The sequence below is a fragment of the Acanthopagrus latus genome, chromosome 9, assembly GCF_904848185.1.
Source record: "Acanthopagrus latus isolate v.2019 chromosome 9, fAcaLat1.1, whole genome shotgun sequence".
In the NCBI taxonomy this organism is placed as follows: Eukaryota; Metazoa; Chordata; class Actinopteri; order Spariformes; family Sparidae; genus Acanthopagrus; species Acanthopagrus latus.
Window position 1 is genome coordinate 11,798,612 of NC_051047.1, and position 117,451 is coordinate 11,916,062.

At 42.3% G+C, this 117,451-nt stretch overlaps 1 protein-coding gene across 6 annotated transcripts; it reads right to left on the reverse strand.

Annotated features, from left to right (window-relative positions):
* Window positions 1-2,322: 2,322 nt before the first annotated feature.
* On the reverse strand, window positions 2,323-110,314 carry myo16 (myosin XVI). Of its 6 annotated transcripts, XR_005077088.1 has the most exons (36): window positions 87,884-88,338; window positions 82,470-82,739; window positions 72,245-72,315; window positions 70,976-71,119; window positions 63,596-63,704; window positions 60,940-61,064; window positions 60,711-60,836; window positions 57,104-57,179; window positions 54,448-54,598; window positions 54,164-54,314; window positions 53,390-53,500; window positions 51,189-51,254; window positions 48,827-48,954; window positions 46,593-46,698; window positions 45,249-45,366; window positions 44,543-44,690; window positions 43,490-43,607; window positions 40,919-41,036; window positions 40,159-40,230; window positions 39,511-39,652; window positions 38,779-38,851; window positions 35,508-35,660; window positions 34,510-34,710; window positions 32,812-32,887; window positions 31,583-31,779; window positions 30,481-30,561; window positions 28,709-28,914; window positions 21,773-21,875; window positions 21,036-21,132; window positions 20,661-20,934; window positions 18,039-18,421; window positions 16,675-17,925; window positions 13,904-14,056; window positions 13,185-13,270; window positions 10,925-11,030; window positions 5,370-5,505 (listed from the first exon to the last, which is right to left on the reverse strand). XR_005077088.1 is itself a non-coding variant. In XM_037110499.1 (35 exons), exons 2-35 carry the CDS (start codon window positions 82,702-82,704, stop codon window positions 5,335-5,337), a joined length of 5,820 nt encoding a protein of 1,939 aa, XP_036966394.1. In that variant the 5' UTR covers window positions 82,705-82,739; window positions 110,167-110,314; the 3' UTR covers window positions 2,323-5,334. The 6 variants fall into 6 exon arrangements, 5 of the variants coding, with proteins under 5 accessions (XP_036966394.1, XP_036966396.1, XP_036966397.1 ...); XM_037110499.1 differs by lacking the exons at window positions 10,925-11,030; window positions 87,884-88,338 and adding an exon at window positions 110,167-110,314 and having other exon boundaries at window positions 2,323-5,505; XM_037110501.1 differs by lacking the exons at window positions 10,925-11,030; window positions 87,884-88,338 and adding an exon at window positions 102,525-102,696 and having other exon boundaries at window positions 2,323-5,505.
* Window positions 110,315-117,451: the final 7,137 nt, after the last annotated feature.

Consider the following 117,451-nt stretch of genomic DNA (forward strand, 5'->3'; position numbering starts at 1 on the left):
CTCATCCATACTAACTCTCCACGTACGTATGCCAGGTGTCTACCGGACTAGTTAAATCAATTTTCTCATGTGGGATTTGCTATGTTCAATGTACACAAATTATTAATTCTATTGTTGTTACGTTTTCCAACCATGTATGGGGCAAATTATACCCAGCAGATTTCATCCCTACACAAACACACACACACACAGGGAGAGAGAGAGAGAGAGAGAGAGAGAGAGAGAGAGAGAGAGAGAGAATAGACATGATAAAATATTAAACATGACTTTTTTGCTCACAACAATGGTACAGACGTCTTCCCTCATCCACCAAACCATCATTTTCTCCCCGATCTGCGAGCAACAGATTAGAGTAGCCATTGGCGTGACGTGAATGTGAGGTTAGCGTTAGCTTTATTAGCAGCTGCTGAGAGTGATCAGTGTGAAGGAAGCATGTTTGTAAATTTAAATGTGTTACAGGAAAATGGCTACAGATTGTCAAATATATGGGGATCACATTGGATTAAAGAGGTTAGTTTAGGTTGAAGAGCTGCACATGCCGGCCTCTAGGGCTGCTGTATGCATGTTTTTTTGTTTGTTTTTATCAGCAAATGTAATAAATGGGATGCACTGGCAGATATAAGTTTAGATCTTTTTGACAAACTAGTCATAGCAATTATATTTGGTATGAAGAGGCTGGTAAAGCCACACCTAGAACTCTTTGAATAAACCCTCAAAGTGACGATCTGTAATGAAATGGCCATAAGGTTTAATTGTCAAGTTTAAACCATCCATTGGTAATTGGACAGATAAGCATGATATTAAATGAATAAAACTGTTTTTCTCATGACAGAAAATGCTTTTTGTCAGTGCTGTGTGTTGTTTACTTCATACCTTATTAAATTGGTAACTAAGACGGGAAAACAAAAAATAAAAACAGAAAACCTGGCACTCGCATATCTAGTTGATCATGTAATCCCACGCTACTACTTTATATCTGATTTTATAGAGCGGGCAGCTTCAGGAGGAAAGCGTTGAAATCGTCAGCGATCCTTTCATCTCTGCTTCGCTTCTCTCTACACCGTAAACACGACTGTCAATCTTCTTCACTTTACGACTGACTGAAGTGATCTTTCCAGCCTCGTACCACCCCAGTTTGTATTTTTCAGTACATCTTCCACCTGCGAGCGTACGCGTCAGCACGCTCTGGCAAGAAGCAGTTTACGGTGACACACTGACACATCAACTACAAACGTAGGCTCCCACACTCTGGAGTGAAGCCTTACACTGATTACTGCCCCGGGGAAACATTCCTCTGAGTTACTATAGCATCTTATTAATGTGGGAAGATTCTTTTCAATTGTTCCTGATGACTGGTGCCTGTCCTGGCCTGATCCTGAACAGAAACCGCCGCAGGTTACCTGCAAGGGCATTCTCTCTTCCTGGGAAATGTCCCTTCACATTGGCATTACGTTGGGCCCTGCAAAACAATTAAACCTCTTAAAGGGTCAGTTCAACCAAATGACATCAAAACATATTTTCTCCCTGGCAGAGTGCAGTGTGAGCTCCACAAATTGAATCTATCTCCCTTTGTTTTGCAGCCGAGGGACGAATCTAAAAAGACGGGTATCCAAAAACCTGAACAAATGAAATCGACTGTGGTTAGTAAGCGCTCCACGTGTGGGAGAATTTCAAACGTAGCAGCTGCAGGTTGTTTCCCTCCCTCTCACTCTGAAACAGTCATGACATAATTATGTGCTGCTGTTGTATTTATTATTTACATTTTTTGCAACTTTAAACTTCACATTCATAGAGAAATTCCCCGATAAATAAATGAAGCACAAGCAGGGATATTTCTTTTTTTAGAACCATAGAACTTTTTTTTTTTTTAGAACTTTTTTAGAATCACAGAACCAATTACAAGAGAGATGTCTGAAAAACTGCTGACACCTCAAGCTGCTAATGTCAACCAGTGATGGGCAGACTACAGACGCCTGGTGAGCTCCATCCTCTCTTGCTTCAAACCTCCACCTTCAGAGCTAACCTACACTCACTTAGGAGATGTCACTTGAAGCAATCTATCTGATCTATGTGCTGCTCCTTCTGAAGCCACACAAGGCTTTACACAACTTTTCCACATATTCATTAGCTGCTGTGTTAAGTACACACGCTTCCCCATTAAATAAATAAATAAATAATTGATTCAATTATCCGTTAATGTCGCCTTGATAATATCATGTATAATATATACCTCCATCCACCACTGCACAAAGCACACAGGCCCTTATTTTCACTTATACATCTGATTAGCGTAAGTCACATGCAACATTCACACACAGCCACTGGCATTGACACAATTGTGCTTTATTGCTGTACAGGTACAGTACTTATAAAACATTGGGAAGATAATAATTATGAAATATCACATACAATCTTTTTTTTTTCTTTCCACAAACACATATGTATGCAGGTTAAAATATACTGTATGTCATGTACAAAAGCAAGACTACAATTAAAAAAAAAAAAAAATATGAAAGGCAGTGAGATACACCTGTTCAGGTGCTAAAACATCATGTCTCACTGGACAACTATACATGGACTGGGGACAACAAAAATGGCCATTCTTCACTGGCTGTAGCACCAGAGAGCTGATCTCAGAGCAGAGGATGACTGACAGTAATCTGAGCTTGGTAACGCTTCCGACGGACTGAGCTAGGTTATCGGGGAGCGTGTATGACGTAGATGATATGTGTGGTCCACTTAAAGGTGGATGACAAGTGCTTAAATGACAGACGGGGGACAATGTAGTGATTCACAGTGCAGTGGGAAGCAGTTCTTCACATTACATATTTATTTTTTTTTTAAAATCTTTTCAGCATGAGCACGTTTTCAGGAGGCAGGCCCAACATGTGATCATGCAAGGAAAAAGCATTAATATGCTTGAAAAGATGAAACCCACCAAAATAATCTTAGAAAACCATAATGCACACGGCTAACCACAACCCTGATCATAATGAAGGACCAATACAGAGGCTGTAGACTCTCTTTCATTGGCATTGGCGAGGTTGACTAGCTTGATCTCGGTTTGAATCCTTGTGTGAATGAGCTCGATCACAGCATGATGAAAATGGTTGACACAGCTCTGCAGTGCATTATTACTCATGCAACCTCTATCACAGCAGATGTGAAGCGTGGAGCACATTAATACCTCATCAGACATTCTGCATTGTTATTAACTCACATAGAAAGAAATGAACTGCATACATAACTTCTGCAGACGATAATCACATCAAGCAGTCAGGTACACTGTTAAGATACAGGTGCGTGTTCCAGTAATAAGATACACAGGGTTTCATTGATGTGCACAGGCAGTGAAAGAAAATTTTTATACATTCAGCCAGTCAGTCAGTCAGTCAGTCAGTCAGTCAGTCAGTCAAAAAAAATGCAGCTCAGCTGATTTGCCGTCAGTGGCCTCCGCTAATTCCTCCTGGATATTTGTGCGCCTCCACGCTCCGACAGCAGCTGAGATCGATCCTGTGATGGCGCTGCTAATTCGTAAGGCTGAATCAATCGGACACATTGTGGGTGATCAGTGGGAATGAGAAATCAATTAGAGCTATTGATACTTCGTGGCTCTAACAATTCGGGCCGATCTTCAAAGATCAAACAGCTTGTCGGGACACACCCAGCCCATTACAGAAGTCAACACGACACCACATAAATATTTGTGCAATAAAACATCCATATACAATGAAAACATCTGCCTTGCATCATAGGAAGAGAACGACAGGCTCAAGGGGGAGGAAAACAAATATTATTAAATAGAGTATAAAGGATTTCGTAGCCATAGACAATCATTCTGAAAAAAAACAAAACATATTCACATTTTAAAATAAACCTCTTCTCTTTTCCTCATTGCATCTAACCCAAGACATTCTTAAATCTCAGTTTCACCATCATAGACAGTATTATCTCACCTCTTTCTTGTCTTCCAATTCAATCTGTGTGCTCCTCTGCTCGAGTCAAAGCTAGAACGTACAACACTGGTCACTATTTACAGAGCGGTTACAATGGAGACACCCGTAGAGCCGGTTTGATCCATCAGGAGGGTGGGGGCAGGGTCAGAGACTGAGGAGAAAGGAGTCGGGTGGGGAAAGGAGATGAAGGGAGGACATGGGGAAGGTCAGGTGTGCGGACACACCTACAGTGGAGGAATCTGTACAAGAAGTGAGTTCATCTGTGCGTGAGTTCCTGAGCTCTGCACAGTCTCCTGAACGACACTGAACAAGGGGAAATAAGTCGCTACTTTTCAAGTATAGACGTCTTTTTCCTCTTTTGACATGTTCTTTTGATCTATTTAGAAAGTGAATCACTTCTAAACTGCAGTAACAGCTTTGATTTGGTCATTTATGCCAGTCTGTACACATGGGGACTTCAGTTTACATCCATTTTTTTTTTTTATAGTTGAGACATATCTTTCACAAGTTGTGTCACTTTGGCACAGAGTGTCATGTTCACAACATGAGCTATTTACCTGTCAGCTATCTTTACACCTTAAACCAAAGCAGGTTTTTTTTTTTCGTTGGTTCCCCCTTTTCCTCGTAAAGGTTTGTGCAGTAGTTTGCATTTTGGCCAGAGTTTTTTTTTTATTCCCTCAAAGGTTGGTGGTAACAATGGGGAAGAGAAGTGCACCTTGGGATATTACTCTGAGGTTACCCTGACCCCTGGTCTCTCGTTGCCAGGGCTTGCAGTAGCACTTAAGCCAGTACACTGTTGCTGGAGGTGTCCGAAGGCGTCGGTCAACTTGTAAACTTCAGAGAGGTCTGAGACTTGGGGCTGAAGGGTGGGTGGGGGGGTTTGCACAAGCACTCATGGGAACATCGCAGGACAGCAAGTCAAGTATAATCAGCACCATGGTTTGGTGTGGAGCTCCTTTGTGTGCAGCAGAACAACGATGATAGGTGAAGACACAGATGGACTAAAGGGGCCATTTATTATTGGGCTACCGTGAAAACACTGCTCTTCGTCTCAAGAGAAACTGAAAATAAATATAAAGTGATCTTAATATTTTTTTCTGTCTGTTAATAAAATCTTCCATCACAAAAAAAAAAAAAAAAAAAGGAAAAATCCTCCACAGTCGCGGTCAAAGATGCGAGGCAGGACCTTCAGCCAAGGGGCGAGGCTCACGCTCTGGGGACCAGAGATTTAACCTCGCCCCTGGCTGTTGAGGTTACTTGGTCCACATTAAAAAAAAAGGAAAAAGAAGAAAAAGAAAAAAAAGAGCAAGTGTGTCTGTAGAGCGGGAGAAAGACGAACTTCGTATCCCATACATGTGTCTGCGTCACACACCCTCCATCACGGAGAGGCCTTCCTGTTGGTCCAGAGCAGCGTGGGGGGCAGGGGTGGAGACTGAGGCTGGGGGTGCTTCCAGTCGCCCCGCCCCTCACACTGCGCTCGCCTCCATCGCAGGAGCTCCCCGAGGGCCGTGCTCTCGTGCACGTTGGACAGACGTAAGCGCTGGAGCACCTGAAGCAGCGGCGGAAGAGGAGGAGAAGAGAGGAGAATAGAGCATATTAACATTCAAATCACATGCTGAATAATGACTTTCTCCTGAATGGATCGACAGGCAGAGGACAGGAAGCTGAGATGGCTGTGATTGGAGGTGGTAGGAAGAGGCGAGTGTGAATGACAAGCAGGGATTTTATGAAAAGAACAAATAAATAAATAAATAAATAAAGCTGATATCACTAAATAGCAAAAGAATTCCAAAAAAGGCACAAAAGATATTTATAGTATCTAATAATGTCTCCGTTAGAGAGGAGGAAAAATACGACAGTTTTGTCGGATCCGTCATGTTGACAGAGGCAGTGATCACTGGGCTGGGTTTCCTCTCTTAAAGTAGGACACTTTTCCCCATGAATCACTCTATCAAACAGCACAGAGATGAATCTGGGGCTGGCACTCAGCCATCTCATGAGACAGTTGATAGAGACAGAAGCAGTGTGGGGGATCCCTTCTGTGACTGACAGCTGCAGCAGCTCAACACATTTCCATATTCTGTCTCTGGACCCTCCATATATCACCTCAGAGCAGATCCTGTGAGGAACAGACACACAGAGATGCACGCATGCGCACATCGCTCTGCATGGAGCAGATCATCAGTCATCTGCCAGTCAATAACCGGGTAAATCAATCAGACAGGAATTCCAATCTCCCTCAGCAGCAGGACTGAGCCACGATGATCCAGACCAGATTAAGAACAGGAGGTTATAATGGTGCCAGTTGGTGGTCTGTTAAAGGGCAAAAAGGTGTTTCCTCTTGCTCAGAGATGAGATTTAAAGGATAAGGCTGTGAATATACTGGATATTTCTCAAACGGTCAACATATCCCACACAGAAAGCAGAAATGTGTTTTTTCAAGGTGCCTTCTGGCTTCACTACGCTGTCATAGCAGTCGGCCTTGAGCTCACTCACATCGTGCTCACAAACACTCGGTACTTTCCTGAAACACACAGGTAGAATTGGTAATGGCAAGTACACAAGTCTCTAGTTTTTTAAATTAGCTATTCCGAAAGGGACCCAACCTCCAATCACACCTGTGTGCAATTTAACAGATTGGGCTAAAGAGATAGCATGAAAAATCCTAAATATATATTGCAAGCCGCCCCTCGTGATTTACAACACAAGCAATTAATCTATGAGCCTCTAGTGCCATTACAGGCCAGAAAAGTGGCGCCGGTTAAACCAGATACTAATAATTCTCAATGATTTAATAGTTAAATGTCTGCGTACAGATATGATGGTGTCTGGACAGCTGTCTGCCTATTAAGACTCATAATTACTTACTTATAATTCTTCATAATTAGGTTCTCTGCAACAGTTATTCCCTCTGCCTCTCTGATCCTGATCTGTGCTTTGGATCTGAGAGTTAAATCAAGGCATCAGGACCCATATTGCAACATTTTCTCCGCATATACCTGTAGCTGCCAAGAATACAGCATAGTTAGTGATGCCTTACACAAAGACACTGTCACACAGTCACAGGCGTACATACACACGGCATTAAATGCTCATTTCACACATTGCATACATACGTAACCAGGATCACGCGCACATATCTGGAGAAGCACATATCTGTGAGTGTCCATACATACATACATATATACATACATACATGCAGATTGGTTGCCTTCACAAGCACAATGACCTAATCCATAATTTACACCCTCTTGCCAGGCTATTCTCTGCACTGGCGCCAGCCAGGAACACCAGCTACTGGAACAGTAGACTGGTAGGAACACCGTGTCCTCCTGCAATGCATGACTGTACATGGACACACACGCACACATACACACAGATCTTAATATAATGAGCATGAGATGTACCCGCCAACAATTTTCACTTTTGAGAGATAAATTTTTTTTGGCCCTGATGCCTAAAATTACAAATCATTTTTATTGTCATCTTCAAAGTGTCAGTACAACATCAAGGTTAGATGGTACTGCTGCATTTACCTCATGAAACTCTCTTTGAAACTCTTTTTTGTGTATGTCAAGTACGTTAGCACTTGAACATCTCACTTATGTGTGACTCTTGAACATCTCATTCCAAACTGATACCGTAACATGCTGCTAAAACAATGTCCACTCTTCCTGCAGCATGCTGGAACCCAGCTGCAGGGATCATTTATCCACCAGAGCTTTAACCAGGCCAGTCAAGTTCATGTTAAAGCAGTTCAGGGGCTTGCCCACTGTGCTGCATTAAAGCTGGGAACACACTATTGTGACTTCATTGTGTGCAAAAAAAATGTAACTTCCTGGAGATAAATATTTGACCTCTGCTTATTGAGTTGGTGTCCAGCTCAAGCTGCCAAACCAAAGGGCTAGGGTTTGGCGGTCAGTGGATGAGACTTAACAATAAAAACAAGCTATCTCCCAGATGTCACATATTGTTGCGTTAATTGGAGCTAATGGGCCCAAACCGATGAAACAGTTCCTAACCATAGCATGCAACATGTCCACCTATAACCACACAGCGTACTTTACATTTTACAAGCCCTCTGTGTTTCACTGTTTCTGTGGCCACTGTAGAAATCGGCTCTGTTGGCATAATGCATCAAAAAGCAGAGGCCAAATCGATCATCTGAAAGACACCACTCTGATGACAGTGTAGTCGTACAATGCAGAGCGCTCCAGGAGAACAAAATGCAAGGTCGTCTGACAAAAAAGTTAATACTCGCTCAGCTTTTATGGAACGCAATGCCATTCTGCGAGGTGCTGCGCTGGCCAATCAAATATGTGCAAAGACCCATACCCGGTAGATTAGCTGCTGTGTTTTGTTGTCTGATAAGTATAAACTTGTGACTGTTGATGCCCTTAGGCCAGGTGGCAACAGCCTCTGAGCTCCTCCTTATAAAACACACATTATACTGCCAATAAACTTCGTTCTACTGTATGCGCACCCACACATCTATACAGGCTGATACAGGTGGGATACCCTTAGGTGATAGCTGATAGAGCCGGTTTTATGCAGTGTGTACATCACAGAGACATCCACAGGACAGGATTTGAATAAATTACAGTATATCAGTGCCTCTAATAAACATGGTGCTACAGCTTCCATCATTTGCACAACACTGACACACAAAAAAATCAATACTGGATGTAGACCTTTTTTCGAAGACGCCTAAACATAGAGGTCAAAAAACAGGATCTATTTCTAGAAGCATTTTACCAACACTGGCTGATGAGAGAAGAGAGTATCACTCTGAAACAAGAGGAAACAAACAAGCCAGGGGCTGATCTGAGGAGATGTTAGTGGTCACTGATGACCTACGTGTGAGCTATTTCCTGGAAATTTCCCAGAATAAGTCAGATGACGTGGAGTTTTCAGAGAAACTGGCATGATACCTTTACTCCCAGATATGCTTTAACACAGACACACTGGATTCATGCAGAGATACCACGTCTCCTTCTGTCCCTCTCATCCTTAAAGTGTTCTTATTCTGAGCAGTCAACATGTGGCACAGTCACCCTTTGTCCAAAGGGGAAAACCGAGACTTTAATCTCTGTGTACCATTCAATCATTCAATTGGTAAAACATTTTGTATCTTATAGTACTGTAATTATGTAATATATTACAAATGAGTTTGCATTATAATTATTGATATTCAGTAAAATAAATGTAAAAAAAAACCAAAAGATCAAAAAACAAAATACTTGAAGAAAACCTAAAAAAGCCCTGCATTAAAATAACACAAGGGGCTTCAATTGTTGGAAGCCCATCTATTCTTTACATAATTAGTCTAGACTGCTCTTGACTACTAACTACAGGAACCAAAACAAGCCAGTCCATTCATTCCTGACTGAGTGATCCATCCCCCTCGTCTCCCCTCATCCTTTCCCTTTCATTTATCCTATTAGATCTGCTAATCCTACATAAACACAGTCTGGAATGCAGCTAATTGAAAGGCATTCTGGGTCGCGGAGTTGTTCCCATCTCTTGAATGAACTCACGGTAATGAACCTGTTTCAGACAACACACCAGATTAGTCAAGTGAGGAACCAAGGTAAAAGTGTCTCTTTTTTCCATGGTTTCGTTATAACAATTAATAGGTACGCTTTCACTGGCTGGTTGTCGACTGGTGCAAAGATAACATCAGACACAAAGATGAAGATCTGGAGTGAGCTGCAAGGTTATACTACTCTTAGTAAGATGTAACAACAGTGACAACAAAGAGTCTGTAACAAGATTTTAAGGAAGTGGATTCAGCATGAAATCCGAGCAGATGATTGAACAAAAATAAAAACTGCAGCTCTCCATTGTTGAACAGACTTCCTCAAAGTAAAGTTCATGTGTATCAATGTTGTTGGTATGTTTGCTTGTTTGCATGTACATTAGTTTATGCTAATCCAAACAGAACAATTATCAGATCCAATATACAGTACTTTCTTTGGTCATTTTGATGAAGGGAAATTTCAGCTTGAATAAAAAGTGTCTTTGAAGAGCATTTTCAAAACTCTTATTTCTCGATTTTTTTATTCCACTGCACACGCAACCTTGAAACCGGTTGTGTACAATGGTGTCGAGCACACTGCTGCATAAAGTGAAAACATAATTCACAACAAAAAAAAAAATGGGAAAAATATGCTCTCTTTATGTAAAGTCACAGAAAAATATTAGTCTGATTATACAGTTGTCACTGTTGAATTTAACATCTGTTGAATCATCTCAGTGGACAAAAAAATGACAAAAAAAATGGCAATAACTTCAAATGAGAAAGCAAGCCTGTAGTGTGATTAGAATAACTAAGTTTTGAGGATGATGATGTGCAGGTATACAGGTGCAGACGGTCTAGCTGAAATCAAAGAGCTGCAGTTTCCTTTCAGCAATGAGGGATAAAAGAAAAGAGGGAAAGAGGGAAGAAGAAGCAGCAGTTCCACCAATTCTAGGATCAGACTTTTTGCCCCCGACAGGAGACAGGGCAGATAGCTAATCTGATTCTAGACCAGTGTTTAAAGGAAAAAGAGCAGAGTAAATGGGAGAAGGTAAAACTAAATGATGTCCTGCATGAGCAGTGGTTTTCAAGAACTTCCCTCCGCATTTGAATCTCTGAACTACCAGAACTATTGATTAAATAATTTCTTGATATTTTTCTGCCCACAAAACCGGTTAATAATGGAATCCATTGTAACAGCAATGAATCCAACATAACCTCAGCCGTGAAAGTTGAAGGAGAAAAATAAGATTCTTAAAAGCCCCCTCCCAAGTCTACTAGAGACATTCTTAAGTCCAGAAATAGACTTTGGGTAGAGTATTAATTTAAACTTCAACAAAACTTCTGAAGCTTATGCCAAAATGAGGATCATTACTGTCATAGTCCCACTGGCTCTATGAAAAACACTGCTATTAAGGGTTGGATGCAGCGAGGAATGACATACACTCACCACATCCCTACGTGTGAACAGGGCTTCCAGTGAGCCCCCCTGCCCCCCCCTCGCTGTTTTAGAGGGCGGCCCCTGCGCCGAACGGAGAAAAGTTGAGATGACCCCTCTGGAAGATAAAGGAGGGAGTGAGAGTAATGGCAGAGCTCATTAGAATCAAAGAAAAAGAGAGAGAGGAGAGTAATTTGGGGACAAGATAACTTCCCTCAGACTTTTTTAAAGGCTGAAAGAAGGCGGCATGAAACACAGTGTGCTGGCACATCAGTATTTCATCTCACACACACAGAAAAACTTCAAAAAGAGTGGAGAGTTCGGCCCCGACACTTAGTCAACCTGAGGATTTTGAAGTGGGAACATAGCGTGCCTTCACATCTGTAGTGCCTTATGAATGGTGTGTCCCGAGCCTCTCTGAAAGTGGGACACAGTGTGCTCCACTCATTCCTGTGCTTCATGCACCACTGACAGTGACACTCCATCACTGACCGGTGCATGTCTGTGATGAATCTGAATCAGTTTCCAATGTGGTGAGACTGTCTTATGAGTGTGGAGCAGGATGAAACAGCTGCATCCTGGAATGCATGATGCAGTGACACAGAAGTTGGTGCCATGAATCTTCACTCCGATCGTAACCTAATCAGCAACTAAGCAGCTTGATAATGAGCGTTGACGTATTTACAACCAAGATTCCCAAAAATTTGAGATAGTGGTATATTCATCTGAAAACAGTGCAAAAACGATATATTTTACAGTTAACAGATCAGGTATTTTTGTAGGCTAACTGAAGTCAGCATCATCCTGGTTCCTTCAACAAAAACCCTATGGGACTTTTGACTTGGATTCATGATTATTGCTGAAAATAAACTCTGTGACAAACACAGTTATAATACTAACACATCTTGGCCAGCAAGATAAACCACTGATGAATTGCGAATGTCAAAAATCTAATGGTGGGCCATAAACACACTCATTTAGCCACTTGTTATCAACTGCCTTTGCAAGAAATGTAAGCAATGTATAATTCATGTTTGGGATATTTACTGATATATTTCATGGCATAAAACAAAATGTGAAAACGTCAACCACAGATTAATTTATAAGCATCTAACTGAAAATCCATTCAAAAAAACCCAAAACCCAATTTAATACCAGCAACCCATTTCAAACAAATTGTGACAGGGGCAACACAAGAAGGGAAAGTTGTGTAATCCTCCAAAAAAAACACATTTAAACAGTTTCATTGGTAACAGGTGATCGTATCAAGATTGGGTATGAAAGGAGCCTCCTCAAAATGTATCAGACATCTATAACTACACGGGCTCAGGGAACACTTTGTAAACCTGTTGTCAGTAACCACAGTTGTGTTTTTGTGTTTTGTTCACAAATTCTGATTTCTTTTTTTTTTTTTTTTTTTTTACAGTGTCCCGACTTTTTGGGAATTAGAGTTGTATGAGCTGCCATCAAATGTCATACTTGTTCACTTGTCTGACACTCCTGAGTGGAAATCAACAGGTTCTCTCTGTCACTTACTACCACAGAAATCTAGTTTTGATCCATATATGTGAGGTCAAAGTCAAAGACAGATGAAAGGCATCACTCAAATTTAATTTGAAGTAAATTTCCAATAAATGCAGACATTTAAGGAATTTCACAAGTGAATGTCATGCTATGTAGACAGAAGCATCTTCACTATGTTGTGACCAGATGTCATGTGACCGTGATCAAGCCCAAGTATTTTAATGTCTTTAAATGATTAAGACTTAAATACATGTTTATCAGTTGGAGTTCCAATTTCCACTTTGTCACCAGAGGTTCATCCATTTTCTATATCAGAGACTGTGTGTGTGTGTTTCTGCATGAGATCGTGTGTGCGAGCTTGCTTGCAAGCGTGTAGGACATTTAATTCAATCCTGTAACCAAACACCTGCCTGCAGTGCAAGAGAAAGCTCACATGTCATGAGTGATACATGTTGTTCAAAGGAGGCCACTTTCCTGTCCACTCAAAATGTCAACAAACCCATAACAAAACACGGGCCTGATATAGCTGTGTAGTGCGTGTGTTGTCGTGGGTGTATGTGTGTAAGCATGCGCATGTGCGTGCCAGTCACAGGCTTTAAACTACCTGGCAGATCAGTCTGAGCAGGTTACATAAGATAAGGTGTTAGCAAGTGAGGTAAGGACAAAAAGAAAAGGCACCTGTTTCCATCAGTACAAAACATCTGACAATAATGTGTTTTGTTGTGTGCAACTGTCTGTGTGCGTTTACCTGAGTATGATGGCTGTCCATGTGTCTGTGCAGAGAGGTGGAGCTTGTGGAGTTTGACTTGCTGTGACTCTCATCTTCCAACGACCCTGAACGCACAATATCAAAAAGCACATCACAAAGCATGAAACATCTGACAGGAAGTTTGCAAACGCACACAAACTGAAGGACACCTCACACTTTAAACACAAGCACGTGCAGAGGAACTGAAAAACCTTGTGTTGTGTAGAAAGACACTTGAGCTGTCAATCTCCGTGAGATATCTGCAGTCTCCTTTTCTTATTTCACTTTGATGTTATGTAATTTCCTTCCAAGATGAATTAAAGTCATTATGTGACTTTGTTGTGACATGGGGCAAAAGGGTAAAAGGAGAGTTGATGGCTTAATCCATCCTCCAGATTACTGTTTTTACTCCACAGGTTGAGCTGGTGGTGTCAGCCATAATCAGTGTCATTAATGACAGCACCGGTCTCCTCTTCGAACTGCTTCAGGCAAACTGTAAAGTCGCATTAGCCTGATATCCATGAGTTTTGCCCCTACACACCAACATGACACTTGCATACATTTGTACAGGCTTATATACTTTATATTCTCTTCACACCTGCACATGTGTGCCTTTGCCTGTACATTGCTTATACATTTGCCACATCTATCCACACCACAATGCATAGAGCCTCATAGATAAAAAGTAAAGAGATTTGAATCATTGATCTAGATGTTACCATTGGGGATCTGGTTGCCGTTCTCCATGGGGGCGGGGCTCGGGCAGTGAGGAGCGTGGTTGTTGGCATTCTTGTCCTGAAGCTGTACAGATGGTGAGGTGGGGGCAGAGCCACATTCATCTCTCCCTGGCAGATTGATATTAGAATTGAATCCTGGGAAGGAAATAACCAAAGGAAACACACTACACATCAGTAAATGTCACATACAGTAGATGTTAGATGCATTTCTAGTGTATTTTCTGCACTCTGTTCCACCCCCTCCCTCACATCTATCCTAGCTTTTCAAAAAGTATTCCTCCACTCCGTCTGCTAGGAAGGTGACTCCACATGACCTGCCCCTACCCTTGCTGCTGCTCCTCAGGGCTCACATGCTCTCACACCCTGAATGAGTAAGCGACTGGCTGCATATGTGAATGGGAATTCGTCAGCTGCCGTCCCACTCTGAGAATGCGTGCCTCGTTGCCCCCCACATAGTTACATGATGCCTAAATATAAACTTAGAAAACTCTGCTATGGGTCCTATGGGAAAACTTTCTCTGGGGGACAAAGAGCCAGGTAGAGGTAGGAAGTCTATGTGAGGGCTGCATGCTTGTGAAGAGAAGAGTCACTGTGGATAGTTGGATTTATAGTATGAAGACTATAATGAGAGAGAATTGGACTTATCCAATTTCAGGGATATTTGTGTGTTGCTGTGAAGGCACGAGGTGTCTTATGACAGTGATTTCCTGAAGCCTGCCAAGACCACCTGCCCTCTTCCCCTGACATTCCCGTTGCTTTTTCATTCCCTGAGGCAGAAAAGGGGAGGAGGTAGAGGACCGAGAGGCAGCTGCTCTTCACAGAGATGTCTGGGATAGCAGCTGTAACCCCTGGCCACTCCCGCAGCGTCAGGTATCACACACGGTCATTTAACAGCCGAGAGGGAACGGAAGTAGGCCATCCTGTTAAGCCCATTGGCATCCCCTCTGCACTCTGATCTAAGCGGACCGCCTAGCTTTGCCCCCTCAAAATAACAGCAAGGTTGCGAACTCCAGTGCTAGCTTCCCCTTGTCACACACACGCTGTTTCCATGATGCCAGCGCTTTTCCTGCGCTGCTGACGAAGAGTGGAGCGCAGGACGTCACATGAGGCTCGTGCGTCAGCATGTGCACTCTGCTCTCATACCGTCTCTTATAAGGAGTTCAGCTTCCCAGCCCTTGCACTTGTTACAGTTATAGAAGTATGACACAATTGTGTCTCATACAATCCAGCAGCTCCACAATAATAAGAGCCCCGGGCAAAAGAGCTCATACTTTCACTTGATTGTAATTCTTCTGTTGGGAATGTCCTGTTTGCTGCTGTGGGGCAGTCACACTGCCTTCAGTAGAACATGAGTGAGCTGTTAAATAATTGATACCCATCCTCATCATTCTACTGCTCATGTATTATTAAACCGCCACAACTAATACACTTGGAGGGAAAAGAGACTCAGATAAAAACAAAGTGGGGAAAGGCAGCTTCCATCTTCCCTCTGTGTTTTCTAAAGCTGCAGTGCAGACGGTAAACTCACTTTCATAAAAGCACCATACCGTAATCTCTTTGTTGGTTTCAAACGTCTGACCTGAGGAAAAGGAGGGAATGAAAAGGGAGGGTCCCTTATCATTCACTAGGTGTGACTAATACGTTTGGCCTCTTTTTTTGCAAAGGTCAACCTTTGAATCAGTGCCACAGAGCCTGTATGTGCTCTACATGCAGCGCACTGAGCAACAACATAGCTAGATCATACTTACAGTGCAGTGTGATGCTAAGTGGGCTGCTCATTAGGTAACATGTTAGAAGGCAGCTGTAGCAGCCAAAGGGCATGGCGCTTGAGACTGTAACAAATGGGCTGCCTCAAGTGGGCCAAAGGGGGTGGCTGGCTACAACACCTGAATCAATGTGAGGAGTATCTAAATGTGGAGAGGTGGGATTTATGAGAAGGAGGCTGTTGGGTGCTGGTGCATCTCACCAACCTATCACAGACTCACACAGACCCACACACAGGAAGAGGGGGTTATTACTTACCTACCCCACACCTCTGCTGTACAGGAGGTAATCACCTAGTACCCCATAAATCATGTGGCACTGAGTAGACTGAGACTTTGATCATGAACTCATCACAGTAGATAGAACACTAATGCACTCTCTCTCTCTCTCTCTCTCTCACACACACACACACACACACACACACACACACACACACACACACACACACACACACACACACACGAACACACGCAAACACACACACACATAAATACCCACATTCAGGTGGGTTGAATGGACACAGAATGAAAAATTACAACAAAGCAAAGGTTAATTCCACCCCCCAACACACACATAGACCCACACGTCAGGTTCACATATTAGTGGTTTGGTCTCGTCTGGCCCAAGTTATCCCAAGAGCAAGAGGACGACTCTCCCAATAATGTACAATGTAGACGCATTTAAAAACTGTCATCTGTTGTCACTTCTTAAGATATTGTTTAAAAGTCCAAAAACATATCTTGACTTTCACCTTATTATATGCATTCTGGAGATTTTTTATAATACGGTTACATTTAGTGTTTCCTACCAGAACAGATTATATTCATCTTTCAGGTCTAACAAGCCTGATAAAAGCCCTAAAGCCCCTATAAAAAATGTAAAATCCATTTTTATTTCAGTATTTTTAGATACATATAAGGGTGTGTGTGTGTGTGTGTGTGTGTGTGTGTGTGTGCTTGTGTGTGTGTGTGTGACCATTGCTGACAGACCTCCATCTCTCATCTTGCGGCCAGATGTGGACTTCCTCAGCAGGCTGCGTCCGGAGCTGAACAGAGTGTTGAGCTCATCCAGCGGGCTGGTCAGTGGTCTGCCATTGGCTGGGTTGAACAGCAAAGGAGAGGAGGAGCACGAGTGTGCTCTCCGGGGCTCAGGGCGAGACATTTTCACTGGGGAGTATGGAGGTGGCTTCCCCAATGGTTCCCCACTCGCCCGTTGAGAGGACGAGGTTTTGGGGGAGTCTGAGCCTCCTGTGACGGACGCTGCTCGCGTCAGAGACAGAAAGTTGGCCTCGGGCGGGAAGGGGAAGTGTGAAGGAGGCCTGTAGGGGGGAGGTGGGGCATTGGGCGGAGGAGGTGGAGGTGGAGGGGTGAGTGGAGGTGTGGACTTCTTCTCCGGCATGAGGACAGTAAGGCTAGGGGAGGAGTCGGCCCTCTGGCGGGCATACTGTGGGGACAGGGGGCTGTCTGGGCCAGTAGCATAGTTCAGGTTTGTCTCAAACACAGGTAGCTTCTTTACCTCTAGTGGGGTGAGCGGTGACTCATCTGAAGCAGGAGAGCAGGTGACGGGGGAGGGGGGGAACACCAGGAGGGGTGGACGGTGGGGAAGCAAGTTGGGGAAGGGAGCAGGGATGTCACAGCCTCCGTCTTTGCCATGTGGAGTTCTAGCAGTTCCACTGTTGAATGTGGTCTGTGAGTGAGTGATGTCCAGGGCAGCACTCACCCCTGCTGCCATCCGTTTGTTCTCCCCACTCTGAGGAGGTGATGACCCTAATCCCACCAGGCCCAAACCTAGAGCCTCTAATTTGGCTGTCTTGGTCACCACAGCTGCAGGAGTTCCACCGTCTTCTGGAGGAAAATACTTCATTTCCTCGTAGACGGCTTCGGAATCGGCCAGGTCTGGGCTGTCAGGGGGCTCCTGGAGACTCCGAGCCCGTGGCTGGGAGCCCAACATCTCTATGTACACGTCCTCCTCGCCTTGGCCCTGGAACAGGCTCAGTCCTACCCCATGAGGTGCATCTAAGGAGGCCGCTTTCTGCATGAGACCACCGAAACCTCCAAACCCTCCTGCACGGGACAGCAAGGCAAGCTTTACATCAGCAGGGCGCAGCTGGTGGATGTGGGGTGTTACTGCATTGATCTCCTCATATGAGCCTGTCAGCTTGGTATTGGGACTACGCTTAGGTTTTGGGGGTGGCACTTTCCTCATGGTTGTGTAGTCATCGCTGTGGGGACGGGGCTTGGCTAAGGAAATGACAAAAGAATCAATTAAAAGTCAAGGTATAATGCAAAAACACTGAGGCAGGAAAAAAGCCACCATCTGTTGTATCTATTAAGGACCAGTAGAGGTAATATACCTGCAGGGTCTGTGGGGGACAGCTGGGATTTAGGAGGGCTTCCAGCTGGTGAACCATATCCCTCTGGAGTGGGGCTCTCTTTGGCAGCCATGGTCAGCCCAGCACTAACTGCTTCGTAAGATGCACTCAGACGAGTGTTGGGGTCCCTCTTTGGTTTGGGAGGAGGTTGCTTTCGGGGAGAGGAAAGACCTCCCCCGCCTGCCCCGTCCTCATTGGTATAAGCTACCTGCTGTAGGGCTGGTTTGATGGATGGACTGGCGGAGGAATGGACCATGTTTTCCATTGCCAGGGGGATGGGTACTGAGCTCGACCTAAAGTGTCGAATAACTCGACTTCCCCCATTGACAGAGCCCTCGTAGACTTTCCCACTCTTCTCCAGAACCCTTGACATGGGAAGATTAACATCATTCATATTTTTATAAAAGAAGAAAAAAAACAAAACAATTGCATTTCCTCTATCTCATGCTTGTTTTAATGCACCTCACAAAAGAAGAACACAAGCTTTAGCCGCAGGCACAACATTTTCCCATCTAATAATTCTCTAATCCAGATTAAGTTAATTATATCATTTAGATCAGCAATGAATTCAAACCTAAATGTATCCCTGCTTCAACTGTCATGCCACAAATATGAGCTAAGGAGGCCAATTGGAGGATAAAGACCAAAGAGATTATGCTTTAAATCTAATCTCCTTGCAGTAATTTGATAACATCCAGTTTGATATTTCCTTCACTAATCTGTGTGAGCCATCTGTTGGTTCCACGATTGCAGGCGGGGGGGCTGGCCAGACATGTGAGTAGGTGATGGGGGAAGGCATTTTAAAAACCCTCAGCGAAATTAGGTGAGTTTGGGTGAATGTGTGCATGTGAGTGCATTTGTGTGTCAGTGTGCGTTTGTGTGTATGTGCCTATTAATCCCCTCTACAGTCCTCTCCCAGTCTGCCTACTGACCCCCTCTCCTCCTGTTCGATGCCTCCCTGCGCTCCTGTCTCCTCTCCCAGCAGCAAGATGTTACATTCACAAGGACGTATAGAGGATACAGACATCCAGTGAGTGTATGTTTCTTTTCATACTTCAGGATGTATTGCTTTTTTCCTCATGATTAACACTCAATTTAATCTTTTATTTTTCCATTTTTGTGTTTAAACTGTGGCCATTGCACATTAAAATGATATGCTATAACGGGTCAGTGTCCAATGTTTTCGACTTTTATTTCCCCTTTTCAGGAACTTAGCTTATAGTTTTATGTTTGACTAAGATGATGATTAAAGCAAAACAAGCATACATGTCTGTGAGTTTGTCAACAAATCTTAAAAAATGTAATTAAGCAAACATATATTAGAGACATTAGCATATTTGTAGCCTATTATTGTGGAGCTCAAATTAAAGTAAGTACTATTTAACAAACAACGCAAATGAGAAAACATGAAATATATCACATGTACATGTTTTTAGGTATATAAGTCACATTTTTTTTTTAAAAAAGGGAATTTACTTTTTTAAATGATTATTTTTAATTGTTATTAGTACTTTTTCCCCCATTACCCTTCTCTCTTCAGTCCTCCAGGGTTGTTCTATTCTCTCCAGCCATGATATGTTATATTAGAACCAGGTGAGATGGTGATAGGAGATAAATAGGATATCGTTCCATAGGTACAACACAACACTAATAAAATCTGATAACGCAGCTCGTTATCTGACCATCCATCATGAAATGTACAATTAAAAGCCCACAGGGTGCAGGTACACAATGACACCATTGATCACAAAACACATGATGCGCAGACACACGTAAAATAAATACAAAACCAAACACACACATTTATAACAACACATAATTGCTTCATACAGTCATAAATCCTGTAAATGACAGTAACTGTAGATTGTTTATTTTCAAGGAGAAACAACACTATATAGACTTTGCATTTAGTATTTTGAGTGTGTTCTGCGTTGTAAAAATTATCCAAAGCCATACTTGTGTAAAAGTAAAGATACGGTGCAGTTAAAGTATCATAACATACAAATAAAAGCCAATCATATGATAATGTTTATTTACACGTATCACTGTATACTGTGGATCGACTAATTATGGTCCTGGACAATTATTAGTTCTGATATTGTGTGTAATGTGTGTAATTTTTGGAATCTGTGTGTTTAAAAAAAAAAAATCCGATGGCAGATAAAATAATTCTATTGAATGCGCTGCTTGGCTCTGATGAAGCATGTAATCTGCAAAGTAAGCAAAAATGTAAATAAAGTATATAACCATACTTTCTTCAACAAAATAAAAGTACAAGGTTGGCCCCTAAAATGTAGTGGAGTGGAGATATAAAGTAACACAAAGTGGAACTAATCAAGCACCTTAAAAGTATAGTTCATCACTACTTGTTTAGTAATGGGTTAGGGTTACTACTTTGGTGAGATGTAATCTTTATTGGTTGCATTGACGTGGAGCTATCAGTAGCATAGTACAAGTCCATCATCCAAACAACAATTGAACTTTTTGTTTAAATTAATTTTGTCAAGAGAGAGGACAACAGGAATAACTCCATATCTGTATTTATCGAATACTTATGTAAGTTTGTCTTCATGTGAAAGCGTTTGAAGGTGTTTGCTAGTTTACCTCCTGGCAGGCTGATCCTCCTCCTTGCCCACCGGCTCAGGCCTCTCACCAAGCGGTGGGCTGTTGCCGAGGGTGTTGAGGAGGCTGTTGCTGTGACATCGCAGGCGGTCGCTCTCTCGGGCGATATCGGATGCATTTTGGATGACCAACTGGTCGTAGGTCCGCAGCCCCATGTCTTCTGCCCCCTGCAGGAAACGCTGGACACTGCACTCCTCTTTCTGCTGCGATGACAGCCTGTGATGAAGGCGCTGTCTCGCCAGCCAACCACGCACCACTGAGAGGAAGAGGAAGTACAAAACAAAAGAAGTCAGAAGTGTTAGTGAAATAAGACAAACAAACCGTAAAGGGCAGCTGGTTTATTATATTGAATTTTACCTTTCTGACAGGTGATGATCTTTTTATGAAGCTGGTAACAGCGGTCGTTGAGCTGGTCAGCCTGCCAGTACCTCAGAAACACTTTACTGCTGCCCATCTACACACAATCACAAGAGTATGACTAGTTGAGAGATGGGAGAGCACTGATGTAGCAGTGATGTATGTTAATAGGTGGGTGTGGAGTGTGCAGGGGATGGGGTTTGTATGTTGACACTGCATTCATTTCCTGGGCTCAGGGGGCATTTGTGAGGGGTGACGGAGGTCACTCTATACCAGGTGCACCGAACTGTCGGGCTGACATACTTCCACTGATAGACACTATTCATTCCAACACACACTACTTGTAGGGGTGGTGTGTGTTTGTGTGTGTGTCTAAAGCAGAGCTGTATGAAAAGGTGTCTGCTGGGCATTGTGGAGGAGTGTGTGCATGCGCAAGGCGGGAGCTGGTGTGACCTGCAGGGTCACACACTCAGACACAACAGCAGTCTGGCAGACAGGACAACAGAGAGAGGGGGCGGAGTGGTCCATGCTGCTGCTGCTGCTGCTGCTGCTGTGTGTGTGTGTGTGTGTGTGTGAGGAGAATGATGATGAGGTGGGACAGCTGGAACGAGTTGTCAAAGATTCCATGGGATCTTTGGAATAGCGGGTCAGGGATTAAGTCATTTGGCAAATCTTTTGTTACTGATGGGGACAGAAAAAGAGGCATGACACACAGACACACACACACACACACCCACCTGCCATCCTTGGAGTTTGGACTGTTGCAGAACTGAGCGACATCTCTCCTCTGCTGACAATTTCTTCTTGTCTCCCAAGGCTGGGATGACGAGGTGTTTATATCTGAGACACATAAATACAAACACAGAAGATCAGAGCTGCAGACACAAATGATCTTAAAAGTGTTGAACTCTAACTTTAACATTTAGAAGAGACACACTGAAACCCCCTCTTCTCAGAAACAATGGGTTCAAATGTCAGCGAGGTCATACAGCAGGCCAGCCAAACAGCATCTGTTCCTATTGGTGTTGCCAAGGGCAACCGTTGCTATGAATGGTCAGCTGGATGGAGACAGAGGTTTGTTTGTGCCTGGGATGGTGGGGGTGAAAGGGAAAATGAGTGAAAGAAATGTTGACACAGAAATCAGTGACAGAAAATATATGTATCTCTTTATATGTAAATAGATGTATCATATGTAGTTTGAATTCTGAATGTGCAGACATGTATGAGTGAGCAATGTCAGGGTAAGAGGAGAGGACTTATGGAGTGATACACGTCAATTTGAATGGACCAGATAAAGAATGTGACTGGAATAATAATAATGAAAAAAAAAAAAAAACAGAACATACTCCCATTTATGAGCATTTTGGAGCGGTTCTTCACCTGTTCCAGACGGACTCAGCACACACAGTTTAAGTCAACATGACACATAACAGACATAATACATGTAAACACAATTGTACTGAAGAATAATGAGTGATAATTGAAGTTCAAACTGGCCAGCAAAGTTACAGCAGTTTCTGCTCCATTTGTACAGGTCTGTGTCAAAATTATTATGTTGGACATAAACTAAACTATAAACTAGATGTAAATAAACATTTCAGTGAAGTGATATAACATTAAAAACATCTAACTGAGGCAACATTGTGTACTTACAAAACCAAACTAAAACATAAACTTACAGGACATGTCTTTAGTTTCAGTCTTTGTCACTTTGGTTGAATTTGTCAACCCAACATGGGTGAAGAGGCAGTGACGCATTTATTCAGACTATGATATCTACTTAGACTTTGATATCTTTTTCAGACTATGATATTTACTTAACTTTCATATCTTTGATGTCTACATGACTGTGAATCAGCTGCCTTCATTAAGTGTTGTGTTTGTATTGTGATACCTATTCCAGACATCTTAAATATTTTTCAAATAGTGACACAATACACACACTGTAACTAATAAAAAACTAAACTAATCATTTTAACACAATAAAAAACTAAAAAAGGAAAACCCACTCCAGAAACCAGAATAAATTGAAAACAAAATTTGAAAATGTAAAATCTAATGGAAAATACTGAACAATAATATATCTAGACAACAGTGGATGTATAATGAATATTCAATATAAACTTTGAGCTTTGACTAGAGCATTATCACTGGTGGCAGAACTCTCCCCATTTTTAACTGAAGAAGAGGATACACGTCCCGAATATTAAACTGATGTGAGGAAAATATCATACACCCATAGAATAGGAGTAGGCTAGTGTGTCCAATTTCACCACAGTAGATGTTTTAACTTGTCACAGTAGGAAAAGCAAGTTTAAATCAGTATGAACAATACCAGGACACTAAAACTTAACCAGCTGAATCTTATTTTAAAATGCTTAACCTGGGCTACACCTACAGTGTCAAGTCAAAAATCTTTCTATCAGCTTATACAATACTATTTACATAGACATATGAGGTTACTGTCAAAATACTTCTAATACTAAATGAAGAATGATGATGAAAATTAATTATCAAGTACACCAAATAGTAATATCATATTTTTCTTGAGTCCTACATCTCCTGCCACTTAAACATGTCATAATGGGTATAATAAATAACATTTCATAGCTTGTTGTTTTTTGTACACACAAGCACATAACTGGTTAAAAACAGTAGGCTAATTGAGATTGTTAGGTCAAAAGAGACACAATTCTTCATCTTTAAGATGGAGAGTTCAACTTTGTATATCTGCACAGAAACTGTAGGTAAACATGATTTGCTTGCAAAGTTACCCTAGAATTATGTAAATCACAAAAAAAAACCTATCCCAAACTATAATTCATGAGATCAGTAGCTGACATGGCACAGGGATGCCCCACAGGAAACAGTATTTTCAAGACCTGTCTTTGGCTTTACCACACCACACTGAAACTAGCATATAATCATTTAGACATTAGTTATGAAGATTTGTTGGAGATATTTAAAAATATACCATACTGTACTCTATATGCAAAGATCATTCTGCAATTATGACCCTATCAGAAGGAAATAGGAATATCAGCCCAGCAAATACAAAAAGCACCCAAACTTCACATCAGTTACTCCTTTGTTATCAATGAGAGGCCAGCTGATGATGTCATACATCTGATGTGGAAAATATAACAAGCAGATGGCTGGAAGCATAAACCACTTGTGATGTCAATAGTAAGTAAGTGAGGGCATGTGAATGAAGGATGTGTTTGATTTGGAGGAGTGGGGTCCGTCTGAACTCTCCCTAACCCTCTCTCTGTATGGTAATACCAGTCCCACAGACAGCACACGCTGTCCCACTGGGCCCATAAAACACAAAGGAACTCTGTAAACCCATGACCTCCCCTATGAGGATATGAAAACCATCGATGGTCCCTGCTTTTACAAGACCCAAGGGGGCTTCATGTGGAGTCAAAGATGTGAAATAACCCCTTTGATAAGAGTTTAAATGGAGGACTACAGCTTGCTAATGTGGTTCTCTGTGACCAACGGGCCATCAGTGACTACTGTTACTGAGCATTACAAAGGTGGTAAAGGCACCGCAGCTGGAATTTAAACCACTCACTTCCTCTCTGGAGCTGCTATCCATCAGACAGACCTTTCAGTTGCCACATCCTCAAAGCCTCTTGGCTTTGTTTAGTCATGGATTTTCATCAGTCTGTCTGAATGACGGATACTTCTTTGTAGGCAACTTAATAACCTATAAATGTGTGTCTTTATCCATCAGTGGCAGGTAATGAGTACCCACTAGGATTTGGCCAGATAGAAAACATGACCAATATGTTTTCTGAGCAGCATTTGTGACATCCTCTATGAATACTGATTCTTCTCACCCACTTTGTACCAACAAAGAATGAGGAGACCACCACATATTGAGGGCTGGGAAACAAGGTTCAAGTTGAGGCATTTGACCTTACACACTGGCAGAATATAAACCCAGCCCCAAAACACATAGTGTATCATAAAAGACAAATAAAAGCAACAGTAAAATAGATTTCCTCATAAATCACTCCGGTTACCAGGACACTAATGTAATTTGCTTCAGGCGGCCACTACGATGTAGTGAAGTGGCCTGCCTGGCTCCAGTGTGTGTTTGTGAGTATATACTTGTGTGTTTGTGTTCATGAGAATATAGTGACCTCAAGATTAATAGGTGATTCACTGGCCTGTCATTTTGATTAGTCAAGGGCAGGGGTTTGTTTTGAAAGAGTGACAAATAGTAAAGAGAAAAAGGAATACAAAACCGGGTAAAATTGCAACAGTGTGTGGAGAGACTGATGAAAGAAAGAAAGAAAGAAAGAAAGAAAGAAAGAAAGAAAGAAAGAAAGAAAGAAAGAAAGAAAGAAAGAAAGAAAGAAAGAAAGAAAGAAAGAAAGAAAGAAAGAAAGAAAACATGTTGGGATAATGAAAAAAGCAGAGGTGGGAAAATGAAAGAAGAAAAAAGAAAATGGTGGTTCAGAGGTAGGACCATGTGAGAAAAGAATTAGAAATTATGTGAGAAAGCTCTCTGTGAAGACGGGAGTGTAGTCTACCCCCACTCTGCAGCAGCTCCCTCCTTGGCCAAGGCTGTGTTCATTCATCAGCTCTGTCTGAGCCCAGTGGAGGAGAGAGAGAGGGAGATATGAATGGTACTTGGGCTGAAATGACTGGTGTCTTTGTGAGTGGCAGCCACTTAAAATTAACCACAGCCTTAATGTGTAAACAGCAGAACAGGGACACACGTCAGACAACGGCACATTCAAACCATTTGTATATAGACAAAACACAAAAAACACTCATGCACACAAACTAGCACTGGCAGTGACGCATTACTGAGTAAAGCACAATCATTTTATGAGTAAAGAGTAGGACCACAACTAGAAATTTGAAATTGTGTTCAAGATTTTAAGGATTCAGCTGGTTTGCTGTTTTAGCAATAGGTGTCGATATCAGTTTCATCTCTGTGTGTTCAGTGGTGTGGGTCATATAAACATGCCCTTCATTAACTCAAAAAAGTGATCTTAAATGTTATGTCATACTGAAAAATTATATTCAAAAAACACCAAGGTGCTGTTTCAGAGATAGGGTTTTTCTTTGTACAGTCACTGGAGATGAGTTTGATGTTGGTCCAAATTGCCAGCAGGCTGCTTGCTAATCTAGTATAGGACAAATTTTCTTTTGTTCCTCCTGAATAGACGCGACAGCCAATAATAGTGTCCCTGTATCACACAAAACAGACCTTTTCCTACTCATTCTCTCGCAACTGCTATCCAGAGGGCCGATCCTCATCCTGGGTTTTTTGCACTGGTGGGTTAGACTCCTGCTGGGGGGGACCTGATGGTAAGTAGTTTGTCTTGAATCTTTAAGTTGATATTATCATCTGTTTACAAAACAACACTGGATACACTATTTTCCAGATCTGGTGGCAACCCAGCCAGGCAACTAACAGATCACCAATCCTGCATCTCCAAGTCAAAAGAGTGATTAGGGTTTTCTTTTTATCGAAACAACCAAGCACTTAAATTCATCTGTTACCCCTCTTGCTTTTACTTATAAATACCATCTACATTTACATATAGAAATAGCATCACAACTTCACTATAAATCTAGCAGAGATGGACCATATTCACGCACCAAACCACCACCAGGGCGCTCAAAGCCACACTAGACAATTTGAAGGATAATTTGAAAGCAGTTTGGCAGATCACAGAAGCTGTCTTCTGTGCTGCAGCAGTTAGTGGCTGATTGACAACAGCTACCACTCTTCTAGGGGCCTGGAAGTCTAGCCATCCAAACATATCAATGATTAGAATCTCTTTCATGAACTCATTACTCACAAGGCCATCCCTGGCCTAGCCTAGCATAATATGGGGACAGTGGGACTGCTGCAGATCTAAAGTAGATCAATCACCCTGGTATAGAGCAAAAGATACAAAAGTATTTGTTGCTGAGTACACCGTTAAGTTCCAGATATTAGGGACATAAAGTGGAGAGAGTGCTGCTTTTCTTTAAGGTGGTTGCTCAGTTTATGCTGAAGACCTTACAGGGCTAGACACAGTTTCATCAACTCTGTTTGTTCATCATTTCTGTTTCTGGCAAGCAGCTTTTCGTGATGCTCATTTATGTCACTCATCGCGATATGTTGTCATATACTGCACTATATGACACTCACTCACGTACTCGCTCTCTCTCTCGGACACACACACATACACACACACACAAACACACATATGGTTTAACAAACAGCCTTCACAAAACCCTCATCAGGAATCTTTCAATTATAGCTTGAACAATGACAGTGTGGGCTATACAAGTTAAATCCATCAAAAACACAAAGGAGCAGGAGGCAGCTTATGGACAGACAACACTATAATCTATATTGGATTCACTTCATCATTTAACACAGGACTTGTTCTCTAGATTCAATTCTCTGTTCAGGTTTTCCCTGGTGAAAACCTATTATGTGAGCTTCACTTATCTATTTCACTCACCAAGTGAAATAGATAACTGAGGTCTCGGACGGTACGTACACTCCATCCATTTGCGCAATGGTGCACAGGGCTTAGGTACATGCTTTCTCTTTTCCTTATTATGCATCCCTATGCTTGTTGGGTACTATCAGTCCGCTAGCTAGAAAATTAATCAATGATGAGAAATCTGACCAGAATGTGAGCCATTGCTTTCTATACAAGTCTTCTTGCTTACAATAGACAACATTCTAATAAACAGGAAGAAAAATAATAAATGAGCTTGAGTCATTGTATTTTCTCTTGATTTAAGTTTGGGACAGACACACAGTTTGCGTGTGTGTGTGTGTGTGAGGTGACGTTATGATGTTTACAGCAGGGTAGTGGAAACTTTTTGGGGGGGTCATGTGACCAGCTTTGTCCTCTCTTATTATCTGGCAGGAATGTTCATGTTAATCCCTTTATCCTCAAAAAGAGAGAGAGAGAGAGAGAGACAGAGAGAGAGAGAGAGAGAGAGAGAGAGAGAGAGAGAGAGAGAGAGAGAGAGAGAGCAAAAGACGTACTGAGAGCTAAATCCTCTCAGTATTCCACTGGTTCTTGGAATCAGAGGAACAGGAACAGGAAGACTGAAACAAACAGCCAAATGGAGATAGGAGGGATGCCAGGAAATATAGTAAAAGGGTTTAGCAAAGAGCTACGGGGAGAAATAATGACCAACATTAGTGTGGGACATGGAGACCTTACACACAACTGACTGGTTAATGTGTGTGTGTCGGGCTGACATGGGAAATGTATTAGTGGCATTTATCAGCTGCAATAAAGCCATTCAAGGTCATTTTGTGCCTCTAACACTGAGGGTTGCTGTGACTTGTCAGTGCTAATGTGTCGGTCTGCATGTGAGCACGTGATTCTGCACAGCAGATGTAGAGAAGTCATACGCTCTCAAACTTTCAGCTTACTTCGACCTGCTCGCCTTGTCACTCATCAAGGGACAGAGATCACTGTGACCTGCTGGGAGTGTAATGTAAGTGGGATCATTGAGACAGACAAAGAGAGGAAGCAGGGAAATCGATCAAATTTAGGACAGAAAAAAGCTGTAGGTGAAGAGGAGGCTGTGAAGTGAATGAATCATCACACACAGATAGCACAATAACTTCAGATTACGAGTAATTACAGCTGTGGCGCTCTTAATTCTGAAAGTGTTCCGGCACTGACCTGCTGAGGAAGCCTGGGAAGGACAGGCGGACAGGGTATCCATAACGGATCATGCGCACCATCTCAAGCACCCCGATGTACTGCAGCTGGGCTGACACATGGAAGCTGTCAAAACTGTCTGGCTGGCCGCAGGCGTTGGGGCGCACGCACTCCACAAAGTGAGGACTGCAGGCCTGCAGCTTACTGATCACCTCCGACAGCGAGTTCTGAGAGAGGGAAAAGGAGATACAGTGGAAGGCACTTAGTGGGAGTTTTACCAACATAACAGCATGAACTACATGTCGTGCTTTGATTAACATTTATTAGTGTTGGGGCTGTACAGTAAGTGCTACAGAGGGGAAGAAGGGCTCTCTGTCTTCTCCCTTTTGATGTTGTAACTTGATTTCTGAGCCATAGTGAGGAGAGTGAGATCACGTCGTGTTTAGTACAAAGTGGTCTGATTTTTTGGGGGGTGTGTTTTGCCTCTGGAGGAAGCAAAAAACAAAGAGCTCTTTACTCTTTCTCAGGGCGTGTGAGAAAGCTTTTCTTCTTGTCCTGAATTTACAGATGCTGCAACCAAGGTCACGCTTACCCACAAATCCAAATTTGCGTAAATACTTACATCTGTGTATCTGCCACTCCTCGAACTGACGTCAGTCTATGCTCTGCATACCTTTAGGTACAATGATCAGCACCTCTGCCCACATCTTTGAACGTCACTACCAGCATTCATATGAACACACACACAAATGCATCCGCATGGAACACAGTGGTTGTTGTTCATTGTTCATTCATTCATGTGGAGGGCTTCACGCTTGGCTTGGTACAGCATCATTCTTCAGCCCACTCTCTCCTTCCCTGCCATTCCCTGAGGGACCAACCGACCACAAGCCCACAACTCTGATTGTGCAACACACTGGCTTCATTCAAACCAAAGGTACTGCTTCTCTGAGCCACATTTCAGCCTCCTTGCGTCAGCAGCATACACTGAACTACATTCCACTAAGTGCATATTATTGTTGCTTTATATAGTTATGAAATCACAGTACTCAACTCTGAATAAGTCTTAGGGCTGCATTCTTGCAGAGGCCATGTTTTGTGAATAAGTGAGAATGATGTTCAGTGTTTTGAGGACCAGAGTGAGGGAGTGGGTGTGTGAGGGCGAGGATGCAAAACTACAGCGGTTTGCAGAGATGACGATTAATTCAAACAAAAACTTGAGTTTCACTGACAAATTCCTGCAATAATTTGGGATCTGTAGAAGATGCAAAGGAATGGGCGTTTTGTCTGAATGGCATCAGGAAGTAAATCAAACATGTATAGTAACTTTTCCCTAATAGCCTTCAGCTGTTATATGTGCTTGTGCTGCAGTAGATACTTGTTATAGCAGTGGCAAACACTACTACAGGTTGTAACTTAATCTGTGTAATTTCTACTTTTTACTATTTTGCAGAAGGACATTTATCTGGGATATTGAAATCTTCCAGGATGTGTGGACAGGCCCAACTTTTCTGCAATATAGTGGGCAATAAGCAGGGTTCACTGTGGGCTGGACATTTACAAACAAACACATTACTACCTATGGACAGTTCAGAATCAGATCATCTGACCAGCACGGATTTGGAATTTAGAAGGAAACTAGTGTACATGCAACATCTTTAGGCCAGCAGATTCTGACCTTCTTGCGGTAAGGCTCATGTGCAACATGGTTCATGACTCAGACACCTTCTTTAGATTTAGACATGACTTAGTCTTAGACTTAGTGTGGCTGGTGGAGGAGAAATGGTTCTTACCCTCAGCTGGACAGCCACTGTGATGGGCCCACAACGCTCTAGCTGTTGGAGGAAGGAGCTCGAACCTTTCTTCTTCAGGATCTGATAAATGAAAAGCGATAATAATGAGAAAAAATATTAGATAGCTGTGCATTTTGCTTTAAATGGCCACTGAGGAATATGGAACCATTACAGCATAATCATCACATATTAACATCACATCAGGCTGTGTGGCTTTAACTAGAGACCAGAATGCGACATTTAAAAATCCATCTGCCTTGTTGCTGTGTAGGATTTTTCCAAAGCACAATAAACTGCTCCACTGGAACACCTCTCCATCATGCCCAATCATTCTGTTTCATATACTTTAAATTACAGCCCATGGCATTTATGTCTTGTTTTGCTGTAATACACTCAGTGTAGCATTACTATATTACCTAATGTTACTGTATTAAGCTGCTGGGACATTGGGGAAGTGAGAGAGGTCTTATGTAAGCCTGTGTCTCTAGATGGCTAATAAGCCACAGAGACAGCAGGCAGGACTCCCTTCGAGGTTATACAACCGGCAATACTTTTCAATCACACATGTACCCTGGTGTGAAATGCTTTCCAAAACATTTACATGAAGATCAAATGGAGAGGGAGATGAAGGTTTACTGGGAATACATTTATCAGGAGTGTCATTTGGGTTTTTGTGAATGTGTGTAAAGAAAAAAGTAAAATTTGTGACTGTGTAGATGAGACTGCATGCTTTTCAAACAAACCCAATTCCCAGAGGTGTATATATAGCACCGTGGGGGGAAGGAGCTTAAAATAGACGGTTGTTTTTTTTCCAAAAATACTATCCCTGTTTTCCCATTGATCGGCAGAGCAGTCAGTTGCCCACCGATCCTCAGACTTATTGTTTATCAGACTTTCTAAATGTGCTCCTTCAACTCGTTCATTCCTCAATTTCATCCTCATGTTTAATTTCTAAAGCTAGTATGAACAATGCATTTAATGTTTGCCTCAAATCAAATTGTGGAATGATAAAATTATTCAAAAATAACACAGGCTTCAACATAACGCTCAAGTGAATTCAACAAGAGGCTTGCACCATCCACTCTGCCCCTGTGTACTGTACCTTGGTAAGGTCATGGTACCTCCGGGGCTGTTGGGAGACAGTGTTGGCAGTGACAAGAGAGGCTGACGGCATCCTGTGGAGCAACAAGGCAGCCTTAGGCCCCCTCAGCCCGGCACGGCCCTGAGCTGCTGGCACCAGGGAACCAGTCTGAGTCAGCTTGGACTGGAAGAGTTGCTGCAGTAACACACTCTCGCTGGCTGCCGGGCACAAAGCACATACACAGAGAGAGGGAGGGAAGAAAATAATGGTGAAAAGAAGCAACAGCATTGGTGGAAATAAGGGGGTGGATGTGAATGAGGAGATGTGGGATGAACAGTTATAGAAAGAAAGAAAGAAAGAAAGAAAGAAAGAAAGAAAGAAACAGTGAGGAGGATGTCAACAAGGAAGGAAAGAAGCATCAGAGGAGGAGTGAGGGTGGGGAGAAGGCATAAAGTTAGTCTCTGTGTAAACAATCAGTCGGGCAACAAGAGGGGGTGGACCATGCCACTCGACAACACGTGGAGCGGTTCGCAACAACAATGAGTTCATTCAGAAAGTCAAACAACATGTGTGTGAACGTGGGTATGTGGTTCTCATCTGACAGCCTGAGACAGAGAGAAAGGGGGCAGGATGATGGCAGGTAGGCGTACTGAGCAAAGAAAACAAACACAAGTCCTGGACTCGCTTAAGGGCTTAATTACGCACAGTGACAAGGGTAATTGTCTTTTAATTTGAAGTTAATTCTAAATCATTGCTTCACTTATTTTGATCCCTCCACTGTCCTGTTAGCTCTGAGGCTTAAAGTTATAGCTGGGAGTGGATGACGTCCGTAAGTAGAAACCACACAGTACGTATGTCAGTGTGTGCAGATGAATGGCTGTGACGCATTGACTCGTTCAGACAGAGGGACAACAGCCAAGTGTGAGTGAAGGGCTAGCCTTTAGAAGATTAGCCTCATCATGGGAATTATAGCAATTAGGCTGCTGGACGTAAGGCTAGCCTGGCAGTCACACAACGACTGCCTGTGTGCCGCTAACCACAACACCCCACATCTGGCACCTTCTATAGACAATATACACACAGACGGTGCTGTCTGCTGCATATGTGATGAAACACACACACAAACACTGCCACACTTAGACAGAGAGTGGTTTTGTGCACAGTTGGTTTAGACAAGAGTGCATCTTTGTGATCAACTGTGCTCTGACACCACAATGTGCTCGTGTGCATGTTATTTATTGGGTACTTACACTTCATCGTAAACAGGAGATTCTGAGGAAGGGAGTCCTTGTTTCTTGTGAGCGATCCCGTGAGGTCGTATGAAATCTGGTGGACAAAAAAAAAATCGTACATGGACATTCACTTACACGGTACATTAACATCATACGCAACGTAAGCCATTATGTAAATATCAATTTACGTGGACCTATATCTTTGTAAAAGCACCACTTTATTTCTTTATCATGGTGCTTTTGACATTTCTAATGTTGACAATCATCATTCAGTCTTCTAAAGAAAATGTTATTGTCATGTTTTCTTTCATCAGTAGCTGCTTTTTATTTATTTCATCCAAAAAAAGACCTCATTTTGTGTCAACCAACAAAATTGCCTTTTAGGAATCAAGAGGTTTCCAGTATGGAGAAAAGACAGCGTCCATACAAGCCTACAATCACATATCACTCTACAAATATAATAAATTCAACATTTCAGTATCATGACTTATCCGTAAAGAAATAAACAACATTAGACAAAAAAATCAGTAAAACATAAAGAACACATTAAAAACAGTTGATCTTATGGCATGTTTTAATTGAAAGTATGCTTATTTAATATGATTGTAAGCATGGACTGCATGCTCTCTTCCATCAATGTGCAGCCCTGAAAACTGCCAATACTACTGCACTGTCGGAGCCAAAGGACTGGTTTCGATAGCATTACTAGTGTGAAAATATTATATACCTTTTAATCTATTTCTGTTAACCTCACAGTTGTTAACACTTTCTACTAGCTAGCTGTTACCATTTGGGATGTAGCTGAACTGGGCATGCTGATCGAGTTTGAGTTTTAATTATGCATTATTAATTATGAAACATTTCTTTCATAAATTATTTGTTCACTTTAAACCCATGTTTGCACACAGCCCATAGGCCTATTGTATATATATATATATACATACATACATACATACATACATACATATATATATATATATATATATATATATATATATATATATATATATATATATATATATATACATACATACATACATACATACATACATACATATATATATATATATATATAATATATATATATATATATATATACATACATATACATACATACATACATATATATATATATATATATATATATATATTATATATATATATATAAATTCAGATGATTCACTTCCTAGAATTGTTAACATTGAGTCTGGTTTTCTGCCTGGTTGTCTGTTATCTTTAGCCTGCCTACTTCATAAAAATCACACTCCTGACAAGGGCACTCTCCAGACATAGCAGATAACAAAAGGCATCTAGGTTCATTGTGGGACTCATTTTCTGTTAGGGCAAACAAAGCCTTGAGAATATGGAATAATAAGAGAATACATAAATTTGATTTTACCTATATTCATAATTTAGGATTTTTCTCATTCAGATCAAAGAGTTTTTATGGAAATGACCATTTCTACCAAGGAGCTTACGTTTTCACTCGTAGGCTAACACTAAAAACTACTAAAAGTATTTCCAGAAATGTTCGATGTAGGATGTAACTTGACCCAGAATAGACCCCATTAACATTTGGAGCTGATTCGGATGACAGGACGGATTCAGTATTCTTTTGGGTGATACAGGGCTATCGAGTTTGATAGTGGATCAGGCTTGATTGAATTAAATGGGAATGTGGGGCCTTGGTCGTGGTTTTCTGCAATATAAACTAACCTGTCCGGCATAGTGGCAGACAGTGAAGGCTGGGCCCTGGTCTTTCGGAGGGGGGTTTCCGTTGCCATCCTTGGTTGTGAGAGAGAGGCCATGAGTTGGATTGGAGTCCAGCTGCGTTGACAGCCTCTTGTATAGGGTCTGCTCTGCTGGCCGCAGGCTCTGGCTCTCCTCATCTAACACACACAGCAGGCCCTGAGGCTTCTGGAAGAGGAACAAACAGATGCTCACATGTTATTTATGTCACTCATGGTTACAAAGCAACCTTCATAATAATGGCGATAAATTATTTTCATTATGACACTTTTATTGATCCCCCAGGGTAGAGCTGGCCTCTAATATCAAATAACTTCAGTCATTTTAAATTGTTTTTAGATATCTGGAGCATTTTGGCTGTTATAAACAGAGACACTATGGACAGAGAGGGAACATGGGGTGAGAGAGTAACATGCAACAAAGGACTGAAGGGATTGCCATGACATCAACTTGGCATCTTAAACACAAGTTGACCACCAGTCCTACCAGTAATATTTCAGTTTGGGGCACAACAAATGTCATTTTTGTTGTAAGTCTAATTTTCAAATAAAATTCAATATAGAAAAAAAAGGAAACAAAATTATAGAAAAATAAAAAGTACAAAAACCAACTTCCTAAAGTGATTAATTTGATTAGATCAGAACATTTACGATATCAAAGAGATTGTGATACAAACTGAATTAACAAGCTGCTCTCTAAGGTCCCCAGAACACTGATTGAGACTCAGTAGGTACAACAGTATGAAACTGTGCTGTCCTTTAAGATCACTTTGTTGACTCAATTTTTCAATTTTTTTTAAAAAAAGTCAAAGAATATCTTTCTTTTCTGATTAAAATGTTGTCCCCAAAACTACACAGTGCACCTTTTAAGCTTTTGTCATTGTCTCTAGGTGAGGCTGCAATCTTGAATTAGATCATGAGACACCAAACTGGCCTGTACTGGTCTGAACCAGCCGCATACAATACCTGAAGAAAGAAGTCCAGGACGCCTGGCTGGTTGGTGGGGGAGCGTGGGGTCTCCATGGCGATGCCCTCCTGCAGACACTCAGCCTGCTCCTGCTGGAAAAGCACCTCGGAGACGTACTGCCTCAGCCGCTCATTGGTCATGTTCACGCACAGCTGGAATGCAAACAACACACAAATCGAGATGTAAACATACACTTGGGTGCACACGGCACGCAGTTCCTCCTCAGAGACATGCTGCTGTATGTTTGTTTTAAAAAAAAAAAGACAAATGCACGATTATGGCCGGAAAACAAGTTGCCGTGGCACCAACAGGGAAGTCAATGGGGCATAAATGAAGTGACTACTCACATATCACACCTGACCCTGAACTCATGAGAACTGTTTACGGGCACACCTCATGCATGATATAATAGAAATGGATGTTCTTATGTGCTGCCTTTTTCTCTGCCACTATAATATGAATAAAGTGTTCCTGCTGGGACACATGAACTCTTCCTAACCCAGCAGTCAGCCACTCACAGCACAGGGAGGAGTCACTCAAATGTGATTGTCTGGCGTAAGTGTGTACAACACTGGAGGGCAGATTCAAGTGTGACTTGTCACATTGATGTAATGAGAAGGAACGTAGAGTATGAAGTGGAACAACACAGGAGAGCAGACTGCAGCAGCAGCAGCATGAGCAGCAGGCCTGTTTAAACTTTTCCTGAACCCAAATGTGTCACAAAGCGGGACATGAAAAAAGTCTTACAGTGTTGTAGTCTTGGAAAGATTTGTCACACTTGTACTTGAGTGAGGTGTCCTTCGTTTCAACCTAGGATGTAATGTATCCATCTGTTGTACTTCCATTTCATGTTTTGCACTAACATGAATATTGACGGCAGACTGAGCTAGATTCGACTCCTCAATTAAAGCCCTTCAGCACTTAGCATTGGGCTAATAAGAGATTTATATAGTCACTGAAGAGTGAAGTGTTAATTTGCTGGAAGTGTGAAAATCATAAATTAACCGGGTTGAGTTTTTCTCTCTGGGCGCCGTCACGTGACCGTTTCAGAACAGTGCCATGACCCACATTCTGTCTCGCCGAGTGCTGATTGAGAAGTGCTGATCTCGAGGTGTGCTGTTCTGCAGTCCTGTTTTTCTTTCATCCTTGTTTGTCTACAAGCTAGGCGAGTACATTAAAGGCTTAGTCCCAGCAGGTGGTTGATTGAGTTAGCTCATTAGCAAAGTGCTGAGCAGGTACAACACACCCCTGACAAACACAGCTCTAATTAACGAGCACTAATGACCCTGATCATGCTGCGTGTGTGGAGCCTGGTGTGTAAGTGTCTACGTGTGTGTGTGTGTGTACAAACATGTCAGAGTGTGAGGGCTTGTTTGTCACTGATGTGCCACATCTACTGTAAGAGATCATCGTGCTTGTTTATCCTCGCTCCTCCTCTTCTCTCTCCTGTGGCGGGTAATGTGTGCGATTTGAGAAAACTGAAATTAATATGGAGCTCAGCAGCAACAATAAGGAATATGTCTGAGGGAGAGAGGCAAGGAATGCCACCATCTGCCAGAGATAGTGTTTTTTTTTTTTTCACTTTGTTAGCCTCCTCCTCTCTCTCCCTTCTGGCCCTTCTGCTCTCTCCGTGACCTGAGGAGGAAAGGTCACGCAATCCCTAGCTTCCACTTGGATTAGAGATCATGCAGAGGAAGAGTAAGGCCACTGAAATCTTAGTGCCACACACGCACACATAAAAACCTGTCACACACATGCTTGAAAAGCAAATCCAAATACACTGTACTTAATAAAAGCTGGGAGGAGATTGGGAGTTCCACAGGGAGGGAACATAAGCTCTCAGTAACAAAAATAAGCACTTAGCCTCTTGAGCACTATGAATTACACCCTAAGACACCTCACACACACACGCACACACACACACACACGTACGCACTGTGATATACTGGCTTGACTGCCAGGTCCCTGCTGCTCGTACTAGGTGGTAGTCTATTAACAGTGCATGCTTGATGAGCACATGGCAGATTTACAGCCCATAACAGGTGAACAGTATAATGCTGCACATGTTCTACTCTGTACACGGTGCATTGTATTCACACCTGCTGACATACTGAAAACAATTAAAACATTCAAGCATTGCAGACATGCTGATCCATCCGTGTGCATAATGCATGCAAAAGTGCACACGGTTAAGCTCACAAAGCCGTTGTATAAAAACTCTGGGAGGGGCGGGACTGCTTACAAAATAAAAAACTTCTTTTCCCATTCCTATTCCTAGTGATTCAAATATTTCTAAAGTAATAATATAACATTTAGAAACAGTTATTTGATATATACTTCCATATTAACAAGCTGCCTTGGGGGACTAAGGTTCCCAAAATACTGTTTGACACTAGAATGACTGCTACTCAGACGGGTCACATAAACAAAGTTAAAGAGTATGAAATTGTTTTGTCCTTTAAGGACAGTTTGTTCTTCAGTTTATTCACCTGTGAGGAATCAGTATGTGAATGTTTTCCTCTACTCTTAAAATTTCTTCCTAAAAACTATATTGTGCACCTTTGAATTCCCAAATTTCCCAAAACTACATCAACCACTGCAATTTTTGTTGAGCTATTTTTGAGCTTTTTTCAGGCTCCCACTATTGTGGTACAGTGTTTGTCATGTTTGTAGCCAGACTGCTGAATACTGACTGTAACTGGAATTTGAGCCTACTATACGACCATAGCACTGACACACAAGAGTTTCTTTATTTTGGAATAATTTAGGTAACTGCCACTGTTGCTGTTACTTTTCTTCAACAATGTGAACAATGCAGCATTGAAACAGACCTTAACATTTCTTCAAATAAAAAACAAACAAACAAACAAACAAACAAACAAACAGACACACTGGTTTGGAGCTGCTTATTACTCTGACATCTCACACACAGGCAGTCATTGTTGTCAGTGGCCAGTTCATCTGAGGACAGCTGAAAATCACGCCACAGTCAGCCACAGACCTCACCTCATTCATTACAATTACAGACTAAAATGTCCAGGCTAAAATAGATCGCAGACCCAAATATTTAAACAATTTGATTAAGATCAGATAAATCAGAAAATGTCATAACTGCATTTGACTAAATTAGGGGAAATTATCTGTCAGCTTGAAAGGAAAAGGAACACAACACTGATGTTTTTGGGGGGTTCCTTTTGCCCGGATGTGTGTGGGGGGGTGTGTGTGGATTGACTGAGATTTATTGTCTGATAAAAGTCAGCATTGTCCCACCTGCTCATATCCATTCCTCTGAAATTCTTGAAAGCCAAAGATGTCCAAGATCCCAATTTCCAGGGCAGGATCACTGAAGCACATAAACAGATGGAGAACGTTTTCATTATTTGACACCACTGTTAAACCAAGATCAAAATTGCTTCACTCTGACAGGAGTTATCATGTCTGTGTGTGTGTGTGTCACATGCACATCTGAAGGGGGTGTGTCATGACGTGTGTTGTTGACAGATTTATTAGAGTCTGTGGTTGGTGCGTAAACAAGGCTAAGCACAAAAACATTCCAGAGGATGGGTTATCTGGTTATCACTGTGATAAGACTTTGCAACATCAACAACACCAAGGATAGAGTGGCCTCCACCTAAGAAACTGCTTGTGTGTGTGTGTTGTGAGCCCTCCACATAAACCTTTGATGTGTCCTCCATCTCTGCAATGTTGTTCAGTATTTTACATTTCAGTGTACATGTCTTTTCATGTGTGTCACACACTGTAAACTATTACAGGCCGCAACTCTAAACTATGTTACAATAACAGTGTTGTCACTCTGAGGCCTTGAGTGAGTAACTGCTACTGTGATGACAGATACATTACATTAGAAGTGTTTTTGAAAACAGTTATCAACGGCTCAGGCTTCCAAAGAAATGTTTATTTGTATCACAAGAAAGCCCTGAGGTGCACACACAAGCACACACACACACACACATCAATGCACACACAGAAACACAGTCATACCCAATGCTGTCATCATGGCCTTGCAGGTAGTCGTTGCTGCTGTTGACGAGATGGCTGAAGAGCCGTCCGTAGATGGCCTTCGCGAGTTGGTCTCTGTACTGCTCTGACATCTCCACTGTGTGGCGTCGAGTGATCACATCACCTGACACAGGAAAAACATGACAACATAAGTTCTGGCACAGTATTTGTTGGCTGATTTTTATAGGATTTTAGTCGTGATGCAGAGAAATATTCACATTTCTTTAAAAGATACCAATTTCCCTGGGATTGTATGTCCCAGTGAAGGCAATGTAGAGCTGCACAATATATTGTTTTAGCATCGACACTGCAATCTGTGCATTTGCAATACTAACATCGCTGGACGAGCGATGTCAAGTAAAGCAAATTCAACCTGAACGTTAAGATTTCAGCACTTTATACATAGACATTGCAAATAAATAGAGATGATTTGTGTTTTTTTCATTTTGCATATATTCATATATATATATATATATATATATATATGAATATATATATATATAGAGCAAGAAAACAAAAGCAGAAAACAAAATCTTGCATTGCCAGTTTTTTTCCAATAATGACTAATACATATAGTGATTTTGCTTGTGTGTGTGGAACTAGCTATGCAAGGCGAAGGTGAGTAGATACCTTTGAAGTACTGCACATCTGAGGTGAGCGCAGTGCTTAAGTCATTGGAGCACACCTGCAACATTCCAGAAACTGTGCACAGGAAGACAGAGAGAAAGATAGTGACAGATAAATGATGGTGATGAGATAACACATCAAATTAGGAGCATTAAAAAGTAGCTGATGAGTAACATCCCAGAACCTGCTGTTACAATGATATCACTCTGCCAGCACACCAAGCTGAGCTCCGCTACAGCTCATTTCCATGTAATAATCGATCACTGGAGCTGGCAGCAATTAGTCATCAGTGGACTTCTGAGCAGCACTCATAAACAAGCAGCAGAAACAGGTGACAGTGACCCAGAATCCCTTTGACATCGCTGGCCATGACATCACATCTCCCTGACAACGACTGGCTCTTTCCCGTTCAGGTGCTGATGTCATTTGTTTATCATCTTTCTAAGGTCAGGGGTCACAGGAGCACATGGAGCGGTTGCATAATGAGGGAGTCAGAAAGAGAAGGAGAGAAAACACAGACCACAATAGCCAGGAGGTGTGAGTCTATGAGCGACCTCTCTTCCCCATGGTTAAGTTTTGGTAGACAGTGCAGCGCACTAAACAGGTGACTGTCTGACCTTTAGCTCCCGTTGGCAAGCTGCCAGGCAGAACTCCAAGGGAGAGAGAGAGGGAGAAGCTATGACGACGATGTAAACAAGATGAAGCCCTCCTCCCCTCACCTCCTCCACACACGCGACCAAGGTCATGTAACAGGGGCACTGACCTCTCTCCAGCAGCTGCAGGTCAGAAGGAAAAGCTGTATCGGCATCTGTCAATGCAGTAAAACGTAGATCCCCAATATGGAGCACAGCAGATAGCAGCATAAACACTGAGTCGACCTCCTTTAAAAGAAAGAGACCGTGGACAAGACAGAAAATCAAAAACAAGGATTTGCATTCATTCTTGCACTCCATGAAATGCTGAGCAAACTTTTTGATGATAGACTTTTGGCCAATAGTTATTGGATCAATCAGGCTTTGGTATATACTTGTTGGTAGGATAATTAGTAGTAAGGTAGTACAAGTAGTGGTGGTTGTTCCAAAATGCCATGAGCCAGACTTTTCTACTGTGACAAGTGTAGGGCTGCAAATAACAGTCATTTTCATTTGTGTTTAATCTGCTGATTATATTCACCAGAAGTCCCAAACCCCCAAACTCTTCATTTAGTATCAAAAATTACAAAGAAAAGCTGCAAATCTCATATATTAGAAACTGGACCCAGCAAATACTTGTCACTTGGCTTGAAAAAAGATTGAAACAATTAGATGATTATCAAAATGACTGGTAATTATTTTACATTTAATCCTCTAATCATTGCTGCTGCAGACATTTTTTTTGCATTTAGATGCTGGTGTAGAAAATATACACACCTCTGGTCAAATCAGGTTTGCCAAATGAAAAATGCTCAGCTGTTTCAGGAAATTATTTAGCCTTTGATAGAAAATTAAACTAAATGTTTATGATACATTTTTTTAAAGCTAGGCATCTTTTGTAGTTATGGATGGGCTATGAGCTGGGTGACACAGAGACAGAGACTGACTTATGCATTATTGGTTTTGAATTTTCATAGAATTTGTCGACAATAAAGGAAATACAGAATAACCAGCCTTACTACAATCTTTTTAAATCCAGTGCTTTTTTACAACACGTCAGCCCTCCTCCCCTCATTCAGACACTTCTCCTCCTCTGTCCTTCTCTCCCCTTCTCTCTGCCCTTGAGTAAAGGACACTTAATAGAATACCCCTTTACCCACTGCTCTGAATCTCTGAGAGGGGGATGTTTGAGAGTGAGGGTGTGTGGGTGTGTGCTTATGTGTGTTTGCGTGTGTATGAATATGCCTGCATGTGCACTCTCCCAAGGCAGGATATTGGAGCTGATATCTTGGAGATAAACACAAGCATTAGTCTCTGTCTGACACATTATACACAGTCAGACTCCCCCCAGCTTAGGAAGGAGAAGAAAGGGAGCGAGAGAGAGAAAAGGAACGAGGGAGTGTTAATGACGATTGACCTTTGGGTCTGGGCTGGGAGTCATACCCTGATTAGACTTAGACAGAGACCTATGGGTGGTCTATCACTTCCACTCCTACTCCCCCACTCTTTCTTCTCATGCAGGGGACACCAGTCCTCTGTGATAATACCACTATCTTTTACTCTATTGCGCTGTCCCTGAGGCCTTGCCTGCGTGTACTGACTGCTGCTGGATTAAAAGGTGAGATGGTGGTCACTCACTGCTGACAGATGCTGACTGGGAATCTAAGAATAGAACCTGATAATGGGCTGGGAACACAGCAGGTCGTGCACAGGACAGACTGTACCATACACTGAATAACACTACATGTGCGCAGTGTGCATAAATCAAAGTGCTGGCTTGTGCATCTGGTCACACATTTCATTATCGTCTGTAGATAGATAGATAACTGAGTCCCACTTCAGTATCCTAAGATTTCCACACATCTAGGCCAAATATGTCATAAGAGACTGATGACGCCTGTCTCATTTCAAATGCTTCTTGTGACTGAATAGGGAAGACACACTGCTGTGTCCTTTGCAGCTCAGTGTCCTACAATCCATTACGCAACGGTCAATTGGTTAATGGAGCATGAGCAACGAGCTGCAGCTTGTAAAGCTGGCAAATTATTTGTGACCATGAAATTATTTACCAGGTATAACTGGGACACGACTTGTCAATATAGTTTGAAAAATGTGTCTTGGCACGTAAAACAAAAGCCCAAAACATTATCCATCAGCTTTGCTTGCGTCGAGGTTGAAGTGTGGACAAGGTCAAAGCTCAGTCTGGAACCTTCAGTCCTTTGAGGGACCCAATATTTTGCGCTGCATCTTGTGGAGGACCCAGCTCTGGACTCAGAGACACTTAAAGACTAGAGCTAGCAAAAAATACATCTCATCATTGAGCTCACAAATGGTTGGGCACTTATTGATGTTTTCCTATTTTCCTCCCTTTATTTAGGATATTTCTACAAATTGTTGGTTAGATATGCAACCTTCATTCTCCTCCATGTATGTTTGTGTTGCCTTCATGCAAATGTTATGCCAGAAGAATGCAAAGAGCCATCCAAACGACAAAAACTATTAGTGTAAAGAATGTGATTTGCCAAATAACAGAGCATGAGAGAGCAGAGCATTTTTTGTTGTCATACGATATATACTTCATATCGTGCAGCTCCATTAGGGGCCATTTAAGGTTCTGTGACATCATCACTAAAAAATACCCTTGCTGTTAGTAGCCTTTGAATAAACAAGCCCATCAGAAACTACACAGTTCAGATCATTACCTGCTTGTTGAAGCCCAGGGCTCGCAGCGCCTGTTTAACTGCTGCGAGGCGTTCCCTGCTACGGGTGGAGGCTGTAGCGACTCGAGGGTTCTCCCCCTGAAGGCCTCCACCAAGATACCTGGAGAAAAGACAGAAAGATGGAGCCAAGCAGACCAAAATTTTAGACAACAAAGTAAAACAAAGAGGACAAGATGAGTCCTCATGACTAGTGTAAGACAAATCCGGTTGCACTGGTATTAGGTTTTCATGGTACAATAATGATCTTACAGAATGGCACAGTTTGATGGTATCAAAGTAAATGATATTACACAATTGTTATTATTTTTGGCTAAAATTACTTGTGGAATGGAAATGGAAGAGTTTTGTGGTTGAACAAACACATTATTATAATTTCACAAACTGAGACTTCAAATGAACTTTAAAAATATATACTTCTGATGGTAGATTTCAATACCGCTGATAAGCAAATGCAGACTGTTGGGTAACTTTCAGTTTTCATATCATGGTGTACCGATAAACCGCGGCAACCCTGACGACAACAGGTGCATCGGCTCCAAACGTGTCCCCATTGCTCCCCACAGGAATTTATGTGCATATCTTTGTATAAGAGAGACCTAGAACCACAGGTTTTATGGGGCAGTTCTAGGTTGATTTACGCACGGTTTCTGTCACAGTGAGTATAGTGCTGTGTTTGGGAGCGAGGGGAACAGGCAAACAGGGTTTTAAATTTGCTGAAGTGGTTTGCACAGACAAGGAGACACAATGGGCTGGTGTGCTGCCAGAAGGGCTAGCGTGCTTCTCAAGCTCCAAAACAGACCAATTCAGGTCAGTGGTTATCACACTGGTGGCGTACAGTGGATAACAGCAGCTGAGGACTGACTTTACAACTAAGAACTCGCATGAGTAGATGCACACAGACTTACACAAGGGTGTGTATGCGCAGATGTTCAGTTGTTGAAAGCTGACGATATCGTTGTTGAATTTTCATCAGTGATTTTGTGAACTGTTGATATAAATTAAGCAGTATACATATGACAGCTGACACACACGTACCTATGGGCCAGGACATTGTTGAGGTAAAGTGTGCTGTTTTCCTCAGGCGACTGGCCTTCAGCCATCAGGTAGAAGATGCTGAAGCTGTGCTGGTGAGGTTGCAGGTGGACCAGGCGAGACTTCTCCAGCATGTAGGCGTACACACGGGCTTTAAAATCAGATGTGTTTTATGTTTCAATTACAGGTGTGTAAATTACATTTCAACAGTGCTGATGATTGTGGAAAAAAAGTGAAAATTCAATCTGGGGTTTAATGGCAACTGCTCTGTGATCAAATTAACTGGGGTAAAATAAGGTGAGCAGAGCTGTAAAAATGTAATAGTGCAGCACTATACTTATGGGCTTTTACTGCCCCCTGCTGGCGTGTTACTGTTGTACCTGATTTCAGTAATGTCATTGTTAAGCTTGAATGTTTCAAATGCTGTGTAGTATCATAACAAACTTAGTGATCCAGACTGTAAAAAATAATTAATATTTACCAAATTATCTATCGACAAAGTATTTGATATAGTTTAATACTCAAAAACAAATGTGTGGAATTCTAAGGAAGTTTCCGAATACAATATCCATATTCAGATGTAAATATTTTTATATAAGATTAAGTTAATTTAAAAGATAATTATAATAACACTGAAAGCATTGAAAAAGTAAACTGATACGAACTATCAGTTTACATGGAGTGCTTCACTGACATAAATATTAGTTACCTCTGAGCAGAGTCCTCCTCTTGTCACAGTATTGAATGGTCAACAGTTTGATAAAGCGGCTTGAGTTGTTGTTCCTCCGAGTCTTTGCATGACCGAAAGCCTCCAGAATGCAGTTAACCTGCGTATTTGATCAAAGAAAAGGACACTTTTTGAAAATCACATAAATGTCTTTCACTTAAACTGCATACCTTTCTTTTACACGATAATGAATCCACACATAGTATCGCTCTTACACAGGTTTCTAAACTTTACATGAAAAGGAATTTCTGCTCCCATTCTGCTTTCTACCACTAGATGTCATTGTGCATCCGTTATGTGGGTGCTCAGTATTTTCCACGTCCCAGGATGATCAGAGAGCAAGCTGACCCAGTTATCGACTACATAACGATGACTTCATCAGAACACACTCCCAGGCTACACATGCTGCTTTGTTACCAAACCGATAGACTGAGAGCAAAGCAAGTGAATCATGTGTTAAGCCCCATGAACACGACACAATCTTAACCCAACTACACGACTGGGAATATAATAAGGAGTCATGTAGGGGTGACCTATATTACAGACTTTTCTTCGCTTTCTTTCTCTTTTTTATACACAATATTAGGCAGAGTCCTAATCGCTTATCCTAAAATAAACTGTCTGTTTATGCTATTATCAAAAAATGTATTTATCTATTCAGTGATTGCAAAATGTGCCATGGATGGGACATGATTATTTTATGTCCTTTTGTACTCTACTCTCGATACTACCTCAATTTTCTCTGCTGCAAATGGTTCTGTCCTCAAGAAACAGCATCAGACGAGATAGAGCCACCTTAATGGAAATGTCTGATGATACAATCAGACACAGGGTCTGAGAGCTCCAATGGTGTCTTTGACAAATGAACAGCTATCGAGCAGAGTAGCAAAGATGACCAGTAAAAGGCCCTACGATAATCCATACATCTATTCTCTCCTCCTGCACAGCAACATAAGAACAGCATGAGACATTTACACAGCCATTAACATTTCCTCAGCACGCTGTGTGCTACCTGAGTTCTTATTTCCAAGACGACAGGTGAAGGAACATTAAGCACAGTAAAGCATAAGCACAGGGAGAAAGGATGCAAGATTCAGTCAATCCTTTGCTTTGAAGAACACACAAATATTCTTGAGTATCTCTATGACGACTGGCTGTGTAGAAAATGGAAACTGAAATGAATGAAAAACAGCACAGATGTCTCTTGTCTCTTGAATAAAAGGAAAGAAGGCAACAAAAGATTCAAATAACCAGCCCAAGACTGTACAAGTTCCTTAGCAATATAAACCTCGAGGACACCCCCACCTGATGACTGACCAGACTTACATGTTTCATTCTGGGCTCCAATGCGAAGCCTTTTGGGCTGGAGCGGGCTGTGAGGTGTCTCACTATGTGCTTACAGGCCTCTGTTTTCCCAGAACCACTTTCACCACTAAAGAGACAGAAAAATACAGATTTAATGTCGTTCATGCCTTAGGTCAGTGTTTTCCTGTCAGTATGCATAAGGAATCCTTCTCTATAAATGTAAGTAAGTGACATATTCTATGGATATTTCATAGTATATCCAACGTTTAACAATAATAGTATAGAACTTATGAACTGTACAATTAACCCGAACAGTGAACACAATAAGTGTAATATAATTTTCAATAATGTATTGTACATGTTTTAACTATCATACTTACAGTACTTCATAAGATTTTACTTCGATAAATTTGGTGTTTTCTTCTTCCTGGTGCTTTTCCATAATTCTCTTTTTGGTTATTTTAAGTGTGTACTAATGCAGGACTGATTAGCATAGAGTGAAGACTCTGTGAATAAAGCTTGTGTTCAGTTCTTCATCATGCCCTTATCCTGTATATTATCAACCATAATCTAAACTTTAAAAACACAATCAATTAAATGTTTTCACAGATATGTATGAAATACTGAGATGTAAGCCTACTGGCTTTTAATTTAAAAGAAAGAAACTTACTTAGACACTTAAAATCAAGAATGCCTTGAGACCCCCTGTCGAGCTTTGGCAACCCTGAGGTTATTACTGCTTGACATGTTGCCATTGTCTCTAATGATCCATATCTTAAAGGATAGCTTGGCACAGTTTTCTGATCTGTTTTAAAACAGCAGCCCATACGAACAATCTTTTAATGTTTTGTATCGCTGAGATGTAGTCTCACATTTTTCACTATGATGAATGATAATAATGTGCTGTAGTTAGTGTTTTGCAAAGGGATTTACTGCATAATTATCATATATATGTAAACAGAATAGGGCAGTACAATCAATCAAAACATAACCTATTTACCTGTTTCTTTCTATTCTTTTATATAAAAGGTACTGTGTTCCTCTGCACTCTCACTATATAAATAAAGATGAAGTTAGAGAATGTATTCAAATTATGATATGTTTATGTTGCTGTTATTTCTTCAGCATTTATCACCACATGTATTTCAAAAAGTCTTTTTAGATGCATTCAAAAATAAACTAATACAAATGCTGCTTTTAAGTAAAAAAACAAACTTATTGGTCCAAAAATCAAGTATCTGTGAGTGTAAGACTTCTCAGAAGAATGTGTGTTATGCATTTGTCATCAGGGTGTTTCCCACATCTGTCACCTCAGTTGTATGCCTCCACCCACCTGACATCACCCCTTCAGGGAACCCCTCCCATTAAATTCTCAATCGATCCCCCTTCTGTCTAACACAACTAATGCTGCTCCATCGACCACCACCTTCCACACGCCGTTACTGTCACAACTTATTTGCCACAGGAGGCCTGGTTTTAATTTGCCGTTGAGTGGATTTTAAATCCGACATAAGGTACCTCTACAGTACATGCTCTGACACTCACCGACATGCAGAGAGTTGAGACCGGCGTAGTAACACTAAGCAGATGGCTTCAGAAGGTCAGAAGCCTTTACTAATGACCGCAGTGTGCTGTGCTGCACTGTTTGTCTGTATGTTGCTATATTTCCTACTAATGGCCCTGCTGAGTGTGAAGTCCAAAAGCCTTTCCACTGTCTTTCATTTACCAGTTTTTATTAGATTTCAAGGGCATTTTGTTTGACCACTGGCCTCAGGGAATCATGGCCATTGATTGCCTGTAAATGTGAAGGAGTGTGTGAATGTGTATGTGTGTGCTTTTGTGCATGTATGAGGAAACGGAGTGAAACAGGAAGCTTGAAAGAAAGAGAAACAAGAAAAATGAAGGAAGCAAGAGAGAGAGAGAGAGAGAGAGAGTATACATGAGAGTGCACAGTAAAATGTCCTTGCGTGTGTGTGTGTTGGTGTGGGCGAGTGAGATGGATAGCCTGTGGCCAGGGCACTTTAACTCTCTGCCAGATTGGTTACAACTCAGCGGGAATGTCACTGGAGAGCCGGAACAGGATTTAATTGCAATTGGGGAGCTGCCTCCGTCCAGCCGAGGACAAAGGGCAACTTCCACCTCTGTGTGAACCCCGAACAGGTACAGCTCAGGCCAGACTGGGAGCTATTCATCTCTCAGGTGTTCAAGTGTTTGTGAGAGTGTGTGTTTTTGTGGGTTGGAGGAGGAGGGAGTACCTCAGGATGAAACACTGCGGGCGTCGCTCCTGCAGCATCATGTGATAAGCTCTTTCTGCTGAGGAGAAGATGTGAGGTGGCAGAGAGGAGCACAGACGACCTGTGGAGCTCAGGTACAGCTGACTCACCTAAGAGAGGAAGAGACATGCAATCGATCAAGACATGGGATCAGAGCCTTATGTAACGATACACACACGGGCTGGGCAACACAGAGGATAAAGTTTCAGCAAAACTGTGAAACCATGTTGGCTATCACTTTCCGTGTCAGTTTGTATGTGTCACAATCACTAAATAGGTGTACTTTACCATGTAATCCAACCCAAAGTGGCTAAGCTATCAATTAGGTGCTGATTGAAAACTGTCATTCAAACTCACCTTTCACATAGTGTGGTCCACAGACCTAGTGGTTTGCAAGTAGACTTGGTAGAATGTCACATTTGAGATGAATTGTTTCTCAACCTATCTGTGATTTTAAATGACTCCAAAGTATCATCGTGAGTAAATAGACGTGGTCTTTTAATATCAAATTAACTTGTACATAAATCTACCATTAAACTGCGTAACATACAGTATGTACGCCGAAATTCCAGTTTATTTTAAAAAATGATCAGCACAGGGGACAAAATTCTCCGGTGTGGAGGCAGAATTGCTTAACTGATGTCTCAGAAAAACCAGTACAGTTCTTTCCATTAAGATGTCAGTGAGGACAGGTAGGCTATGCTATTTTGTAAGACTGTCATCTAATTAGGCTGTAATCTGTAATATACTGTTGAAACAGGCTGATTGTTTTGGGGGATGATGGGGAGTTCAGGTGGTCTATGAAATTGTAGTCCTTGGTCTGAAAAAGTTTGAAAAAAACTGTTTTAGTCAAACATGTTTTAACCGACCATGAAACTTATTGCAGCTGGTTAATTTAAAATAAGAAACCATTAGCACACAAGTGCAGACCAGGTTCATTTCAGGCTAAGTAATAGAAAATAGGAAGGTAAATTGTGTTCTGAAAATGTTCAGATTTTCATTCTTTATCTTTACTAGAAGACCCTCGTCTAGACATTATTATTACTTCAGAAAAAGATCTGCTTGTAAAAGAAACACAAACCCAACAAAAGAAGCTCTTTTTCATTGGAACAATGAAACTTGAATAACATTTTTGAAAACACAGTAGATGCACAATCTATGTAAAAGGAGGAATAAATAATGAAATCTCAAATGTCATCATTCTACTTTTGTAAGTGCGTCACACAGTGAACCAGCAGTTATCTTTCATAACTGAACCCCTACTTGTAACCAGCCCAACAGATGTGTGCCTGTTCTGTATTTGTGGCTTTGGAAGGAGGACGGGCTGTGGCCCGCCAGACCAGAGGGGGTGACAGACGGCCAGCAGATCACACATGTTGTGACATATGTCCTTCACACACCGGCTCCTCCCCGCTCCTCCACACACTCTCTCTGCTGGGTAGGGATGCCTGGAGTGATTCCAGACACAGGCAGGAATAGCCAGAGCCAGAGGGGGCCTGGCTTCATTCAGCCATGGCAGGAGAACATGTCTCCTCCTCCATCCAACCCCTCCTAGGTCCACATGGGCAAGCACTAATCTGGCACTAATTCAGCTATTTCAAAATGAGCTATGCACAATTTAGAATAAGGCAACACACACGTGCCTGTTAGTCATTCACTGAGTCATTCTCCTCTTGCTGTTGCATATGACATTATACTGCTTTTCACTAATAGAGATGGTGTTTTTAAAATGAATTCTTTAAGGGATTATTAAACTCTTCTTAAATTCTTGGAGAGCTAGTGCTGTCTGTGTGTGTGTGTGTGTGTGTGTGTGTGTGTGTGTGTGTGTGTGTGTGTGTGTGTGTGTGTGTGCGCTAGCTAAGAAGGATCCCTCCCTTCCCTTACTGATGCAGAGTCAGCCCAGTGCTGTGTATCACTAACAGGAAGACTGCATTATTTATTAGCCACAAGGTCCATTTCATCTGTTCATGTTCTGCTTATTATGCAGCAAGCACGCCTCCATTGTAGCATGATTCTACACGTTAAATACATAGCCTGTCAAATCTAAAGCCATGTGTTTTAAGACTGGGTCACAGATAAGGTAATATTTATACAATTTTCCCACTGAAATTGCCGTCTATATGCAGTTTTTCTAAACACGATTTAACCTGCTAAAAATAGGTGATTGACTCCTTTCACATTGCCAGGTGAAAGCAGCAGATAATATACTTCATCCAACTACATCCAATAGATGTTTAGACTATTTCTTGACCTGATGATAGAAGTATCGACGGAGTGGAACAAGTCGCGTCTTTCTCATCTTTGTCTAAGGTACTGACATGACATGATTTCAATATGTGCTTACCAGAGTGGAGTAGATTGGCAGCTCTTTGTTTGGATTGACCAGCAGAAGGATATGTCCGATGTATGTCTAAAAAAAACCAAGAAAAAACAACACCTGAGCGAGTTTTTCTCTTTGATTCGGCTGAGAGCAACACATGAAATCAATCTTGTAAATCATTTGTCATTTGTGTGTTAGGGTGCACTGCTCTTCTTCGATTGGCTGAAGTACTGTCACGTTGCCTCAAGCTGCAATTGACCTGAAAATAGAAGTCCTGTCCCTCTCTTTCCTCAACATCAGTATTCATGGTGGTGACAATCACTATTAACATAAGATTGTGGTAATCTCATGCAAGAGATAGGTCAGGAAGGGACCTCGAATGATAACCTCGGCAATGACCTCCAATAAAAACGACAAATCTGCCCTCCCACTCAGCCCACACTACCCCCTGAGGCCATTTAGATACAAATAAAGCAACTTCCAATTTCTGACCCTTTCCACTAAAGTGCTAACCCTCCATTTCTCACAAAGAGTCCCAGAGGCTGTTTAAAAGCCCTCTCTCCTGGGAGAGTGCAGACATTGCTAACATTCAGTAACAGGCTGCTCTGTCCTTCGGCCCCGGCTCAAGGTTAATGGCATGAACAAATCTCACTGCTTGCGTACAGGGAGCAAGCTTCACCCTACAAGTTTTATGTAACTTCAACTTGTCTGAGAACAAACTGACTGGTGTTTAATATTGTGACATGCTTGTGAATAACACAGCCCCAATCAGTGTCTTCTGACATATCCTTTCACAGTTCCTTGCCGCTCTCCTCAGGGGTTTAACGCTGCACTGGTCCTTCTATCCTGGCAGAAGGCAGCAGACCACTCATCAAAGCCCCCTCTCTGACCACCCTGCTGAGAACATATGGAGCCTTCACTGCCTTTGTCCTCCCCCTATTGCTGTCCTTTGCCACATCCCTTCTCTGTTCACCTCTTTCTTGAAATGCCCTCTGTAATGTTCATAAGGTCGGGTACTTTAAGTATAGAAGCAAGAGGGTGAAGAGGAGCAAAGACATGAATTGTTTAGGAAGCATGAAAAGTGTGAGCTGCTTTTTTTTTTTTTTGAAAAAGATGGGTATTATGTTAAAAACGTCATCCTTAAATGGGAAGCTATTACTTATTATTTTAGGAATCTTTGCTACAGACAGAATGGGGTGTGACTATACCATGTGCACCTTCATGATGGACGAGTTATACACAATCAGATCAGGCGTGCTCAGAAGTCCACATGATAGCTGCTCTTTGTCCACTCAATGTCCTTTCTTTTCACCACTTCTTCTTCCAAATGGACTGTACCTCAAATCCAGCCCTCATTATTCTGTCTTGATGATTCTTTCTTCTTCATCCACCAATCTACTGCCTTTTATTGTCATCCCCTTATCTGTGTCCCCCCGCTGTGGCTAACCCTACTGTCTGTCGCCCATCTGGGTTAATAACAGACTATTACTGCCTCTTCACAGAGAAAAGGGTGCACCGGATAGCTCCACATTGATCTGGTTCCAGTCTTTATAGAGCTTGGGTCCCCGTGGAGAAGTACGGGCCAGACGGCAGTTTGAAAGGAAAGTTGAATATGACAGGAATGTAAGATGGACCAATTGTTGGAGATAAAGGCATTTTACTCCTGAATATAGTCATGGATTTATCTTTCCAATCAATATATACTGTATTGATCATGAAATTGTCCCCCAGTGTAAGTATGTGTGCATATCAGAATACGCTACCACTCTCACACAAGTGCAGTGGGTCAAAGGAGGTAAGAGGATTCAGCTCATGAACACAACCTCATGTATAGACTACTGAGTCTATAAACTAACTAACTATATGCAGGAAAAATAATTCACCACCAGTCACTGGGTGTCAAAGAAGTCAGGCGTCAGAGGTCACAGATATAAATATTATCTGCACAGTGGTCTTCAGGAGAGGAGGCAGTGCATTATCCATAATGCACTGTGTGTTACATCTACACATGCTGGAAGGAAACCCACTGCAGCTGGTATAAAGAAACTGTAATGTGATCCCAACATCACAGTGTGAAATTCCCTGGAAATAAACAACACCACAGTCCACTACAAATAAACAACTACGGTGGCCAAGTTATGCCCCAGAAAGTGTGTGCTTTGGGTTACAATGCATGATTAATGCCGAGTTGGGTTCCTTGTTTAGTGGCACGAGGATGTTCTTACGTAGATTTGGTCGTTCCCAAAGCGCTTTTGCATCTCGTAGAGCAGGCTGCTGTCGGTCAGCTCACTGAGGGACGCCAGGTCATCGTTGGGAGCTGGAGGCATCAGCTTGACCTGAGGAAAATGTGTAAAATGCAGATGCTATTATGTGATAAATTCAAAGTATGGGACAGTGGTCCCCAGCTATTCAGATATTGCAGAACATTGTTCAAATCAACCTCTTTACCAATTGATTGACCTCCTCTATTAAACACTTTGACAGTGAAACTACTTTGTGAAATTAACTGAAGGAATGAAATGCCATGCTCAAATGCTCATAATTGGAAAATATGTGTCATATATTGTTTAACAAGAACATACTTGGTAACATTCCAAACACTGCTGCTGAATCAAATTCTTTATGACTCCAATTTGAGCAGTTTTCCTGCTCTCATCGCTTTTGTCAGTTATCCTGCCTCTCTGCCAGTGGAAGAACTTCTATGAAAAACTAATGAAACCGTTTCCAAAGTAATTACGCAGCATGCGATGTTCCAGATAAAAACGAGGACAAGTGGGCCTGATGATGATGAAGCAGATTTGATATGCAATGCCCGCTCTTCCATCCACTTGCCTAAAATACTTCAATACATTTCTGATGACATGACGCACACGATGGATGGGCCAATCAGTACAGTCATTTTATCTGACATTCACATAATCCTTCTAACTCCTGGACATTTGGATATCTTTGCTCTCACTATGGTCTTTGTTGTAAGAGGACACAAGAACACAAGGTACCTGCTCAAGTTTGCTGGCTCCAGAGCTAAACGGGCCATCCAGGACATTGTCTTGGGAGGGCTGTCGGCTCAGGACTCCACCTGCCTCTCTGAACATAGCACACTTCTCCAGAAGACTGTCCCGCTTTGAGATAGGAAGACCCAACGGGTTCCTGAATTGGTAAGGACACAGCAGATGGAGGAACAGAGAGCACATGATTGGATGAGAGAAAAAGGGAAAAAAAGATTCAGAATTTGAAGGGTAACCGTAACACAACAACTGTGCTTATTAAATTGTTGACCCACAGGTTCTTGACAGGTGTGTTGAGGTCGTGTGAACCTCCATCATAGCGTTGGTCAGTGGAGGGTAGAGGAGCGGAGGGGTCCAATAGTCTCTGCAGCCAGCTCTCCTCTGCATTCAGCAGCATATCAACGATGGGCTCTGATGCAGCAATGTCTGGTGATATGACACAAAAGACAGGTTCGTCAGCACGGCAATTTGTTGTGGGATTTGAAAATCAGGGTTTAGTTTACTTTGATAGAACGAAAACTTCAAACTGTCGAATGTCTAAGCTCCGAACCTCATTCAACACTGAGTGAGAGTGAAGAGTGTTTTAACATTGTTATTGAACTTCTCTAGGCCCTTAAACAACCAGGTACATCTTTCTGTTATCTTTCTGTCTTCTACCATGCCAACCCTCCTTTATGATCCACATGGATGAGCCTGCATTGGTGCAGTATGTGAACCCCACGGCGAATCAATCGAACTGTGCTCAGGAGGGGGGGAGTTAAGACACCCCCCGGCTGTAATGAGGTCTAACAGGGCACCAGGGAAGGGGATGGCTTCATCCTGTCTTCGTATTTCTGTGTGACTGACAACCCCCTAGACTCCCATCTCCTGCTCCGGCTTTTTTTCGTCATGTGGCTGTGGAGAGGGGTGAGGGGCTTCAAGTGAAAAAAGACGGGGGATCGCCTCAGTCTCTAAGGGCTTGCTTCACATCTTCTCTAAGCCTACATGCTAGAAGGGGCTATTGATTAAGGCCAGAGTGAGGCAGTCAGAGGTGTGATGAAGCCATGGGAGTAAATGGTTAGAGGCAACTATGATATTCTATCTCACAATGGAGAGGTTAGGAGCCCAAAGCCCCTCTGTGTGGCACGTTTCATCACCATCACACGAGAGATGTGCTTGTACAGACAATCACTACGCTATATTCAGCAGCCTGGATTAATGGGTGGTTTCATAATGGTTCAGTTGAGGTATGAGAATCAGATACTTTTGCCCCTGCTGTGTGTGTGGGAAGAATCCACAAGATTCATCAGGATCATCAGCCAATAATGGCTTTTGCTCCGACATCTGTAAAACTATTATAAATATGTAAATTAACAGTCATACACCAACAGAGAGACTTAGCATTTCGCAGAGAAAACATTAACATATCTTTCCCAAAAATGATTCATAATTGTCAAAGAATTAAATGGTACATTTGTTTACAGCGGTTGCTACTTGTCTTCTCTCCAGCCTTGTGATGGCGCACTGCCATATTTCTTGGAGTCTTTTAAATCTTTGACTGTCCACGTGTTTCTTGGAGAGGTTACTGGGGAAACAATGATGGGTGATACTTCCCATTTAAAAGTAACAAAGTATCATGATAACTGACACACTTGCGACACTTCAAGCCTTTAAAAGCCTTTAGAAGTAATGTAGTTGGCAGGTTTGAAAAAACAGTCCACCACTCTAGCGCTGCACTCCAATGACCCTGTTGAACTCATTATAGACAGTTTAAAAACAAATGAAAAAAAACATGAGGTATCACCTTTTTTATTCATTTTATTCTTCCTCCTTTTCAAATCAGGTGCTTGCATTACCCATAATGCAATTTAGCCACTGACTGACATCACTGGAAGCAACTTCTGAGATTAAATGTACTTTCTCTGGAGCCACAAAAGGTTTTATAATGCTTTTTCAGATATGCAGTAATACTCCCCAAGACCTACCATGTGTAAACACACATCAATATGTAGAATTGGTGGAATTACCCTTTAAGTGACAGGCTGTGCCATAAGTCATGCCCATAACTTCTGCAAGGTGGAATGGCATTACACCAAGCTATGTAATCTATGGCCAATCTTCAAGTTTTCTTCATCATCACATTTTGAGATTGGGCACACAGGTCTGGCTCACAGCTGATCAGAAGTTTCCAGTTGTTTCTTTAAGCTGGTCAAAAATCTTACAAGTGACCTTTAATGTTAAGTAAATCTATTAAAGTTAATTCAGTTACAATGTCACTGTAAGAATAGGCTTCATTTTAAAATACAGTAGATGACTCAGTTAGTTATTTGCATTGCATAACTTGTAAATATCCTTGCTGAGCCGTCCAGGTAGGAACCTCTTTGACAGACATCGACGAACACACAACTAACTGCACATTTAATCAGTGCAAATTGTCTTCATTTCGAACTCCTCTTTTGATCTCGTACGCTTCCAAGATTTGAAAAAATAAAAAAACAATACATGTCCCTGGATAATGATATGACAACCTTTAACCAATTAGTAAATTAATCACATCAGCCCCCTGCGATTACTGCTAACACATAAAATAAATCTGTATGTGTGAGAGAGAGAGTGAGTACTGGCATGAGTCAGGTGTTAAAGTTTTATTTCATTAATAAATGGGCTCTCTCGCAGATACACTGAAATGTGCACAGACTATGACTCTGTCTCATTCACCGTGTGTGTGTGTGTGTGTTTGTGTGTGTGTGTGTGTGTGTCTGGGCCCATGTTTCATACAATCACAGTGATTATTAATGCATTTGGCTCAGCTGAATATATCAAAATCCATTTCTCCGCTTCTTTGCTTCATTACCTCTCACTAAAACACGTTAAAGCCCATTCCTGCAGCAATACTTGTGTGTTTGTGTGTGACTGTATGAGTTGAACTGTGTGAATGCTTAAATGTGTTACCTGAGGGCTTGTCTTGGTTGCAGTTCAACAGAGTCGGGTTTACTCCGTGCCTCAAGAGCTGGCTAACGATGCTTGTCTGTAAGAGATGGGAGAAACACCCGCATCAATTTTCATTAGATCCCAGAAAAATTCAAACATTTCTAGGGCACTGCTTCTTTTTTCAAACCATCATACAACAAGAAGAAATCTTTCATTGCAGTATTCTAATTTTTGTTGTTTTACTTTTTGAAAAGAGGAAATGTGGTGGTTATCCCCATTTTTATTGCTACAGATGTAGATATGTAAATGTAGGACATACTGCGACACTGACATAGAATTTACACACTGAGCCGATGATACATGCAGTCTGTAAAATGTCCTGCATGTCACACATGACAAGTCTAGACAAGTGTTCCCCCTGACTGAGGAGATCCTTTAATAATGAGAATATCTTCCATCACTTGTCACAAAGGACGAAGCCCACAGTCGCCTCATTTCTACACAAAGTGACATGTGATGGCTGTCACCTCTGTCCTCTGTTCTGTCTGGGTCCTGTCTGTAGCAAGTATCTGCAGGAAAGATGGAATGACCCAGAAATGGTCTCAGCAGCTCAATAAATATCAAAGCATTGTTTCAAAATGAAAACAAGATGGTATAGTTGATAATCAAACACATCTTCTCAACCAGAGCTAATTATAAGAAAACATTCAAGGAAAATAACAAACCAAAATAAATCCCCTCCTACTGTCCACAGTTTAGACAGCTCTATTTAGCTGCGATTTCGCAAACGTTGTTCAGAGATCATATTGTCCATCACTACCAAGGTAAATACTTCTGATTGCCTGGAAGATTTCCACTGAAGTTGTATGCCAAACATATTCCCACATTTTTACAGTTAACTGGTGCATACATTACAGTATATCAAACAGCTGACGTTAACAGCTAGTGAAACTAACCACAAACCTAATTATTCCTTCTTACTGCTGATTTTTAACAGCTCGCTGCATCAAAAAAAGATTTCCAGACACTTCACTTTAACTAAAATCAAACCTAAATAAAAAAAAAAAAAATCACAAGAGTATTATTATGAAAACAGTTATGTGACAGTGGCACTGAAAGGCGCTTTTCACAGTCTGAATCACAGGCACTTCTTCTAAAAGTGAACGAATAACAAACTGCGTATATACAGTTAGACAGACTTTGTCATTTATGAGACACGGCTGGTTTCACAAATGAAACATGAATAATGGGAATTGTAGCATCTTCTTTCTAGGTTTTAGATTGTCACCTATAGCAAGCCGAAGCCACACCCATTCCAGTTTCTGTCATGGCACCCTATTTCTGAAAAAAATGTATGGTAGTGAATGGAGAGGGACAGGGTGACAACAAGGTGACAACAAGGTGCCGTATGTTGAATGAGATGATGTAGTTTATTGAGTGGTTTCATGCAAAACTAAATATTACTATCTTTACACAAACAATGAGTTTACTGACTTTAAAAGACATCTTTTTATTTCACAAACATCATTTGTGTAATTCATGCCATAATTCAAACTGGATTCAACATTTATTTGTCACTCCCCATTGGCTAATGTCCCATTTATTTCCAAGATAACACCTCATGAGGGTTCATCAAAAGGGGCCTGAATTCAGCTCGGAACACCAGGGACTAAAAGTCAGGATATCTCAGCCTCTGCCAATTAATTTTAATATGACTTCTGGGATTCCCCCAACTTTATGGAAGTCATTCACTGAAATGGATTTATAACTATACATATGTTTCTAATTGCAGTTCCAAACACAGAAGCAGGAGAACTTCTCTGTACTACGGCAGTGTAATAAGACATCGCCTGCAGTACGCAAGAGAGTGACTCAGCACATTCAGCAGAGTGGCTCTGACCCACGGCAACAGCTGGTCGGCTATGAGTCCACAGCATCTCTACCGCCCACAAACTCTGTCAGCTGCACTCACACCCTATAAATACTGACAACACGTCAGTAGCACCACAGGATCTGAACTCCTCAACGGGTCAAAGTTTGGAGGAAGACTAGGAAAAGGTCATCAGCATATGAGAATCAGTGCAGACAAAGCAATCTCACAGTTTTCATTAAGGTTCCAAATTTCCTTTAAATAATATTTGTGAAACGTGAAAATTAATCTGAGATTAATATTATAGTACATTCTTATAAATCAGGTGGTGGCACCATTGCCAGTTTCTTTTTCACACCTTCATTATAATACTGAATTAATTAATCCAATCCCAGCAGGGCTGCATTTTAACATCCCCTCACCTTTGTTTGAATTCAACACAAAACTATTTAAAATTCTTCCCTCAGGAGAGCACAACTTGAAAAGCCTTGACTCAAACCAAGAGACGCAAGTGCTAGGTTCCAACTTACACAACACCGAGAGAGGGAAGCTTAATTAGTTGCAGTAATAGGGTCATACATCTTCTTAAAGGGTCAGTGCAGTACATGCGCCACACTGCAGTAGGGGTCTTTGGGTTTAATGTAGCAGTTAGTGTTACAGTTGCCAGCAGTGGTATCTAGGCAACGGTTTGCTTGTGCCTCATATCAGCGAAACCTTTTATTAGCGGGGCCAGTGATTCACTTGGCTGGATACATACACACATCCTGAAGCCATAACGCACTGCCTTACTGACGTCTCACTGTCAGAGCAGCTATAAGGGAATAGTGACAGGAAGTGAGTGTTAAGCTCAGGGAGTAGTTGGTATGCAGGAGGCAAAGTCCTGGTACCAGTAAGGAGCCGATGGCTGAGGTGATTTAGCACTGCGAGGGAAGCCTGATCGATTCTCCAATCCTCTAGACTGCCACTCTTGCGTCAGATTCACTCACTATACATATCATACACAGACGTATACATACACATGCACACACATGTACACACACACACGCACACACATACAAATATATAGAGTATCTGTATGCAGAAAGTCTGAAAACAAAGAGACACAATGATGTAGATTTGTGCATTTAGGAAGAGGAAACAAAGGCAGCAGATCCTCATGAATGAAACAGAGAAAGGCTGCAAGGTAACAGTGTGGAAGAAAGGATTTTAAAAACACACTCTAGCGGGGAAAAAACATAGCTTAAGGGTAGATGAACCGAAGACGTAGAAAGCGACTCTAAATACCAAATGAATAAATTCTCTTTGTCAGCAGCCGAGCACACAGCCCAGAAATGTAATTAAATATCTAGTTGGGTCAGCAAGATCTTAAAGTGATCACTTCCCCTTCCTTCATAGCTGGACCCTTTCCAAGCCACCAGATACCATCGCTCCAACAGCTTGCCTCTGCCCCATCTGGAAATCACTCTCCTTTCCTCTCAGAGAGATCATTAGACTGCTAATCTGAAATGTTTTGCTGTTCTATGCCAACAGTTTGACTGTTCCTAATCAATAGGCACAAAAAGAACGGTTTATCAAAATGCATGCAGTTGTACCTGGTGGCAGTTTCCTGAGAGGAACAATGCATCCGTCAATAATTTCCTCATAATTTCATGAATGACTCAAATCATATTGGATCATGGCAGCTAGCTGACTTCAAATGAAGGGACCTCTTCAATAAAATCAACAAAAGTTTGACATTTTGCTGCGCAGTTGAGTTACCTGTCCATATTTAGCAGCCAGGTGGAGAGGGGTCCAGAAGTTGTTGTCAGCAGGATGAGGGTCCGCCCCACTCTCCAGCAACACAGACACCACCTCTCTGTAACCACTGGCACATGCTATGTGGAGCTTCAGAGGGAGAGAGAGAGAGAGAACGAGAGAGAGGAGCAAAGATACAGTTATGATAGTGGAGAAGCTAAAATATCTGGTCAGAGAATAAATGTGATCTTACCAAAGTGACCCCATCATCACTGGGCTGATTGAGGCCTCCCCCGGTGGCTATAAGCTGTCTAACATCAGAGAGCATCATGCTCGGTCTCTGCATCTTCATGGTGTGCATGGATGACACATCCACACCTAAAAAACACAAACACGAGGGAGACGCATGTTAGAATAAAGATGGAGTAAGTGAAGTGAAATACAGTTGATGGTTGAGTCTCTTTCCCATCAAATACTGATGCTTTGGGTTGGTGCCTCAGCGATCAACTATCTTGCTCCAGAATCGTTGACTTTAGGTCTTTAGTTGTAATGCTTCAATGAATAGTTTGGCATTTTGGGAAATTATTCATTTTCTTACCAATAATCGGATGAGTTTGATATAACTCTCAAATCAGTATGTTAAAAATTAAGCATGAATGAGGAGATGTTAACTTAGCATAGCGTAAAAGTAGAAATAGATGAATCAACTAGTCCAGCCCTGTCCAGAGGTATATAAAAATCATCTGTAGAGCTCAAGTATATATGTTGTTGTGGTTTTAATAGGCATAACATGGCGGACTATTTATTGGCCATGAGCAGGGGACTTATTTCCTAACTCCCAATGAGAAAAAAAACAAAACAAAAAAAACATATTTCCCAAAATGGTGAACTATTCCTTTAAACCTCAAACCAAATATTAACTACTAGCAATATCTAGGGTTGAGTTAGATTTAAAGAGTGACTCCAACAATTTTACACATTAAAGTGTGACTATGGTCTTAGAGTACAACCTAATATGTGAAAAAGTAGTTTAAAGCCTTTTGTGGCTCCAGAGGAAGCTGCAGATAAATTGTTTCCAGTGCTGTCACTCAGTTGCCAACTTGCATTGTAGGTAATGTTCACAACAGCTTTTGAAAAGGACGAAAAAGTTGTGTAATAAAAAAAGGTGACTGATTTTCAAAACCTGGTGACTACCCACAATACATCATGGTCACAGGATGACATCAATGGAGGCAATTTATGAGATTACATGCAGCTTCCTCTGGAGCCACAGAAGGCTTTATATGCCTACTCCTGTTTTCACATATGCAGAAGTACTCTCTCCAAGGGATGTAAATACAGCTTTAATGTGTAAAATTGTAGAACGTGTAAAAAAATATTACCCTTTAATTATAGGATTCTAACAAGATTCTCCAGTTTGTGCTGAATGCTTGAATTTCAGTGGTAGTGCGGTATCAGTGCTGGATTACAGCATGCAATTTTAAGGAGGCTGTGGTGGCTGTGAGTGCAGCACAGACAGTGAAAACACCCACAAGCTGACACTTAACAGGAAACCAGCTTGTGCAAAAACCAAAGCCTGGCAGATCCAGTGATGATCCAAAGTGACCCTTATGCTGATGACACCTAAATGAACAAATCATCCAATACTCACACAGAGCTCCAGTCCCTGACCTGAACGATTCAGAGCCAGTTTGTCCCCTGGGATCGTGCAAACAAACGGTCTACGAAGGCATCTATTCAAAACTATGATTAGTGCACAGCTCCATAATCATATACACAGAGTGGACCTTGCTGTAATAGCGTGGATTGATTATCGATGAATCTATATTTCACTCGGATAAGCTCTAGGCCACCAACTAATGGGACATCTCCAACTCGACTGGTTGGATTAGTTAATCAATAAGTTTGTCTTTACAAACAGATGAGAGCCACAGGGCGTGTTCTTTTCTGAGACGTGCTTATAGGAACATTAATGTCACCGAAGAAAAGTCGTATTCTCTCCAATGCCAGTACTTGGCACCCCTCCTCACACTCAGCGAGGACAGTGAGCAGAATAAGAGAATTTCTATTTTTCCCTGATGTAGAGACACATGGACAGTCTATCTTTTTCCCACAACCACACAAACTTGATGGGGATGGAGAGCATGCAGCCAAGTTGCTATAGCAACAGAGGCAGAGGGAGCCTGTGAGTAAGAGTATGTTTCATGGTGGCAAAGCCCAGTGCGATGGGGGAGTATCAGGGGAGCTGAAGGTAGGCAGGAGGGAAGAGATCACCACGGGAGCTGGCAGACAAAAGCAGAGAGAAGTCTCAAAAAAATTCAGTGGGTAGCTATGTGTGTGTGTGTGTGTGTTTCTGTGTGTGTGCGTGGCGTGTGTGTGTGTGTGTGTGTGTGTGTGTAGGGGGTCTCAGCTTTGATGAGTTAGCTGTCTGCAGGCAGGGGCTTGAATTTGTCATATCATCCCAGTGGCCATTGACAGATGGATGAGGGAAGACCCTCCATCATTGTCTATATTTGTTTCTATCGAGCTTTGTCAGCACACTACCTGTTCCCCTCTTTCTGCATGTCTCTCTGTATTTCTCTAACGCTTTTCCTTGTTTCTCCCTCTGTCACTCTATATGGCAGTGTGCCTCCAACTCTCCTGTGCCTTCATCTGTGTTAATCGCAGCTCCTGTGTTGACCTTCTCCTCTCTCTGCGGGAGACCAGTGCCCCAATTACAATCTGCCATTATTAGGCCTGTGGGTGTACTTCACCTTCAAACACAGAACACCTACTGTTTAACTGCCGGTACAACACATTAACCATTCACATGATCCCAATAACTCCTAAATGAAGAAAAATGGAATATTTACTTTTTCAAATTCCCCAATGGTAATAAAGCTCACGATGAATAAAATGTTACGCTTTACCGTTTTCCTCCAGGTGTTTTCGGAGGATGTAGCTGGTTTCAGTCCCTTCAGAGGCGTAGTCGAGAGGAATGTTTCCGTTGACGTCCTGCAGCAGAACGTTCACCCCGGCCTTCCAGACGCAGGGCAGAAGAAAGCAGAGGAGACACAAACAAAGAGAGTTTTAGCTGGGGCCATTCATCAGAATTGAAACGATGATAAAGTGGGCCCCATTATCTCGGCCTCCCAGAGGGGTGTACCTGGGTAGAACCATGGAGACATTAACAGACAATACAGTGTGTGAATTAAAGAACTCATTAAATAACTGCCTGGGGGGGGGCAGCGAAGAGTGAGAGCATTGGTGACCGTTACCTGGGATCATCGGGGTGAGCGCATGTATGCGTGTGACAAGATTAATGTGTGTTTACCGACAAGGACCCCGCCAGAGCAGTCTTCTGTTATAGGATTGGATAACATGGGAGACCTTCCCTCAGGCTCCTTTAATGACTCATACTCTGACGACAGCGCAGTCTTTGGTCACAATATGGTCAAGATTTATTGCTTCACTTTGGAGGAATTCCGCTGCACTCATTATTTGCAACAACGCCGCAATGCTTTACCGCCAGAGCAGAAATGTGTAAAAGCCACACAAAATGTACTCATGTAGACTTTTACTTCTGTCCTTTTTATCACCCCCTCTTCAGGGTTAGGTACTAAAAGTAACAAACATCCTTTCAAGTGAGGATTGTCAGCATCCAGCCATAAATCGCTTCCTGTTGTTTGACTTAACCATAAAAGACAGGCCGGTGTAACGATCGTAGCTGGACGAGGTCTGATAACATGGACATGGGAGTCTAAGTAAGAACCCTTATTGAATATTTACAGCTAATAGAATTCTAACGACCCAGTTGCAGTGCGGCAAAGAGATTTACGACCTAGTCCTCCGGCAGAGAGGGAGTGGATGGAGAGAGCGAAAAATGAGAGGAACAGGGCTGATGGAGAGAGCAAGCTGACAGAGCAAAATAAGAGCTGTTAACCTTAGTGATCTGAAAACTGCAAAACCAAAAGCACAGACTGAGCCTGAAACCCGCAACGCAACTTTGACTCTCAATTAAAAGGTTTTTTTTTTTAATCAATTATGAAAAATGTTTTGCAGATATTCATCCAAATGCCAAGCAATTACAGTGCAATAAAGGCAGCACAATGCTGTCTATTACAGCTATCTGTTCTGGTGAGCTCTGCGGTTTCATTGTGCACCCATCTGTGTTGTCTAGGGGGAGCTGTTTTCGCTCACTTATGAGGGTTAGTTAGGGGTTAACAAAGGGAATTAATTAACATTAACAAATATCAGCTGCTGACTATTCATGAGCAAACAAGAAGCCTTATCTCAATGTGAAGCACAGCTTGAAGAGCAGGAGATGAGAAGATGAGCGAGTCAGAGGGAGCGCATAATATTATACCCCCTCCACCCACCACTACCCACAGACACATAGAAATACACACACTCAGGCACACTTCATTTCCCATCCCTCTCTTATCCTCTAATGTCAAATTTGGACCGCTCCATCTTTATTCCTTAGATTTGTGCTTCGTCCCCAAACGGTGATCAACTTCCTCATAAACCTGACAGCTCCACTCAGGTGGCCTCTGCTAACATGTGAGTGCGTGTGTTGTTATGAGTGTGTGCAAGTGACAGTGTGTGTGTATGCTGTCTTGTTGGTATAAAGGAGTGCGCTAACCCAGACAATTCACTTCAAGGTCCAGTAAAAGTCAATAGGGGTCGGGCCGGATGACGTTATTAGCTGACCGACAGATATATCTCACTCTGTCTGTCAGGAGGTCACTCTCACCACTGGACTCACAGCTCACTCACATTACAGCAGCACAAAAAACAGTGGTGGGCCAGTAAAGTGGGCAACAATTGTATCAGGGGGGCCTCCACTGATCCCTGCCACCAGTTTGTGAGGCTATGCAGGTATTTCTTAGAATTGAATAGGTAATTGTATAGCAGGCTAAAAAAGGACGACTTAAGCTGTTACTTTTCAAAATAAAAGAATCTTTTTCGCGTGAAAAAATTGTGTATTCGAGGCTGTTTCATAAATATGTATGACTGAATTTGTGCTCTTTCAAAGATACTGTAGTAAAGAACTGAATTGCTTTAAAACATTTATTTTCATGTGAAGATGACTTTGTGTCCCTTGTATAATCCCTAAATTCACCATCACAAGAGAGTTAACAACATAGCACTGGATTGTTTGAAAAATACATTAAAGTGAAAAAGACTATACTGACCATCCTGAGGCTGAGTAGCTGTATACAAGTTGACAATCGAAAAACGTCTCTAGAGAAATCATTTATGTGAAGTTCTGTCATGGCATACAAAGCTCCACCACACAACCAGACACAGATTATGGCAAAGGATGCATGATGTGTGGGCCAGTCGATCCAGAGACATTAATCATGTGTCTGAGCTCACATGATAAGCGCTGACAGATATAAATGAGCTGATTCAGGCTGGCAGCCATGCAGGCTGCAAGGGGTTAACAAGTTGACCTCTGACCCCGACACACTCCCCGCCACGATATGATGAATCCGCCTCGGACGTCTCTGAGATGAAAATCTGTTAATGCCATGGTGCCCCGCGGTTCATAATGGAAGTTGTTACATGAAGTGACTGTCAGAGAATCAACAACAAGTCTGTGCTGAAGGCTGTCCCTGGGGCTGGACTCAGCTCAGAGGAAATCAGCCAGAGAAAAGAGTTTTCTCACACACTTTATTTTAGTGTTTTCCTCACACTGTGCATTCTATCCTTTATATTTTTTCAATTTTTTTTCCCAAAAAAGTACAATCCAGTGTAAACAAATCCCTCAAACTTGATAATTCAAGAGTTGTGCCAAAAGGAACGTTCCAGAGGCAACGTGTTTTACAATCGAGCAATGACTTTATTATCCTTAACTGACTGCACATGACATCTGCTCGGCTGTGATCTGCCACGCTGCAGCGCCGTGATGAGGCAGAAACAGCAGAGTCTGCTGGAAAAAAACTGTAATGATCACCCTCTTTCTAAATCACCATGAAGCTTTTTTGTCTCCAGTTTCTTTTGCTGCACATTAACCATCATGCAGATACCGATGCAAGGATGAGACAACACATTGTATATTCAATCACCTAAAAACTGACAACAGTTCTTCATGATAACACTTACATGTGCATTGGGATCAAGATTTAGTAACACAAAAGAAGGATTGTTCACAAACTCTGCATCTGAACAAAGCCATGAAATTATTAGTGGTGATAAATCACTAGAGGTTTAAAGGTTTGGGACTTCAATCAAAGCATTTTATAGACCGTACATCTGTGCAACAATTGCTTAATGAACCACTATCGTGTTTACGTGAGGCAGGGCTATAATATCAGCAGAAAACCACCAAAAATTCAACTGGTGTTAAGTGGAGTTCGGTGCAGCCAGGGGCCCGCTGGTTATCGACTTCAAAAGACTCACAAGTTCACAAGTTTTAAATTCATCATTTACAAGCACGGAAAGTGGGTCAATCCTACAACTATAACCCCGCTGGGTTTGGAGCTCTGAGATGAGAAAAAAACATTTTGGAGCAGAACGTGTCTTGCATGGATCACATGATTGCCTTGCTACATCTTCCTCTGCACACGTTTAGAGACTTAAAGCTTGTGTCTCACAGGGAACTACATTATTACAGGGAAGAAAAGGAAAAAAGACTGAAGTACATTGGTGGTACATAGTTAAAAGCCCCATTTGCACTGGACTAGTATTACCTAGGGAGTTCTAGTTATTTGTAATAATTGCAGACTGCCCTCCACCCGATTCCCCTCAAGTTCATCATATTCATCATATCCAGTGCTGAGGGCATGTTCACCACAGTCCACCTCATCTCATCCAGATCTTCAGCCATACATCTTCAACCCATCGCCACTACCAGTGTCTGGGTTCCATCGGGAATAGGGGGGAGTTCCTTTACCACTTTCAGCTTCACCTTTTTTCTCATCTGATGTGCACATGGCAATAAAAACATTATTTATTGGCTCAGGACAAAGTCTCTCCTGATTGAAATGTCAGTCCAGTGCGAATCAGCATCTGGATCCAGGCATATGTGAAATTTCATTGTGCCTCATAATATGCTGACCAGCAGACAACAGCTGTGCTGTAAGATCGACCCTATTGACATTCAAACCCAGTTAAAGTGAAGTTTGGGAGCAACAAGAGGTTGTCACATTCAAGTACAGCCACAAAGCATCTGTTACTGTGAGAGCTAGAGCTAGTAGCTAGAGCTACAAGTGCTTGTAACAAACAGTAAATGGGCAAAACAACTCAAAACTACATTATTAATGTGGCCACTGAAGAACAGGCGCCCCACTTCTGAAACACTGAGCCTTGCATCTTATCCGATGGATAATGTCAGGAAATCTGGGTGGAATACTGTATCCTGCGCAAATGCATTGCAAGAAATGCAGACGTGTGGGATTAATTTCTAAATCACTTGAAATCCCCTAATAATTGTGCAAATAGGGCTCCAACACTGTGTCAAAAATTAGCTTTCTCTTAGGGAGACAGGCAGAATTTGGTCTGCAATTAACTCTAATCACTTACCACATCTTTTCAGCCAGAGTTCAGTCACTTTTCAGTTTCATAAAAAAGAGTGAAATTAGGAAGACATAATTAAGCCATTAGAAGAAGCAGAATTTGATAAGTATCTTGTGGGCTGCGGCTTTGAATAGAAGGCCAGCTAAGACGCAACACATGGAGATCAAGAAACTCTGTTGAGTCAACCTGATCCATTTATACGAAGCAAGGTTCGTCAAGAACGCGACTGTGTCAAATCAAATTAAGACATTGAGAGTTCAGCCTGGTTTTGTTCAATAATCCGACTGTTTTAACATTTCTGTGGAACCATTCATATTGTTTTGTTTTCATTTGCTAAGAGAAGCTCCACTGTGCCACTTAGCTGGCAGTTCATGCTGCCAGGTTTTCAAAGACCAACCTTAACCAGAGCTGGAGCAAGGAATAGGTTTAGGAATGTATTTAGAAATGGGCTGAGAACGTGATAGTTTAGAAACAGCTTACTTGTCCTCCTGTGGTTTGGAAGCAGGAGATAAGAGAATTAACACTGCTGCCAATCTGGACATGGAGCGACAATGCACTTAGACTCCTCGTCAACCCCTCGCCCACCTCCCCTACTTTCCCCACAAGACAAGCCTGCTAACATCTCTGTCAGCAAAAAACCTGCCCGATTCTCTGCATAGGAACTGGAGACAGGAAACCAAGGACACAGAAGCTGAGGATGAGTGGAAGGGGAGGGAGAAAGAGGTGGAGGGGTGGGACACAATAGATTAGTACATATTAGCAGCACTATTCCTTCCCTTGCCAATCAAAGATAAAGCTGCCAGTCAAGCTCCTCCAGCGAGACCACTGTTCCACTTCTCATTAAAATGTACAACCATGGTATTCAGAGGAAAGATCTCCCTCATACAGCTCAGATAAGACAGCAGAGCAGAATGACTGGGCACTGGCACAGTCTGTGGAGGAGGAGATGGGTGTCAAAATGAATGAATGGAAGAAAAAGGGACATAGCATCTCTATCGGAAATACAGCTTGACTGAAGCTATTTTTACCCTGTTAGACAGGAGGAGCCTTTGGCTCCCCTTTCAGAGAACATCTTGCCCATTTATTATAACAAGAAAATAAACTCAAGTGTTCATGTTACTCTAAAGAGACAAAAAAAGCACTCAATGCAAATGTGCACAATTTTGAAAATCAAGGTATTTCTAGTCAAGAAGAAGAAGTAGAAGATGCATTTCTGTCTTTCTGTCTCATGCAGAAAAACCTTTAAACCTAAACTGTGTTGATCCAAATATTACATAACAGTCATAGATTTCCTGTCCTTCTGATAAACAATGACAAACAAGCAGGTTTGTGTGTTTACTATTAACTTCTTTTATTTTTAATTTTTTTGTGGTAGAAGGCCAATCAGGCCTGGTGTCTTTGTTCTGAAAAGATTATAACCTTTCCTTTCACATTCAAGGTATCTTCTTCCTTCAACCCATCAGTGTTTTACATGTTTATTCAATATGCACAGAGTGAAAGAAGAACACTTTTCCACAACAGCATGCACAATGCTACAGGAGCAGAAGAATATACAGTCAACAAACAAACAAAGGACATTCAGGCTGTGAAAGCAGAAAACTGTTTTGGGGTTGGAGTGAGCTGGAGGAATGTTTGAACTTTTCACAGTGTTGAATCAGATTTTTTGAATTTCTTAGAAATTGCTTTCTCTTTGTTGCTTTTCTTTCTTCGCCCCCCCTGCTGCTCTATTCCAAGAGGGCTCAGTTCTGTGTCAATATGACCTCATTAACTAAAAACTAGTTCTGTTGTGGTAGTGGATGGGAAGCGTTTAGTTGCTGCCTCCCAGGGAGCAGTATTAACTCTCTCTCCAACTCTATCCTTCTCTCATGTATTGCATATCATGAAAGCACAACTCACTGAATAAATTGCATTTGCCATATCCATATCACAGCCTGCTCTACACATGATGCAGCCTTCATGAACCTCTGCCTTGAGGGAAATTAAATGTGTGCAAGTACACAAACACATGAAGCAACAGTCGTACAGTTACTACAGGCTGACAGATCCACTCTGCACATCCTTTGCCTGGCACCTCTTCAAACACACATTCCTCTCAGGAACGTCTCCTTCCTGTCCCGCATGCAGACAAACAGCAATCACTCAGGAGCCAATCAGCAGAACCAGGCTATACTGGATTCTATTGCGCTCCAGACTGCAGCTAACCCTCCCCGGATCTAATCAGCACCAGCACAACTGACCCAGCGACCGGGGCTGGTTGTGCATACCCTCCCCTGCAGCTGGCCCTGCTCTCGTTATGGACCTAATCAGTACAACCACAGCTCTTGATGAGACGGATCCAACAAGAGCTGGAAACATCCCCCAACAGAACAGGCTCTCTCTTTGATATCATGTTAATGCCCTAAATTTCTAAATTTTCTCATTCTCAGTGATTCATCCGGGTTTTCCACAGAATGGAAAGTTGTGTCTCAAACCATCGGTAATCCAAAACCCCTTGTCAATAGAAGATGCTCCACTTGGTGAGAAAAACTCTGGATGACTAATGTGAATACAGCCAGTACGGCGCTCTTATGCCAACCCATTCCAAAACACTAATCTAATTTGTTGCCGACACGCTTGGAATTGCAAGGATCAACAGGAAAATGACTGAAATTACAGCCAAAAAGTGTGTCAAAGCTTGTGCTGGTGTTTGTGTGTGTGTGTGCTTGTGTGTGCAGCACTGTTTCAAATCTAATCCCCCCCCCCCCCCAAATAAACCGCATGCTAATCTTTGCATGTGTGCATCTTACCAGCAGCAGCAGCAGCACCACATCTGCGTGGTCACACACACACGCTACGTGCAGGGCTGTCCACAGATCTTCATCCTGCAGGTTGACATTCAGGCCTCGCTCAATCAGGAGCTCCGCCGCAAACACATTGTCGTGCCGAGCACACTGCAGAATGCGACAGTAGATTTTACTCATTAGTAGTTTGTCTCCTGAAGCAATGCTGATGACTGTATAAACATTACACATGGATGGCTCAGAGCATAATAATTAATGTATGTGGAAAAACGCACTGCACGGCAATTATTATATTCTTGTATCGCCACAGGGTAACTTTTGTGCAAGAATTTGTAGAATGCTAACAATGAAGGCATGGAGAATGGTTCATGGGACACCACCATGTCAGAGGACAACACCTCAGTCCTTCCTAATTATTGAGTTCTGACAAAACAAGAACACACTGCTGCAACATTTTTTTTAATGAATGGGCATTGTCAAGGTGAACTTTTTGCAGTTTTGGTCAGTCAGATAGAAAAAGATTCATAATGAAGAGAGCCAGAGACTATACAGGTTCTATAGGTACAAGAGTCTAGAAATTACTTTAGCCAACAGGTGAACCAACATTTAAAAAACATTCAACCTAAATCTAAATCCAGCATACATGGAAACACACGCACATAGTTAATAAAATACCACAGTAGCAGAGGATTGTAGACATGAATACACATTGTTTAACCCTATATTAAACAGAATAATAGAAGAAAAACTGAAACTGGGAGATAGTGTTAGTTATAAGATGCTACATAAATTGCATTAGAATGAAAATCATGTACTCTCTCATCATGATGTGACAGAGAATATGTGCTTTAAAATGCTTCATACTTTACTAATTATTAGTTATTATTTACATACCTTTATTCACACTAAACATAGTAAAAAAACACATGGTAAATTAAGTTGTTTTTTTTTTTTACGAGCAGACTGCAAATAGTTGCTTTTTTCTTGGGTAGAATTTCCAGTACAATTAATGGAGTATCTTAATATTTTTCTACTTTCAATACACATTCCATGATTGCATAGTATGTGTGTATGAGGGTCCTTACTTGAATTAATCAGCAGTGATGTGGATATAATGACTAATTGGGTAAAGGCAAGTATTACAACAAGAACAGTTTGGTAAGTTCAGAAAATGACATCACTTTACTCAAATGCAGCTTTTAAAACCAAGACAAATCCAATATATAATCTCATATCAGGATTCATGAAAAGTGTGTGTGTGCTTGTGTGTCATACCAGGTGTAGCAGGGATCCCCCAGAGGAAGTGAGAGTGTTGGGGTCTGCACCCTCCTTTAGGAGACGTAACACTGCAACACAACAAACAGCCATATGTTAAGACCTGCTGTGTGTGAAGACAGGGGTGCTCAGGGCATGTAGAGAAGACAAAACACACACACAGACGCACACTCAGTCACTCACTTTCAAAACCAATATATGTTGAGTGTCCTCTGACTGTCCTTGACATGTCAGTGTGTGTGTGTGTGTGTGTGTGTGTGTGTGTGTGTGTGTGTGGTAGCTCCTTTCTCCAGCAGCAGGTCAGAAAGCTTCTAGTTTACAGACATTCACATCAAATGCCATAGGCTCCAGTGAGCCACACAACCTGACACAGATCTACTGCAGGAAACACAAACCACTGCAAACAAGTTCACGCAGTCGGCCGTGAACAAATGAGCAGACAGTAGTAGGCAAACAAGGTCAAAGTGATTTTATATGCAACTGATATATCTTTTATTCAACATGAGAGCCAGAGAGAGAGATAAGGAGAGAGAGAGAGAGAGAGAGAGAGAGAGAGAGAGAGAGTGAGAGAGAGAGAGCTGAAGTGTGTGACAGATAAGTAGAGCAGAATGGACAAACACGAGAGGGCCAGCAGAGAGGGAGGTGGAGTGCTGTGGTTTGGACATATGTGATTTCACAGACACTGACAGCACTAGATACTGACTAGACCCTAGGACCGCCACCACTGTCACGCAATCCCCCGCCTCAACACACACACACACACACACACACACACACACACACACACACACACACACACACACACACACACACATAAATACTGTAGTCTTTAAGCTAAGCCAATGTCTCTGAGGACTGTTACTCCGGTAGTTACGGTGGTGATAATTCCGACTAATGACCCCTGTTGATGACGCCCATGAGGTCATTTCACTTAAATGGTCGTTATCTGGACCTGCTTGAATAGCCTAATCTAACCCACACACAGCCACACAGAGAGCATGTTTTAAAACATGCTCTCTGTGTGGCTGTGGCATGCAGGATCGAAATCATATAAAAAAAAAACCTTTGCATTCCTACAAAACCACAATATAGAGTAAATAACCAGCATATGTTGATGCTGGTGTGTCACCACAAGCTACTATTAAGCTGTTACACTGACCTCTCCCCACAGTTCAAACACCAAACTCTCTAATTCTGCCTGATCCCACGGATGTTTAATCATTGCTGGAAAGGCTACAAAAGCATGAACAGTTTTTTTTTAATACACCTACAATAACATCTCAGCTTTTCTCTTACATGGATTAAAAAATCTAAGTATAAAATGCTAAAATAGTTGCCAAATATACTTGGGCTGCCATATACATAACTGGGCAGACCAGATAAAGTATATGAGTGGGAACCACTCTTACACAACAGCTCTGGAATAAATCTAATCTTATTTTGTTAAGTTTTTGCTGACACTTTCAAAGGAAGGTGTTGGTTAAACATTGCAGTCATTCAAATCAACAATACAAATGAGTTACACAACTACAGACCCCAAACAGAGTATGCAAGACATAACAAAAAAATAACAATAAGGCAAACATTCTACAGCATCATCTTGGGCTCATGGGGCCTGTGATGGAAGCTTATCCCTATTTTTTGACGTTTTATGGAGTAAAAGCTTAAATATATATAAGTATATTGTGACTTTAGAAGTGTTCTGATTTTTTTTTTCAGTTTGAGGAATAGCCAAATACTACAGCCAGTACTTTAGCATTTTTAGCTGAGAAAATTCCTACACATGAATCAATTATCAATACTGTGATTAAAAGATTTTCTGTCTGATGAGTAAACATTTCAGAAGCACAGATAGGGGGTCAACAGGCCAAGCACATACTGTACACAGACATTTTCCCCACTCAACTAATGGCATTCAGCTCTTAATGGACTTTAAGTGGTTATCTTCTTCTAATTATCTTCTGCCTTCTCAACAAGCTGTAGGGCTCAAGACTGTAAACCACCAAGTAAGCCTCATCTAACGCTTAAGTCGTTACATGGGAATAGATAATGTTCTCGCTTTCCTGTCCATCAAACAGTTTATCACAGGGCTGCTCATTAGCAAATGTGGAGCAGCCGCTTTACAGCATGCAAGGCATCATATGATTGGTCTTTTAATAAAAATAAAATATTAAGTTGGGTATCTCTGGTATGTAAAACTCTAAACATCTATTAGAGTCAGTTAATGTTAGTCTTTGATAGAAGAACCTGACAGAGTTTTATGGCACTTTATTGAATGTGTCTAAAGAGAGGTCGAGGGTCAAAAGCTACATATTGACCCTCAGGCAGTTAAAGAAAAGAAGCCAAGTGTTTGTCTGGTAACGTGGCCATTAGAAATCAATAGTACAATTGTAACACTGGCAGATTCATCAAGACCAGCTAATGTGCTAGCCTGTTAACATTTTTCATAGTTTGACATAATTTCCATATCTGCCATAAAACTATATTCAGGTGTCCATATGACAATTGACAGTTCATTTCTACTTATCACTTTTCTAATTAACTGCAACTTGTGCAACATTGCAATGGCTCCCCCTTGATGGCTAATCAAGGGGGAGCCTTCCAGAGTTTTTGTTTTTTTTTCAGTCAATTTAATACCAAAAATACTGGAGTTATTGACTTGATTTTTTTAAACTTGGAACACTGAAACTAATATTACTATCAGATCTAGCATAACAATTTCAAAATACAGTTTTGCACAGAACAAGACCTTCAGATTTTCATCCTCCATCTCTTTAAATAGATGCACTTCTGGAAGGGATTTCTTTAAGAAAAGGATCAGGAGTATTCATTACCACAGAAATGGTTTTGAAATGTGGACATATGAGTATTGATATCAAACACCTCTCAGTATTTCCATAGTTCCAACAAGTTGGTTGTTTTAAAGTTACTGGTCAACGGGAATTCAAGTACAAAGAGACAAAGCCATATGTCATGCTAACATGAGTATGGAAATGAATGACTTTCTTGTCTTAAAGCTCTAAAGCTGCTGGAAATGGAAACTAATCTGATTGGCCTAAGGTGAAATCCACCAGCGCTGATAAATACAATAAAGCAAGGTTAAGCTGCTATGGCATCTCTATATTTAACATCTACTAGCATATGGAACAGTTTTACATTGTACCAGAACATACATAGATAATCCTGAAGAAAATTATCTAATTAAGATGTCAGAGTTTTGCATGTATTTAGCAGAAGGTAGTAGAATGTTTACAGTAAAGAATAACAATGTTTGTCTCTGCTGTAATTGAGTTGAAAGGGAAAAAGAACCCTGGTCATCAAAGAGATTGATATTCATTGAATTATTTACCTCCAGTAGAACAGCTATATGCTTGTCCCACAGCCACAACAGTCATTTTCTCACTATGTTAAATCAGTCAGTCGGTGTTTCGATTATATGCTGATCTAGCATATGTGTGTGTGCGTGTGTGTGTGTGTATGTGTGTATGTGTCCCTCTAATAAGAGGCCGATAGGGAAATGGAGAGTGGGTACGTAGAAAAGTAGGCTGTCATTTTGTGGAAAATTGCAAAACAGCTGTTCGAGTCATATGTGGAGTTTCCATGGCAACCAGAAAGGAACTGGTAGCAGATTGGAAAAGCGAGAGGTAGAGGAAAAAAGGATGAGAGAGAGAACTCTCTCTAAATTAGTTGATATAGATGGATGGAATGGCACGCGTAGACAGCTACAGCAAGACTGCAATGAAACCAATCAACACCAAGTTAATTAGTGCTCCTCAGATTCCTGCCGACTCACCAGCTCGCCATGAAATGTCTGCCGACATTGGGACTGACAGAGATCCTGTCCTTACCCGTCTTTCTGTTGGTGTGAGAGCTTAAAAACAGCTCTACAGGATCTCTTGCCTACACAGAAAATTACGAAGTGTCCTTGACAGTTTAACATAAGCACTTCTTCATTCCTGAAAAGAGCATTTAGATTTGCTTTCACCTACGCAAGGAAATAATATCACAAACCTCTAAAGCGGTGGATGTAAGTGATAACATTATTATTATTTGTTGAACTTGAGGTTAGGGAGGTAGATATGATGCACACGATGAATGCACAAGTTCTGCAGATACAAGATTAAAGGTTATTCTTCAGCCTCTCTTTTCAATTCTCTGGCTCTTCCTTATCTCACTGGACTGAGGCATTCCATGAATTTGATAAAATCCCTATAATGCATCTTCCATAATATGCCACTTACAGCAGTATTGCCAATTTTCTTCATCTAGTAACCACACATATTCCCCCCCATGTACAGCATCATTCCGTGGCAGCCCCATATGAGATTCCTCTCAAATCCCTCGCCCTTATAAATGCCTCTGTCTCTCAAGTCCTTATCACACAGTCATAGTCACAAGAGGCACCGTCTCACCTCGCTGCCCCATGTTTCTGAAATGAGCTTTGACATTTTTCCTTCGTTTCGATCTTGATGATAAAACATACTGTACAGTTTTCCAATAATGCTTAACTCTCTTGTGCGATAACTTCTGTAAAATGGAGCAGGTGTCTCCTGCCCACTCATTCAGACGTGAGATGGTTTTTTTCTTGGATTTCAGGTGTTAAGTCTCTAAAACGATGCCATGTATATACAGCTAACACTTCAGGGTGTTAATGCATTTTCAGAAGATTACATTTGCCAAAATATTTCGAGGACGTATCCGTAAAACTCTTCCAAAATAGTTAACTCACGATGCTGTGTATGTAGTGCTCATGATCAGAAAATATAAATACTGTTTATTCTTACAATTACCTGATACATATGTCCATAAAAAACAATTGGTACCCCTGAATCATGGAGGAAGCATAGTCTTGTAGTACAGTTGCTGTAGAGCTCCTCTCAGGCTAGGAATGATTGTGTAACATGGTGGATATTTCATGGCTGGAATTTCACTCCTGTTTTGTTTTTGTTTTTTGCTATTAAGTACTTGTCAAGCCATCTCCAGCAAGACAAGCTGACAAGGACAATGCAATTGCTTGGTTGTGAGCAGCAGAGGCAGACAATCCATGGCCTTCAAATGAGTGAATATGCTTTAATCTATTTTCTTCCATATTCAGCAAATATGTGTCATTACACACTTATTTTTTTCCCTCTTGGGCTTAATGTTAATTGAAACATTCAAACACAGGAGGGAAACTATCTGAAATTGAATTTCAACTTTAAGCTGGGCTGTGTAGATCTCTGTGAGGGAATTAGTTCACAAAGTACTTTTCTTTTTTTGTGCTTTTTCTACATCCTTCACTCCCTCACATATCAACCTGCGCTGCCAGATCTCTCAAGGCAAAACTGATGACTCATCATGTGAACCACAGGTTTAATATTAAAAGCTCAGACAAACACCACTGCCAGTAAAAAGTTTCAATATGCTGCCTGACGATGCAGTTGACATTAGAGGGATCCCTGCTGTATCTGGTCGGAAGGTATTAAATTGCTTCCAGTAACAAATATCATGATATCTTGTCTAGTTTGCGTGCCCAGGCCTGGTTCTGTCAGAAACATGACAGATGTTTGACATGCCTCTGATCCCAGCATGCTCCACTGCAGTGAAATTTCAATGTATTCCTCTATTATTTATATTTGACATATGGATGATACTGCAGCTGAAATTTAATGTGTGTGTATACATACATACATACATACATACATACATACATACATACATCTCCATTAAAATCTTCTTATTCAAACTGAATAAATACAAACTATACATATGTTTTTTTAATATCTGTGATCATCATAATATTGATACGAGTTCAATTCTAAAAACAACCAGGAGCACCAGTTCCACCTTGTTGGAGAATTCATCAGAGGTAAGATGTATTTAATAGCAAGAATTAACAGGACAAAGGCGCGTTTAAACTTCCAGAAAACTGCCTGCTCTGTTTTTGAAGCTTTGCTGTTCTGATCTGAAGGCGGGAGCTGCACCAACACTAATGACTGATCATTGTATAACACAGGCACACAGCAGTGCTCCAAAACACCATGCAAGACTGAAAGCTATTACTGTTACCTCTGCCTGCTCCACTTCCTCATACTGATTGGAGTCTGTGAGTCCCTTTGCTGTGTCTGCAGGATGGATCTATACACACTGATCAATAATGTTTGGCAGCAATTCAGATGACTGTCTGTTAATGTATGCACACACAATGTATGCAAGTACAGTAAATGCACCACATGTGCCACAGTGCTGCTGGCCTCATTTAGTGTTCCCATTTAAGAGAATTGGAATCATATGTGAGTTTTGAGGTGAGATGATTATGATTATCATACTCCGGGGGGAAAAGATTTGACATAGGACCTGAGGAGTGTGCCACATTAAAAAGTCAGGGAACAAACAAGGACATTAGGATACATTCTTCTGGGGACCATGAATGTCTTCCTTGATGCTCTACAGCCAAATTGTGAATGTAAAGCCCAACATAAACCTTCATAACACTCATACAAATTATGAGAGTGTCAGGTGATTTAACAGACACTGCTAGCTTATCCATCCAATATGCCATAATTATATTAAAAGGAATCAGGATGTGAATTCAAGCTGGCTGCAACACGAGAGCAGAAGAATATTCAATGATTTAACCATACAGGTGCCATCACATGTAATTCCCAAATGATGCGATACAACAGTCCACAGACTCCTACAAACAGCTGTTTCCTCCACATCGGATGAGCTACACTGTTGCAGTTCTTTCTTAAGACGTTATATATAATTTCATGAAACTCTGAGCATTTCTCACATTGTGTTTTCGGCAAGACTCATCATCTCAGCAAGAACAACAGATATCCATATGTCATCTTCAATATCATTATTCTTTTGAAAGGAAGATGACACAATAAAAATTGATTGTAGGCTCCATGGCTACGAGGGCAACAGCTGTGGCCGTTCCACTTCTGTCTTGCTTTGATGAAGTTGAGAAATTGGTTTGGGAAAAGCAATTTCACCAAATGTCAACACGCAAGCGAGCGAGATGTTTGCATATGAAAGATAGGAATGGAGAACGGAGATGAGATATAGCATGCTATCTACACATAAAGCTGTGTGCTGTATGTATCTGTTCCCCTTAACCCTACAATATTCTCCATAACCTGATGCTTATTTCCTGCTGCCTGTCAATTTCTTTGGCTTTGCAATTTTCCATATTCCCAACCTTTCATCTTTTCTCCACCCTGCCTCTTGATATTATTCCCCTTCATCTTATTTCCTGTACAAGGCAACTGATAAGAAAATAAATCCTTGTGTGACTGCGTGTGTGTGATGTCTCTGATTACCAGACTGCCTTGTCAGCAGACTAAGATTCTGCACTATTACACTGATCTTTCTATGAGCTCTATGAATCTAATTCTCAAACCAGCTCTTTAATTAGGAACAAGTGTGACCCCTTGATTTGTGGGCTAGCTATTAAGCCTTGAGTTCAGTATAACGACTGCCGGCAATTGTTTTTTGGAGCCAGCAGTGACCATATTTGGACAAGAGGGTGGAGCTGGGAAGGATTGGATCTGACTGAGAACATGAGGGCATGCTGTGGTTAATTACAAGGCAGCCTGACCCATATCATGCTTGATCTTCTATTTATTCCAAATAAATGACTAACTCAAGTAGGATCATTTTTTCATAAGCTTACATACAATCTGACTTTCTTCTTGAAACCAGCGGACCTGCCAACTTCTGGCCATTAGAAAGAAAGCTGCTTTTCTTTTACAGACCTAGAGGCTCTGTCCATAAGTTATAAATCAATGGTTAAGACATCTAATTCCTCTCATTCTATTTCACTTGTTCATATTACTTTTCCTATTTCCTCTCATTCTGGCTGGTCACTCCTTCTCTCTAGCACCCTAACAAATTCCTAAAAACAAGGACAAGCCACCAAAACATCTTCCAATCAGTTTTTTTTTATTAATCAGCACCACGTGGTGGACATGGTGTTGAAAATTGAAAACTGATCATGTTTAGACATCCACAGTTCATTCAACAGCAACGTTTAAGATATAATTGTCTATAAGCTAACAACCGTGAATTTTTGATGCCCTGTTACAATCTGTCTTATCAAACATTGTTTTTCTTTTAGTCCTGTCTGATGTAGATATACAGTAATGACCTTCTAGCATCATCAAGAGGAAAACAGCCCTCACATGTCCTGTTGGATATTTCTGTTCTTATTTCAAAGAGTTATAGTGGCATTGTCAATGAGTCAAATCCCTTATTCTTTAACCTTTTAAGCCCCCAAACAATTTTCTAGGGTTAGGGTTAGGGTGATTCACAAAGTCTGATGTTCAGTTGTTTATTTGAGTAGTATTTGGTCATATAAACGTGTTTATTACATGTTGTAACCCAGCTTCTGCTGTTTAATTCGATATAAATTATGACTATATACTTTCATGATTAGTGCAGTGGTGACTTTGTGGTTGTTCTGCATGTCTTAAGCGATAGGGTTAGGGGTTAGGGTTAAAAACCCCAAGGAGGACCTTGGGGGACCCACCAGATGAACCCAGAGGCTCGCGTTGCAACAAGTGCATTTACACAATCCCTCTTCTCTTAAAATATTTCTGTGGTAAGAGGAAACGTTCTTACATTACTTTGGGGAAAATCCAAGCCTGAGGCAAATCCTATCACTCTTTACGAAAGGAGAGGAGAGCTGACTCAAGCAGCAATAGTGCGAAAAACTGTTATCACTCAGCTCACCAGAGCCAGTGAGGAACGCTTGAGAACCATCAAGAAGTAGCAAGTGCTGATCCGCCCAACCAAGTGTTACCGCAATGAGACAGACACTGCAATAAAGAACAAAACAGGCCAACTGAAGTGATACTGTTGGCAGTGAAGCTGTCCTTCATGTAGGGACGGCTGCACACAAGTGTTACGTTTCGTTTGATCAAGATCCAGTTCTTGCTACGAACACCACCAGAAGGTCAGAAGACCTTCCCACAGCAAAACAAAAGGTAGCCTTGGACCAGTTCAGTGCCATAGAAGGCACCGCCATGGCTGTAGGTAGGCACAAGGCAGAGGGGTAGCAGATTTGATTCATGCCAAGCCAAGGAACCCTAGTTTCAGTCTGGCTGTTTGCAATGGCACACCAGCTGCTCCCACAGACCCTGGCTGAACCTCATTGGCAGCCAGAGAGCAGAGATTAACACAGTGACCTGCAAAGACTGCTCGTAGGTCTGACACAGATACTCCCAGACAGCTGGGTGAAGGGCTGGTAAATGACTGGCATACACAAAAAGAAAGACTGTGATGTTAGAAAGAAAATCAATGCCCTTTAGCATAAAGTGTGTGGATCTCTGGAATCTTACGAGTTCATTGATTATCTCATCTGAGTACTTGCATGTGTCCTTACTAGGAGCCAAGCGGGCTGCAGTCCTGTTTAGACCTGAGGCCAGATTTGCTATACTGTGTGGACAAATGCACAAATGAACACTGCACAAGCACAAACTCACAGACACAAACAAATATTCTCAGACAAAGAAAGCTGAAAATCTTCTCTTAAATGATTTTTTAAATGCTGCAGTGCAGATATTTTTCTACTATTATTATCTTCAGTGCCATCTGTATGTGTAGAAAACCCAATCATTCCAGTACACAGTTTTACCAAAGAGCCGTTTTGTTTGTTTGTTTGAAACAAATAACTGAACGGTTGAAACGATGCCCAGTATTCATTTTTCCTGGGCTAATATTTTAACATGCTGATGTTTGTTTTGTTGCATTGGATTTGTGTCACTGTGAAATGTGCATGAAACTACCAACAACACCATCAATCTTAAAAAATAGCTACTATTCACTGATGTACCAGCCGGGTCCTGAAACCAAGCAGGAATCGGTCTCTTTTACGCACAGTCCAACAAAAACTGACTGCCACTGTGTGGAATTACTGTTTGCTCTCGACAGCAGACATTATCATCTCAGCTGAGGTATTTTTGTCCTTGACAGCAGTTTGTATCAGGATAAAAGCTTCGCTCAATTCTGCTCAGTCAAGTGGACAGCTTCCAGCAGAACAAGTCCTGTAACCTGCAGCCAGCAGCGCTCGCCTGGCCTGCTCCTGTGTCTGTGTGTGTGCGTGTGAGAGAGAGATATGCAGATCTCAGAGAAAAAGCACTGCAAATGTGGTAGCCAGTCCTCACTGTAATAAGTTCACATTCAGGCACACGACTGCCTTTTCACTGACACACCCTCACAAATCCACTCACATACACACCTTCTTTGTCATCATGGCGGATGATGGCATCCTGCAGGACATCGGCAAGGCTGAAGCGGACTCGGTGCTTCTTGCGGTGGGCGGGCAGGGCTCGAACCTTGATGCCGCCTTGCTGGCGCTGAAGGGTCTTTTCTCTCTCGTAGTAAGCCCTTATTTGGTCGCAGCGCATCCTTCGAACCAGCCGCTGGCGCTGGCCAATGGGGAGAGACTCCAGCAGACACTGGTCTATCTCCATGTTCTGACGAAAGACATTACATAGCTGGAAACAACCTGGTGAGAAAGAGAGAGACAGTGACAGTGTTGATTAATATCAGGATACTATAGGGCAGCTTACGGCTTAATGCAAATGTAGGGTATTTATGCATTATTTGTTTTCATTCAAGCTCTGATGCCAAGCTGTCCCAGCTAACAGTGAGGATGACAACCTGGTGAATCAGAGAAAACATATTTAGTGTAATATAGTTTGATACTGAGCCAAAGGGGAAAACATCAGCTGATGAAACACATGGCAGAACCACTTTTTACATGTTACTGTTTCATGTTCACGCATTTCAGCACTTTTCCCACTTGTTTGTTTCTCACTTAGCATATTTACTGTAAATGATATTTGCTGTGTCTGTTTAGCCTTGGGGTGAGTTGATAGGAGCACCGCAGCACTTTGCGTGTTGTCTCTCCTGTCCCAACAGTGTACAGTGATTCTCCTGACTCCGCATTATCTCTCTGCCTCTCAGTGGAACTCAGCCAAACAGATCTCATTGTGAGGCAGCTGCCAAACCTATTATTACTGTCTGCGTGGCTGATTAGGATGTGCAGTGTTTGCGCAGTAGGTAGGCTCAGATTGAGATTCACTGAGGGCGCTTGGGTGAAAATCAAGGGAAACAAACAGCTTAGGTGTCAAGTAAAAGTTTGTCCATCAATCTTGCACTGATAGCTGATGATTCGACAAATTCAGGTCACAGACACCCCTGAGGATAGAAACAATATGAAGAGGAGGATGCCTTCGCAGAAATAGCATGTGTTTTTCTTTCTGACTCACCAGCTCATCCCTCTTCAGCCCCTGCTGTCTCTATATCTCATTCCTTCTTCTATCAAACTCAACTCTGCTGTTCCTTTGTTGTTATCATTCTTTTGTGCCCATTTTGTTTTAATGTTCCCCTCCTTGGAGCCACTTTGTCTCTTCATTGATCTCTTGCGGTTCTCAATGTCTCAATTTCAACTCTCTCTTTGTCTTTTATATGTTGTCCCCATGTTTCCTATAACCCCAACTGTCTCCTCTCTCTTCATCTCTCACCATATCCACAGAGTGAAGTGCGTTAGTCTTTGAAGAATATGAACATTCAGGAGGGGGAAAAAAAAAGCAATGCAACAATAAAAGATGGCCTCTGCAGTCCTCCGACATAAATGAGTGGACTGTTCCCACTTCGTGTCTACTTTATACAGTAAACTGCTGCCTCTCATCTGTGGGCCGAGGTGTGTTTGGACTAGATCTTTATCTTGTAGGGACAAAGCCATCCTGGCAGACGAATGGAGCTGCTGCGTCTTTATGTGCTTTTTCCCATCTGATATACATCTACACATTCATTCTAACACCTGCCTCCTCCACCCCCATTAGCAACACATAAACACACACACATACACACACCTTCTGCACAATACACCAGTGCCATCTGCTCTGGTTAGACATGTTAAAATGGTTCTTTTGTGTTCAGGTCCCAGACAAGGGAGGGGGGGTGGGGGTCATTATTATACTCTTCATGCCAGGTGTCTGCTTCAACTGTATTTTATTGAAGAACTTGGCTGCAGGTCGAGCAGCCTCACACACACAAGCACAGAAATACAATCAACCTACCGCCTTTTCCACTGTCATGCCACTCCATCTCTCAACAGTCCAGCTTTCACAGCCCCGTTATTGCCTCTTTTCTTCTCCCACTCTTACATATTTCTCACCCTTCTACTCCACTCTGAATCCTGTTTTGATATGTGACTGCAGTAGTAGTAGCTGTGCTGTGTGTCTTAACAATAAGACTGGGTGCTCTGATATGAGCTGCCCTGATTTATCCTATGTTGACACCTAGCTTACTGCAGAGCTGAAAAAAGATGAGGGGCAGCGACGGCTATGTTCTCAGACAGAGACAGCCAGCTCTGGAGGACAGAGTCGGTGCAGAGCCAGACCTTCTGAAGGAATAAACACTCAGTTGTAGTAGATTCTTCTCTGAATCAGGAGCAATTTACCAGAGAGCACTTTTAACAATTTTGGATTACACAACACATCAAAGACGACATAGCTACTTTAAACTGTCTGATGATTGCCCTGTGTGCCTGAAGAAAATCAACTGTACTGGAGCTAACAGCAACAGAGACGTTGGTTTAATTTTCTTTTTCAGAGATTTTCCATTGATTTTTTTTTGGAAGAGGGTTTACCTGGGACAGGTTTGAGAAACCAAGCACTGTGACAAAGTGAATTTTAAACTTCCATTGTTTATTCTTGATTTTTTTTTTGTTTCAATCTAAAATCTTTATTTGTGGTGGTTATGATTTGAGCTTGCCTCCTCCTAATGTGCAAAAAGCCACAGGAATAGTGAAGTGAAGTGAAGTGAAGCTGTCGTAGATTTACCACTTTTTTTTTTTTTTTTTTAAATAATTTGAAAATGTAAATGACACTTGCCAGGGCATAAAAACACTTTAAGAATACAGATGTCCAACAATGGCATAGACATCATGTTCGAAGCATTAATCGCTTTGAATGGTGACATTTAAATCAAAAATCATCATTTGGATTTGTGACACCCCTACTGGCAGGGCTCCTAACACATGGATAGCAATTTGTCACCCTTATACATGTGTATAGCCTTTAATGAAGGTTCAGTGGTAACATATAAGACTATAAAGACAGGAGACAGAGTTTCCACACCAAGAAAAACCACTAAGACTGCGTTTATCTAACTGAACCCTGAGTTAATGGTATGACAGTAGGCAGCAGAGAGCATACAGCATGCTAGCTCTGTCAGTTCAGCCACACAAAATGTGGATATGCTGAACCCTGTCTTCATCACCGCCTTGACTCTGTGACTGTCATCGCTGCCTGTGTTTGGCCATCCTTCACACTCTCTGTCAACCTCATGTATCATCTATTAAACATGTATTCAAGGTTTCAGTCACACCCAGCCAATGAGGCAGATGCCACTAGCATACACATGCACACATATTAGAGTATATTTAGCATGAAATGGATGGATATCCATTAGAAACACCCTGAAGTAACATTTTGTGAGTAAAGATATGTATGTAAAGTGCATCTCTAAATAAATAATGATGTCTGCTCAATGAGCTAAAAGGTTCACTTTAATCTGCACAGCGGTTCACGCATAGCACTAAATGTGATCACATGAGACTATAAAATCTTACCCTTATGAGTTGTCATAACCTGGTGTGTGTTGTTGTATGTTAACGCGGCTGAACATGTTATAAGTATAAAATTACTGGGTAGTGTGTTGGAACATTCCCTGGAGAATTTCTCTGTCTTCAGTTTGTAGGCGAAAACATCAAATACGGCCAGCACTGACAGCAAAGATCATTAATGTTTCACCCTCAGTCAATAAATACTTGAATTTCCATTTTCACATGAAAACAGTATGTAAATGAATACTTCACTGACCTATCAATTATCCAACATTTGCACAAAATGTCCAATAGATGAATGAGAAAAACTATGACGTGATGTCCCCTCTGAACATTCAGACAAAAATAAAGCAGCTTTTGTTGCTGTGTGATGAATGGCTCCGAGCTGATCGATGGAATGTGAATGGGAGAGGGAAAGGACAGTACTGTAGGACTGAGTCTGATGGGAAATAGGGCTGAATGAATCTGAGAGAGATGGAGTGAGTGGCGAGACAGAGAGAGAGAGAGAGAGAGAGAGACAGGGAGAGGGATAGTGAAACGGGAATAAAAAGCAGGCGGTTTCTTCTCCCGCCATCCCATCTCCAGGCTATCAGTTATTGATTGTCTGTGGAATATTCAATTCAGGCTCCGGCTAATAGCACTGACAGCACTGCAAGAGTTCATAAATTAGTCTGAAATTACAAGTTGACGGATGTATGCCTGCACCAACCCGTCAGGTTGCAGACACTGGACTTTTTTTTATAGAGGATTACAGAGGAATGATAGAGAGCTTCATCACATGGTGCAACGACAATCATGCGAAGCTCAATATCAGCAAAACCAATGAGCTTGTGGTGGACTACTCTTGTATGTCTCTCAGTGTGTGAAATGTAATGAGTAAATTCATTGAGAGATAAAAAAACAGTCAAAGTCTTTTAATGTGTCCACATGCTCGCTTGGCCAATAAAGCTGATCCTGACAGAATACAGAGTGGTTGCCACGACAGCAGACAATGCTCAAAATATGGATGTTGCTGGAAAGAAGCGGCTGCTTCAAGGTGGGCACCCAAGATTAGTGTCACCAATTCAGTATCCCACCAAATGTGAAATATGGTCACAATCTCACCTTCCGCTATGGCAGTTAGGTTATTGATGTTAATGTCCAAAAAAAAAGCTTTGCAGCTAGCATTGAATTTTGAAAAGGGCAATCAAAGACACATGCAGGCTGCAACCACAGGCACAATGAACATGCAGGATATAGATACAGATGCATGTAGTATGGAGAGATTTGGGGGTGACACTGATAGGGTTCTCAAGAGTCGAGGAGAGACTCTACAGCATCACATAATTCACTTCCAGTATTTCTCCTTTCATTCTCTCCCATTCCCTCTCCTGGTCATTACCTCTTAAACATCAGCATCACACCCTCTCATTCCTCCCTGACTCTGTCCATCATTCTTCCCACCACTTGGCTGCATGCTTCATATGTCACTCATCCCATCCTCACCTCCTTCCCAATTCCCAAGGCTGCCATTCCCTCACTCTCTCCCAACGCTTTTCTAAATCACCCTCAGTTTCCCTCCATCTGTCCTTTTCTCTCTGAAACCACTTTCTCTCTCTGTCAGTCTGTCACTGTGTTATGAATACGCCAGACGCTCATGGGATCTGCATCTTTGTGGCTCTGTTTCATCTCTCTCTCGCTCACTCTGCTGCTACCTGCCGCATTCACCGGTCAACTTCACACATCTGCAGCAGCTCTCTGCAGCAAGCTCACACACCCACTTACTGCACGCGCGCACATACACACACACACACACACACACACACACACAGGGACAAAAATACCCATTTGAAGTTTAGATTGTGCTGCTGTGTGCAGCTGGTAACCAGGAATTCTTAAGCATGTAAACTCATACAGTATATGATACCCTGCATACATAGGAAGTGCTAATACAACAGGCACACACCCATGGCTGAAGCATAGACTTGCACACACACTTGCATACACGGATAAAAAGATGGTGAATGGCTACTCACAGCATTTGATGAAATGGTAGTGAGACATGTTCTGAGTAAGTCACACAGTCCGTCAGTCAGGTAGAAAGGCTGGCAGGGAGGAAGCCAGGGAGTCAGAGAGTCTGGCAGACAGGCAGGCAGTAAGCAGCTACAGGTTCCAGCAAAACTAACTAATGCAGCGCTCGTAACCCGGCAGGGTGCATTATTAATCTGGCTCCCTGCATGCTATCCAAACTCCGTTCCCCTGTCTGCATTATTCACCACCAGCGGCAGCTCCGGTTGCAGCCCATGCAGCATCTACATGCGCACAGACGCAGACTCACATACACTCACACACACACACACACACACACTCACACACACACATGCACACACACACTCACACACAAGACATTCACTCCCTCGATCAACCCGTCAGCAAGGGGAGCTGCGGCTGTTTCTAGCTCTCCTCGCCTACAGCCAGATAACCGCCGCACAACGTCTTCTCAGCCATGACCGACGCACGTGCTCTGCTCGCGTCACTGACTGACAGCCGGCTCAGCCCACCTCCCGCTCAACACACCCCCGATGACGCAATGCTCTTCACCTCCTTACACACCCCCTCCTGATCTCCTTCGATCACACACAACACACACACACACACACACACACACACACACACAGTGACTCATATGGAGGATGCACACCTCTTTGGTCTATCCTCTACCTTCTCAGCCAAAAGAAGAAGGACGGGGGATGGAGGGGTGGGATTAATTGTGCCCCTTTACATTGTAGATTGAGGGATAAAAGAGAGTGCAAGGGAGGTCATGGGAGAATACAGAAGAATAGTGATAGTATTGGAAAATGAAGGGAATGCAGATACAGCAGGGGGAGCAAGAGAAAGAAGGATAAGCTGGAAATTGGATAGAGGGGAATGCTAGAGAGAGAAACAGAGAGAGAGAGAAAGAGAGAGAGAGAGAGAGAGAGAGAGAGAGAGAGAGAAAGACAGGAGCTGCTGCAGTGCGGTTTTTGGTGCGGTGACAGGTTAAGTGCTCATCAAGGGTCTTAAACTGGCCACAAATTAACTTCAGATAAGTATAATTTACCAGAATGGTGAGGGTTTGAGACTAGTATAAAAACACACACTCTATCATCCATTTAACATTCTCCAGCACAACCACAGCTTTTAAGTGACGCAACATGCACTCTGTGCTTGCGGTGTCAGTGTGTCTGTGGGGCAATCTCTATGACTTTGTGCTTTAAGGCTGATTTGCATATATGAATACCTAATCTTTGCATTAAAAAGAGGATTTGTGCGCGGAGGGTTGAGAACGTGAGAACGAGCGAAAGAGAGGGGATAGAGGAGCGGGGGGAAAAACAGCCGAGTAAAGAGAAACGAGAAGGAGATAAAGTGAGATGGCGAGCAAGACTGCAGGCACACACATATATATACACACGTGCGCAATATGGATGAGCGTGTAACAGCTTAACGGGCTGCGCAGTGTGTGACTAAAAAAAACACATTTTAGAAATCTGTGCCACGGCGATGTGCTCCCACATGTGCAGGTTACATGGCGGTGCTGCATTTTTCTGTGGGAGGTTTTGGGCTGTGTTCTCACATCGTCAAACACGAGCAAGAGGAGGTGGGATAAAAGTACGTGAGAGGCAGGTGAGGTTCATTTTGTGAGAGTACTGAACGGGGAGCAGCGGAAGAACAAGCTTGAAGGAGAATGACAGTATGGCAGAGACTAGAGATGGGTGTGTGTGTGTGTGTGTGTGTGTGTGTGTGTGTGTGTGTGTGTGCGTGTGTGTGTGCGTGCGTGTGTGTCAGACTGAATGCTCGAGTAATTCCTGTCATCAGAAATCAGGTCAGGGAAGCAACTCGCTGCATCTTCTGCAAAACACATCCAGATTTTTTTATTTTTTTTTATGACTGCAAGTTATAAGCACACAGACAACACATGCATTCTCACCTTCACTACCCTCACTAGCGAGGTAGTGCAGTATTTTTGGTCAAGGACAACACAATGACTCTCCCATTAACACTTCACCCATGACATCCAGACCTCACAGCAGTAGATCTGACAAGAAAATGTTGTGCCTTTCCATCCGAATGTCATGAAGCATTAACGGCTCGTGCGAAATCTTGCCATCTGCGCCTGCAGCGATCGACGCGAAACATGCTGTATCACATGGCGGTGATGTGCTGGAACACTGGGACAAAAGGTAACACAAGGTCTCACATAATGCCAGAAGGCAAGTCAACTCATCTCTGGTGGAACGGCGACAGGATAATGGGTTGGAGTTGCGCTTGAATAAGTTCTACCTCTCTGCAGCTGCAATTAGGTCAAACACCTGAGCAGCGAGGTACACAGAGTACAGATACGATGAAGAAAACTGAGGTACATAACAGACAGTAGAGTTTGATTGTTTATTATATTAGGCTATTCAAGCCTTCAAGTTCAAGTTTTTTGTTTTTTAAATACGGGTAGAGAGAAAGTGATGTCTAAAGAAGTAACATTGATCTGGCAATTCACACACCCATGTCTCAGTAGGTTCATGCTATTATCTAGATATGTGCAGCAATATACATCTGTGCATGTTGGCAGAGTATCAGAATTAATGTTGTGAATAGTAGCTTGGACTGTGCTTCATCGCAGCAGTGACGATTTCTCATTGTAACAGCTTCAGTCTCACTGGAGATGACAAGCGTCATTCTCTTTGACACAGCTGTCATTCTGCCATCATCACCCTCAGGTGTAAATCAATAGTACAACTGTGTTACCGCCATTATTTCTATGGTTACCAGGCCAGAGTGTGTGCATATGCTTGCAAGCAATCTGACACTAATAATGTGGGATGTCTGATGCAGGAAATGTTCCCAATTATGGCAAAGCCAAAGGCACTTGCTGATGCATTATATATGATGATCTCTCTGGATTAATTATTTAGCATATGTGATATATTTACACAAATAAATATTTATCTATATTACGAGTCAAACTTAAGATTTGGAATACTATTTGCATGTTTTATGAATGCTTAATGTTGCCATGCAAATGAAGACCTTGTGTAACTGGGTGGCACATGTGCACTTGCACCCGCACACACACAATGGAGACTATGTGATTACCGAGGGAAAGTCTCTCTCACACACACACGTACACACAGGCAAACCACAACAGTCAGGTTAATGAAGTGCCTTTCTCTTCACAAGACTGCGTTATCTATACCTCACTCCCTCCACTCTATACCTGCTGGTCATGTAATTGAACTGTCCTGCAGCTATTTCCCAGCAGAATTTACATTTAGCATGTTGATTTATGGGCACAACCCTTCTGTATATTGTATCATGTTCTTCATGGTGAATTGTATATTTCGCTATGTGTATTGTTTAAAATCTGCTGCAATACACAGCGCTGTGGTTGTTTAGCTGAGGTGACAGCTTGTGTTTTTGTCACGACATTCATTTTTATCGTTACGTTGCCAAGCAGTGATGTCGTTTTCGCTAATTATGCTGCTGATGAAACACTCTGAAATACACCATTTTCATATCAGTTCTTATGTGAGAATGCATGTGTGTTTTTCTATATTAATTAGGTTTGATCTAACTGGAACAGTAAGACACATTTTAAAGGCAATGGACTGAATAATTACACCACCATAACAATTATTTCAGACACCTTAGCTTGGTATTTTCTTATTACTGTTATTATCTTATGTTGTTATGTTCCTTCTGTAGGCTTACCTTAACACACAAGTCGGCATCTGTGTCACTCGTATGCTGTTTTGGAGGATTAGTTAAAACACATGTTAGAATATGTAACAACTAGGTTTTATAGTGAGCAGCCATGCATCACAGTTACAAGGGTGCTGACAGGCAGACTAAGCAATGAGTTACACCCTGGTGGATATTTGCTTTCTGCTGAGGGAAGGAGAGATGAAAATGTGCAAGAACTAAATGTAAAAATGAAATATTTATGACCAAATGCAGCTGACGAGAGAGTCAAAAATACTAAACAAATATCCTACAAGGTGCCTCGTGTTTAACTGCTCAAGTGTGCTATGTATTTGATCCTGTCACAGTGTGGTTAAGACAGATTGGCCCTCTGACTGCTGTACTGTACTGATCTCACGCTGGTTTTCTTGATAGGCTGTTGAGGTTTCTGGAGTGACGTGCTGATGCGGTTTAGCACCAGCTGTTGTCCCACCTGGTTGTGACACAAGACTGGAAGGTTTATTTGCTGTTGCTTTCCTTCGTCTTAGGCAGTGTGTTAAAAGTGCAAATCTGAATGTGTGTGATTATTAAAAATACTGCGTGCTACACGTAACTTTAATTTTTGTTGATTCTAACGGCCGTTCTGGACAAATGCAGTATGAGCACCACTGCATCCTGTCATGAATTATAAGATCTGACTAGCATCTGCATTTGTTCTAAAAGCAAGTGAAAGAAAGAGGTGTGTTGATTTAGGGAAGGGAGGGAGGGACTCAGGATGCTCGAAGGCAAAATGCACCAGTAGAAGCTCCTCGCACATTCACAGGCACAAACACAAACATGGACTTAAAGTGAGACTCTCGCCAAAATGCAACCTAGGCTTTTTTGTGAATGTATATGAGTCAAACCTTAGTGTAAAAGCATAATTACAAGGAAAGAGGCACTTTTAAGAGTTACTGTGTTTTCATCTTCGAGTCAAACTCATTTTAAATGGGAACGCTTGGGGCACTTTAGCAATAGCAGCAAAATCGTTATTTTTAAAACACTAAGAAGGCTCGACACAACATGAAACTTTGTTCGTAGTATCACCAGGGTCTCTGCACATGAACACGAGTATTGACAACATTGTTTGTGTACACAGAGTTTGCTAAAAAGAGAGTTTTTGGACAACTCACATTGCAGATGTTTCCTCTGCTTTCCGCCGTCCTGCCAGTGAAAAGTGTCGATTTCAGAATGCAACATAACATGGAGGACAGTAAGGTGGACCGGGCCTAAAGCTTAGTTCCATATAAATGCACAGATAATTTGTTGTTTTGTCATCAGTGAAATACAATATTGACCCTGAAGTTGAAAAAAGAGCCTCATAAACAATACTAAAATAAAAAGCTGGAAAAGTCACGTGAGATATCGCGTGGATAGTTGTTGCCGGAAGACCGTAGCGGTCCACTTTAACTCTCCTGCAGGTTACGTCACACTCGGAGATCGATACTTCTCGGCTGCCATGGCTAGCAGAACAAGCTACTGCTGAGCTGAGTTGTTCAAAAAGTGTCATTTTAGTAAACTCTGTGTACACAAATAATGGTCTCAATGCTCGTGTTCATAGAGACCCTGGTGATACTACGAGCAAAGTTTCATGTTGTGTGGAGCCTTCTTAGTGGTTTAAAAATAGCTATTTTCATAGTAGCGTAAAAGTGCCCCAAGCACTCCCACTGAAAATAAGTTTGACCCAAAAACAAAAATATGGTAAATCTTAAAAGTGCCTTGTTCACTGTAATTATGCTTTTACACGATGGTTTGACTGATACACATTTACAAAAAAAGCCTAAGTTTAAATTTATAAAAGACTAAGACTAGACTAATAAAGGACAGTCGGAAGAAAACAAAAACAAGAATATTTAAGTGTAACACACACTTACTGAAGCAAGAGTTTGAGCATGCATTCAAATCACACATTTTTCCAACTTTGATTGCATATTCTTGTCCTTTTGCAAGGATCATAACTACATCGCTTCCAACACTGAACCCATGGGATTATTTGATCAATTTCATCCTCATTCTTCAATGATTTAGGCCAAAAACATATTTTGTGTGGTCACAGTTATCTTGACCTTTGACAACCAAATTTTAATCAGGTCATCCTAAATTCCCAGCGGACATTTGTGTCAAATTTTAAGAAAGTGCCTCAAGGGATTCTGGAAATATAGCCCTCACAAAAATGGAAGAGACAACCAGAAAACATAACGCCTCGAGCCACTGCTGTTGTCAGCATGGAGTTATAAAAACAACTACAAATACAATACACCTTGTGCATGTGTGAAATCTAGTTATAATCTGGGTATCACCCTTTAGGATGGATTATATTGTAATCCAACCATTTTTCCTCCAAAAGAGCAGCTCAGGTCAGGTTAAAACTGAACAGCAGGGATTACTATTTAATATTCATAATACTAGTTAATAGCCTGGCAGCAATATTGGTCAATCCCATGGTGGATCGTTGCCTGCAAGGGGAGGATTTAAATGCTTCTCTGCTTGATGCAGTAGAGCGGCAAGAAACTCCACTGAATCAAAAAGAGGTTTATGTGCCTTGATCAAGTCGACATACATAGTAACTAAAGCTGCATAATGCAGTTTTTCATCAATTAAAAGCAAACAGCCTCAAAATAAAACTTACAATGACCCTTGCCACAATTGTATGCTGTGAAACTCCACTAGGTAAATAACAACTGCTGACATAAAAAAACAGTACAAGAAATTATGCAACATTCAAAAGGTGTGCAGGTGAAGGTAAGAGTATACCAGTCACACGTTCCATCTGTACTAAGGAGATATCATAGTTTTGCTGGTGTTGTTCCATCACTAACAATTCAAGTGTTGCTTTCAACTGCTCGCAGGTGCTGAAGAAACAGGCATGGCTGCAGACTGACACATCCACCCCTGACAAAGGCAATGTTTCATTTACTCCATTTATTTCAAACGGAACAAGTTTCAATAGGCAGTACTTGTGAATCCAACCACTACAACGCGACTCTGTGTTCAATCTCCTGAAATATTGATAAACAACATTCTTACTTACACTTAGAAGGAGGAGTAATTACACTGGTTTCCTGTGTGTCAAAGGATATACTTTAAAATCTTATGACTATGTCTATAAAGCACCAAATGGCATCACGCCTAAACACATCTCTAATTTACTTGTATGTTATGAACAATCCAGACTCCTCAGGTAGTTCGGACAGGTTTTGTCAGGGTTCTCAGGATCAAAACAAAGCAATGTGAAGTAGCTTCTGAAATCTGAGATAAAACTGTTTTGAATCCGAATCTAAAAATAAATGTCTTAATGTCTTATCATGTATGTATTTCTATGGCCCAGTAAGCAACTTTAATAACCTTGTGTCCAAATGGTGTTGTAAAGCCTCACTATGTTTTTCTTCATGTAAGAAAATGTTCCTTATTTTTTGGTGTAAGCAAAAATGTGTCTATACCAAATATTGGCATCAAAAACATCTATTTTCTTCTTTACCAATCCTCTGATCTCCGGTTAACAATTTAAATTAAACACAGATATAATTTTTTAAATGTATTTTTGCTATTTATCTGATATCATTGTTAGTACTGATTTGGTAGAAAAAACTCCTATTATATTCTTTCTGCCTGAAACAGACTTGACTTCCACCAGGCCTGACAAGCTGGGCAATCTGCTTTGGAGCTGTTTGCCCAAAAAATGTGCCGGGCCCTATTAGTCAGTTATTCAGCTACAGTCGTGTCATACATGCGTGCAACTGGAGCTACAACCAACGGCTGCTGTGAAGCAGACTCGTCAGCTCAACACTTACAAAAGCGATGAAAGCTCCCTAATCCTCCCTTACCTTTGAAAATGTCATACAAATTAAGAATCGAGACAGAGAGGATGAACTTGCATTGAATGGTAGAACATTCCCTATAACAAAGAAACAGTGGGACAGGAAAAAAGTGAACGGTAGTTCATCATCAGAGGGGATATGAGCGATCAGATGGCAGACTTATACTGACAGTATGTTAGAACTTCATTATCCATTCCAATGTTGCAGCAGCCAAGTAAAATCAAATTTCACAAATTTCACAAGGAAGAAACGATTTATGGACAGAAAAGTAACATCTGTCGCATCTTCATGCTGCAGATCGGACACTGGTGGACTGATGGAGCTCATTATTACCGCAGTGCAAAAAGACAAGAACATGATGGAATCACGAGCGAGGAGGAGTGAAGTGAAAAATCTGTCAGAACCATGACAACTTGACAGACAAATGAAGTAGATTAGTATATGACAAAGGCAGTAAAAGACAGGGTAGAGCTATAACAATTAATAACTTATAAGCCACTTTTTCTCCTCTCACACATTCTCATGCTTCTCTCACTTTCCTGCCAATAATTTCATTTCTGCTTCTCTCCCTAAATCACCTCCCCTCTGCTTGTCAACTCCAAAATCCCTCAAACTGGAAGCATCTCTCTCCCTGCCTTTGTCTATCCTTTACTGCCCTCTCCCCAAGCTCCCAGCTCCAAGCAGCTGGCACAATGGATAACATGGGAACATAAAGGATGGCTGCGAGCTTCACCAGAGACAATCAATAACCAGACAAACAAAAGAGCAGCATAGTCCTGCATGTGAGAAGCTCCCAACTGAAGCAGCACTCAGCGCAGAGGCGGCATCCTCCTGTTACCTTGTTCTGGTTCCTGGCTGACTAAGAGTGAAAACCATGACCGCTGCCTGACACACACTGTATTAGTGACTCACAGCGAGCTAACAGACCAGTGAACAGTTGGCTCTGACTCCTACCCCATGAACCATTATGTTTATGTTATCACGCTACGCGCAAAGCTGCTCAAATTCAAGTACCAGTGTCGCCCAAGATACCTGCTGCGTATGAGAATGTGTGCACACACCCACACACACACTGTACTGTGTACACACACTCTGAAACATGCCCAATTATACTCAACACCCTATTTGTTCTTTCTTTAGCAAAGCAAAGACGATAAAGTGTGACAAAAAAAGGTAAGAGTGTACATTCTACATGAAATGCAATGTTGAGATGTTTGCAGATATTCAATAGTTATTGATGGTGGATAAACAAGTGAGACAGACAGAAATAAACATACAGTAACTGGTGGGTCTCCTCTGGCAATATGGCCTAGTTTGTATCTACAGTTGCTGATGCCGTAAGAAAATCCAACCTGCAAAACAATGAGTTCCCTATCTTAATGTACTCCCCAGGCATTGCGAGTGCTCCAGTCTGGCTTTAAGAGTCATTAAAAAAACAGATCTTAAAAGAAAAAACGTCAGCGGAAGTTAAATTTCCTGTAACGTTCAGTTTCATTTACCCATTCTGTGGCTGAAACTTCAGGGAGAGAAGAGATAAGGGATCTCCATTCACCAACCTAATTTCAAACACTGTTGAAATTAGCTGTAGCATTAGCTGAATGTGGTCAAAATAAGGGTCAACCTTAAGGGTTCAAGGCTAATAGTTAATAGTTAATAGTGGTATAGAAAAACAAAGAGGAGGCAGAGTGAGGAAGAGAGTTTGTTTTCTGTTAATCTGTAAGAAAACTGTCAGTGTCACTAGTTAATATGTCTCATTAAGGCCACTAACTATGCTACAGCAATCACAATGCCACACAGTAACTCATTGCTCTCTCCATCTGAACACTTGTTATAAAGTAAAGTTGTAGTAACTGATTAGTTTCAGTAAATCTCTCTTTCTGTATAACTCTAAGGCTGCTTTACTCTACAAACCTCCACACAGTCTGTATATGTGGGCATGTTTAAATGTGAGTGTTTGTGTACAGGTCCAGTCACCATATCTGACCACAGCGTTGCCAACCAGCTGTCACCACAAGGAGGAACGACCTACTGCGAACACATGGATACAAACACGCACACACATAAGCTGACTTCAGCATGGTGTAAACACAACTGCTCATGTCGCTAAGCAACCTCCTTGAAACGCCTCCTCCCGTCCAGCGTGAACGAACAGTGAACGAGAGAGGCACAGAGCGAACTGAAAGATAAAGAAAGAAATACAAACTCACTGTGAAACTGAGTAACATAATGCAGTACCAGAAGCCCAGAGTGGAACAGCTTAGAGTTCACTTCATATTGTTTACTCAAAAAACAAAACAAAACAAAAAAAACCCCACAACCTACTTTGTTGCGTTTCGCTACGGGCCAGTTCTGTTCTCAAAGTGGAAACAAAGAGCGATCAGTAAGAGCTGGCATGGCTCTTCACTACTGACCCACTTGTGCCCCCAACCATGCCCTCCAAAAAGCTGGCAGACTCTCAGTCATTCACTTAGCGGAGCTTTTAAGCTCACTTAGAGGACATGCCAGCACTGCTTTTGATTGTCTTGACTGGAGCCTGGTAACAGCCACCCTGATGCCCCCAATACATACAACATGCCAACTAGTTGTGACTGGTGTGTGTGTGTAAACAAAGACTATACACACACGAAAACTCAGTGACCTACACATGGCGCACAGTTTTGTACACCTGCCAGGGACATTTTTCTTCAGTTTCAAATTAAACTGTCTGAAACTGTATTAAACAGCCTCATGTATATTAATCCCCTCCCTATTTATAATTGATGGCCTGAGCCTACCTGAAGCTGGCCACATTAACTTCTTGCATCACACACCTCCTCAAAGACACCTTCACAGCATCAACAGCTACACTTAACTCTTAGCTTTAACAACAACACAATGGGGACCTTGGAACTTAAGTCTGAAACAAACATACATCCTGACTGATCCCCTTTCACATGCCAGAAATCACACTTCTCCTGCTGTTTTGAAAATAAGCATACAGGGCAATGTGTAACATGGCATATTATGTCTTAACCCTCATAATCGGTAGGAAGGCACCCTCATATACCTGATAGGGATGAGAGCCTGACTAATGTTTGAGTTTTGGGGCCGATGCCAAGTAAAAACTAACAGTATTGACATATAATGGCCATTATACACACATTTTGCACAATAATCTCTAAAATGTGTTTATTAGTTTTGAAGTGTTTACACTGTTTTATTAGAAATCTGAAAAACAACAAGCTTTCATATCAGCACAGATTGTTTTTATAAGCTTGTGACAACACTGACTTTACCAATCAGAGTCTTTTTCTGAAAACAAAAACAAAAGACATTTGTCAAAGACATTATTGGTAGTGAGATGTGAGTTGCCAGGTCTATCAAACATTGCCTACAGTGGCCTCAACAACTGTAGATGATGTTCAAAGAGAAGCTGAAAGTAATGTTAACTTAGAAAACAAGAATGCTGTAATGTGAGTTCAGTGTCAAGGCTAACTTGGTTGGCCAAGTTCACCCTGGTTTAGATAAATTAGGAACGACTAACAGCTTCGCTGTAATGTACTGATCAACAGAAGCATCGATTTTATGCCTTCTTGCCCCCTTGCAGGTTGTTTTTTAGATTTACTCGCGTTCTTGAACAAAACAGTCAAGTCTGGTTGGGGTGGTAGATAAATGGCTAAATGCAAATTTAAATGTTAATCCGTCTCTTTCAATATTCTCCTAGGAACCAGACAGACAGCACTGTTCACATATGCCTGTGACAGGAGGCCAAAGTACTATACCGCCTGCTGTACAGTGTCCTTGGAGCCTAAATGCTCTGATTAACAACAGTGTGGCCTTGATGACAGCCACTGAAACGATGTGAAATCAGCAACCGCCACATACTCACCTCCACACTGCGGGACAGGCCACATTTCAGCAGATCTAAAGACCAGTTGATAGTTGAGTTGTAGTAATAGATTATGTTTTCCAAATCTAGCTAAATGTTGATCCTCTGATCCCTAATGTAATCGGTTTCCCCATTCTGGATGTGGGCCAGCGGGAAGAGACACTGAGCTAAGGGATTCTGATTGGCTTTGTTGTGACCTCTAGCCCCTCGCCTTCACTCAGACCATTTGTCCCGAAGGAGTCATCGCAGGTCAACTTCATCATTAATCACAGAGCTTGATGAATGGCACGGGCTTTGCCAATGAGCTCGTGGCAGGGTGGTGCACTGCGAAGGAAGACCACCCTTCAATCAGGGGAGCCGGATTCAAACTCCAGGGCTGGAAAAGCAGCTTCTCTAAGGAGACTTCACCAGCTCTGATTGGCTGACCCTGTACTTTGATAGCCCTGTGGAGAGTGGCAAATGACAAGACGACTGCCCTGAGCAGCCAGAAAATTATCGCAAGATAACTAAAAGCATCAGCACCTTACGATTCTTGACAACAACACAGCCACAAGATAAGTGTGAGTCTTTCTTACACAAAGACATAATATCAGATAAGACAGACTCATGCTCAAGTACAGCTCTAAAGTGTGACAACCTAGACACAGACAATAATTCTCATATACAGCGAGGATGTCTGACGGCATGCTGAAATCACTGCTTCACTATCAGCTGTTCATTCCCAGCCAGAAACACACACATTCTTCCACACTAAGCATCTCGTGGTATATTTAGAGCCGCGACAACTGCACGGCACATCTGCCTTCCCTTTCATTCCCTGTGGCACGCCGGGAGCACCACATGACATCCGTGCACACGACCACGCGCTGTCATGTCCTTGCTGTATGTCTCACATGTTGTCTGAAGAGAGTCAGAGTTAAATTCACATGCACACTCACCACCAGCCTTCACGCTGATGATGAGGGAGAAAAGAGAAAAACCTTACCGGTGAGAGCGCGTCCACTGGAGACACCAGGCTACGGAGGAGAGAGAGAAATGTGTTCGCCCCGACGGAAACCCAACGAACGACGCCTCCCCGTGCTCCGCCACCAAATCAATTTCACACTCTCTCACCTCCCCGCCACTGTGATGTCATTCATTCATCCGTTTCCCCCCCGTAGCCATGGCAACTCTGCCGCTTGGAGCAGTTCATTCTTTTACATCTGTCTTTCTCTCCCTCCTTCTTCGTCCCTCCCCCTCTCCAGACCCCAGTGAACCCAGCCCACTTTACTCCATCTGAGGGGGGTACAGTTACACCCCCCAGCGTCGCAAGCATCCACTCTCCTCCTCTCTACTACTACACTGCGGAGCTGGTGTAAAGTAAAAAAAAAAAAAAAAAAACTGTCTAGGACGGTGCAAAACACAAAAAGGGGGAGGTGCCTGGATTCACCTCATGTAACATACACGCCCTGAAGACTTTGTGGTCAAATAGGCATAGTTTTGTCAAGGCTGCCCATAAAGACAGTGCTGGCAGACAAAGGGAGCTGGGAGACACAACAGAGCCTTGAATAGGTGTGCCTGGAAATCTCCTGTTCAGACAGACGTGAGCCAGCTGTCTCAGTTGCACACAGACAAACAGATCAAAACAACACATGACAGAGCTTTTAAGTGCTGATGCACAGCTGTGTGTGTCTGGAACTCCCTAATACACTCAACACAGCCCAAACACTTTGCCCCGCAGTGTAGCGTGAGGTGATGAATAGTTAATGACCATCGCTGCCATCATTACGACGATGCCTCTCCGCTAATAATCCCCGTGTTGACCTTGGAAAAGAGGGGGAGGAAAATCTGGCCACTGAGAAGCAAATCAAACAAAGACACACACTTACACACACCATCGCCCTCCTTTATTCAATTATGGGCCGCCCTCACCCTCGGCCTGCATTCCCTTACCCAGCAAGCCTTCTCCTCACAGCCTCCACAGGCTTAAGATGTTCATCACTGCCCTATTTAAACCACTTCAACCTGCACAACTACCACTCGCAACCCTGCTGTTTTCATATTTTAAATCTCCTTCAGCATCTCCCCTCCCACCTGCTTCCATTTTCACCTGCAGGGCCTGAGAGAGAGCCACCATCAACCAGATGGAAGAGGGGCATCAGACCAAAAACCAGGGACAGGTAGACACATAAGTATAAAGAAAAATCAACACAATCACAAAGGAGACTGTAGTCTGGAGTGGGACAAAGAACACTGATTAAAAAAGTAATTAGAATATGACCGAGTAAATCCAAAAGCCTTAAGAGAGAGGAGCGTCTCCGGGACAGACAGGGATCTCCTCTCTGTCACATCTCTTCACACATCAGCTGGTTTTTAATTAGCTTCCCGTGCTTCCCTTCCTGGAAAATCTCTCCATCTGTCTGCATCAATCCCTCGCTCGTCATTCTTTATCTCTCTGTTGCCTCTCACATCATTAATGGTGGTCTTAGCCAACCGCCTGTGAAGTAACAAGTTCTCGCTTATTAGCTTTTTTCCCCCATTTATCATAAATCATAGTTTGCGTCAATTGGCGACTTAAGTGTTACATACCACAGTGAGGTTGTCAAATAAAGGTTTTGCTTATTTTAAATCTCTCTTAGAAGCATCATTTTAGAGCTAAACACACATTTTTGACAGCCAAACATCTATGCCATATACAGTATTACTAGTAATGGTACAGTCACTCCTCTCTGTAAACTCAATTGTCTGCAGCTTATGCTGACACTGACCATGATGCTGACAAGGAACCTTCACACAAATCTAGTCAGAATGTCATTTTTAAAATCATCCAGGAGAAGGTTATGTTTTCAGAAGTATGTTTTGGTGAGCTTAATTATGTTAACTTTCTCCCTGGTATGATAAAAAAACAAAAAAAAAGTTTGCTAACACAAGGTCCAACCCATTATATCCAATGACCGTTGCGTGTAGCACTGAGTAAAGCACAACAGATATCCACCAGTCTCTAGCTCATATCAGTGCTAAATCACTGAAAATCACTTTAAAAACGGATTTCACTGCGAACAACTCACATCCAGCGTCGCTAAATAACAGCACATGACTCTGCAATGACTTTAACAGGAGAAAACAATGATATTTTTCTGACCTTGATATCCTTAGGTTGCCCTCCGTGTCTGTTTGTCATACAGAAGCAGTTTAGCTAACGTTAGCATGGCGCAGTCAGTTCAGCGTTAGCATTATGAGTGAGTACTTTGGTTGTTTTACCTCGGCAACATTGAATTCTTCGGTGCTCTTGGGGACTTTCTCCCTGGCAGTACGAGACTCTCCCTTAAATACTGACACATTTAAAGTTATAAAAAGTTATTATGCCCCACCTATACTCCACCTTTTATTAAGCTACTTTCCTCAATTGCTGATGATTGCTAGCTTACTCTCTGGCCTGTGTCTCAACACTTCTACTATGATACAACACATGCTAAAGTTACACAGCAAATCTAACTAACTAGCTACCTGTGTTCTTTCTTTATTTACAGTAGCCTGTGTACCTTTTTTGTTTTTTCTTTTTTGCTCATGTTACTAAATATTTTACTCTCCCATCAATGAATTTTAAACTAAATTACAATCATCTAAAGTTCAGATAATATGACCTAATTTTGTTTCTATATTTCTAAACTGTGCCTCTTATATCTTAATTAAAAAAATTATTGTATCTGCGTTATATTAAATCTGGCATTCTGGTTCGTCATTAATAGTGTTAATAATTACACGTGGTACTTTCAGTTGAAGGGTTTTGTGCGTGAGCATTAATAATAACACTAAAGTTATTTTGTTTAAAGGTGCAATATGTTAGAATTCCTACTCAAAACAAACAGGGACCTGCATATCAACAGGGTAACCGCTAACTGAGGCTACCGTTAGCTAGTTAGCTCAGTTAGCCATTTATCCAGCGAACAGCCCTGCTGAAGAAAAAGAAAACAGTCTAGACCAGCACCAAGTCTATGCTGGTTTTTCGAGCAGGGAGGGAGCGCTAAGCAGGAGCTTTGGACAGGGATGGATTCGGGGCTAGCTGTTTAGCATGCTAACCTCAGAGGATATCCCTACAACACAAAACAGAGGCATCATAACTTCCAAACTGTTGTTTCTTTGCAGTCTGTTGATCATTTGAGTTCATTTTTGAATGTTTTCTTACACATAGCACCTTTGAGAGTTCTTTGTTGCTTTTAAAAGAATGTTGCTTGGCTTTGACCTCCTTTTTCGTTATTTCTGCTTTCTCCCAGTTGGTTTGATTTCTCTCTTTGAAGACGTTGGATTTTTTTCCATCGTTGCTCGGTGCGCCGGCTGAAGCCTGCTATTTTCAGCGCTGGTAAACACACTGAACAAGGGGCAGGCAAATTCAATTCATTTACTTAATTAGTCATTCTAATAGGTTACATCACTGGCCAGACTAGAGATCCACACAGTTAGAGGCTAAATGTTCCTCTCCTCTGTTTTACTGCTAATGCTCAGACGCGGCAGTCCGTCATGCCGGTGATTAAGCTGAAAGCACGGGGCCCTGGTACGTACAGTATGAACCCTGGCTGGGGACGACTCACGCTGCGTTCACAGACACTGCTGCAGCGATAGAAGCAGTCGGCAGCCTGGCCTCTCATGAAGCAGTTGCTCTCTGTGTGTGTTATTACTTTTCTGCTCTGACTTGACTGTTTTAGTTCTGATGTAGCCGCCGCTATACAAACAAGACACACACACACACGAGAGAGTATTTTTTTCTTGTCATGCAGGGAAGTTTTTCAGATTTACTTGCGCCTGGTCGTCGCTCGCATTGCGTCATTGCACAACTTTTCTTAACTTTCTTCTGAAGCGCTGCGCACTTCGAATCTCCGCGGCTCAGCGAGAGGCCGTTCAGAGTGACATGTGCTGAGAGCGACCGCTAGATTGATCACACTTGACCTCGACTTTACAGCTCTTTTATACACTCATCTGCTTCTCAGCCCCCCCACCCCTGTTAGGGTGAGGTATGCGTGCGGTCATGGCTGTAGTTGAGCCACACTCCCTGTGCTCTGGACCATGGGGTCAATTGGCAAATATAAGAGGGATGAATGGAGGTGGAAGGTGGAGACACAGTTAGAACACAGCGAGAGAGGTGGGAGAGGTTTCAGGGGTAAGTGTGTGTTAAATCTTGGAATTGAGGTCCACCGGGGGCATGAAATTACCAGACTACAGGTTCAAATCACGCCGGCGCACACAGCCTTTAATCCAAAGCCGAAGCAATTCCCTCCGCAGCGTGGTCTGAGACGCTGCTCTACCTACACATTATCCCTCTCTTCAGAGCTCTTATCTGCACTCGCAGGAACGAGCGGAGGATATGACGAGACTGACAGACTCGGCCCGCCATCACCCCTTCCCGCAGTACCTTCTCTTCCTCCCTCGCCACTCCGATTAACCCTAACCTAACCTTGATGGTTTTTTTCTCACATGCTCCTTAATTCTCGCCTTACTCTTTCCTTCGCAAATCCCTCCATCTCCATCTCATCCCCTCTGCCAACGGACAACGGTTTGACAGGGATTCAGTTGGAGATTAGCATGATAGTAACGTGGGAGCGTATCATAGCATTGTCATGGGGGGGCATCATGCCCCATTAGGTAATGACCTAATTTGATCAGGGCTGAATGTGAGAGATGACATGTTTGAAATCAAGCACACAAACATCACAGCCAGATGAGATCTTTCATCTCAGCGTAAACTCCCCCCACGGCTCCTCCGATGGATCAAAGCAGTGTTTTTTTTAAAGGGAATGCTTAACCGCTCCTGTTGAAATCATTAGCATGGCTCTGCAGCTGGGCTCACGCTCAGCACTCTAATATTCAGTGTCTAGCTGCAGGCGAGGAAACCTGGTAGGTGGACGACGAGTGTTTGTGTGCTGGGGGGCGGTGTCCGGCGTCCGTGTGCACGTGTGTTTAAGCGAGTGTGTGTTTAGTGATGGGTGCCGTTAAGTGGGTACAATTTGATACACCTGCCCCGCAGAAAAGGTGGAAGAGCAGGCCTCTAGCTACTCTCCCTCTCTTTCTCTCTCTCTCTCTCTCTCTCTCTCTCTCTCTCTCTCTCTCTGTCCTACTTTCCTGTCGTCTCATCCCTCCCGCCCTCTGTCCTCTTTCTGACGAAGACCTTTACCGTCTTCCCCTGTTAACATCCTCGCCATGTCACGTAATCTAGCCGGCGCTCCCACTCTCGCACGCCGAATCATCTCTGCAACACTCGAGTAACACATTTAATTTGCATTTGATTGATTTTGTGTGTCTCATTTGATTTATCATTTAAAATTTTGTCCCATTGATAAAAATGTCTTAAATGTGCCTTCATCACACAGGCTGTGTGTAGTGTATTGCCTGTGTGGGTGGACTAAATCTGGTGGATTCATTTATTGATGATTTTTTTACTTACTAAAAAATCTTACTCTTCAATTTTTTTTTTTACTTAATGTAAAATGTTTATATATATCACTCGATTTGCAATGTCTGGTCACAGGTAAAAATATATATATATATATTTCCTTTGCTTAACCGTGATAACTAGTTAAACAAAAAGAAATAAAACTTAATAACTACTTAACAAACTCACTAAATAAAAAATGTCGTTTTCCCAAGATAATAAGATAATTAATCATAAGAGAAACCTTAGGATTCATAAGACTGGATCGTGACATACAGCCGCTGCTCTGTGGGCTGGGTTTTGGGAGTTTCAAAGCAAAACCCACGTGAACTTTTTATGAATTTTCGCCATTAATAATGGGTGCTCCTTGATTTGACATCTTCTGCTTAAATCAGTAGCTGCACTTGTCAAGATGCCATGTTATGCATGCTGGCAAGCAGCAGCACTGCTGATCTAATAAACATGAAGCTATAAGGAATAAGGGGGAACAACCTTTTGTGTTCTGGCGAAAAGGGATTGATTTATCTCATTCTTGTTGTCTCTTGAAAACAGGATTTGTTTTATTTCATGATAAAGTCACAAATAACTTGTGATCGCGGGAAAAGAAATCAAATCTAACTCGTTATGAGGGGGAAACAGAGGAAATAAAGTGGCCATTTAGTGCTTCTATGCTAGCTATGGATATTGGTTGCTGTATATGTTTATGTGACAGAAATGATGAGACAAGCACAAATCCTCACACTGTTGAACTCTACAGTTTCAGTTAGGGGTACAAACAGGAGAGAAGCCATGTTCGCATGTGCTGCACATACACACAAATGTAGCCGGAGCAAGTCCTGGCAAGCCCAGACACTGACCCTGACATTGATGTCCCTCACAGACATTCTGTCTGATAATAGCTCTGGAAGGGAAACAAAGTCTGCAAGGCCACCAGTCACATGCCAGCAGCAGCAAGCCCATATTAACATGAGGAAGTCTTCTATAGAAAGATGAGGTCACACAGGGAACAGCCCCCCCTCCTCTGACAAAGACTACTATCATATAGGCCTCAGTCAACCTCTGTGTATGCCGGTGCACCTGTTTAGTATTGAAGCGGTGCAGTCCACTCTGCTTTGATGACATTGTTTCATCAGATGGGGAGGAAAATCTCCGACCAAAGGTTTTGGATTTAATCTTCGCCTGCTGGAAGTGGTCCACTCCCAAATAACATGTTGCTGCTGCTGCTGCCAGCAGCGCTTCCCACCACCTGTCATTAGCTTTAGCTGCTGTTTGAGTCGGCCAACTGCCCGGTCCCATGGGCCTCGCTCATTGGAATAGTGTGGGCTTTTCATCTTCATCTGCGGGATCATCTTTCAACACACGAGGACACATGAGATATCCAGGAAGAAGAGAAATTCTGATGAGTTAGGTTTTGGATTTACACCACCAGTTTGTTTTACCGCCATTTATGTGGCGGCCCTGTCATTTCAGTTTGATTTCATTTGTGTTCTATTTGTTTTTGTGGTGCCTTTTGCTCCGTTTACTTCCTGCGTCCCCGTTCTCCTCCCTTGCCTGATATTCCCTCCACACCTGTCACATATCTGTCTGGTTAACCCTTCCCTGTTCCTAGTGTTTTTCCAAACTGACCGGCTCCTTCCGTGGTCTCTGGTATCCCCCACTCATTACCCTCATCTGCACCTCATTCCCCTGTTGGATTAGTTTGTATTTTAGTCCAGTCTTTAGTTCATTCTTTGTTGAGTCATCTGTTGTGTTTTCCCGTTCCTGATGTTCCGTTGCGTTTGCCTGTTCCACAGTAGTTCTGATTTTCAGCATCCAAGCATCCATCGGGATCATGTGACTGAACTGTTGAACATACTTGTGAGTCTGACAATGTCAAAGCAGTGTAATTTGGCATCAGTGTAGTATTGAGATTTTGTTCTGCTTACTATGGTGTTACATTGAGTAGTTTTTCTATTGGTTGCACAAAATAAACAGTTTCACTGTAATATAATACATCAAGTAGTTTTGAGCAAAAATAAGCTATTGGACCAATCAACATTCAAAATGCAGTATGTAAGATCGGCCACCTCTTGAGTTCATACAAACAGGGGGCAGTCTATCACCAGAGTTAGCATGAACTCCTGCTAACTGTATCTGCCATTAGCTGATTAGCTCAGTCAGCTGTGCAGCTAGTGGTCCGGACTGGCCAGAGCTAGCTGGTTAGCTTGCCTTCTTCAGCTGGTATCTCTGACCACATAGATATCTTTGACATAATGTCAAAACTCCTATTTCTTCCCATTCCGTCTGAAATTTTCTCTTCATTTTTGAATGTTTTAAACTAAAATTTGTAGTATTTGCACATTTGAAGACAAATGCACTAATAGACATGGTTCCCTTTGTTTCTAGTCGAATGAACGCCTCTCAGAGACCTCGCACATCTCCAGTCACAAACGACATCTGTCTCAAGTTCACCAATTATAAATTGCGCATATTGGTGTGGATTACAATTTGCACTAATCAGCTTTGTGGGCGAAACAAATCTATGGCTTCCCCAGATGAGCGGTAACCCCCTTAATCCCATCCCACCCCCACTCCTGTCTGCTCAGTCAGCTGTCTGCCTTCTGACGTCAGGCGCATGAAATGCATCTATCCACCAAGTGACTGTGTGTATGTATGCATGTGGTCTTTTTCTGAAGGGGGTGGGGTGGGGGGGGTGTCCATCAGAGGAAATCCAGTAAGCGTGGTAACCAGTCACTCCCATCTAAGAATAGGTCAACTGGTGGAGAGACCAAGAGTTAGTATGTATGTAGACAAAGGCTTGTGACTGACAGGAGGCCCATGGTTAGCCAACAGGACATTCTTTAGACTGATCAGACAGAAATATCCCAGGTAACAGGTGGACGCTGTCTTTTCTCATGCAGCTGTGGCATTCACGACCACACCGCACCACCTCCGCGAGCAAGTACTCCCCTCTTTAATCATGCATAAAAGGTGCCATTTAAAATCTCGCCAGAGCCGCAGGACCTCGGCGTTGCAACGCAGCCGGTGGGCTGCTTTACATGAGTGAAACAGTGGGAGGGGGCTGTATATTCCTCGAACACCTCTGGAGCTCTGACAGCGGCAGATCCATCAAAGAGCTTTTCTTGCAGCTTTTCTTTGCATCCTCCTCCTCCTCCTCCTCCTCTTCGTCATCGTCCTCTGTTGCTCATAAATCAACCCATAATTATCAGGGCGGGTGGTGACTAAGTCTTGAGACCATGTGGCTCAACAGCTGACCACAGCACAGGGGACCGGGCTGCGTCCACACACACAGGCCCGCAGACTACAGCCCCTCTCTGCCGGGATACACCCACAGACCAGCGCAGCACGCTCCGTGTTCCAAACAAGAAAAATGTGAAAGGAGAGAGGCAAGCCAGAGGGAAACAGCTGGAAAATGGCACTGTGGAAGCGCACGGCCGAGATAATCTTTTCAGTTTAAAGGGAGAGTGATACCTCCGTGTGACGCCGGCAGACACAGAGGCCTGCAATCTGGCTGAGCAGGGGGACAGATGGGTGTAGCACACACGCACACACACACACACACACACACACACACACACACACAATAAGAAGGGGGGCTGTGAGTGAAATCGCTGGTCCTCCTTGCACATCAGTTTACCGTGATTGATTTTTTTTTTTTTTACACACTGTTTAACAGTTATCATACCTTCCCAAGGGTTTAACACCAACAAGTTCAACCCACACGCACACACACACACACACACACACACACACACACACACACAGACTTGTACACACACTTGTACACTGTCAGTGGTCTGAATGAGCCCATCTGTGAGTGCCTGCGAAACAAAAGCAGAGTTTTGTGGGGTGACACAGGCAGAGTTATGTCTGCCCACGACACTGCTTCTGTCTCTACCTTTGTCCCTCCTCTGTCTCACTGACTCCCTGTAAACACAGCTGTACACATCGCACAACCAACACATGGCGTTTGGGTGAGAGCCGCCCAAGGTCCTCCGAAACTGGGACTATTCCCAACTGATGTTCAGCACACCCCCAAAGGCCTTTTGAGAGGAGTGTGTGTATGTGTGTGCAGTGAACAGGCAAAACCTGTTTTCCCTCTTTTTTTTTTTTCATTTTTTTTTTTTTTCTGCACTGCCAGCCGGCACACATGCAACATCTCAGGGCAAACAACAGCGTGCGAGACGGGGAAAAACGGAAAAGAAACAAAGGCGAGTGAACACTGGCCACTGAGAAGAAGAATAATGGTCTTTCCCTGGTAAAACACACAAAGTAGAGGATAGAAAGGATGGATAGAAAAGGATAGAAAACAGAGGTACGTGATGTTTGTTCAGTTAAGGAAACAAAGTCATGCAACATCAAAGTGAGAATAAATCGCCAGTGGACAAAACATAGTGCCACCAGGCCTCATGTAAACACCCAGAAGCTCACACACACACACACACACACACACCAAAGAGGACACAAGTGGCACCGTACCTCACTGTAACACCTCCCTCGTAGTTCTTGATGCTTTCTTGCCAGCTAGGAAATAACATCCAGAGACAATCTGGTCTCAGCTGCACAAAGATCTGAAACACTCAGAGAGCGAGCGAGAGAGAAATCAACTCCCAGCTCTCTCTACACATCTACACCCATAGGCTACAATCCTCCACAGACATCCCATCACAGAGATGGAGAGAGGGAGAGAGAGAGAGAGAAGGGGGGAGAGAGGGGAGGGTGCCAGTTTGGGTGAATTAGGAGGGGGAGTAGTTGAAAGGGAGAGAGAGCATGAGTCAGTGATAGAGAAAGAGAGAGAGAGTGAGAGAGAGAGAGATTTAGGAGTTTGTCAGCGAGCGAGCGAGCATGTTTGTGAGAGAGAAAAACAGAAAGCGAGTGAGACGGGAGTTTAAAATCTCTAATTACAACTGCTTATCACAGGCCCAGAAGCAGCTGGTGGGAGTGAGTGACACAGGACTTTATATACACACTACACTCTGTTGCGCTTGTATTGTGTGTGTGTGTGTGTGTGTGTGTGTGTGTGTGTGTGTGTGTGTGTGTGTGTGTGTGTGTGTGTGTGTGTGCTGTGTTAGTATGAGGGGGAGGAGAAGCAAACACTCAAACAATGGGCTGAAAGTGAAACCGTGTAGTGAAAGCAGGAGGACAAAAAAGCAGATATGCCGAGCAACAGGACAATTACCAACTTAGCCCCCCCCCTTCCCATCATGCCACTGGATGGACTGCCAGGAAGTGGTGTGCAGACAGCCATGGTCACCAGAGGAAGAATCCTTTGTTGGACTTCCATCCCCTGACTTGGGTTGTCACCATGAGGTTCATGTGTTTTTTAAAAGCTGAGTCATAAGACATAATTCAGATTCATCCTCTGGGGATAATGAATGTCTTTTCAAATGTCATGTTATTGAACCTTTGTTGAAATATTTCCTCAAAGTTGAGTTCATCTCAGTATGAACATTCAGTCATTACCTACTCTCCCTCCTGCAGCTGGAACGACAGAGGAGGTTTCAGTCCACAAAGCATTTCTGGAGCTCTACAGCAAAAAGGTATTGCAGCATTCTCCCAAACAATTCAAGCAGATTGGGACTTGTTTTAAAACAGTAGAAAAAAGACAGTAAAAAACATGAAATGGCTCCATACAGCTGTCCTGGCATAATCCTCAGTCTCAGGGAGCTTCAAGATCCCAAACTGACCTTAAAAGACACCCTTGATGAGCGGTGGAGCTCACGTGCCAACTTTAGACGGGTTGCCAGCTGATGGCTGCTTTAGACTTTGACCCAAAAAGCGGTTAGAGAATGTCTTTTCAAATCATTTGAGATCTCAGGACATTTGAATTGGCTTCTCTGTCATGCTCCATTTACTATGATGTCATAGTATAGACTGACCCCTAATGTATTACACTGCATGTTGTGCATACAAACACAGATGAGTCGTGTCCACAAGCTGAACAGAACTGTTTTCATTTGATGATGCATAAATATGTCAGAAGTGCGAGTAAACAGTTTATACTGCGGCTTTCACATCTGTTGATTTGTGGAGCGGACATCTTGAATTTCGTGTCGGGTTGGTGAGGTGCGTCTGACTTTCCAAGTGGGAGATCCAACTTCGGGGGGGCCTTCTATGTGAAAGTGCTATCGGGGGGCTCAGAAATTCCAATAAATTCCAATTTCTGGCATATTTTTGCCACTGGAATATCAGAAATAATTAAATGGTGGCTGTGGCTCAGGGGTGGAGCCAGCGTCTGAAGGTCTGGTCTGAAGGTCTATCTGAAGGTTGCTGGTTCGATTCCCCTGGTCTGCATGTTCAAGAGTCCTTGGGCAAGATACTGAGCCCCAAACCTTGCATGTTGCATGACAGCATCTGCCATCAGTGTATGAATTACTGTAAGTCATCTAATAAATGCCCTAAACATGCAAAGATGTATTACATGAAGTTACAATTACCTAAAAATGCATTTGTGCTTTTTGTGTTTTTAAATGAACTTGCAGAGAGATCAGGGTGTGCAGCATGAGTATAAACACACGGTTAATATTTACAGCACACACTGCAAATGTGTGTGAGGGGTGGGAAGCAATTTAGCACGACACAACAGCAGCCCTAGATAAATGTCTCTGGCTGTGTGTGTGTGTGTGTGTGTGTGTGTGTGTGTGTCTGCCAAAGCTGCATCTTGTAGCCATCATGCAGAGAGGAGTGTGGGAGCCAGGAGATGGAGAGAGGAAGGGGGGGGAGGCAGAGTTGTGGTGAACCAAAATCCTTCCCCTTCTCTCATCCATTTGATGTCCTTCCTCTCCTCTGTAATAGGCTGATGTCCTTGAGAAGAAGAAGGCCATCAGAAAAAGAAGAAAGCTTCATCAAAATGAGCTCGTACAGAACTTTTATAAATCTAGCCTTTCCTTGCACTTTTCTCGCACACGTGCACATCGCACTCCCGGCGCTTCAGCGTCAGTTTGATTCCAGGCAGAGGCAGAACCACATGAATTATAGATCAGCTTATATTCCAGCAGATCCTCTGTAGTCAGGGGGAGTACGGAACGTTAACGCTGTTAAAAAACAAATAAAGCCTCTCGTTCTGCTGGGTCAGTCGCGTTTTTTTCCCAGATCAAAAACAATTAGCGTCTCCTCGGGCTCAATCGATTAAAAATCTACAGCATGGTGGCCACTGAACCCGCGGTTTAGACATTGGGAGTAACGGATGGCTCAATCCAGTTTGTTGATAAACCAAATCCTCACTTAAATGAGAAATCCACGCAGTGCTGCTGCCAGTTCAGCTGCCGGGCTCTGGATCAGCCTGATTACTTTGGGCTGACTGCAGCAGATCAAAGTAATCCCCCAATACTCGAGTTGTACGGACATGGAACAGCCGTGTAGTACACTGCAGCACGGTGAGACCGCGTGACGGCTGTATGTTTTGTGAGTATTTAGGGATGGTAATGAAGGTTCATGCGTGCCTATTTGTGTCTGTGTGCAAGTCTGCGTCCAGATGCTGCAGTGTGAGTGTTTTTTATGGTGTTTCGCTGCAGAGAAGGAGCATGCTGGGTTTTATAATCAGGATTCAGGCATCACCTTAAGCCCCTGTCATCAGTCAGACCTGTCCTGAAGCCACCAAACAGCGATGGGGGGAGGGGGGAGGAAGTGAAAGGACACATGGGGACACGGAGAGGCTAAGGTCTCCCTTTTAAGCGATGTAGACAGAAAAATAGAGAAACGAAGACGACAGAGGCCAAGGGACTGAGACGGATGGTTCCACCGTATCTGATTAAAAGGAAATCTAAAAGTGCAAACCCGACACTTCTGCTTTTGCTCAGGAGATCACGATAAAGTAAAAGATCTGTGCACATAAAGGGCCAACTTCTCTTCAGTTTTGAGCTCAATGTTCAGGTGTGACATATCAAGATGCTGACTAAACATCATGGTTAGTGCACAGGTGTGCCTTGGACTGTAAAATGTGCAGTTGTAACACAAAACACAGTGCCACAGATGTTGCAGATGTTTTATGGGAGCGTGCGGTTGGCATGCTCACGTAGGAATGTTCCACCTGAGTTGTCGCCTGTGAACTGAGCGCTCATTTCACCACGATAAGCCATCTCCAGTTTCGATTTGGAGAATTTGGGAGCACATCCGACCAGAATAACAACTAACAACTGACACCATGTCAGCCCAGGACCTCCACACCCAGCAGTATCATCTGAGACTGTCCAACCGGAGACAGTTGCAAAAGTTGGTTTGCGCAACCAGGAAAAGCTCCACTGCGTGCTCGGCACGTACATCAGGGTCCTGACCTGACTGCAGACTGTTGTCGTAAACAGCTTGACTGGTCAAATGTTCCCCTTCGGCGTCTGGCGCTTTGGAGGAATGTGTTATTCTCTTCACGGACCGATCCAAGTTTTCACTGTACCAGGCAGATGGCAGGTAGCCTTCACGGTGCTGTGTGAGCAAGCTGTTTGCTCGTTGTGAAAGTGCTGGTGGCGGGGTCATGTTATGGCCAGGCATAAGCTCCGAACAATGAACACAGATGTATCCTATTGATGCCAATTTGAATGCACAGAGATACCGGGACGGGATTCTCAGACCCATTGTGGTGCCGCTCACCACCATCGCCTCACATTGCAGTACGATAATGCACTGCTTCAGTTCTACACCCCTTTTACTTCGACATGCAAAAGATGAGAGCAAAATCTTGATCTTTTTGTTGAGTGTGCTTCAGTATCAAAAGTAACTTTCCAGCAAGAAATTTATATCATATTTATATTGTAAAAGTACATTTTACATTGACGTAGATTGCTGCAAACAAGGTTTTGAAGGATTTCCCACCTGGACGATTATCAGGTCCAATATTAAAGAAATAAAATTTGAAAATGCACAACCCTAATTCTCATGCAGCATTCAGTCTGCACAGTAACTTGTGTCCAAAGTCATCAAATATATGTAGTGGAGTAAAGAATTCAATATGTGCCTCTAAAATGTAGTCAAGTAGAAGTATAAAGTAGCAGATACCTCTAAAATTCGCTCATTATCTCCTCTCCATCAAGCTGATGGCGAGTTGGATGAAGTCAGTAGCAGTGCAGCATTCTCTAAAACAACTGAAGTAGACAGGAGCTTGTTTAAGAAAGCGCCCCCCTATAAACACAGAATGGCCCTGTACAGCTTGTTTGGTGTAATCCGAGTCCCCGGAAGCCCCTAGATAACAAAGTGATTTGAAAAGGTGCTGTCTACAGCCTCGCCCTGTGGTTGAGCTTGTGCGCCTATGACGGAGTGCACACTCATGCTTGTTGCTCAGCAGCTAAAGAGACAAATCCAGCTTTAAAAAAGGTGTTAATTATGTATTTAATTAAGTAGCGGTTCAGTAGTTGATGTTCTGCATTGCTGCTCTGCTGTGAAGCTCCAGAAATGTTTTGTGGACCACAGAATTTCACCCAACTTCCCATCAGCAGGACGGTGAGTAGATAATGACTGAATTTTGCTTTTTGAGTGAACTTATTCTTTACGTAATGTACATCAGTAAATGTTCCCATCTTCTCTCCATCGCTGAACTGATCAAAGTATTAACACCTAACAGATGTTGTGCACATTAGAGTGACAATCTTTCAACTTTTTGTCGGCTCCAGCTAAAAATCACATTTAAATTATGGACAGCGTTTGATGAGACCGTCACCAATGTGACAAGAAACCAGACTTAATCCCCGCGCGTTGCGTGTGATGTATATCCGTCTGCTCTTATTTGTGTTTAGTGACACAACAGTGTGTGTTTGCAACATGTGTGTGAGTGTGTGAACTACACACAGTGCCAGCATGTGTACTCAGCAGGTCTCATTTCCTGATTCTCCGGTCAGACGCTGGTTTCTCTTTTGAGAGGCGAGCCCACAATGACATCAGCTTCCGCCAACACACCAGCGGTCACCATGGCACCGCACAAAGACATTTGTGGCCCAGGGGGGAGGGAGGCGGGGGGCATCATGCTTGACACATTTATAGGAGAGGTCTTCGCTCCCCTCTCCTCTCATCCCCGCCGTCTCCTCCTTCTTCTCCATCGGTGTTTGTACAGCCGCCTGCTCTGTTTACCGGATCATCAAAGAGCCTCTCAGACTGCCATGGCTGCAGCACCCCGGCCCTGGGCCTGCTCTCTCTCTCTCTCTCTCTCTCTCTCTCTCTCTCTCTCTCTCTATCTGCCTCAGCCTCTCTCCTCTTCCGCTTGCTTTTCCACTAATGGCAAATGCTCTCCATTAAGTCTGTGTGAAATCTTTCTTTCTCAGCCTTCTATTTTAGACTTTCATCCTCCCTCCCCCTTCTTTTTGGCCTCTCTTCTTGTCAAATGGAGCCATGACTCCAAGGGCAAAATGCCTAGTGGAGAAGTGACCACCCACTGGGCTTTGTCTAACTCTTTGCCCCGATGGACAGAAGGCTAGTGTGTGTGTGTGTGTGTGTGTGTGTGTGAGAGAGATTTAAACAGAGAAGGAGAAACAGATGGACAGAGTGGCAGGTAGAGGGGGGGAAGACCCATAAGCTATATCAGTCTCTTCACAATGAGCAAAGTTCCAGTAGGAAATATTTGGCTGATACAACACATCACACATCACAAGACGCCCCCTTATCTGGGGCAACACAGTGGGGCATTTTGTATTACGGTGATATACGGGGCACTTTTATACTGAGTCAGTTATTACTAAAAGGCCAATTTGAGTTAGATTTAACACAGCTTTCAAGGGTTTAGCCCTGAAACAATCCAAAATAAACATTTTTTCGCAATTATGTCGCCGTTTCTACATTTTAAAGAGCAGCCTGTGACTTAATTATGGTTTATTCTTCGCTAATTATGTAAGTAGTATTTTCACTTAGCTGGGAACATTATCAAAGAGTGAGTGGATTAGTGTGTTTATCCACCTTTTACAGCGCAACAAAACTCACATTAGAACAACAAAATATTGGGGCTGGGGGAGGGTTTTAGCCCCTAACTTGTACCGACTGAACAACGACGCGTCCAAAAGAGGTCAGTTTAACATCCTCGTGGAACGCTTAGAAAACATCCACTGAAGAGCCGGAATGAAAGCTTTTGTGTTATGTTTCTTTAGACGTCTTCTGAAAGGGGCTCTATGGAACAACTTGTAGCGATTTACATGTATCAATCACTATTTTATTGGCCATGTCTTAAATGGCTGGAACCTGACATTGACTGTCTCTCTCGGTTGCCTACACAAGCCTGTGGACAATTTGTGTGAGTTGTTTAATGCTGCTGGACTGTGGATGTCTCTGTGAAAGACTCAGGTCGGATTTTCCGCAACAGTCTGCAGGTTGCGGCTTTAAGCTTGTTCTGGAGTGCCTCGTCTCGGTGCACCCTCTCCACTCCACTCACAGAGAGCAACAGCGGCTAACTTTAGTTTAGAAATGGAGTGCGCTGACAGAAATGGACGCCAGGCTTTTGAACACAAGTTCCACAGAGCCCCTTTGACGTTTCACTCTTGATGTCCATGCAACATCCTCACAGGAGTCAAGATGACATCACTTTTAGAGCTACTACAGACGTCAGAATGACAGCTCCTTGTGGTTCAAAGAGAAAGTTTCAAAGACGTCTTTTCAAATACATTTGGGATCTTGGAGCTTCTGGGCACTTGGGTTGCGCTGGACCAGCTGTATGGCGAAACTGTTTTGCTGTGAATCAGAAATGTTTCGTGGTGTACGCAACATTAACCTCCTTTCCATCCGCATGAGGTGAGTAGATAATAACCGTTTAATGATTTTCAATTTTGGGTGAACTTATCACCCTTATCTTTATGTA

Bases quoted from the DNA above. Each gene is read 5' to 3' on its own strand.
- myo16 (XM_037110498.1), bottom strand. From the start codon at position 87,911: ATGTCTCACTACCATTTCATCAAATGCT. The intron at 60,837-60,939 runs GTAAGATCACAT...CTCCCTCTGAAG, and splicing joins GTGATGATGGGGTCACTTTG to CTCCACATAGCATGTGCCAG. The intron at 45,367-46,592 runs GTAAGTCTGGTC...TCAAATACGCAG, and splicing joins TGGAGCCCAGAATGAAACAT to GTTAACTGCATTCTGGAGGC.